This window comes from Garra rufa, chromosome 25 (assembly GCF_049309525.1).
Source record: "Garra rufa chromosome 25, GarRuf1.0, whole genome shotgun sequence".
NCBI lineage: Eukaryota > Metazoa > Chordata > Actinopteri > Cypriniformes > Cyprinidae > Garra > Garra rufa.
In genome coordinates this window covers 37,248,735-37,375,035 of record NC_133385.1, presented here as the reverse complement: position 1 = coordinate 37,375,035, position 126,301 = coordinate 37,248,735, and the positions used below count along the sequence as shown (strand labels likewise).

At 39.5% G+C, this 126,301-nt stretch overlaps 7 protein-coding genes across 10 annotated transcripts in view; 5 read left to right on the top strand and 2 right to left on the bottom strand.

Annotated features, from left to right (window-relative positions):
* Window positions 1–4,619: 4,619 nt before the first annotated feature.
* Window positions 4,620–28,155, top strand: LOC141301560 (receptor-type tyrosine-protein phosphatase beta-like). The gene is made up of 32 exons (XM_073831757.1): window positions 4,620–4,739; window positions 5,846–6,247; window positions 7,873–8,768; window positions 9,803–10,070; window positions 13,453–13,716; window positions 14,307–14,573; window positions 15,783–16,043; window positions 16,176–16,442; window positions 17,831–18,094; window positions 18,188–18,451; window positions 19,441–19,704; window positions 20,472–20,735; window positions 20,957–21,226; window positions 21,320–21,589; window positions 21,776–22,042; window positions 22,224–22,508; window positions 22,972–23,250; window positions 23,334–23,477; window positions 23,566–23,824; window positions 24,071–24,177; window positions 24,255–24,360; window positions 25,620–25,697; window positions 25,799–25,816; window positions 25,930–26,011; window positions 26,101–26,191; window positions 26,277–26,353; window positions 26,642–26,776; window positions 26,861–26,983; window positions 27,062–27,225; window positions 27,442–27,577; window positions 27,677–27,797; window positions 27,890–28,155. The coding sequence occupies exons 1-32, from the start codon at window positions 4,688–4,690 to the stop codon at window positions 27,910–27,912; spliced, it is 6,768 nt and encodes a 2,255-aa protein (XP_073687858.1). The 5' UTR covers window positions 4,620–4,687; the 3' UTR covers window positions 27,913–28,155.
* Window positions 28,156–35,560: 7,405 nt separating this feature from the next.
* On the top strand, window positions 35,561–70,317 carry ano1b (anoctamin 1, calcium activated chloride channel b). Of its 3 annotated transcripts, XM_073831437.1 has the most exons (25): window positions 35,561–35,685; window positions 38,659–38,810; window positions 47,132–47,461; window positions 52,154–52,252; window positions 52,339–52,490; window positions 52,983–53,037; window positions 53,130–53,181; window positions 53,350–53,405; window positions 53,605–53,646; window positions 54,269–54,333; window positions 54,406–54,540; window positions 56,470–56,630; window positions 60,192–60,274; window positions 60,615–60,686; window positions 60,935–61,009; window positions 62,659–62,860; window positions 62,965–63,076; window positions 63,237–63,294; window positions 63,371–63,471; window positions 63,580–63,722; window positions 64,312–64,464; window positions 64,748–64,800; window positions 67,578–67,762; window positions 67,847–67,952; window positions 68,148–70,317. In XM_073831437.1, exons 2-25 carry the CDS (start codon window positions 38,706–38,708, stop codon window positions 68,361–68,363), a joined length of 2,811 nt encoding a protein of 936 aa, XP_073687538.1. In that variant the 5' UTR covers window positions 35,561–35,685; window positions 38,659–38,705; the 3' UTR covers window positions 68,364–70,317. The 3 variants fall into 3 exon arrangements, with proteins under 3 accessions (XP_073687538.1, XP_073687540.1, XP_073687539.1); XM_073831438.1 differs by lacking the exons at window positions 35,561–35,685; window positions 38,659–38,810 and adding an exon at window positions 39,122–39,323; XM_073831439.1 differs by lacking the exons at window positions 67,578–67,762; window positions 67,847–67,952; window positions 68,148–70,317 and adding an exon at window positions 67,083–67,254.
* A 6,967-nt stretch (window positions 70,318–77,284) lies between these two features.
* On the bottom strand, window positions 77,285–82,653 carry rpl27a (ribosomal protein L27a). The gene is made up of 4 exons (XM_073831944.1): window positions 82,504–82,653; window positions 82,327–82,402; window positions 78,785–78,959; window positions 77,285–77,449 (listed from the first exon to the last, which is right to left on the bottom strand). Exons 2-4 carry the CDS (start codon window positions 82,356–82,358, stop codon window positions 77,321–77,323), a joined length of 336 nt encoding a protein of 111 aa, XP_073688045.1. The 5' UTR covers window positions 82,359–82,402; window positions 82,504–82,653; the 3' UTR covers window positions 77,285–77,320.
* Window positions 82,654–84,051: 1,398 nt separating this feature from the next.
* On the top strand, window positions 84,052–89,029 carry ric3b (RIC3 acetylcholine receptor chaperone b). The gene is made up of 6 exons (XM_073832199.1): window positions 84,052–84,572; window positions 85,333–85,556; window positions 87,275–87,356; window positions 87,482–87,575; window positions 87,644–87,765; window positions 87,845–89,029. The coding sequence occupies exons 1-6, from the start codon at window positions 84,455–84,457 to the stop codon at window positions 88,108–88,110; spliced, it is 906 nt and encodes a 301-aa protein (XP_073688300.1). The 5' UTR covers window positions 84,052–84,454; the 3' UTR covers window positions 88,111–89,029.
* A 3,065-nt stretch (window positions 89,030–92,094) lies between these two features.
* On the bottom strand, window positions 92,095–96,874 carry psma1 (proteasome 20S subunit alpha 1). Of its 2 annotated transcripts, XM_073831704.1 has the most exons (10): window positions 96,762–96,874; window positions 95,684–95,728; window positions 95,431–95,532; window positions 93,396–93,499; window positions 93,188–93,276; window positions 93,008–93,078; window positions 92,798–92,927; window positions 92,572–92,651; window positions 92,394–92,498; window positions 92,095–92,310 (listed from the first exon to the last, which is right to left on the bottom strand). In XM_073831704.1, the coding sequence occupies exons 1-10, from the start codon at window positions 96,762–96,764 to the stop codon at window positions 92,251–92,253; spliced, it is 789 nt and encodes a 262-aa protein (XP_073687805.1). In that variant the 5' UTR covers window positions 96,765–96,874; the 3' UTR covers window positions 92,095–92,250. The 2 variants fall into 2 exon arrangements, with proteins under 2 accessions (XP_073687805.1, XP_073687804.1); XM_073831703.1 differs by lacking the exon at window positions 96,762–96,874 and having other exon boundaries at window positions 95,684–95,749.
* A 2,901-nt stretch (window positions 96,875–99,775) lies between these two features.
* LOC141301511 (calcitonin-1-like) lies at window positions 99,776–101,627 on the top strand. The gene is made up of 4 exons (XM_073831705.1): window positions 99,776–99,841; window positions 99,966–100,057; window positions 100,148–100,279; window positions 100,625–101,627. The coding sequence occupies exons 2-4, from the start codon at window positions 99,972–99,974 to the stop codon at window positions 100,812–100,814; spliced, it is 408 nt and encodes a 135-aa protein (XP_073687806.1). The 5' UTR covers window positions 99,776–99,841; window positions 99,966–99,971; the 3' UTR covers window positions 100,815–101,627.
* A 3,391-nt stretch (window positions 101,628–105,018) lies between these two features.
* The window catches only part of LOC141301839 (protein inscuteable homolog), a 44,762-nt gene continuing 23,479 nt past the window's right edge, over window positions 105,019–126,301 (top strand). The window contains exons 1-2 of the mRNA XM_073832036.1: window positions 105,019–105,262; window positions 122,168–122,256. Coding sequence (XP_073688137.1) covers window positions 122,201–122,256 — 56 coding nt within the window. The 5' untranslated portion in view covers window positions 105,019–105,262; window positions 122,168–122,200. The remainder of the gene's footprint in view (window positions 105,263–122,167; window positions 122,257–126,301) is intronic.

Genomic DNA, 126,301 nt, shown 5'->3' with positions numbered 1-126,301 from the left:
CCCTAACCTTACCCATATCCCACCTTAATAGAAGCAAAAATGATTTGCAATGCAATATGGCCACATTAAGTACATTGTACTCATTTTTTGATGTAAGTACATAATGGTTAAGACCACCTAATATAAAGTGTAACCCATTTTTTTTTCCTTATCCTTATCTCTCCATGGTGCGTTTGCGTTCATCACTTAACAGTGGCGCATATGCAAAGCTGACGTCTTATGTCATCTGCCCACAACTGCTTCTGTGTACGACCAGTTGGCGCAAACTAGATTAAAGTGATTCTTACATTTTAATGTAATTCTAAAGCTTGGAAATGCCAGCATATGTTTTAATATAAACCCGATTGGATTTGTCTGAAGTCATATACATCTAGGTTGCCTGGAGGGTAAATGATGGGCTAATTTTCATTTTTGGAACAGTCCAAATCACAGACACAGGTGGGAGGGTTTAAAGAGTTCACTTTCAAGGGGTGGCCTTCAGGTTGCAAATCCGACTCTCTAACCATTAGGCCCAAGGGTTGCCAACACTACACCAGAGGCTAGAGCCCCATCTACAAGACACCTCTATTCCCTCAAGTAGTCTGTATTATTTGACTGGTGCATATTCCAGGATGAAGACCTGTCCTCTTGAGATGTCTTTTTCACAGGAGCTGCTGGATAAGCTTCCATGCTCAAAGTGAATGTGGTGGCCATTGTAGTGAATCACGCTCTCATGGCCAGCAAGTCTATAGTCAGAAGAGACTTAGTGGTTAAGTTCCTGAGGGGAGCCAGGAGACTGAACCCACCTCGCCCTCATGCCGTTCCAACCTGGGATCTGTCCACGGGTCTCAGGGTCCTCTGAAGCCCTCTGACATGCAGCCCCTGTCGGTTAGGTCTGCCCTGCTGCTAGTTTTAGTGTCGGTTAAGCGAGTGGGTGACCTTCAGGCACTATCAGTGAGCGCTTCCACTCTGGAATTTGGGCCCAACAACCACATAGTCATCCTCAATCCAAGGCATGTGTCTAAAGTGCTCTCTATTTCATTCAGACCACAGGTCATTACCCTTTTAGCTCTCCCTACCTCCGAGAATAAGCGGGGTGCTAACTTTCTTTGCCCAGTCCCTCAGGATATATATAGAGTGCTCCAGCCAGTCATCAGCAATCAGAGCAGCTCTTTGTGTGTTTTGGAGGCCTCTCAAAAGAGCTGCCAGTTACGAAGCAGAGATTCTTCCACTGGATAGTTGTTGCCATAGCCCTGGCTCCACTAGGTTATAGGGATGGCCTCCTCCTGGGCTTGATCCATCTCTGTCTCCATTGGAGATATTAATGCAGAAGGTCTTTGCCTTTACCTTTGCTAGGTTTAAACCTGGACGTTCCTGCCCTTCAGGCAAGGATTTTGTCCGCTTAGTTTTCCTGCACCCCTGAACTTTTTTATCTTATCTGAGGACTCTGTTCTCAAGAAATGAGCCTTGCATTTTTCTGATTTTGCATGCCTGGCCGTGCTCTACAAGCTGCATGAGAGTCGACGCGACTGCATATTATTCGAAAGATTCTGATAAAATGGCACTCAGCACCAACTTACATTGGCAGTCAGCCCCTCTATTTTATTTTTTGCAGCTGAACAAACATTAACAAATTAGGCTTCAGAACTCATAGAAACTAAGAGTTTCCCCCTCACACGCTTCTTGTTCCTGTTATCTCAGGAAACCAAGGTTTTGATTAGTAACCAGAGCACTTTTTATAATTAGTGGATATTTCCCTAACTGTATGCATTATTAGTTGGGTCTGGTGGATGTGGAGCATATTTGTTCAGAACTCTGAATGTAGGTTTTCAATTGGATTCAATTTCAGTGAAGCTCACGCCTCACTGCTATAGATGGCAATTGACTCGATGACAGATTCTAATATGTTCAGCCAAATTCTACTAGGAATCTTTATTGGGCATTGTTGTATTATGGCATGAAAGGCCCTGCATGCTTTATCTCTCTGTTTATTCGCTACAGGGTTAAAGTTTCATGCCGTAAAGGTGATATTTAGAACTGGATAGTTATACTGTGATGAGTGAGCTATGTGGTTAGTTCCTAATGTTCCTCTTCTTTTCTGGAAGGTCGTTATTTTACTTTTCTTGAGATTCTTTACACATAAACAGAATCAAACTCTGCACTTGGTATCGACTGAGATCAAGTGTGCAACAGCAGAATCAACACAAGGAAATAAGTGGGATCAGTGCATTCTTAAAAAAAAAACAACAATTAAAAAATTGTTAAAATGTATTTTTCTTAACCCTCTGGGGTTCTTCGTTTTCCAGTCACACTCAGGGTCCTCACGGTCAAAAGTGACCGGACCCCTGAAATCATATATATATTTTTTTTTTTCAGTAAAATCAATCAAATGTATTTTTGTTCAATAATATTTTGTCTTTCTTTCTGTGGTGTTTTGAGATAATTTTATGATAATAATTAATATTTATGCAAAAAAATATGATCTATTTTTTTCCACTGAATATAATAGAATTTTTATATATATATATAATTTGTATTATTTTTTAATTAATGCTGTATTTCAGTTTAAAGTAGAGACCTGGCCTATAAAAAACAATTTTTTGAAGTCAGATTGGTGCCATCTGGTGGTGTAGTGAGCATAATTATTAAGCAATATCATATTTTAACCACTAGATGGGTGTAATGCTCTCTATAGAAGGACTTGTAAATTCTAGTTGTTTTTGCACATATTTGCCTTTGCCTTTTTAGGTTGTGGATTTTAATATATAATATGAGATTATCAAAGACTATTTTTTTTATTATTTGCAAAGTTTTTTGTTTGTTTGATTGGTTTATAATAGAGTCAAACCTGAACATTGCATTAGAAAGAAAACTAATGGAAAGCATTTTGTTACCCATTGTTTTTATTCTAACTTAATAAAAATGCAATTCTTTCAGTCATAATTTTTTTAAACCTTTTTATAATGAACATTTTCATTAAAATTATTTTTTTGTAAAATTCAATGAACAATAACTCTTATTTAGCACAGCAATAGCATTGGCAACAAAATAACAGCAAAAGTATAATTATCAAACAGTAAATGGAAAATAGAGAAAAAAAAAGTATTTTAAATATCATCCTAACCCTATTTACATATTATGTGCATATTTTTTTACATATTCAATGAACAGTAACTCTTATTCAAAAGGCAACAGCAATTATGAACATAAAACTAAAATAACAGCAAAAGTATGACAATTATCAAACAGTAAATGGAAAATAAGAGTTCAAGAGAGAGACATGGTGTGTGACTTTTGCATTTTGGATCCAATGTCTCCCTTTTATTTGATTCATTGATTTTGTTTCACATATTCTCACATTTCTCTGTTACAGTCTCAACAGTCTCATATTTCCCTATGTGTGTGTGTGTGTGTGTGTGTGTGTGTGTGTGTGTGTGTGTGTGTGTGTATGTCTATTTTGCAACCTTGATGGCTTACAGTCTCATGCTTTCATTGCTGTGCGCTTTATTTCTTACATTGATTGCTTCTATTTCACACATTTCCCAAAATTAGCTATTGAAATGACACACGTTCATTTGTGTGTACGTGTGTTTTTGTGTGTATAAGTGTGTGTGTGTGTGTGTGTGTGTGTGTGTGTGTGTGTGTGTGTGTGTGTGTGCGAGTGTATTGTAGTGTTTTGCACTCTTGATGTTTTAGAGAGTCACCCCTTCACTGTTGTGTGCTTTTTTTCTGCATTGTGGCTGATTTGTAGATTGTATGCACAAAAAAACTCGGTATTTTCATATTTTTGCCAATTTCCCATTCATTTCCTATGGCCGGTCATTTTGACCCGAAGACCCTGAGTGTGACTATTTTTTTTACGACCACTTAGACTTTTCAAATCCTGTCCCCAATGTTTTTGTGTGTTCATATACCAAGTACCATAAAAGTCACTAAGTTTCGTACCATTCCGATGAAGCTACGATTTTATAAAAAATTTTATTTAAAAAATTCCGGTCAGAAATGACCGAAGAACCCCATGTCTTTTGTTGCCCAGATAAACCAGAAAGGCCCTGATGCTCACTCAAAAACAATACAACTTGTTTCTGGTTTCAAAACATTGTGCCCTTATAACCCCTGTCTGGCACATAGTTAAATATAGCATAATCTAGTTATTGCATGTAATGAATTAAATATATTGAATGCTGTTTGATGCATTTGGCCCTGACCTGACAACAAAGCGAAGCTGCAATGTGTGTTTTGAGGCACCGGTGAGGTGTGGACGGCTTCCTGCGGTGAGGGTGTGTTCGGTGATTGTACTTCCTGATGGACTCCTACTCACTAAAGGACTGGCATTCAGTAATAGATCTGAATAGATTCCAAATGATCTTAAGATCTTCTTATAGGCCTTCTAGAAATCTGGGCACTAGAACTTTCTTAATCTTGTAGAGTTTTTAATTCATAACTTCTATTCCAAATAGTTCCCAACACACAGACTCAACTACATAATGCCAAGTAATACCAATAATTAAAAAATACATTGTATAGGCCTGTGTGTAATGATTTAGCCGAGGCTAGCGTCTGAGGTGTTTGCGTGTAAGGATTGCTGTACTGTCACTATTGAATAGAAGGAAACGGCGGTCAGTGACTTTTCCTTCCCCTGAAAGAGAATTTCCTCCTGAGCTCCTAAACTCTCATTCGAGCTCACAGAATCTCACAAAGCAGCAACATGGAAACGCTGTTTCTCATCTTATTAACACTGGAGCGCTTTTCTGCATTAAGTGAGTATTAATATTAGCATTATTTACTGGCTTTTCTGTCTTTGTTGAATTGTTGGTTATGGACGATCCGAGCAAAAACCTGAGTTATATGAACCATTGTTTGAACTGTAGCAGGTTAGCTGGACGGATCAAATGTGTGTCATAACCATTTAGAATACCTTCTTTTAATATCTTTATCAGTATATACATACATTCATTGTTGTTATGTATATTACAAATGCTGGCAGTAGCATTCATTTGATTTATTTTGAATATTTTCGTGTTCATTATTGAATGTTCATTGTTGATCCTTTTAACATTTATTTAATGGTTGTTAATGATGGTGTATGTTATAAAGTATGATAAATGGTTCAAGTTTCAACACAAAGAAGCTTTATCTATCAGTCCTTTTAACAGTGATTTTAAAACAGGTTTCACTGATTAATACAAATAGCTAACATTAATCATAATTTGCAACAGAAACTTAAGTAGCACGGGTATATTTGTAGCAGTAGCTAAAACTACATTGTGTGGGTCAAAATTATAAATGTTTCTTTTATGCCAAAACTCATTAGGATATTAAGATCATGTTCCATGATTTTGTAAATTTCCTACCATAAATATATCAAAATTTAATTTTTGATTAGTAATATGCATTACTTAGAACTTCATTTGGACAACTTTAAAGGTGTTTTTTTTTTCAATATTTATATTTTTTTGTACTCTCAGATTTTCAAATAGTTGTACCTCAGTCAAATACTGTCCAAACTTATTTTAAATCAAGACGAGACCATGTGCCTAACTGAAGACTTTCTAACTTTTTTAAAGACTTTCTGAAGACTTTCTAACCTCCAACTTTAACTTCTAACGTGTAAATATGCTGTAAAATCCTGAAACCCCCTACATCAGGCCCTATATTAGCTGTTAAAATGAGTTGTGAAATTGACTTTCTTTACCAAAAAGTGGCCAAAAGTCAAGCTTTTAATGGAAGATCTGCACAAGTCTTAAAAAAAAAAAAAAAAACATGACAATCCTTACCAGTGATTGTAATCTCTGATCTGTATGTAATTATCAGATTACTCTGATGATCAAACTAACACGTGCAAACAACAATTTGTTTTCGCTAGGTGGTTTTCTGATCGCGCACACTAATAAAGGGTTATGTCTGAGCACCCGCAAGAGTGTGGTGGTCCTGAGGCAGTGTGATGAGACGAACCCGTCTCAGCAGTGGATGTGGACCAGCACCATGAGACTCAATCACACGCTCATGTCCAGGTGTCTGTGGGTGGACCAGAGCACCGCCGTCCCGCGCCACGCGCGCCTGGTCAAGTTTAGCGACTGCGATACTGCGCCGGCGTGGAAGTGCTACGACAACCGAGGGATCTTTGGACTGGCAGAGAGACCCATGTTTCTGAGAAAACAGGGCGAGCGAGTTGTTGTCCGCTCGGACCCGAGATACTCAAACTGGTCTATGATGACGCTGGACTCTGACGGGAGACGGGTGTTCATGTCCCTCTGCCCTGCCACAGGTCAGCCCACTGTCTCACCATCACATACGTGTTCACTTGTGTCTGCCTGACTGCTCTGCAGAACGTCCTAATACCAGCTGAACATCTCTGGAGTGACTTGAAATGCAGACCTTGAGCCAGAAACTCATCACCAAACACCAATGACTTGTACATACACTTCATGGGCAAAATTATTGTGACACCCCTTGTTTAGAACAGAAAAAGGAACTTCCAAAACTGTGGCAACAAAGATGGAAACAATTCATGTATTTCTAAATATATTTCCATCTCCGTTGCAATCTTTTCGGAAGTGTCTAAAATGACTGTATGACCCATAGTTAGTGTTTGGTGATGAGTTTTTAGCTCAAGGTCTGCATTTAAAGTCACTCAAGAGGAGTTCAGCTGAGATTAGGACTTTGCTTTCTCAAGTCAAGTTCTTCCACACTGAATCAATCATTTCTTTCTGAACCTTGCCTTACACAAAGAGGCATCATCATTGTCATGTCAAAGCTGTTGCAATCAAATTAGAAGAGCACAATCCCCTGGAATATCATTATATGCTTAAACATCAGGATTTGTACTACAGTAGTTCATTAGAACGGGGTGTCCCAATACTTTTGGCAATAGTGTATCATCAATAAGCGATCAAGCTGAACCGATTGAGCGAAGGGTCCATTATGGGCTTCAAAGAGTGATGTTTGATTGCATAATCGATGAGGTTCCCTTAAGAACGTACATACAAAAAGGCATATATATGAAGTACCTCTCCCATTCACTTTAACTTTTCAAAAACATTAGTTATTTGTTATTTATAGTGTCAAAATATTATGTGGTGCGACCGTCCAACCATGAATGTTTTGGAAACATCTTGGAAATTACCCTAAATATATTCAGATTCATTTTTGGCACGAAAGTGTTTTGTAATCCTGTATAAAATTTTTTTAAAGGATTTATATTTATATTTATATTTCCATCATAATATACAAACAAACTTTGATGTCCATTTTATGAAATACCATGTGGTGCGACCATCAAGAAACTACCATTTTGGGATTTTTAAGTCGAAATTTCAATGTACAAGTAACAAGTATATACAAGTATTTATTTTTATTATTAATTTCATAGTGAACTTTTGTGGGAAGCTAGCTTGATTTGTTCAGGAGGCCAATTCTGTGCTTGTAAATTTGGACTGAATTTTATCATGTGGTGCATGTGGCTCTTTAATGTGTCCTGACAGACGGCTGTAGCGCCTCAGTTCAAGCGGCACATAAACCGATCATCTCTTCATCTTTATTAGTTATGGCATGAAATAAAGATCAGTGAACATCAGAAGGTATCTTGTTTCAACTGTGAAAAGACATCAGCACACACCATTTTCAAGTTCAAGCCAACCGTTTTTAATCTACTCTCCTGTCTGTTAAGAAAATGAATTCATTTGAATATAAATCATGGTCGCACCGCATGACATTTTTTTGGTAATTTTTAAATTCATTTTTTATTTTTGAACAATTACAGTAGATATTATTATTTTTTGTATTTTAAAATCTATATACGTCAATGACCCACCTCTACTTACAAATCATGACAGTTTTCAGCTGAAATATACAGCAGCTGCAGAAAGCTAACACCAGCCTTTTCTTCAACAGGCTCATCCACAGTTTCATCAATGAAAACCACAGGAGAAATGACTACTCTGACCAGCCCTGTCATCACTCAAAGCAGAGCGGTGACCCACCACAGTAACATCGTCAGAAGCAGAACCAAACGAACTGCTACCACTGGTCAAGGAGATCTGATAACATTCACTGCCGAAACTGACTTTAAGGAGAACCACACTCAAACACTGGAGACAGAGTCACCCTACGAGACGAGCGACGTGACAGATCTGATGGTAACCAGAACTCCTCAAGTACCTCAGAACTTCACTCAGAATAGAGCTGATGTGACAGAGATGAGCTCAGATGTTACGGAGCAGACCCATAACCCTCTGACTCCTGAGACAGAGTTAACCATGTCCACCACAGATGCAGAGCTTTCAGTGTCGACCAGCGCAGGTACTGAAACTCAGACCGCTTTAGACTTTGGTACGGAGCCGTCTGAAGCTAACAGCACTGATGTAGATCCTACACTGACTGAGAGTTCAACCAGTAGTGTTCCAGTGTCAAACACGGATGGGGCATGGACAAACGCCACCAGCAAAAGCTCAGCCACGGTGAAAAGCGTCAGAGATGTTCAGACGACGTTGCCATTTAGAACAAGAACAAGCCGGGCAATCACTGAAGTTCTTCCTGATACAGATACTAGAGCTACTCCACACACAGCCACCGGTTCTGCTGCAACTACAGCGAGTGCAACGACTGCCCCTACAGCCCCGTACACATCTACAGCAGACGCGTTCACAACGGCTACTTACACCACTGCTGTGACTCCAGCCTCAACTCTAGAAACAACCTCAACCTCCATCAGCAGCACTGCAGCTCTGAGCACAGCAACCTCACCTCCTCCATCGACTGCCGCTCCGACTGTGGCCTCCACAACCAAGGTCAGTCAGCACGATATCCATACTCTCACTGAGAGATGCTAGTCTTGTTTAATGCTGTCAAGAACCCAGAACCTGACTTAGATTGCACATTTTTTTTACACTTTATCAGTTCATGCATTCCCTGGGAATCAAACCCATGACTTTGGCATTGCTATCTCAACTACACCAGTCTGAATTCAGAAACAGAAAGCCAACTTACTAAAATGCTATTTAAATATATAAGTTAACTTAAAAGTTATTCTTTTTCTGAGACTAACATTTCTGACTGCTGCTGCTCCTAGAGCTTTAACTCTACAAACTCCAAACTCAGGCCAGATCTTCAGACTGATCTGACTGCAGTTGCTGGATCTTTTCTAACTGATCGGACTTACGGTTTTCCTAAAAATGACGATTAAAACTGGGAAAAATCCCATAGACTTATATTGACGGAATGTTCAAATGAGCCAACACTATTCAAACTCCAACTGTCAAAACTCATCATGCTAAAAATATGCTAATCATGCTAGAATCATACTAGTAACTTGCTAGTCACACTAAAAACATGCTAACAACTTGGTAATCATGTTAAAATCATGCTAGCAACATGCTAATCATGTTAGACAGATGCTAGCACCTTGCTAATCATGTTAGAATCATACTAGTAACATGCTAGCAACATGCTAGAAACATGTTACCTATGCTAACATGCTAACCATGCTATCTATCTATCTATCTATCTATCTATCTATCTATCTATCTATCTATCTATCTATCTATCTATCTATCTATCTATCAACTTCAAGCTTTTAAAACTGCTCTAAACTTCAAACTATTTCTGACTGAAAACAGTCAAACTTAAAACTTTTGAACTTTTTAAACATATTAAACTTTTTAAATCTTTCAAACTTTCATAAACTTTGTGGTCTGGCTTTCTTAAGCCAACTTAAAGTTTGTCTTGACAAACGTTTTTATCTAGTTGCAAATACTGGTTGATAGTAGTGGTCAATATCAGCTCCTCTGTAACCTTGATTGTACTTGTCTTGTCTTGTTTGTAGATGGTAACGACGGAGGCTGTCAGGTGTCTGGTGAACATAACTGCAGCGAGTTCTCATATGGATTATTGTGTGTTCAATTTCACTACACCTGGAAAACCCTGCAGCTTCATCATGACCGATGCCTCTCACTTCTCAAGGTGTTCTGAAGACGTGACGCGTCCTGACCATTATTGGTGCCTGATGAAGGGTTTGACTCCCGGTGCTACCTATGTGTTTGGAATCATTTCTGAGATGGATGGCGCACACTTAAACGTTAGCGTTCAAACCGGTAAGTGCTCTTACGTTCCTTCATAGCTTTAGTTTCTGACTCTGAACCTGTGAACACGAGTGTCATGAACCAGAGGAAGGTCCTCTACTTACTTGATTTTCACAATAGCATGCCGTGATTAATGGTTGTTTTTTACTGTTCTTCTGATATGCTAGAACACATTGTTCTGACAGATTTGATAGAGCACCTGCATTCACACCGATTCCAGAGGATGTGTCTGTGAAGGGCTGTAGACATTCCATATAGAAGTGTTTTTCACTGAAGTCTTGGCTGCCGTGCTAAACAGTGTGTTCGTAAGATCCGTCGATGACCCTCTCTGACTCTCGCTTCCTCGCTCAAGGGCATCTTTGGGCCACAAATACAAAATAATATGAATTCACTTTTTCTCTCCAGTGAGACTTACAAAGACATTTAACAGATTTTATGATGCTTAAATTTGTGGGTAAGTCAGATGTTCTCAGATTGTGCATTTGCATGATACAACATTTAATATGACCATTTATTGTAAAAAAAAAAAAAAAAAAAACTAAACAAAAACAATATTAAGTTGTTAAAAGAAAATTCAGTTCATTAGACATGCTTTTAGATTGTTACATTTGAATTAAACTATTGAGATGAAATCCAGAAAAATCAAATTGGAAAACACTAAATTTGAGAACAATAATATATATATATATATATATATATATATATATATATATATATATATATATATTTGTTATAGATTTAATAAATAGTTGTGGATATGTTTTCAAATAATTAGACATTATTATGAAATTTAATTTATTAATTGAAACAGAGTCCAAAAAAATTCAAACAAACAAAAAAAAGTAATCCAGAAAAATAAATAAATTCAGGCAAATCTGAAATTCCAACGGCATCTAAGTGTAATAAGCCTAATCACTGTTAAAATTATAAGGTCCTTGGAAAATGTTGTCCTCTTTAAGAGTTAGCTGTGTTTCCATTACCCTTTAAACTGTGCGAATTGAAATTACGAATTGAAAATACGCCTAATGGAAACACGTAAATTGCGCAAAAACTCCCAGATAACGCAAAAAAGTTTTTACGCTCATATGAGCTGGTTTTTTTAGGCAATTCGAAAAAGGAATATTTTGCAAAACAGCAATGGAAACGGTTATTTTGTATTTACAGTAGAGATGCACCGATTGCAATTTTCTTGCCCGATTCCGATTTTTCAGTAAGTGTGACCTGCCGATTCCGATTTTATTTTTTTAAGAACTTTAATGAAAGCATAGGCCTATACAGAAATATTTTCTTTTATTTAATTTATTTTATAATAAAATAAATTTTTAATCATTACAGGATCTTCTTACAACAAAATAACTTTAACAACAAAATAAAGTGCTTTGTGCCTTCGAAAAAGGTATAAAATTAGTTCCTGTAACTAACATAGTATAGTTATACTAACAAAAATCTTGTCCTCAATGTATTTTTTTTTTTTTTATAATAAAAGAAATGTATAAACATTACAGCATCTTTTCATGTTAAAATAACTTTAACAAAATAAAGTGCTCTGAGCCTTGAAAACATTAGAAATAAAATATAAGTAACATTTATAAAATGTTACTTATCGACATTTATAAAATAGCAACAAATTTTTGGCAAATCTGTAATGGAAGCAGCTATTGTCTCAATTTCAATACATCTTACAATCAATATTTCAAAACATATAGAAACCAAAAGAATAGAAACCAAATTCCTCACAGTTCTTATTGAATAAATGGTGTAAGTGTAAGTAATGATGTATAGTGTAAGTAAATTCATAACAGGTCCATTCTCAACACTTGTGGGTTTTTCAATACAATTTCAGAATTGGTCATGTAGGCGTTGCTTAGTTGTTTGTGCCTTACATTGACAAGGATCATTTTCTGTCACTCCTCCAAGCAGAATTTTTTAACTGTGTTTATTAGAGGGGTTTTACTACAGTCCACTTTAACTTTCAACTGGACTTTGACTTGACCTTCAGTTCTTTCTTCTAAATCATTGCTCTATGGATCCGCTGGTTCATCTTTAACGTTGTTACAGATGCCTTCACTTTCTCCTCATGCTTCGTTTGTATGATAGGAATTCTTAGTTGACTTTAGTGTTTGGCTTTTGGAGCTGTGGCCAAACAACTCGACCTTTGACTCATTTGTCCAGGACACAATGTTCCAGAAGTCCTTTCCCACATGTAGACAAACTTCAGTTTTGTCTTGATGTTCTTTTTTTAAAACCAGAAGCTTCTTCCTTGCTGTTCTCCTGTGTAGAGTTTTAACAGTCGACTGTTGTCAAAGCTCCTTTCAAGTTACTCGATAACACCCCGAGGCTCTTGGAGTGAATTTGGTGGGACAAGCCCTATTATCAATCACCTGAAATCATGGCTTCCTTCTGAGACATTCTGGCAGATTTTTTGAGATCTTGGAAATCTTGGCATGATGGTACCATGGACTTCAATGCTTATGACAAAAACAAGACCACTTTATTGAGGTTTACATAATGTGTGTCCCTCCTCTTTATTAATGTTCTACTTATTGCACTTGTTGCATTTATTGCAAATCAGCACTATGAAGCATTTACTGTATGTTTTTCTAAATGTAAATGACACAGTCTCAGGCTACAGGCTCATATGAGGGGCAGGACCTTGGTGAACCAGGGTGGCACTGTGTTCTGAGCCTCCCTTTCCTGAATCCTTTTCCTTAGCCTTTTATTTGCTTATTTTACACACTATAACATATAGCTGGACCGTACAACAACTGCCGTTCCCAACACACACCTCAGCATGAAATAAAGATAATCGTTGCTTTATTGTTGTGTTGGTGAGCGGTTCAGGGTTATGTGCATTGTCATGTTAACAAGGAGTCTGGGTTAAACAATCAGATCAAAATCAGTATTGTGTGACAGAAAAATATGTCTGGGAATGGCGATCAGTCCCATTTTATAGAGTTTAATCATGTCTGAGTTCATGTTTTACGCTGGTAAAGTCATCATGTTCCACAGGACACAGAAACACCTCTAACCAACGGCAGGTTTTACTCCTAACCAAAGGCCAACAGCTTTTTTATCATTATTTCCAGGATATTTTCAGCTTGCCTCCTCCCTTCCTGCCTTACCAGACTCCCCGCCTACATATCCTGTCTTTAACTGCCTGTTAGCTATGATGCACATGTGCTTGTGTATTGTCACATACTCTTTCTTCAGCTGTGTGTCTTTAAGAAACACTAATGTTGAGATTATGATGGTGAATATATCACCAGTGGTATTGTCACCCACATGTCATTCCAAAGCTGTTTTTGTTTCTTTAAGTCACCAAATGTAATAAACATCTCAACACAAAATGAATCTGATGTAATGACTTCCAATGACATGAAGTGTATTCCTGCAGCTCCTGCTCCCGTCTCATCATTGACTCTCCAGAGCAACGGCAGTCAGCACTCTCTTAAAGCCGTCTGGATTCCTGCTGTTGGATACGTGGAGTCCTACCAGCTCTTTCTTTCACCCTCCATCTCTTCAGAACAGGACCTTACCCTTCCTCCAAACACAACTCAGTGGGTTTTTAGTGGCTTGATACCTGGAAAAGCTTATCAAGTGTTGGTCAAGACGAAGAGTGGAGAACTAACAGCTGAGACCATGATTACTGGAAGAACAGGCATGAATTGTCAAATCTTACATCTTTGTACCTTATTTACCCCAAAATGGTACATACTACCCAGATGTTAAAAGATAAAGATCTGTTAAAGATCTCTTGATCTGGAAAGCATCTGCTGGGTACAAACGTCTGGCAGACGTCTGTAAGATGTCAGCTTCACGTACATTCTAATTCATAAACATCTTAAAGACATCTAATAGACGTCTATTTGACATCTGATAGGAAACGTCCAATAGACGTATTGCAGATGAGCAAACTGCGTCTTGCAGATGTAAATGCAGACATCAAATAGATGTCTCCAAGATGTACGTGTGCTATCAGGGTAGTTCCTTAAAGATGGATATTAGTACTGTCAAAGTATATACAGTAGTCATCATTTGAAGTGGATCAAAACTTTTCATCAAAGTTGTCTTAAAACCAAATAATACCTGTTCTTGTCTTAGAACAAATTTGATTAACTTTTTTTGGATCCACTTCAAATGTTGACTACTATATTATTACCTGAAGTTGCCTTGTCAACTGATGGTTCATCAATATAAATAACCTGAGATGTGTCTTATTGAGTTGTTGTTGTGTCTGCTGCTCATCAGCTCCAGGATGGGCAGCTCATCTCAAGCTGGAGGCCCTTAATGAGAAGAGCCTGCGGCTGTCCTGGTCTCCTCCTGCTGGCGACTGGGATTTCTACCGCGTGCTGCTGTTCAATGGCTCGTCTGTGCTGATGAATCGAACGGTTGGCAGGAATCTCGTGGAGTTCAGCTTCACTAACTGGACTCTGATTCCAGGCCGTCTGTACAGAGCTGCTGTCAGCGTGGAGAGCGGATATCTGAGCTCCACCGCCGACTGCCACGGGAGACTAGGTGTGTTACTGTTCAGCTCAACTACTGCCGTTGAAATTTTAGAAACCACCACGGAATGGCCTTTATAAAACACAAAGCCCCTGCTCTTGTGAAAAATAACTGAGCTTAATTGTATTGTATGTGCACTGTTAAGGCCTTTCCACATTGAGCGCGATGCGAAAACGTGAGGCGAATCGCTGACGAATGGTGCTTTCACACCGAGCGCGAACCGAATGTTCGCCTTCTGGTAATGCCAAAAAAACAATCAGTGCTACCAACGATTCCACAGCAAAACAAACAGTGTTCCAACCAATCACCGTCAGGGGGTTGGTGTTGTGGACTTTCATACTGATGCAGGGATGTGAGGGAGGCAGAGCGAAAGTCCACAACACCAACCCCCTGAATTTATGGGGCAGGCAGCGAGCGGATCGTGAAGAAAGGTCAGCTGAATTTGACACTTTATGTTTCAGGCTTGAAATCGCTGATACAACCTTTAATAGAAATTATATTAAGAACATGTGAGAATAACCATCTGTTCTCAGATGTGATGATAACAAGAGCGCATCCTCTTCTCTTTTGTAATACTCTTCCTATGTGTTTGTTTACACTGGTTTTCGAAACAGCTCCACCACTCTTGTCCTTTTGTGCAACAGCAGCTGCTCTGGGCACAAGATGTAATGCTCAAATCTTATTGGACGGCCGTGTTTTCACTTTGCAAAACTGAAAAGATTCGTCGGACTAGTTGTTAAAAAAATATGCTTTTTTGGTGCGCGAATGTTCGCAGCCTATGTGGAAACATATATAGGAAATATGTGCGATATTCGTTTCGCTTTTTCGCACTCAGTGTGGAAAGGCCTTTAGTGTACCGCAAATCTTTCTAAAAAACTGTACTTGCAGATAATATAATACTAATAATGAAGGGTACTTTCTGTAAAGAGAATACACTTTCGTGACTATGATCCTTAACACACTTGAGCACATTTTTAAACAGTTCACTTTGTATTAATGTCAACTTAAAATGAGACTCACTGTCCTGCAAAGTTAAAGTCCAGCTGCTGGTGATTAAGTGATCCTAAAGAGCTGATTTAGCTGAGCTGGAGCTGAACTCTGCAGGACAGTAGCTCTTTTTGAGCAGAAGTCAAGTCCTCTGGATTAAACAGGGACAGAGAACATAAGAGGCAGAGTAAATTGATAGATACCATTGTCAGCTTTTCTGCACCTGTCCACCAGCTCCCCGGTCCGTTCAGAGGCTGAATGTCCGTCACAGTACCGAGACCTCGCTGAGCGCCGTGTGGAACCGTCCTGTCGGCGAGTGGGACAACTACACCGTCCTGCTGAAGGATGGAGACACGACTGTGGACACACGGATGTTAGCCCGTGATGTGCAGGAATGCAGTTTTACTAACCTGATGCCTGGACGCACCTATGCGATCACCGTGAGCACCAACAGTGGAGATCTGAGTAGTTCGGCCCACGTCACAGGAAGAACCAGTGAGTCCTTCAGATGTCCAGTGAAGTGCTGCTGTGATGGTGGAACTGCTGGAATGACTGGAGTGTTTTAATATTCATTTTAAAAAACAATGTCCTATAATGTGTGTTCATGTAGTTCCTGTGTGTGGTCAGTTCCCGCACAGGTCACACAGCTGTGGGTCAGCAATCAGGGCAGCACAGACGCTCTGCAGGTACGCTGGGACGGGGTGGCCGGCGAGGTGGATCTGTACCGCGTGCTCCTCATCCACGACAGCGTGGTCATGAAGAACGAAAGCGTGCCGCCCAACGTCACCTCCTACCACTTCCAGGGCCTGAGATCCGGCGCTCTGTACAGGACAGTGGTGACCACAGTGCACAGGGGCGATCTCTCACGCCAGATGGTGGCTGATGGACGCACAGGTAATATACACCAATAACAGAACATAAGGTGCATGTTATTTTAATACACACAGAAATGCAAGCATGTGTAACCCCTACACCCGGGTCCCACTCGCGCCCGCTCCGGCTATGCAGTGAAGCTGGCATGTATGCACACTGAAAGGAATAGTTCATCCAAAATGGCAATTAGCTAAACAGGTGTTTACCCTCAGGCCTTTCAAGATTAGGATGAGTTTGTTCCTTCATCAGATTTGTATAAATGTGTCATTCCGTCACTGTCTCATCAATGGATCCTCTGGAGTGAATGGGTGCCGTCAGAATAAGTCCAAACAGCTGAAAAAACATCACAATAATCCACAAGTAATCCACACCACTCCATTCCATCAGTTAACATCTTGAGAAGACAAAAGCTGAAACAAATCCATCAAGATGTCTTTAACAATAATCCATAATAGCGCTTCCTCCAGTGAAAAAGTCCATCTCCTATTGTCTCTCACATCAAGATCCAGCCACATATTTGTTTAGAGCTGTTTTGGCTTGTAAATGGTGCTTGATTTGTGCAGATTTCTCTCCTGATTCAGACCTGAACACTTTTTCACTAGTGGTGTTATTACGGATTATGGACTCGTATTTAAGCAACGGTTTGAAGTCAAATCATCTTAATGATGGTTTTTTTTCTTTCTTACATTAATTAATTGTCAATAACTTTTATCACCTGTTTGAACTTAAGTATTCTCAGAACTTTGTAGAGTATTTTTATTTTATTTTCCCATTAAAAAATGCTCAACGCTGTTGTTCTAAGATTAACATGCTGTTTAAAAACATGCAGTGGTTTGATCAGAATGGTTTCTTCATTTTGTTCTTGAAGTGTTCTTGAAGGATGACACAGGTACGCTGAACTTCACACACAGTCTTATCTGGAGTTGCAGGAATGCTCCTGGAATTTTCAGGAAGCCTTGAATATGTCAAGGTCATTTATGCGACTTCCTGCGGGGAATGTTGTTATGGAGGGAGGATGTTGTTCTTTTTTGAGCGAACAATCATGCTTTAACTCAACATTTTATTATTGTTAACATAGTAACAAGCAGCTTGTCCTCCGCGTCGCTCATCATAAATTTAAACGCTGATATCCTCAACATTATTGTAATATTGATAATGTTAAAAAATTTGAACATTTTCTGTAGCTGCTTAGAATACTTTTGACCAGTTTTGGGCCTCCTCTTCCCACAGATCTTTTTCAGTGTAGCAGTGTAGTTGTCTTGATAGAGTATCCGTCTTTAGGTTTTGCCACAGCATCTCAACAGGAATTGGGAAAATGTGGTGTGGTCCACACGTCTAGTCTCATCTACTTAATTTACTCCATGATTTGTTTGAGGTTTACAGAGGTGATGGTGTCTTGTGTTGATCAGTTCCAGCCGCGGTGAGAGACGTGACGGTGAGCAACAATGGGCGCATGGACTTCCTGAGCGTGTCCTGGAGAGCAGCTGAAGGAGACGTGGACAGTTACTCGGTCACTCTGAGAGACCAGGAGAGGACCGTTCATACCCTCACTGTGTCTAAGTTCAGTACAGAGTGTGTTTTTAAGTCTCTGGTGTCTGGACGTCTCTACAACATCTCCATCAGCACCCGCAGCGGAGAGTATGAAAACCACACCGTGGTTCAGGAGCGCACACGTAAGCACAGATTTGATAGCCTCTATCTGTTTCTGTGATGGAGATGTTTAGATTCAGCTGGTGTTCACATGGTCCTGTGATTCTCTGCTCTAGAACCTTCCACGGTGTTGAACCCTACAGCCACGCACATGGCTCGGGACAACCATCTGAAGGTGTACTGGAGGCACGCGGCTGGAGACTTCGACTACTATCATGTGTCCATCAAGCACAACAACATGTTCCACCAGAACAAGACGGTGCCCAAGACCCAGAATGAATGTGTGTTCAGTGGGCTGGTACCAGGCCGACTCTACACTGTCATTGTCAGTACATGGAGCGGGAAATATGAGTCTAGTGTCTCAACTCACGGAAGGACATGTGAGTGTGCTGCTTTACTTCGATAGCTCTGTTGTTCATTTTATTGTTCTGTGTAGCTACTATGATACTACTTTTATAGCTTGCTGATTTAGGTTGCTAAAATTTACAGATAATTTACTCACCCCGTTGTCATCCAAGATGTTTATGTCTTTATTTCTTCAGTCGTAAAGAAATAGCTTTTTAAGGAAAACATTTCAGGAATTTGAGTTTGAACTTCCAAAATGCAGTTTAAATGCAGCTTCAAAGGACTCTAAACAATCCCAGCCGAGGAAGAAGGGTCTCATCTAGCAAAACGATCAGTTATTTTCTAAAACAATGTACAATTTATACACTTTTTAACCACAAATGCTTGTCTTGTCTAGCTCTGCAATACGCATGTGTACTCTGTGCACTCCGGTTCATGACAGTTAGGGTATGTCGAAAAACTCTCATCTAATTTTCTCCTCCAACTTCAAAATCATCCTACATCGATGTTTTACCTTTTTTGTAAAGGGCGTTTGATCTTCTTTGGACGTTCACTTTGTAAACACTGGGTCGGTACTTCTGCAGCAATGTGGGACGATTTTGAAGTTGGAGGAGAAAATGAGATGGGAGTTTTTCGACATACCCTAACTGTTCTTGAACTGGAGTGCACAGAGTATGCATGCGTATTGCAGAGCTAGACAAGACCAGCATTTGAGGTTAAAAAGTATATTAATTGTAAATGTTTTTAAGAAATAATGATTGTTTCGCTAGATAAGACCCTTCTTCCTCGGCTGGGATCGTTTAGAGTCCTTTGAAGCTGCATTTAAACTGCAATTTGGAAGTTCAAACTCATGGACACCATAGAAGTACACTATATGGAGAGAAATCCTGAAATGTTTTTTTTTTATTTTTGTTCTGGAAGTGAACTAATCCTTTAACCTTAATAGTAGTTTACAGTATTAAATTTGATCTTGTGTGGCTTTTTCTCTGCTGTAGTTTACTATTATTATTATGTTCTTTCTTAGTGCCAGCAGGAGTGCGGAACCTGACGCTAACTGACAGCGGCACAGAGGACCTGCTGGTGACGTGGGTTTCTGCTCCTGGAGATGTGGATCATTATGAGGTTCAGCTGCTCTTTAATGACATGAAGGTGTTTCCACCTATCACTCTAACCAGCAGCACCAACAAATACCTGCTCTCTTCACTCACCCCTGGAAGACTCTACAAGATTGTGGTGTCCACCTATAGTGGACCAAACCTCAGTGTGCAGTTCATCAAAGGCAGAACAGGTACATTTCACTGTTGCATGTGGATATCTGAGAAATATAGGCCCAGTTTCACAGACAGGGCTTAGACCAAGGGTGCCCAACCCTGTTCCTGGAGATCTACCTTCCTGCAGAGTTCAGCTCCAACCCTGATCAAACACACCTAAACCAACTAATTAGGATCTGAAGGAGCACTTGATAATTACAGACAGGTGTGTTTGATCAGGGCTGGAACTAAACTCTGCAGGAAGGTAGATCTCAAGGAACAGGGTTGGCAGCCCTGGCTTAGACTAAACCAGGATTAGGCCATAGTTCAATTATGACATTTAAGTAGTTTTTTTTTAAACATGCCTTAGAAAAAAAACATTACTGTTGTGTATCTAAAGACAAAACAAAGGCACTGATATATTTTAAGATCTGTCAGTGCAGGTTTCTTTTAGTTGAAACAGCTCAGACTTACTTTAGTCTAGGACAGGGGCTCAACCCTGTTCCTGAAGATCTACCTTCTTGCAGAGTTCAGTTCCAACCCTGACCAAACACACCTGAACCAACTAATTAGGATCTGAAGGAGCACTTGATAATTACAGACAGGTGTGTTTGATCAGGGTTGGAACTAAACTCTGCAGGAAGGTAGATCTCCAGGAACAGGGTTGGGCACCCCTGGTCTAGGACTAGGCTTAAGCCTTGTTTGTGAAACTGGGGGATAGTGGTTTACCAGTTGAAAATTTAGATTTGTTAGTGTAGTTATCTCGCAATGTTTTGAAGGATCTGTTGTTTTCATTGTTTTTCAGTTCCCAGTAAAGTGAAGAACATTCATATCAGTAATGACGGTCAGAGCAGCAGTCTTAGAGTGAATTGGACACCTGGACAAGGCGACGTGGACCGCTACGCTGTGTCACTGTCCCAGATGGGCGGTCAGGCTGAGGAGAGATCAATCCCTAAACATGTGAATGAGATCAGTTTCCAGAATCTATTGCCAGGACAACAGTACATGATAACTGTCACATCAATCAGTGGATCTCTAATCAATAACAGCACAGCAACAGGACGAACAGGTAAAGTAACAAACTTTTTTAAAAAATCTATGTTTATAGAAGCACTAACATGGTCAAGATGGTGCATTACATGCCTGACAACATCATGGTAAAAGCAGTGTACTGCACAGCCTGGGGTGGCTTATTGCTTAAATGTAGCAGATTATTCTGTCAATAAACATGTTTGCTAAATTCAGACAGATCAACCTAAAGCAATCATCGGTTGCTCTATTACTTTGCAGTTCCCTCCTCCGTGACCTCTCTACAGGTGGAGAACCAGCGCAGCACGTCCAGTCTGCTGGTGTCATGGCAGGCGGGTCGAGGCGTGTATGACAACTATCGGCTGCAGTTGCTAGATGAGCGAGGATCTCTGGTGTCTAATAGCTCACAAACTGCAGAAGCCAGCCAGCATTACTTCAGTCAGCTCACTCCGGGAAAAAAATATAGCGTTGTGATGCAAACCATCAGCGGAGGCATCAGCAGCAAAGCTGTCATTACTGAGAGCAGAACCTGTGTGTAGATGATATCTTTTTCTCAGTTTTAACATGTGATAATACAGCAGATGAGCTGAACTGTTACAGTGACTGATAATGTGTTTGTTTTAGGTCCAGCGACTGTCAATAACCTGTCCGTCGTAAGCAACACAACCACAAGCCTGTCGTTCCACTGGGCTCTGCCAGACGGGGAGTTTGATGGATTTGATGTTTTCCTGTATACTGGAGATGAAAGCTTGCATATTGCGAATCAGAAAACAGGAATGGTGAACATGCAGGATTGTTCTTTCCAAAACCTTCGACCTGGGACGCTTTACAAGGTGGTTGTTCTGACCCACAGCGGAGATCAGACCAATGACACGTTCGTCTGGGCCCGGACAGGTGAACAACACACACCAGTTTGCCAGTAACCAAGATGTACTTTTTTGATTTTAGTTATGACACAGTTCAATGTCAGGCCCATTTACAGCAGTTTAACAGCAAACACAATCACATCACAGTTTTACTCATGAAGGTAAAGTCAATAAATGTAGTAAATATCAATCGATACCTCTGTGTTTTCCGTAGTTCCTGCAGCTGTGACGTTCTTGCGTGCTGACAGTAGAAGGAGCTCTGAGAGTCTGTGGTTGAGCTGGAAACAGGCTGGGGGTGAAGTAAGCAGCTACACCCTCCTGATCTACAACCCTGATGGGACTCAGCAAGCAGAGCAGAGTTTGGGCCCGGAGAGCAGAAGTCACATGTTTCAAAGTCTGGTGGCTGGACGGCTTTATCAGGCTGTCGTCCTTACACATAGTGGAGATCTCTCCAATATGGCCACTACTACCGGCAGGACAGGTAAGTTCATCCTGTAAATTGTGAGAACATTTATATGACAACATGAACTTGATGTGTTGAACAGATCTCAAAAGACCTTGGGTCACAGTTTTCCTTCATTTTAACTTTAGAATCAGGATTAAACTGCAGTACTGATTTTAATTGTTGGACTCTTTTATGCAATGTCTATGGTGTATTGTAGACCCTAGGCCACCGGTCTCATTCTCCTTTGGAGAGATCACTAACACATCACTGGAAATCACCTGGAGCTCTCCAGAAAACACTGATTATAATGACTTCGACCTTCAGTGGAACCCCAGGGACCATCTGTCCGTCTTCAACCCCTACCACAGCCCCACATCTGGAAACCGTATTCTTAAAGGCATGTACCCTGGCCGCCAGTACAACATCAGCCTTCGTACGGTCAGCGGTGCTGGAACCTACAACCCTACCTACAGCTTTCCAGTCTACAGGAGCATCAGGACAAGTCAGTGGAGCACCAAACACACTATAAGATTCAGTTTATCAGTCATCCTTACAGAAAACAGCTTTTCCAAACCAGGCTTTTTAATCATTTCACCAGTAAGGCCACACCAGAGAGACTACTGGTCACCAGAACCATCTCAGTTTGGACAAGATCAGCAGATATGTCTCTCCAGAGACTTGCATAAGGATGACAAGTATCTGTTGAAGGGGTTCTCAACTCTGGCCTCGAGAGCCACTTTTCTGCAGAGTTTAGTTCCAACCTTGACCAAACTCACCTGCTTGTAGCTTTCTAGTAAAGACCCTGAAAACCTAGATGAACTTGTTCAAGTGTGTTAGATTAGGGTTGGAGCTAAACTCTGCAGCAAAATGGATCCTGAGGGCCAGAGTTGAGAACCACACTAATAAACCGCTTAACTACAATCACATATGGCATTATCTGTGTTTGTGTTTTTTCCGGTCTTTAGAGCCTGAGCGTGTTCAGAGTCTGCACTGCCGTCCTCAGAACTCAACAGCCATTTCCTGTTCCTGGAGTCCTCCAGAAGCTGACTTTGACTCGTACACTATTGAGTGCTTGAGAAAGGACTCTAAGAAGATGGTGTACTCACAGCGCACAGTCAAAGAGAACACCGTCTATCTGATCAAAGAGCTGGAGCCTCATAAGCACTACATGGTCTCTGTCAAAGTCATCTCTGACAGCATGACCAGTGAGGCGGTCATGGAAAATGTGGTCACGATGATAGACCGTGAGTCAGGCCTTTTTGTTTGATCGAAATCATCGGATTACTTTCTGATGGTATCCTTTACTGAATAGTTCATGTCTTCTCAGGTCCACCCCTGCCCTCGACTCGCGTCGATGAGAATACAGTTCAGGTTACCAAGTCAACTATATTCTTCCAGTTCAACTGCAGCTGGTTCAGTGATATCAACGGTGCTGTGAAATTCTTCACCGTCGTCGTAACTGAATCCGATGGTGGGAAGATATTTTTTCCTGTTTTTTAATTGCTATGTTTGTGTTTATACAAAGTAATGCAATGATCGCTGTCTTTGGTTGGATTTAGACATTGAAAACCAGCAGCCTTACCAGCATCATCCTCTTCCCTCATACCTGGACTACAGATCCAACAGCTCTGTCAACGCTTATCAGACCAATTTCTTCCCAAGCCACTGTGACGAGAGCCAGAGCACAATACAGGAGTTTGAGATTCATCTGGGGTCAGGCATGGAGAGTCTGGGAGGACGATGTGATCAGAAACCATCAGCTGATGCATCTCAGGCGGTCTTCTGTGATGGGCCACTGAAACCCAAGACAGCATACAGGTGATGAATCTGACACTAGCTTCAGACAATAGCCTGTGCTGTTTGTTACTAACAGAGTGACTGATGTATCCAAAACTTAAGGGGACGTCCTTAATTTCACATTTAGCCCTTGAGCACATATGATTCTTGGATGCTCAAATCCGCACTCATGCCATTAATAACAATTATTAATGTTGTACTAATATTTGAGTCTGTGCTCAGGTGATTGTTGGTGATCTCTTCAAGTTTTTGTCTTGTGATTCTCAGACTCAGCATTCGTGCGTTTACAAAACTTTTTGATGAGGATCATGATGATTTTCTCTCTCCACTGTTTACTGATACATACCTGTCCAAGCCCTTCGTGACAGAAGCAGGTATTACACGTAGCTTGACCATATTGAAAGGTGATTGGTAAGATGCGCTTGTTAATGGTTCATATTTGTGTGTTCAGAGCCATTGAGTGGAGTCATCGAAGGGGTCAGTGCTGGACTCTTCCTCATCGCCACCATGGTGGGATTAATAGTACTGCTCATCTGCAGACAGAAAGTCCACAAAATGTGAGTCCTGCTTTACATTTTGCACTTTGCTAGTCCTCAAAAGTCATTATTTAGTACATGGGTTTGTGTTCAGATTTTTACTACACAATTATCTTGAACAAGATAATTTACAATACCATTGTTATCACAGTACCTATGTAAAAAAAAATAGTGCTATCAGTAAAATTCATCAACATTAACTGCCACCTACTTTGTTGGAGTGTCAACCAGTTATTGATGCTGGATTAATTACAATATTTTTGAACGCTTAGTATTAACCCTGCTAATAATACAGCTAAATCCTGGGTTGGCTGGTATTAGCTGGTTTAAGCTGGAAGTAGCTGGTTTTAGCTGGTCAAAGTGGCCAAAACCCCTCTAAAGCAGCCTAAAACCAGCCTGCTGGCCAGCTATGACCAGCTAAAACCAACCAACCAGCCTAGGCTGGGAATACAGTATCAATATTTTATTGTTTAAACATCATATTTATTTACATCAATATAGGCATATTTACACCCTGAGTTTGTGATGGTGACAGTCCATGATGATGGGTTAGTTAGTGACAGGTTAGCCAGGAAAAATTAATAGTGATTGATTAATGCTGACAGATATGTTGAGGTTTGTGGTGTTTTTGGCATGATGCATCAGTGATTATATGCTTGCAATGATGGGCTTATGATGATCAATTTGAGTTAAAGCAGATGGGTTTGTGATAATGGTTTAAAGCAGGGGTTCTCAACTCTGGTCCACCAGGTCCCCTTCCTAGTGTAGAAACTTTCTAGTAGAGTAACTTTCTTGTGATCCTGAAGATCTCGATTAGCTTGTTCAGGTGTTTTTGATTAGGGTTGGACCTAAACGTTCTATTCGGAAGGGCTCATCCCTATGCCCTTATCCCTTCAAAGGGTTGACCCTCTAGAGTAAGAGCTTCGAAGGGTTAAAAGGTGTAGGGGACCAAACAACTATCATCCAGTGACCACATGGAGGCGCTGTCATCATGCAAAGAATCTGCGCAAAGGATCATGGGGGCCCAAAGTGTCCATCAGTCGTACCCTTTTGAAATCCTTCATTCCAAAGGGCCCTTTGAAGTGACTAGTTTTGAGCACTTTGGTTTGGAAGGACAGTGCAATATGGCAGCCATGATTGTTTTTACTCCAAAGTGCCCTTTAGAGGGTGATATATCCCATTTGAAACGCACTGCAGAGCTGAGAAACCCTGGTTTAGATCAGATACTGTAGATGACAGGTATCAGGCAGCCATTAGTTAGTGGTTTTTGTCTTTTCCAGGAGTGCACAAGAGCCTGTGGTCAGAATGAGTTTGAGAAGAGAAAGACAACCCTCAGGAAGTCACGTCATTGTTAGAGGGTAAGAGTGACTGCATTTATATTATCATTATTACAGGTTATAAGGGCAGTTAAATAGCATCGTAAATTCTTATTACAATGTTATTTTCTCCTATGTTTCAGGAACCGTCGTGTCTCAAGGTACTGTACTATATCTCACAGAAAGATATTTTGTGATATTTTTAGTATACTGTATGTTCTTTGAATGAACTCCTTGATTTTGATTTTTCCCAATATGTCTTTTCTAAATACAGTCCCATCAGCATCACAAATTTTGAGTTACACTTAGCTAAACTTCGAGCAGACTCCAACTACCTCCTTTCTGAGGAATATGAGGTAAAATACATCCTCCATATTATATAATATGATATTTAGAAAAATTCATTTTTCAGAATGAATGCATTAATCCTTTGTTCTGCTTTCAGGACCTGAAGGATGTTGGTCGTAACCAACCTCAAGATGCAGCGTTACTGCCTGAAAACAGAGGCAAAAATCGCTACAACAATATACTGCCTTGTACGTCCATGCAAATCAAGAGTTTTTTGTTCAAATATCTAATGCTATTCTAATATAATTAAATTTTGATGTGTTCTTTGAACAGATGATTCTACACGGGTGAAGCTGTCCTACGTTGATGATGACTCCTGCTCGGATTATATTAATGCCAGCTATATTCCTGTAAGATTTTTAGCCATGGAAGTACACTAATGACAAGTCAAAAGTCAAAATTAATGTGCATGCATTTCATGAGACTATAGTTTAACATGTTGGGTATTTAAGTAATACATATTTCAATTAAAAGCATTTGACACATGATTTCATCAAAAATATGGTACATAGTGTTAGATAAAGTTCTTACAAGTAAAATGCTATTTGTATTAAATGTAAAATATCTGAGAAGTGGTGGGCAAAAATATACTGCAAGTGCAAGTTTCTGTCCTAAAGCTGTAATGGTTTCTTTTCAAGGGCAATAACTTCAGACGGGAGTATATAGCGACTCAGGGTCCTTTACCTGGCACTAAAGACGATTTCTGGAAGATGGTCTGGGAACAAAATGTGCACAACATAGTCATGGTGACACAATGTGTTGAGAAAGGAAGGGTATGTCCATAGGATCACACGTGACCTTTCTGCGCATGAGGTTCTTTTGGCATCAACGAATTTGTGTTTGACTCTCTTATTTAGGTGAAGTGTGACCATTACTGGCCATTTGATCAGGAGCCGCTGTACTATGGGGATCTGGTCGTCCAGATGCAGTCAGAGTCTGTGCTGCCCGAGTGGACCATCCGAGAGTTCAAGATCTGCAATGTGGGTATAATGTGTCTGTTCCTCGCAGATGAGTTCTAATAGGAATGCACTAATGAGTTGTGCTGGATGCCTGTACAGGAGGAGCAGCTGAGCTATTCCAGAGTCGTGCGTCAGTTTCACTACACCGTGTGGCCGGATCACGGCGTTCCAGAGATCACACAGTCGCTCATTCAGTTCGTGCGGACTGTGAGAGACTACATCAACCGGACGCCCTTCTCAGGAGCCACTGTAGTGCACTGCAGGTGGACAGTCCAGTCATTATTACAGCTTTGTGTTAGTTGTCCATCCCTGACTTAGGCACTGTCCCAAATGCTTGCAAATTTCTGTCTGTCTGAAAAGTAACTGACAAACTTAATTTATACTAAGCGAAGCCGTATATTCTGGCCGAGGAGATCTAGAGAACTTCAGCAAATCTAGTACGAGTATTAATCTCTGTGCACATTTCTGATGTCTGGCAGTGCTGGAGTGGGCCGCACCGGAACCTTTATCGCTTTAGACAGAGTCCTTCAGCAGCTGGACACTAGAGAGACGGTGGACATCTACAGTGTTGTGTTTGATCTGAGGCTTCATCGCACACACATGGTGCAGACAGAGGTAAGCACTCGTCTGTAAAACACACTACTGCTTTGAAAGAAACAAAGAGAATACACACGTATATGAAATGAAATATGTTTGTCATGTGTGTTGCATTAGTGCCAGTACTCGTACCTCTATCAGTGTGTGCGAGACGTGCTCCGTGCCAGAAAACTGCGCAGTGAACAGGAAAACCTCTTGTATCCCATCTATGAAAATGTGCACCCGGATTACCACAGAGGTGAGTGTGCTCCTCATGTCTGTCTGTTCAGTCTTGTCATGTATATCTTACATCTAATTTATTTTTTATTTTTTTTGTATTTCTACTTATAGATGTGGTCTACTCCAAACGCTGATGTGCAGGTGGATAAAAAAAAGAGGCTGAACACTTTAATGTCAAACACATATGTAAAAATTTATTTGAAAATGAATTTAAGGTAATATGCTATGTGTATGCCTAGATGTAACAGAATTATATCATGTACATATATTATTCAGTATTAATTCAGAGTTTATGTTAATTCTTGCATAATATAATGTGCATCACTAATTGAATGTTGTAGCTTATTTTATTATTTTTAATAAAAATATTACAAAATTAAAAATATTAGCTGTTTTTCCTGTAGGTGCAAGCGTTATACAGTCAAGTCAAACCAAGTCACCTTTATTTCTATAGAGCTTTATGCAAGATGCAAGCAAAAGCAGCTCTGCAGAAGATGATAGTGCCGTCGTCCATTCTAATTCAGTTCAGGTTTTGTCCTCATCCGATGGTGTCAGTAAAGTTCATGGAAAAATTACTGAAAGTTAAGCATCTTTCAGACGCCAATTAAGCAAGCCAGTGTTGAGTTCAGTGTTGGTTCAGTTCAGATCAATCTGAAAGGAGTTCAGTTCAGCTCATTTCTCCCTTCACTTGACGCATCAGAAAAAGTCAGAACAGATTCAAGAATTCTCTCAAGATTTTAACCTTTATCATCTGAATTGGGCACAAGGTCACAGGACCTTCAGTAATAAATGGTGCAAAGACTGTATTCTTGACTTTCAAAGAAGCACAACCTTTAACGTGATCAGACATTGCAGTCTCAGTCATTATTACATGACTAATAAGGTTATATAACTTTTTTGACTGAATTTCTATCTTGCAGCCAAAACAGGACGCTTATTTTCCAATGATGAAACAATAATTGCATATTAATTTTTTTTTTTTTTTTTTTTTACAATACCAGGTCTCTCTAATTTTGAAGAATGTTTGTTCAAATTTCTTTGAGGCAATCCTATTTTCACTCAAGTTACCATAATGACTACCTGACCTCTGCCTTCTCTGTGTATCTCTGTATGCCTTCATCCTTTGCAAAGGAACAGTTTTGATTGTCACAAAAATTTCTCAAAATGATGAACATCAGAAGTAATACACCAATGATCAAAATGCGAAACAAGTTCTCTTACCATATCAGAATGTGTTTGGCAGTCACCCTTTCTCCAGGTCCTAAAATGAGCTTTTTTCTTATGATAATTAATCTCTACTGTCCTTCATCATACATGCTGCATATGTCTCCTGTGCTTTACCTGTGATCACAGTTTGAAGCATAATAATTCAGACAGCATCTGGATAATTCTCTTCTTTAGCTATGTTCTCCAATAAAGAGAAAAATATTAGGGTCATGTTCATTTAATTTAGTGAGCAGTCTTAAATTACAGACAAACTTAAACCCTACTCACTAATCCCCGAGAACATTTGAATCTCCTTTACCAATTTCAAACCACACACATTGAGTGTTAAGTAGATATTGCAAACAATCCAATAAGGAGTTTGTAACATCAGATGGCAAAGGCTTTGTAGAAAGTACCAGTGTGGGAGTATTTTACTGAAGTCTTGCTGTACTATCTGTGAGAATGTAATCAAGGCTGGAGGGCCAGTATAGTCAGCAGGTGTTGAAATGCTTCATCTGGAAGAGTTAGAACTACCTTTTAGATTAGTACCCCTCATTGTTCCCTCAGAGACCTCGGTGGACCAACCTGGTAAAACATCAAATCCACCTTCTTGATCCGACAACACCTCACTCAGTTCATGGGAGGCTGGTGGCACCCCTGAGAGCAGCGATTGAGAGGATGCTGGAATTGGGTGTTATACCGTAGAACCCTCCGAGTAAATTGAGCAGCCCAATTGTGATTGTCTTTAAAAAAGATGACACCCTGCACATCTGCATTGACTTCAGGAAACTGAATGCCCAGTCAATGTTTGACACTTTGACAATCTTGTAGAGAGAATTGACCAAACCAAGTATATTATGACCTTAAATCTCTGCAAAGGATTAAAGGCAGGTACTCCTGGAGAAGGTGTCCTGACCATATAAAGGGTGCTGCCCCTGCTGGGGTTGTGTAAGTTCACAGTCCTACCTCCCTTCGGGCTGCATGGGGCACCTGCAGCTTTCCAACGAAGCGGTGACAGATGATTGGCAGTGTACCTGGGTGACATCATCACCCTCTGTGCAACCTGGGAGGACCATCTGCAACAACTGAGAGGCAGACCCTGCAAAAGATCCAAGAGAAAAGTGTGAGTGGGCCAAGTCTGAGACAAACTACCCTGGGAACCTCCTGGGAGACGGAGAGCCGGAACCTCAAGTGGACCAGGTAGAAGCTGTTCGATGCACCCCAAGACCAAAGAGAAACAAGGAGGTCTGATCCTTTTGTACCACTGGTGGGGTGGTACTGACGCTTTATTCCCAACTTCTCAATACTCTACAGTAGAGAAGGAATGCCTGGTGATCAAGAGTGCCTTAGAGAGCCTCAGATACTACCTGTGGAGTTTACTTCTAGAGACTGATCACAGAGCCCTGATGTAGATCCACACTATGAAAGAGCACAATTCTCGGGTGACCAGATGTTTCTCTCTGTGCAGCCTTACCAGTTCAAGGTCAGACAACAGCCTTGACCCCAGAATATAACAGTTGACTACCTTTCTCGGTACCTGGGAAGTTTGTGGCCTGTCCCAGTTGGTTAAGGCAGTGCTTACACACACACACACACACACACACACCACACCACACACCACTCTTTGTTGTTGTTTTTCTTTGTGCAAACTCAGTTCATGCACTTTATCAAATGTATATTTTAAAAATCCTCACTTGACAGCTGCTGTTAAATTGGGGATGACCAGGGTCCTCCTTTATAAAACGTGTGTACGCAGCGATTTTAAATTTGCATGTACATATGCTAAAATCAATGACAACATTCAGATTTATAAGAAAAAAAAAAACTGTGAAAAAAATGCTTAATGCCACGGTAGGTTCTAGTTTTGAAGATAGTACATAATCGTTAAAATTTGCCTGTAGGTACACAGAGTTTTGATAATATTTGTGTCATATGTGAGAAAAGAATTGATCTTTCTCCTCTCTGTAACATCCTCCTCTCTGTTCATCTCCTTCTACCTAGTCAGCTCTTCTTCTCTCTTATTGGACCCCTTTCTTGACCCACTCCACCACCTTTTAGACTTACACCCCCCCCCCCCCCCCCCACACACACACACACTTTTCATGTTCATTTTATTTAGTGGGCAGTCTTAAATTACAGACAAACTTAAACCCTGCTCACTATTTTTTTTTTTTTTTTTTTTTTTTGCATATTCTTTCTTCCTCTTTATATACTTTCCCTTTTATCATTAGGAAAACTGCATCTTGTGGTGTGTGTTTGTTGTGTTTGGACAAATTGTAAAGAAATGTTTGTGATTTGTATTATGAACACATTTGTAATGTGTATGAAATTAATAAAAACCTACAATTTGTTTAGGAAAGTTACAAAGTGTTCCATGTGTAAAAGGGGCACATGGAACAAGGCTTTAAATAGGGCTGTGCTCAAAATATCAATATAGCAATATATCATGACGCATTCCTTGCTGATACGCGTATCGATACTGTGCTTGCAGCAAATGCCGTGACCCAGTTTTGAAAAAGAAACAGAACAAAAAAAGACATTTTAAGTCTAAAAGTTATATTAATACTTTCTTTGCACCTATTTTTAAATGAATCATTCTGGGATCAGAAAAATTGTCCTAAGTTGCATTTTTTGAGTTCTTTAAAACATAATTCTATTCTAATATTGTTCTGAATTTATTAAAAGCCATTTTACCAGTGTTGGGATTATTTTTAAGGCACTCTACATTTTTAAAGTGAATACTGAGGATAATAGTTTAAAGTATAAATAGTTTTTAGTCAAATAACAAAAAAAAGACCAGACCCCTCGACACCTGTAAAATGTTTCTCTCTCACTCAGTAGTTTGTTTGGGCAGGCCTTCACAAAAGGGCCATTCATTACAAAATAAATAAATAAATCCTTGACAAAAGGGCACTTTGGCCATCAAAGGGCAAAGGGGCAGGTGCTCAAGTTGTTATGTGTGTAGTTTTTTTTTTTTTTTCTGTAATGATTTGTCTCCCTCCAGAGGTCGGAAGTGTTTTCTGCCTTTGTGTTGTTTTGTGGATTGTCCGAATGGGCCTATAAGTAGTCTCGTTGCCAGATTTAGGGATTTTCAGCAGCAGTCCAGTTGTGCTCCCGTTTGTTTTGATTTCTGTTTACCCAACTATTTAACTCCTCACCTTATGTTATGTTTTTGCTTTGAAATAAATTCCCCTATTGAACCGAGCCCTTTAATGTTAGCCCCCTTGTATGTTGTGGCTGTGACCATAACCAGAGGTGGGTAGAGTACCCAAAATCTGTACTCAAGTAAAAGTACAAGTACTTATGGAAATATTTACTCAAGTAAGAGTAAAAGTAACAATCTTAATAGTTACTTGAGTAAGAGTAAAAAAGTATCCGATGGAAAAAGTACTCAAGTAGCTAGTTACTAGTTACTTCTGATCTGATTGATGTGAAGCGAAGACCCTGAATTTCAAACTGTTTGGAAAGCTTCCGCACACCTCTCCTTGAAAACATAGGCTGAAGTAAGGGGTTTATATATAGGGCTCGCAAAATCTCTGGTAGCCCTTCGGGCAGGTACTCTTCAGATTTTGGTAGCCCGAAAATTAATTTAACTAGCCCAAATAAAAAAAAGACCTTTTTTAAAATATAGAACATCAGATAGGAGTCTAATCAAAAACATTTTTAATACACAAATATAAACAAATATCAAGGAAGTAATTTTATTCCATTATATTTATTTCATTTAGTGTATCTGCAGAATATTTTTTAATATTAATTTAAAGCAATTCACGACCCTTTTTAAGATCTGCAAAAGTAAAATTGGACTGGACAATGTAAAGTAGAATATTAAGCCATAAAATGGCATGATTTAAAATTCAGATGCAGTTTCACACAAAAACAAAATATGTTACACTATGGCATTTCATCCTTTATAACATTAAAAGGGATAAATTGAGTATATAATTTATTATATGTATTTAAATAATAAATATTACTGTGTTTGGATTTTTAGAAGGCACCTTAACTTTTTACATTTACAATTCCGTGTTTGCTGCATAAAAACATGGGTCGATAATTGCAATCATTTGACCATAAACAGCTGAAAAAAATGTATTGGAAATGAAAAATTAATTATCTGTCACGAGGGGGCGCTTTAGGAGCGCTGAAATATTACGGTTTCCATAGTAACAGCTGTACACACAGCAGTATTAACGCAGTTTTATCAGACATGAAATGAAATCTCAGTAACGGAGGAACGCCATCAAATGTAGCGAAGTAAAAGTAAATTTGTTTCACTATAAATGTATTTGAGTAAGAGTAAAAGTACCTATCTTTAAATATACTCTAAAAGTACTAGTTACCCCAAAAATTTACTCAAGTAAATGTAACGAAGTAAATGTAATTCGTTACTACCCACCATAACACTTGTGCTTAAAGTCGCTGGTAAGATAATGTTTCAACCTGCTGGATGGAAGACATCCCTTCCTTTCCACCTAATGGCAGTGTGATGTATCCTGATCAATATCACACCATGTTCATTGACATAGGCCAGAGGGCCAGATAGAACTGATCCCTCGACTGAGCCTGATTTCTCCCTTTTTTTAAAAAAAAAAACATCTTATTTCTGTCACTTGATGAAGTTTGGGTTCTTTGCCATTGTTGCTTTTGGCTTAGTTGGGGTCTGAAAGAGACTACTGGATGAGAGAAAAATGATGAAAGACTTTTGGTATAGATGAGAAACTGCTGGAAAGTCCTTAACTCTTTTCCCAGCAGTTTTGCCAACCACTGCCAGCGTTTTTGATTATGTCAAGGTCAGTTCAATTCAAGTTTCCAAGGCCCCCAGAAATCAGTTCTCCTTCAGAAGATGTGCAATAGCGCCCCCTACCTTCACAGTAAAAACACAAAAAGCCCGAAAATTCAGTCAACGGCATGGAAGCATTGTCTCATAAATGATAGAAAGTTCCCACAATGGTGGAGAAAGTGGATGGAGAGTATTTTGAAATAAAAATGCCATATCCAGATTACATGTACATTCAGTATTTAAAACCAAAACTTTTTTAAAGATAGTTATTCAACTGATAACATCATCATACAGACTTCTTGTTTACAAAATGAGGTCTTCTCAGTTTGTGACAAGATTTGGGGACTCACTGAAATCATGGTGGAGCCAAACTTGGGTGCATTTCCAAGACAACGACAAAAATCACTGATTAACCACCATAGTGCAAAAACGGTTGCATCTCAGTCATTTAAACCACACTGGTTCATCAATATAGGGCCACTGTTCATGATGTCACACGAATGTGGTGGAGTAATAACTCGAACTTGCTAACTGATTGATTCAAGATCTCAAAGATGCTGCTGTATTAAACATGGTACCTGATGGCTAATTTATGATGTGCGATGGCTTGAGATCTTAGTGGGCATGGGCTCCAAATCATTCTCCTCCAATCCGCAACTTCACTCAGTTGAAGTTCCAGTTCAACAAAGTCACAAAATGCCCAGCAAGGACCACCAATAGTGATTTAGAGAAGATTTAGTAGAGATTTTAGTGGTTCTTGATAAAAAAAAGAGAGATTGTTTCACATGCTGGACCCAAAAACTCATGGGTGTGGTCTTCAAGGGATGGATCCCCCTGGGTGAGGAGCGGGTGAGGATTCTCGATGGGCAGGGCCTTAATTTAGTTATTTGTTGTCTTTCTACTAAATGTTTAGGTTCGTACCATTCTCCTGTGGTTTTTAAGGACCAAATTGGCATATTAGAATGATTTGCCATCACAGGAATAAATAATATTTTAAAATATATTACAATAGACGAAAGAAAAGAAAGTGTTGAAATGATAATAGAGATCAGAATTAAGATGCAAATATGAGTGTTTTGAAGAGATCACACCAGAATTCTTCAACTGAGCAACTGTTAAATCAACCACAGAAGTAAATAAATAAATATATAAACAAACATTGGCATTACTTCCTAAATGTTGATCTGCGCTGCTAACTGGGGTCAACTCAAGTGCTCATACATATTTCTAGAAGATTGAAAGAAGATTCTTGGAGATTGAAAGACAAACAGATTGATTTAATCGCAGCTAAAACAAAGAAACATGAACTTGGTCTCACAGGTTCAGCTGAAATCCAGTATGATTTACAAATATAATCTGTAAACAAAAAAATAATGTTTTATAGCACTTGCAATGGAATAATGAGGGTATGCATTGAGGATATTTTGGGTAGATGTCCCTCCGCATGGACAGTAAATCATCATGACAGCTTTTTTATCTAAGAGTCTGTAAACAGGACTTGTTGAAATGTTTCAAACTCTAACATAGGATGTGATGTCCTTCCCACGGTCTGTTATATCCAGGTCAGATCTCTGAGGGGTTCAGCCACTCAAGAGAACAGCCATGATAATTACAGCATCCAAACATCACACAGTTCGAATTAATAACACTTTTCAATGTCAGATGTGTTTGGATAGACAGACAGACAGACAGATAGACAGATAGATAGATAGATAGATAGATAGATAGATAGATAGATAGATAGATAGATAGATAGATAGATAGATGCGCGCGCTCTCTGGAGGGAGGCTGTTACTCCGCGCGCTTTCTTAAGAATCGTGTGAAGAGCGCGCGCTCCAGTGATGTCTCCTCGCGCGGACCCGCTTCACCAGTAGACTGTTAACGGGAGTTCAGGACCGTTTTATTCTTCTTGTCTGAGGTACTGTTGTAAATCACATTTTATGCAAATACGCTTATCTTTATAAACTACAGATTCCATATAAACTTATGCACGTACAAAAAAATACGATATTGCAGTTCGGTTATAACAGGACTACTTTTACCTTACGAAATTTGCATCAGTTCGGCTTCTTTAAAGTTATTTTGTTTGATAATATAATGTCTGATAATATTTTTGTAATATGTTTTTGTGAATGAATGTGAAGGCATAACATTTGCGAACATATACAAAGTATTTTCTTAATCTTTGCTCGAAACTGAATATTTGTGTGTTACAGAGCTTTTAGACGGAATATATTATTCGCCGGTTTTGTGTCATTGTAAAGGATATAAATGAAAAGTGCTATTATTAAATTGTGATGTGACAGGAGAGAATGAAAGGACACTGCACTTTGAAAGATGGAAATGGAAAGGTGAAAAGCTTTCTACAAATACTAAGCCATTACTTATCCTTGTGAAAAAGAAGTGTGCATAATTGTATTAAATGTGCACTTGTTGTGTGCCTTAAAATTGTAAAGGGCTCTTTTAAAAATGTGGTGCTTGCAGATAATATAATATTAATGAAGTAGTCCTGCTTGACTGTTTCTTAACACACTTAGGTAGACTTCAAAAAAGTGTGCATTGTAACATTAAAGCATATTTTACATGCATCATTGATTCAAAAGCTTTTGTTGTTTTTTAAATAAGTATACATACATTGATGTATGACTAACATAATGAAGCACATCAAAAAAGTTCTTCATATCTGAAAACTATCATTTCAGTGGTAGTTTGTTTGATAATTACAGTATATTTTAGTTTACCATAAATGCTATGTACATTCTGCATTAATTTTATTGCAATTAACATCTAATTAAGTATGAAAATAGAAATACATTACATTTAGTTTGCAAATAGGTTTTCTATGCATGTATATTATTTTTGGAAGTACTCTTTTAAAAAGTAAACCAAAATGTACTCGTTTTTCACAGGGGCCATTTTTTCTTAATAGTTACAATTATAAAGCATCATGTTCTGTAACATATGTAAAAGCAAAATGTGAACATAAAAATGCATGACAGTGTGTAGTGTGAATGTTTTATAGATTGCAATCAGCTATTTAAACATAAATAAATAAAATAAAATAAATAAATAAAAAGTTATCGTAATGTATTTATATGGACTTATAGTATGTTAACTGATTCCACAAATTATTGCAAACTGTATGATTGCTGCTCTTTTAAATAAAATCATGCAAAACCATTCTAAAAATACATTTTCACTCAAGTTTGAACGTGATCTATGTGATTTAATTTGATCTCACTTTTCAATATAAAATCCCTGCCATCTCTTAAGCGTATTTCAGACAAAGTCAAAGCCATCTTGTTCCTGTGTATTGAAAGCTCAGACAATACATTCATTTAAGACAGAATGTTAACTATAAATACGTTTCTCAGATGGACTGAGATCTGAGGTTTGACTGATTCACTTAGGGATGTTTGTGGTCAGCGTCTCACTGGAAAATGATTAGCCTCAATGCTCTTGTGGATACTTTTCCTCTAGGATTTTTCTGTGCTTGGCTTGTTTTTTCTCCATCCTAAGTTTTCTAGTTCTTACTGCAGAAAATCATCCCCAAGCATGATGCAGCTGCTGGCACTATAGCCTCAGATGTGTCATTTTAAAGGTTATTAAATATATATACCAGAGGTGGGACCAAGTCATTGTTTTGCAAGTCACAAGTAAGTCTCAAGTCTTTGCATTCAAGTCCCGAGTCAAGACGGCCAAATTAGTGTCTCTGTATTAATTACTACAGTAAATTTAAAGTCAATACTAGTCTATAGCAGGTGTAATTATAAAATATGTAATATTTAGGGGTGTTTCATTGAGGAATTAATCATTGTTGGTGAACAAATATAGGCCTAATTGAATAAATAATTTATTTTAAGTCCACTGTTTCATTTGTTAACGATTCAAGGATTTTAATGGATCAATTGAGTCAAATTTGATGAATTTTAGTTTGTCCGTAAAATGGGCATCAGACTTGCCGAGTCACAGGGTTCAAGTCCAAGTCAAGTCTCGAGTCATTCCTGTCGAAGTAAGTAATCAAATTTGGGATTCGAGTCTGAGTAAAGTCTCAAATCATGTGACTCGAGTCCACAACTCTGATATATACAACTGGGTCCATATGTAGTCCATAGTTATAGTCTCATAGTTCTTGGGCACATAGAAACTAGAGAAAGGACCAAAAAAGGGGCTGTTACTAGGGTGGAAGGGTGCACATCTTAGAACACCCTTGTCAAAGGTGGGGTACTTTAGCACCCTCAAGTACTGTAGTCCGGTTGTTCGCGAGAAAAAAAACAGGGAATTTTCCTGATATTCTTGTTTTGTCTTGCATTGGTGATATCCTCATCACCAACCCACCAAAACCATTCGATATTTCAGATTATGATTTTATAGCATTGATATTTCCAGTATCAATGCTATAACAAGTAAGTGACCAAATCATTTGCTTGGTGAGCTCATCAACGATAATAACATACATTGAAATGCATGCATAAATACATATCAGTTACAACCCTGCTGAAAAAAAAAACAGCTAAAACCAGCCTAGGCTGGTTGGCTGGTTTTAGCTGGTCATAGCTGGTCAGCAGGCTGGTTTTAGAGGGGTTTTAACCACTTTCCCAGGCTGGTCTTAGCTTTTCAGGCTGGGAGACCAGCTAAAACCAGCTACTTCTAGCTTAAACCAGCTAAGACCTCCAAACCAGCTGAGGCTGGTTTTAGCTGTTTTTTTTTTCAGCAGGGAAGGAGTGAAATGCAGATGCATAGATACCAGAGGAATTAAGAGCATTAGCATTGACAATGAAGACAACTGGCAGTTCTGTTTCTTCAGAAGTTTCTCAGAATTGTTCTTTTTAATAGAGATTTTGTGAAGTTCACATGATGACCTGTATGTCATGTTGCTTTTCATCCACAGGTTAATTGCTACTGGAGACATTCACTGCTGGAACACAAACAGCCATAATGAACAATGAGCAGCATCCTTCTGTACCAATCAAAGAAAAGCACATGAACATCATCAGTATCAAAGCCATAGAAGACATTGGATATGATCTTCAAGATTCTATTGTAAGTTTCAAATTTTAAATTTGTTCTCTTCCTTAAATGTTCAAATCGATGGCAGTTATGCACTGTGGCACTGTGAGGACATCATATGAGGTAGAAACAACAGACCTGACGTGTAATGATCAGAAGTCCAATAGTAACCTGTACACAAACCAAGCTGACTTCTGAGCAGGAGTGATGCGTGAGTGAGGGGCTTGAGCGAGGGCATCTTGGAGGCTTTGATGTATGGCTTTATAGTTGAGTCTAATATTAGCTCCTGGCTCCTCTCACCCCTCTCAAGTAACAACAGAGTTCAGTTTGTGACTTCAGACTTGCTTCATTCTGAAAGACAGACAGAACAGACAGACAGAAAACAGACTTGAAGATTAAGAGAGAGTGAGAACAGGTTGGAGGCAGGTTTCTTGCTGAGACTGGGAGATGGATTTACCCGAGAACGAAGGCGCTGGCTCTCAGCCTCCGACTGCCTGCAAACAAGCACACTTCTTAAGAGATGTGGTCTTTCATGGAAAATTTCAGGTCAGTGAGGCATGTGTCAATGACTGTTTAAGAAGTTTGATCACTTTAATACTACATATTTAGTAATGTATGTGCGACATCTGCTATTAACTGTGACTTACGTATTGCTTCATTGACCGTTTGATAAACGCAGACGTATTACATATAGATCAGTAGGTGAAGTACACGAGCACATGCTCGATCTATATGCACTAAAGCTTTTTGCTCCTAAAATATGAGCACATAAGATGAAGGGAGATGCCAGAGGAAATGTTATACCCCATAACACAGTCAGCAGTTGCTGGATCAGTTGCAGTCGCTCTACAAAAACAGCTGACCTCATGAATAAGGGCTTCAAAAAAATATTTTCTATCTAAGATTACTGTCGCATAGTTTGTTAGTGAACATTAGGGAACACGTCGCATCTAGTTATCTCAACAGTGCATTACGTACACATATGTACGGCTCACAAATCTGCTTACTGTACTTACACTAGCATACTGTCCATAGCGTTACCAAAATTATATTTAACTGTCATATTATGCACAATTGTTTTGTTCTGATACTTATAAGACTTGGTTACATTGTGGTTCCCATAGATGTAACAAGAACCCATGGCTGTTCACACTCTCAAGTTCAAGGCTACTCATGTCAGACATTATTCAACAGCGCATTAGCACCTGTATGTCAAACATCTCACAGATCCGTCACCGGTACGACCGCGGCGTTATGGGAGATCTCAGGCCCAAAGGTGCTCAACTGAGGTCAAAACATTTAGTTAACATTTATCTCCAGCAGTTTATCTCTCCAAAATAAAACGAGTGTGGCAGTACACTGACAAATGTAGACATTTCATATCAGAAATATATAGGATCTGGGGAGTAGCATCTGGGTATGCAGGTGCATATGGGCCTGGGCCTTTTAATTGAAACGAGGGAACGAATAGGGTCCAGCCCTGGCCCGAGACGCTCAGACCCAAGCCCTGTCCTTGTCCAACAACTTATCAGAACAGAGTCCGTGTTGCAGTCATCAAAATAGTTCAGTTTTGGATTTTATGGGAAAGTGGCTAGATTTCATTTTGTTTCTTTATTAAGTTCATTTAGAAATATATTTGGAATATTTTATGTTTGTTAAATTCAAGATTTAGTTTTTTAAAGAAACAACCAAGCGGCTAGTGGCAATGAGTTGAGCATGTTTGATCAATTTAGCCTAGCCTAAAATAAAATCTACAGACATAAAACACTCTATGCATTTCCCAATATTAATTTGAACATTTAACCTAGATAAATGTGCGCTGTTAGACGCATATCCAGTCATTTGTGTGAAGAGTGGAAGCTAAAGCGCGCTTTGCAGGACATGGAAGCGCCAGTGCAAATACTTGCTTTTTTTCCCCTAATAACAGTGGAAACGTTGTGTGCACTCGCAATATTAACAAAACGTTGTGCTTTTGTAAAATAGCTAAAGAAACAAACATGCACTTTCTGCCGTCTCTGTCTTGAGGAGAAGTGCTTCACGAAAATGATCCAAAACTCAGTGAATATTTGCATCACAGACATGATAAATATATCCATAGAATGTTTTAAATTACTACTTTAAAATGAAAGAATTCATGTAAGAAAATCATTATATATTATATATAATGATTATATTATATATATATATATGTGACCCTGGACCACAAAACCAGTCTTAAGTCGCTGGGGTATGTTTGTTGCAATAGCCAAAAATACATTGCATGGGTCAAAATTATTGATTTTTCTTTTATGCCAAAAATCATTAGGAAATTAAGTAAAGATCATGTTCCATGAAGATTTTTTGTAAAATTCCTACTGTAAACCTATCAAAATGTAATTTTTGATTAGTAATATGCATTGCTAAGAACCTAATTTGGACAACTTTAAAGGTGATTTTCTCAGGATTTGGATTTTTTTGCACACTCAGATTCCAGATTTTCAAATAGATGTATCTTGGCCAAATATTGTCCTATCCTAACAAATCATACATCAATAGAAAGCTTATTTACTGAGCTTTCATATTCTATATACATCTCAGTTTTGTAAAATTTAACCTTATGACTGGTTTTGTGGTCCAGGGTCACACACACACACACACACACACACACACATATATATATATATATATATATATATATATATATATATATATTAGGGCTGTCCCCGACTATGAATTTTCATAGTCGAATCAGAATTTTCGAATCTTTCTATAGTCGACCGATAGTCGAATCATCTAGGCTTATGTGTGTGTGTGAATGGGTTGGGAGGGGCACGACACTATAGTCAGCAGGAGGGTAAAACAGTTTTTATTTTATTTTACACACTGCACACAGCAACAACTTTTAATAAAGCGACCAAAACTGCCTGCCAACTGACAGACGAACTTATTTAGGTTTAAATAAAAACACAGAACGCGTCTTTTAGTTCTAAAAACGCGAGGCGCACAGCACTGCCTTTTTTGCTAAGCAACGACCGAAACAGCTGTCCTGTCAGTCAAATCAAAGGATTATAGCGCGAACGCTCTAAAATCTTAGTTTTTTGCTGTTAAGTAAACTGTCATATTAGCAGAAACCCTAAATAATACAGCTCCTGGTTACCCACGATAGACACCAAAGGTTGCAAAAACGCGAGGCGCGGGGGGCGCATAAACAGAGCGCAGAACGCTCACTGCCAACAGAAAACCATTCAAAAGAGGCGCCTCCAATTGCAAAAACGCGTTCGGTGTGATCGCCGCCTAATCCCTGCCGTCAAGATGGTCCGCATCTCATCATGGATCAGGGCAAGTGAAAATTAAATCTGTCACAGGGGTGGTTAGATTTATTCACAAACACATTAAAAATATTTATTGAACGCTTCTTTCTTTTCACTTTTGTTTTTACTGCATTATCATAATCAAAGGCTGTATATAACGTAATATAACCGTACAAAACCAGTAGTTCTGTGTGCAATTAGACATTGAGCACCCCCATATTGCCAAAATGGTATGATGCTCGTTTCACCCGCGAAGATTCGACTGTGAGATCGGTGGTCGAATCAGGCTCCGCATATCGATGCATCGAATCTTCGACTATTCGGGGACAGCCCTAATATATATATATATATATATATATATATATATATTGTCATGTATCTGGTCTATCCTGTCTTCATGTACTCTTGCACCACACTTCATGGACTTCATTCCCCACAAGCCACTGCTCTAATCACTGCATTCACCTGCTCTCACTTTACTGATTACTGCTCACAGCTGCACCTCATCACACTGTCTGCATTTAAGCCACTCACACACACAGCCACCTTGCGAAGTCTTACCGTTCCCTATGGTCGTAATTCCGAGCGTTTTCCCTTGTGTTGGTTTCTCTGTGTATGACTCTGGACTGTGTACCCGGTTGACGATTCCTGCTACCTGCCATTGCGACCATTGCCTGTGTATCGAACTGTTTCCTGGATTTCCTACGTTGTTCCTGTTTTCCTGGTGATTATTCCTGCCTGTTGACTATTCTCAATAAATGCTGCAATTGGATCCGCACGTCTCTGACTCTCCTTGTGACAGAAGACTTCGCCACTACAAGGATCCAGCAGCGAGTATGGTGTCATCCGGTTCCAGCACGAACCCCACTGTACAGATCATGCATCTCAAGCAGGGTGAGCGGACTATTGAGGATTTTGTCATGGCTTTCATTGATTTGGCAAATCAGTCTACTATGAATGATGGATGCCTAATGATTTTTTTCCGTGGAGGACTCTTAGAGCCATTGGCTTCCCTCATGCCCATGATTGAACCTAACTGGACCTTGCAATATTATATGGATCTTGCTCTTTTGTTGTGTGGCTCTCCTTTTACTGTGGGAATTGTGGAGGAGGACCATCTTCCCACAGTAAGTTCCAGCTCAGAGCCACAGCATAAGATGTCTGCCAACCCAGAGCCTGTTCACAATATGGCCGCCCTTCCTGAGCCTGTTGCCAGGATGGCTTCTGTTCCTGAGTTCCCGGCCAAGATGGCTGCCTCGCATGAGTCTGTAAACAAGATGGCCTTCCTTCTAGAATCTTTTCACAAGATGACCTCCCTTCTAGAGTCTGTTCGCAAAATGGCTGCCCTTCCAGAGTCTGCTCTCAAGATGGTCACCCTTCCAGAGCCAGTGCACAAGATGGCTGCCCTCCCAGAGCCTCCGCTGGTTCCGCCCGGCCTTCCAGAGTCTCCGCTGGTTCCGCCCGGCCTCCCAGAGCCTCCGCTGGTTCAGCCCAGCCTTCCAGAGCCTCCGCTGGTTCAGCCCAGCCTTCCAGAGCCTCCGCTGGTTCCGCCCGGCCTTCCAGAGCCTCCGCTGGTCCCGCCCGGCCTTCCAGAGCCTCCGCTGGTCCCGCCCGGCCCTCCAGAGTCTCCGCTGGTCCCGCCCGGCCTTCCAGAGCCTCCGCTGGTCCCGCCCGGCCCTCCAGAGTCTCCGCTGGTCCCGCCCGACCTTCCAGAGCCTCTGCTGGTTCCGCCCAGCCTTCCAGAGCCTCCGCTGGTTCAATCCAGTCGTCCTGAGATTCCTGTCTGCCCGGTTCTGGTCACGGAGCTCATGCATGGACTGTTCCCACCCACCCTCCCTGCTGCTCCAGTCCCGCCACCTCTGTCTCCTGACAGTCCCTCTGCTCACCCACATCCCACCTTCGGTGCAGAGGACTTGCCGTGGGACTGCCAGTCTCCATCGGTGTCCAGACTGAAGGATCCCTCACCATCACCTCCAGTCTCAGAGTCCTGGACTCCACCTCGGCCCTCCGACCCTGCGGCTCGACCCCGGCTCTGTGCTCCCTCGTCTCCGTTGTCGGCCGTCGGCCCACCAGCTCCTCCGGGCTCCATCGTCTCTCCGGCTCCGCCCTGGTCAGTCGTCGCCCCACCTTCGCCTCTGGACTCTACTCCTCCGGCTGCGCCTCGTCACTCCGTCCTGCCGGCTCTGTGGACCTCCTCCCTCCCGTGGGCACAGCCTCGATCCTCTGTCACTCCGGCTCCGCTGCGTACCTCCGGACCTCCATCTCCGCCGGGGTCGCCAGAGCCTTGGGTTCCGCCTTGGTCCTCCGGATCCTCTGTGTCGCCCAGGACCATCGACTCTCCAGTTTCACCTCGGGCTCCACCGGCTCCACCTCCGTCGGTCGGCCCCAGGCAGGAGCCAACCCTTCCTCCATCATGGCTTCTCCCTCCGTCGGCTCCGCCTCAGTTCGTGGTTCCAGTACCCCTACATGGACCTGGCCCTCCATCCCTCCCCCTGTTCCGCCTCCGCTCCACCACCCTCCAGGTTGTATTATGTGGTTAGAGCGTCTGGAAGCCGCTCCTTGGGGAGGGGCTCTGTCATGTATCTGGTCTATCCTGTCTTCATGTACTCTTGCACCACACTTCATGGACTTCATTCCCCACAAGCCACTGCTCTAATCACTGCATTCACCTGCTCTCACTTTACTGATTACTGCTCACAGCTGCACCTCATCACACTGTCTGCATTTAAGCCACTCACACACACAGCCACCTTGCGAAGTCTTACCGTTCCCTATGGTCGTAATTCCGAGCGTTTTCCCTTGTGTTGGTTTCTCTGTGTATGACTCTGGACTGTGTACCCCGTTGACGATTCCTGCTACCTGCCATTGCGACCATTGCCTGTGTATCGAACTGTTTCCTGGATTTCCTACGTTGTTCCTGTTTTCCTGGTGATTATTCCTGCCTGTTGACTATTCTCAATAAATGCTGCAATTGGATCCGCACGTCTCTGACTCTCCTTGTGACATATATATATAATGGTTATATTGCGTAGTAAATGTCTTCACATTTAACATGAAAAACAGCAATAAAACCGTAGGCTTCAACTTAGTTAACTGGCTGATTTATGAGAAAAATAAAACAATGTTGGCAAAGTTATAGGCTTGTTGGCTTTTCTGAGGTAGGCTAAGTGTTATGTTACTACTATTATGACTTATTCACAAGATTTTATTGATGTTTTTTAATAAAACATATTGTTTATTTATTTTTTCCTGTTTATTTTGTGCTGCAAATATTAAAAAGGAAAAGATCATTGATTCACATGCCACTCGATCTGAGGCGAATATAGTCACTACTAACTAAAGAGCGTATAAACATTATTTACTGTTTGTATTTTATCATAAAACTGACAGAATAGGCTGAGACTTGCGTGCTACAAATAAAATGAACTTGAAAATGTTAAATATTATTTCCAAGCATTTATACCGTAAATAAACTCACGTAACGTAATGTACTTGAGAAAATCAACAAGTTAACCAAGTTGGAGCCCATAATGATTGGGGGGCCCCTACAAATGTTTTGCATATGGGCCTGAGGCTGACTTGCTACACCACACAGGAGAAATAATTCTGCCTTTGCTATGACAGGCTTTAACAAAAGTTATTATTAAACTACACAAAGATTAATAAATGTGCACCTACACTCTTAAAAATAAAGGTGCTTTAAAAGGTTCTTGACAGCGATGCCATAGAAGAACCATTTTTGGCCAGGCTGGTCATAGCTGGTCAGGCTGGGAGTCCATCAGCTAAAACCAGCTACTTCCAGCTTAAACCAGCTAAGACCAGCCAACTAGGCTGGTTTTAGCTGGCTTTTCAGCAGGGAACAAATCCATTTCTCATAAAGTGGTGGAACATAGTGCAGAACTATGGGCAGCCATGGCCTAATGGTTAGAGAGTCGGACTTGTAACCCAAAGGTTGCAGGTTCGAGTCTCAGGTCCGGCAGGGATTGTCGGTGGGGAAGGTGAATAACCAGCACTCTCTCTACCCTACCACGACTGAGGTGAGTTCCTTGAGCAAGGCACCGAACCCCCAACTGCTCCCCGGGCGCCGCAGCAATGGCTGCCCACTACTCCGGGTGTGTTCACTACTGTGTGTGTGTGCACTTGGATGGGTTAAATGCAGAGCACAAATTCCTAGTATGGGTTACCATACTTGGCCTCACTTCACCTCCTTTAAAGAACAAAGTGCAGCCATTAAGTTGCCCCAAAAGGGCATTTTGTATCAAAAAGTTAAATAAAAATAAATAAATATGTACATTTTCTGAAGAAAATGTGAGTGGTGCCTGACCTTGACAAAACTCGGCACTAGGCACTAATAGTAACCCTAATTATGTTAGCATCATGTTAACAACACGTTAATTGTGTAAGCATTATGTTTACAACATGCTAACACAAGTAAAATGTTAAAACAAAATTAGCATGTTGCTAGCATGATGTTAACATGTTATAAACAAGCTGCTGATGTGATTCATCAACTGTATACGCCATTTCCTCATGATATATGTTATCATTTGCCCACCGTCAACTATAGTTGCCGCTTGGACTTTTGACTAAGTATACAAAAAACTATAGATCTCTGTTTTGTTTGGATGATTCCAGAGACCTTCATGATTATGTAAACATATGTATCAACAAAAAATACTTGTTAGTGACATAAATATTTACTTTCTTTGGGAGGGTTTGCCCTCGCCATGCTTCCTGGAAGTAGGGGTAGGAAATTGACAGCCTCATGTGACAGGAAGGAAGTCAATGCCTTTTTTTTTGGTCTTGAAGTCCTTTATTTGGTTGTTTGCTTGCATTTCATTGAGATATAAAACATGTATAATATCTAGAAAAATACTTACAAAAGGAAAATGACAACTCTAAGCTGCGGCAGCTCTAGTTGTCCTCTGTTGAATTCAGATGCTGCCCCATCTTGACCTTTCACTGGACCCTGGCCCAGCAGTCACACACACACACACACACACACACACACAGAGAGAGAGAGAGAGAGCCTGGCTCATGTTTTGTCCTCCTCTCTCCCCTCAGCTCCTGAAGTCTCTCGCTCCCGAGGTGAACACACAATGTCGGCGGGGTCTGTATTTCCAGGACGGCAAGAGGCGGGTGGACTACATCCTCACTTACCCCATCAAGAAGACCAGCAGCTCCCGGCGCCACACGTCACGTCTCAGAGACAACGCCTTCACCCGCACCCTGCGGCGAGGTCGAGGGCCGCCTCCGCCCGCACCCAAAGATGACGCGGAAGTGGGCTCGCCCGACCACAGCTTGGACCACCACGATGACGACAAATGTTTACGGCGTGAGGAGTTCGAGAGTAACCTGATAGAGATGGGCCTGGAGCTGGAGAGAGACGAGGAGGTACGTGTGTTTTTCCTCATGATAACTGGATGGATGGAGCCTGCATTCCTGCTCCGCAAGGCTTTTGTTTGTTGGAGGTTTGTTTTGTCTTTTGGCTGAGCTCAGCTGTTTTACTTCAACACTCACCATGAAAAAGGGCCACAAAAGACACATTGTCGTACAGAACTCAAAACTCCTGTTTGGAAGAGACACATTGAGAGCCTTCACTTGTGGTTGCTCGTTCAATTAATGTTTTAAAATGGATAGGATCCTGAATAGTATTCCAGCCATGATAAAATATTGCTCAATAGAAACAAGCAAGTGTGCTGTTGTAATGCATATCATCATGGCTGTGACTGAGCCATAGACACAACAACATGATTGTGACAGATGTTTTGTTTCTGCAAACAAGTACCATTGTTATCAAGTGTCTTCAGACCAAATTTGGACTCTGCTAAATAATTTTGAATTATAAACTTAAGTAATTAAAGAAATGTTGCTCAAACTAGACAAATATGGATTACAGTTTTAGTATTTAAAGGAGTAGCTCACTTTCAGAACAAATATTTACAGATAATGTGCACACCCCCTTGTCCTTCTTTCTTCAGTCGTAAGGAAATTATGTTTTTTGAGGAAAACATTTCCGGATTTCTCTCCATATATTGGACTTCTACGGTGCCACCGAGTTTGAACCTCCAAAATGCAGCTTTAAAGGGCTCTAAAGAATCACAGCTGAGGAAAGAAGGGTCTTATCTAGCAAAACGATCGGTTATTTTCTAAAAACAATTACAGTTGTTTTCAAGTGCTCATCTTGTCTAGCTCGGTGTGTACTCTGTGTAGAGATTAAAAAGTATATAAATTGTAAATGTTTTTAGAAAATAACCGATGGTTTCGCTAGATAAGACCCTTCTTCCTCGGCTGGGATCGTTTAGAGTCCTTTGAAGCTGCATTTAAACTGCATTTCGGAAGTTCAAACTCGGGGGCACCATAGTCCATTATATGGAGAGAAATCCTGAAATAATTTCTTTACGACTGAAGAAAGACATGAACATCTTGGATGACAAGGGGGTGAGTACATTATCTGTAAATTTTTGTTCTGAAAGTGAACTACTCCTTTAACCTTTGTCAGGATCTGTTTTAAAAGATCAATGGCTCAGTGTGTCAACAGGGCAGTTCCTAATAAGCCTACAATGATGAAAAAAAATATTTCTGGAATATAATTACAGACAGAGCATTAATTGAGCATTAATAATTGATCAAAAAGACTATTGCTTTTGAAATAGGAAAAAAAATCATATGAGATTCAGTTTGATTTATTAATATCTTTCTAAATAAAGCAAACCCGTTTTGTCACCCGATACCAGGAAAACTGTTTTGGCACAGCTTCTATGGTGACTGTAAGACAGTAGCAACACATGATCCCAAATAACTGAAGAACTGAACATTCATTCGGCTCCAAATAGTAAAATGACAGAAACAAGTGTGCATCTGCTGTGAAATCATTTCTCTTTCATGTTTCTAAATAAAACAGCAGGTTAGGGTCTGTTTGGCTCTTATTTCAGCATTGAGGCACTGAGGCTGAGCTGTATTGTAAATCCAGTAACAACAGCCATTAGCTAAAGTCATCACCTACACAAAAATTGGCTTTCAGATTGTGATTAATGTGGTATATTTGCATGTATATGTGTTTAAAAAATGAGATTTACATGTCTGCACCTGTTTTTCTCTGAGAACAAGTTTATGAGCAAGTATGAATACATATAAAACCATGTATAGTCTTGGTCATGTGGTTATGTCATTAAATGCCTTGTAGAATTTCTTGAATTTCATAATTAGCAGAAGTAATGATGATCACAGCTGTTGAGCGGTTTGTTTTTGGCTGTGAAACTGTCCCTGACATGGGATCCCCTGTTCTGGAGTCTATGTAAGGCTTATGCATCAGGGCACACGTGGTCTGGTGCGTAGTGCACATGCTGTGAGGTGACGCTTGGTGTGTAGTCAACTCAGTCTGGCTCGGGTCATTTCCTGATTTCATTACTCTTGCTTCTTGTATTTAAAGTGACACTGCAATGGACAATGCAGTGAAGAAATTACATGTAAATGCTGGAAGCGTATATATTATGTTTGTACTGATTTTCTTTTTCATTAGTTATCTGCCATAAAAGTAGAGGCCCCAAACTTGGCAGGATGGTCCCAATCTCGCAGAGCTACTCAGGCACACAGACACACATACGTGCAACATCAGACCATTCCAAGCCATTTGTTTGATTTGCATAAAACTTAGCATGCTCAGTCAATCCCAGAATCCCAGAATTTTGATTCCTCAAGGCATTGCATTGCTCCCGCTGTTGCAGATCTCTACAGGTGGCACTAGGGAGAAGGGGAAAATAGGAGTTTTAATAATTACACAGTAGGGAGTTTGCAGGCTAGGAAACAAAATACATTAAGAAGTACATCTTATAAACCAGTTTGTGCTCTGTTATTTTTATGACTGAACTATGTATTGACTCATTAACTGTGTGTGATAGAACCATATTTCTGCTTTTCACTAAATTCTCTGAAACTGAACAAGAGTAAATCAAAAATGTTGATTATCTACTTCACCTGCCATTTTAATTTGTTTTTAAAAAAGCTAAAAAAAAACTCCTCCTAGGTTGTTTGTCCGAATTTCACCTATGTTTGTACATCAGGTCTAGACTAAAAGTCTTAATGTACATCGCCATCAAAAAAATTGTGCCCAAACCGGAAATGTGCTAATTACTATTAACAAGTTAATGTTAGTGCTGTCAATCGATAAAAAAACAAAAACTAATTAATCACACAATTTTTTCTGAAATTAATCGTGATTAATCCCAACTCAGATTAAAGTTTCTAAATACATTTATATTGCAATAATTTCACATTCAATTTTTAAATAAATGTAGAACAACATAAAGACAGCATATTTGTATTATTTGTTTAATATTTTTATGACTGAAGGTATCACTGATACCAATATTACTGATATCTCTATGAAATTATTTTTTCCTACTATTTAACCATTGACTATAGCTATTTAGCATTATAGTATAATTGAGCTATCAAACTGAACATTCATTAGACTTAGACTTATTCATTAGAAAATAATTAATTTCAGTGAACTTAAAACAATTTTGACATAAGCCCATTATTTACCTGTGCCTTTGAGTAAGTAGGAAATGTACAGAAATTGAATAAAGCTATCAAACACTGAATACTAAATTAAGTATAGATGAAAGTTATTGATTTCCTCTTTTTTCTTTTGTTCTTTGATTAACAGACATCACAGCAGCTGGGTTATTAGGTTATTTGACTGCCATTACTTTAAGAGCAGTTGCTGCTGAATGTGACACGCACCTGACACACATGCTCATAGTTTCACTCATGCTTGTATATAAAATCATAAAGCGTGCGTCACTGCATTTCTGCAATTGAAGAGCATGCGCTATCAGCACAGTATAGTGGCTAACAGGACAGGTAAATAGTTTTTTATTGACATATGGCCTGAAAACATCTAATCTAACTGCAGTTCACTGTTGTTCTTCTGAAGCTCTCTCGTAACCTGTTCCTTTTCCCGTGCTCGTTTAAACCAAGCTCGACTACTGCAGTGCCAACAACCTTATCTAGGTACATGATACATACATTTGGTCATGCCATATGGGCTTGTCAGTGCCCCCTCCGTATTCCAGGACTTCATGCATAAGGTTCTCTGGCATGTTGCGGAGGTCCTGAAATGCCTGAGAGAATTCCATGTGTTTTTTAAGCATCAGTCCTCAGTGCCATGCCTTGGATATAACATCAGCAAACACAACATCTAGATGGACAAGGGAAAGGTGGAAGCTGCTAAAAAATGGCCTACACCTACCAACATCAAGAAATGCGTTCTAAGGTTTGCAAACTTCTACCGGTGATTCATTCAACTACCAACTAACAGTCCCTTGCCAAATTCTCTGACCTGGATTCCATCTGACACAGAAGCCTTCAAGAAGCTCAAACCGCCTTCACTCCTAGTACATCCAGAACCAGAAAGTGGCATATCAACCACTGGGGTAGGAGCAGTGCTGGGAGCAGGGAATCCTTCCAGACTCCATCCATGTGTGTTCTTCTCCAAGAAGCTCACCCCGGTGGAGCAGAACTACAATATTGTCAACCGAGAACACCTGGCCACCAATCTCGCTCTTGAAGAATGGGGACATTGGTTAGCTCAACAACCATTCACTATGTTAAATGACCACAAGAGGCCACAAGTTCTTTTCACAATGACAATTTTTGACTGATTTCATACACTTCATTCAGTGGTTGCACGGCTACATTAGTGTTGTACGTTAACATTTAGGTATAACTGCAAGCTCATAAATCATTTATTTTGGTGTGGCACTGGAGATTCTCACTATTGCTGCAGACAATGCTCTTATATATAGTATACATGTACTGCATTCAAAAACTGCAAAATCAAGAGCTCCAGTCTGATTGGAATCAGTGTCATGTTTTCACATTTCAGAATCAATGTTCCGAAATTAGTTTGTGCTTTTGCAGGGGTGAGCATGGTGTTGCTTGTTCAGTGCTCTTACAGTCTTCTCAAAGAGGTGTGTGAACATTACGGAAACAAATTCCTCATAGAGATTCTACCAGCTTGACAACAGAATGAAATCCAGTCCATTGATGTGTTGCTTTAACATTTTTCTGTATTTTCAGGCCAAGACTCCAGGTGTGGGTTTTGTGAAGATTCATGCTCCGTGGAGCGTTCTCTGTCGAGAGGCTGAATTCATGAAACTGAAGATGCCTACCAAAAAAGTAATGTTCATCTAACAGTCCAGAGGAACATGCACAACTGACGTGTGTAAAGCAGATTCTGATGACTAAATGTGATCTTACTGTAGGTGTATGAAGTGAAGAACAGCAGTGGAGTGATGGAAAAGATCAACGCGTTCATCAGCAAACTAACAGATCCTCTTCATCCAAACTTAGAAGAGAACAGGATACAGAAAGTGAAGCACCTCTCATACCCATTCTCCAGGGAAAAGCAGCATCTGTTAGTGTCTGCTTCACAACAACATCCATTCTCAAGCATGAAACACATCTAAATGTCTGTTACATGTACTGTTAGGCTTTCAGGTGATTTGTGACCTTCGTACAGCTGAACCAATGTTACACTTTCATTATACTCAACTTTCAAAGACATAGAAGGCCTATTCACACTGAGAGCAATTTTTAAGACAAGATTTTAAAACTGAACAGTGCATCCTCTTGGACTCCTTCATGAAAATTAAGAAATTCTGTAGTTAGGCCCCGAGTATAGTTCAGCTTACAAAAAGGACGGTTTTGAAGTGACCGCTTGGTTGTTTTTGTTACAGATTTCAAGTAGTTACATTAGCAAGTTATCGGCCAGAGTGCATTTCACTTTTGTTCAAGGATTTACAATGGCATTTGCACATATGATTTGTGTGAATGGGCCTTAATACTAGGAATTGGACATATGCAAAAAGTATTAAAAAAATATACTTGTGACCTTTCGTTGTTACAGGTTTGATTTGTCTGACAAAGATTCCTTTTTTGACAGTAAAACAAGAGGTTCATTAGTAAGTATAAGGTATTTCTCCGATGTACAGTATTAATGCCATATTTTATCATTTTTCCCCATGAATTCAATGTTTTATGTGCATTATTCTAGGTATGTGAAGTTTTGAAGCGAACCAAGTGCACAAAAGCGAAGTTTAGCATGGGTAAGCTAAGCTAAGCAATTGAGAGAATTTTGAAACTTAATTTAGAACCACTTGAGTTTAAGTTACAGCCACCCTGTAGAACCCAATTGTATGCCAAAGTCATTTGAGTCATTGACTGCAAAACTGTAACTGAAGGAGTAATCTAGCATATGATTTTCACACGTTCAGGAATAACTAGTCTGCTTGGGAGTGGCGTTTATTTGGCAGCTTATCCATTACATGATGTAAGTATCCATCACTATAATTCTGTTGAAATGTTTCTAGGGATCTTAAGATATATGTCCAGAATGTCCAGAATTGACATAGACTAATCTGGGTCTAAGTACAGACCAGTTGTCCAACTTCTTGCTTGAATAGATGCAAATCTTTTATTAGCACTGGAATTTTCTACAGGATATGATGTGTTCTTTTCTCTCCTTACAGGGTGATGTTGGTGGGGAAAATGCTGAGCCAAATGACAGAAAGGTGAGTTATTTTTCTGTCTATACCTCCAGATCTGTGAAATGTGTTCTGTGTGAATGTGAATTTGCCAAAAAAAGTGACACTGACAGAATCAGATGGTTACTGCTATTAAGCAACCAGACAAGAACTGAGCAAAGATGACACCGCTGTCAGTTTCACAGCGAGAAACCCACAGCTACTAGCATGGTTTAATAAAGCTAGTTCTGAAAAAAGTCTGTGACAAAACCCCAAACCATTTGTGGTCTAGAATGAAAGCTGATCTCATTGGCCAAAATCAAATACAGCACAACACCCCGATTACAGCATAGTGCTGACTAAGTAGCAGGTCTCTGCCAAACACCAGACGACTCGGTTCAGTTCATGAAGCTTTTCCTAAGAAGACAAACAATATGTGCTGCTTCCCAGGATTGAAAACCACTGCATAGGCCAACTTTGACTTGCTGAGTGTGTCGTAGTCGTCACAGAGCTCAGGGAAAATTTAGTTTCCCAGCAGGCCGATGACCTGACGCACACATCAGAAACACATGCAGCTGAAAAGACAACAGTCTCACTTGAAAGTAGCACAGAAAATAGCATCATTCTGGAGGTAAAGAGGTGTTTCAACATGTTGTTACATTTATTTCAGCTGTTGTACGAAGAGTGGGCCAGCTACAGTGTCTTTTATAAGTATCAGCCCATTGGTTTAGTCAGGTAAATCTCCATCTCTCAATCTGATTATTCAGTGGTAAGTACTTCATAAGTAACATCTCAGTTATATTACAGGAAGTACTTTGGAGAGAAGATCGGTCTATACTTTGCTTGGCTTGGCATCTACACCCAGATGCTGATCCCTGCTTCCTTAGTAGGGGTCATTGTGTTCCTCTATGGATGTGTTACAGTTGATGACGACATTCCGAGGTCAGTGGACACGAAACAACACGTTTGGCTTTCTCAAGACAACTTACTGAAATGCTATTTAAACTTACAGTTATTATTATTCTTCTGAAACTAACATTTCTGACTGTTACTCCTCCTAAAAACTCCAAACTCAGTCCAGATCTTCAGACTGATATGACTCCAGTTGCTATATCTTTTCTAACTGATGGGACTTATGGTTTTCCTAAAAATAACGATTAAAACTGGGAAAAATCCCATAGACTTACAATCTAACAAATAGACTTATCTATCTAACCAAGCCTAGCAACTAGAATCATGTTAGTGACTTGCTAATCATGCTGGAATCATGCTAGTAACATGTTAAATAAGTTAGAAACATGGCATCTAATCTAATCTATCCATCCATCTGACAGACTGTATTGCCTTCAAAACATTCAAGCTTTAAGCTTTAAAACTATTTTAAGCTTCAGTCTTTTTCAGACTGAAAACTATACAACTTCTACAAACTTTTTAACTTTTTCACACTTTCTGATCAGGCTTTTTCAAGCCAACTTAAAGTTTGTCTTGACAAACTTTTTTTTATCTAGTTAACATTTAAAGTGCAAGACACAATCGCATATGTGTTTGTTTTTGTTAACGCTGAAAGAAAGTAGCATTATCATTGTGATCATTAAAAAGTGCAATTACTCCTAAACAAAAAAGTACAAATGTCAGATTTCAGAAGCAAAATGTTTACTTCATTTTGGTATGGACAAGCTCTAAAAAAATCACCCAGGAAGTTTTCTTTTGAACAGAAGACAAAATGACCATTGAAAAACTGATCCGGTTGTGTCTCATTGGCAAAACAGCAGTGACTATAATCCAGCAGGCTGGGTAGTTTGTGCAACGTTTCTACTGTCCAGCAGTGGTTTAAACAAAACTACTAATAAAATGACAATAAAAAGACAATTTTAGAATGTGCTTCCTCAAAACATCATGGACAAGGTCTATTTTAATAACTGGGTATACTATTAACTCATGTCTCACATCTACGGTTAAGTACGGTCGCATAACTTGCTTTGTGACAGGAAGAAAATACAGTTGGGTAATAAAGTACAAGCCCCCCATTCTCAACATAAACCCTCAAACTTTTAAAGAGGAAGTTCATACTTTGAGAAAGTGCATATAAAACCAAACATCTGTCTGAAAGTCCCTCTGGAGTTTGTCACTGTCAGGATATTATGACAGCCTGAAAAGAGCCTGTTGGAGCTGGTTCGGCAGTTTTTATATAGAAACTGCAACTCAGTTTTGCAGCTGAGGGAATAGAACTGATCAGAATATTGATCGTCTTCTCTAAAGAAAACTGTAATTGGAAAGGAAAAGGAAAAGGAAAAGGAAAGGAGGTGAAGTGAGGCCAAGTATGGTGACCCATACTAGGAATTTGTGCTCTGCATTTAACCCATCCAAGTGCACACACACAGTAGTGAACACACACACAGAGCAGTGGGCAGCCATTGCCGCGGCGCCCGGGGAGCAGTTGGGGGTACGGTGCCTTGCTCAAGGAACTCACCTTCAGTCGTGGTATTGAGGGTGGAGAGAGTGATGGTTATTCACCTTACCCACCGACAATCCCTGCCGGACCTGAGACTCGAACCCGCAACCTTTGAGTTACAAGTCCGACTCTCTAACCATTAGGCCACGGCTGCCCCCAAATTGTAGTTTCATCTAAAATTATTCTTTATAATATGAGTGAAGAAAGAATGGGAGTTGATGCTTTGGATGAAAGAACAAAATAACAAATAACAAAATAAGGCTCAAAACTGACTTTTTAAATAGTTGGTGAGAGGAGTTTCTTAACCTTTGGAAAATATAAGGGATTAAGCAAACAACAAAAAGTATGTTAAAACACCACCCATGTAACATGGTTGATAATTTACCAGAAGTTAATCTCTTAGTTCTTCTGTTTGGCAGTATGGAAATCTGTGACCAGCGGAAGAACATCACCATGTGTCCGCTGTGTGACCGCGTGTGCAGCTACTGGAACCTGAGCACAGCGTGTGGGACGGCCCGAGCCAGTCATCTCTTTGATAACCCCGCGACCGTCTTCTTCTCTATCTTCATGGCGCTGTGGGGTGAGCTCGTCCTTTCCAACATCACCAGGTCTCATTTCTGCTCCTCGATCATTCTCACTCTTAAAAATAAAGGTGCTTCACGATGCCATAGAAGAACATTTTTTGTTTAAATGCTTCCATAAAGAACCTTTAACATCTGAAGAACCTTTCTGTTTCACAAATGGCTCTTTGTGGCAAAAGAAGGTTCTTCAAATTATAAAAAGGTAAGAAAGAGCCTTCTTTTAAAGAGCCTTTGACTGAATGGTTCGTTGTGGAACAAAAAATAGTTCTATGGCATCGCTGTCAAGAACCTTTTAAAGCAACTTTATTTTTAAGAGTGTAGATTCCTCAAGGCAGTTGGCAAATTAGACAACAGCACACACACAATACTGAAAGTGGACTGTAGATCAGGCGTCCTTAACTATGTGTGCATGCATTGTGTTGTACTGCAAACCCTTGGCAGATTTGTGTTTGCAGCTGCTGATGTTGGGATATGAGTAGGGTAGGTTTAGGGTTGAGGTTTAGTCAGCACTGTAGTTATGTACCTGTTTGAGGTACTTGTAGCAACTAGGGCTGCACGATTAATCACACGATGTTGTGAGGCGCGTTTAGTCAATGAAGCCGGTACTTTGATTAGTAGTAAATCTCCATCACGTGCGTTCAGCTGGAGCGGCAATTAATACACAGAGACGTAAATCACTGACAAGCTACGCAAAATCGCATCAAAATCGCATTCGATTTTGAGCGCGATTTGGCGTAGCTTGTCAGTGATTTACGTCTCTGAACGCTCGAGCTGAACGCAGCCGAACGCACGTGATGGAGATTTACTACTAATCAAAGTACCGGCTTCATTGACTAAATGCGCCTCACAACATCTTGCGATTAATCGTGCAGCCCTAGTAGCAACTATGTATACTGCATGTATAAAAATGCTTGCAAGCACAAATATGTAAGGAGTAATATTAATTAACAACATGGACTTGTTTAGGGTTAGTTGCTTGTGATTATGTATAATTAGGGGCCAAGCCTGAAGGGCTGTAGCCCCTACTTCATCTGTATGTGTTCTTTATTCTACTTCTTCTTCCTCAATGGGGGTCTATGGCAGCCCTATGAACGGAACATTATGAAATTTGGCACACTTGTAGTGATGCCCATAAATAGTGATCTGACCAACTTTGGGGTCCCTAGGACCAACTCTATAGCATCACCACCAGTTCAGACATTAAACATTTAAGGGTGTACTCACACTAGGCAGTTTGAATCGTGCCCGAGTGCGTTTGACCACCAAAGCGCGGTTCGTTTGACTAGTGTGAGTGCTCCGAACCGTGCCCAAGCGTGGCTCGATTAGCTGTCCCTGGTCCGCTTGGAAGAGGTGTGCCAGAGCACGGTTCAGTTGGACTCGGGCGCGGTTCGCATGCAGTGTGAGCACTAACCGTGCTGGAGCACAGAACAGGACGTCACGCTTTTGCGAGGTAACCAACGTTTTTGTAGTCCGTAATCAAAGCTGCAAAGTCATTGCTGCACTTCAGCTGGTAATTGAAAACCTCCTCATACGAGCAGCACGACTGCGTGAAAATTTTCGTGCCACAAAGGCGATAGACCTGTTTAACAATAGGCGTTGAGAGGGCTGTGGACCACCGCGGACCAAACAATTTAAAATAATTATCCACAAAGTAAACTATTTCGCGTTCAGTGCGAGCGTTGCTCTTCCTGTTTATCCTGAAACCATCGCAACATAATGACGTAAGCGTGCTCCGGCACGAATGCTGAAACCCTATGTGAGTGCAGGCCAGAGGGGGAGTGGGGAGGGGGACAATCGTACTCGGGTCCGGTTCACAGCAACCGTGCCTAGTGTGAGTACACCCTAGAAAAATGAATCTTAGTACACCTGATTACTCTCTTCATGCTGATCATATGAACTAGCTTACATTAAGACTCCACCCTTTACAGTAGTGGCCATTTCCAAAAGTACAGTATTCAGTTTTTTTTTTTTTTTTTGCTATTCCTCCTTAGGAATTGATCCAATTCTTCCAAAAATTGGCTCAGATGATCTTTGGACCGAGACGCACAGAAATGACTGAACAGAAAAGTTATGACGCTTGTGAAGTTAACAAAGTCGACCCAAAATTATTTCTGAGGCTGTATCTCAGCCAAACTTTAATCAATCGACACGAAACTTGGTATACTTAATCAACACCATGTTCTGAAGGCCCATGATAAAGTTGGAAACAGCGCCACCTATAGGTCATGAGATACCAATAATAAAGATTTTGCTTAATATAATTTCATTCCCTGGTTTATGCCGATTCTGATGATTTTCCATGAATGTGCCTATTGATTTAAATGAAAAACAGTTTTTTTTGCCGTTCTTCCTACAAATTTTGTTACATTTTGTCCAATATCTGATCAGATGATCTTTGGACCGAGCCAAGTCCTCTCAAGTCTTTCACAGGAATTCTAGCATGCAAACACACTTCCACCTGAAGAAAACCCACCATCTTTTTCTCTTTCTTTCCTTCTTTCTTTCGCTCTCTTGTGGTGTCAGTTTTGTCATAAGTCTTGTCATTTGCTTTTGTCAGGATCACCCGCGAGCCGAGTACGAATTCAGAGTCATGCAGAAATCACTGAAGAAAGACCACAAATCACAGAAGGTGGAACTGAGAAATAACTGAGAAAATGTAAAAATTCACCACCGTTCCCCAGAAATACTTCTTCGAAGTAGACCATGCCTGTGGTTGTTGATTTATGCTAGTTAGCTTAGCATGCTAATTGGTTAGCAGGTTAACCGCTTGCAATTTGTTGTTTTCACAGAATACTGTGCAGCAGCTATTTAGAGAATGTGGCCCTTTGTGTTTGTTTGAGAATCAGCCGTCTTGCTCTCAGAGCATTGTTCTTCCAGTGAGCCGTCTCTATAGTTCATTCTTCTCTCTGTCTTAAACTAAACATCTCTCCATCTTGTCATTTTTATCATCTGTTTGGCTGTTTCCTGTGTGTCTGTGTGACCGCAGGCAGACCTGCTCAGTCCATTTCAACCCGTATCTGTAACGTTTCTCTGTTCTGTTCAGTGTCGTCTGCTGAGGGATTTGGACAGGAAGTCACTGACTTTAGCTCTGTTTGGGGGGCAGGAGTTCACACACAAGATTTACTGTGCTTCCATCTGCTTGGAAGAGAGATATGACAGCTGCAGCTCTTTTACAAGTATAAATACAAAGATATGGCTATCAGTAAAACACGGTGTTGTAGGTTTCTTAAACCTAGCTTTAAGAGTGGTGGGCCGATATCTTGTTTTTCTGCTTCTGGCCTTTTGTGTGGATGAAAATCATAGCACAAACCTCTTATTTCAATTCTCATCTATGCATTCAGCCAATATGTGAATGTCTGCTGCACACATTGGACTGATTTAGCTGCTCCCATCACTTGCACATGATTATTAATCAACTTTATAATTAGAATGTTAATATTTGATCAGATTCTGCCACATTTAGCACCTTTTCTCCTAATGGTTTCTCAGGTGCGGGTCAGAAGTGTAATGGAGTTCATTTCCTGATGTCAGTGTTATTAATGCGGTCTTGTGTGTTTCAGCGGCGTTCTTCATGGAGCACTGGAAGAGGCGGCAGATGCGGCTCAACTACGAGTGGGATCTCACGGGTTTTGAGGACGAGGAGGTCTGATCACATGACACTCTCACATTAACACACATCATATCATCATTGGAGGTCATTTCACTAGTCTGTTATTTAATGCTGTCATCCTCTTCTTCCCCTGGTGTGTGTAGGAAGCACTAAAGGTTTGCGCATATTCAAAACTCTTTTCATGAGCTCTGATTCCAGCTGTCTCTTCATGCACTCTTTCAAACTTTCCTCTCAAGTCTTTCACAGGAATTCTGGCATGCAAACACACTTTCACCTGAAGAAAACCCACCATCTTTTTCTCTTTCTTTCCTTCTTTCTTTCGCTCTCTTGTGGTGTCAGTTTTGTCATAAGTCTTGTCATTTGCTTTTGTCAGGATCACCCGCGAGCCGAGTACGAATTCAGAGTCATGCAGAAAACACTGAAGAAAGACCACAAATCACAGAAGGTGGAACTGCATGTGTTATTTTCACTATAAATATGAAAATGAACTCATTCTTTTTAAAGCTGTTTTGAAACAATATGTATTGCCAAAAGAAACTGCAATATTTTATAACACTTTGATATTCTAATTGTTAAAGATTGATGAAATATATTATACATAGAATTACTGGAATAAGTAAGTTACCTGACCATGCCAACATCCTGATTTGTAGCTCAATATGTTTTGCATTTGACTTTTATTTTCTTCTTTAGCCAGAGAAAGAAAAGCTGACATGTAAAGACAGATTTCCTGCCTATATGACAAACCTCATCATGATGCTTTTAATGGTAAGGCTGTCCTACACCAGCTCGTGTTTACCTTTGGGTTATACTTTACCATAAAGTCTTGTTTGTTAACTTTAGTTAATGCATTAGCTAACATAAACTAACAATGAGGAATTTATTTATTTAGTTTTATAGAGATATTTATGTTGCTCATGTTAGTTTACAGTGCATTAACTAATGTTAACAGATATAACATTTGATTTTTTTAAATGTTGAAATCAGCTTAGCTATGAATAAATGCTGTAAAAGCATAGCCAATGTTAACTAATGCAGTTAACTAATGCTAAGCGTAATGTAAAGTATCTCATATGCGTTCATATTCAACCCATATACGAGCATGTGAATATGAATATGTTGGCATAAAAGGCAGACATCGTGATTTCATGTAACCCTCTGATGCATGGTTTCAACTAGAGTGGACAGGTCTTTAAAATCCATTTTAACCATCCGAACCACTGTGGGTGATGACCTTTGACCCTTACCCATCATTTTATATGACCGTCCTCTGTATATGTCATTGTTTTCTTTATCTATGACAACATTAATTCAACATGGCTGAGGAAAGTGGTGAAGCATCAGCTACCTCTGGAATATCTACCTCTGTCTTTTATTCCAGGAGATCCAGACAGGTACTTTTCAAAAGAATAATATATACAAAACATCAGGTATTATTAATGTTGTTGCTGTTCACCAATAAATACATCTGTCTACTGTAGTGGGCACCATGCTTTAAAGGGCACATCTGTTCAATATATGTTACAGTTCAATTCAAGGATGCAATAATGATAAAAAGTGACAGTAAAGAGTCTGTTTACGCAAAAATGAATCTCTGATTTCAACTGCATTGGCCACTGGATGGTAAAGTAAGCAGATGCTGGTTTGATCCGTCAGAAAGGTCTTCAGCAGGATGTCCAAGCATCCGCTGTTCAAACACTGGCCCAGAATCATGACCTCATGGTCAAATACTGAAGCTTTTGGGACATCCTAAAAATACACATGAACAGAAATAGTTTAGTACTTGGAGAGGGCCAACACGCCTCCAGCTACTGAAAAACATAAACAATCTGAACAAATCGAAAGCTGCTCGTCCATGTGTTACTATATATTAAGGGTTTACATATCTTTTATCTACAATTAATCTTCCATTTAAATTAATAATTCATAAAGAAATATGTTGATAATGCACTGAATGATTCCTACCCAGATAGCACATGTACATCTGCAAGATGTCTGTTAAAGATCTCTTGGTCTGGCAGACGTCTGTAAGATGTCAGTTTCACGTACATTCTAATTCATAAACATAAAGACATCTAATAGATGTCTATTTGACATCTGATAGGAACGTCCAATAGACGTATTGCAGATGAGCAAACTACATCTCGCAGATGTAAATGCAGACGTAAAATAGACGTCTCCGAGTTGTACGTGTGCTATCAGGGAATATAATCTATTCAAAAAGAACAACGCACACAAAAATCAGTTCAGTCTGACTTAATTTTTCTTCAAACCAATGTGTTCTTTAGGTTTTTAAAAACTGAATAAAGTTTCTATACTTATATCTAACTATGACTTAATTTGAAGGGGCATCAATTTTACTATTTTATATTGTATTTTCCTGCCTGTTTTGAAATGCATCCCTTGCTGTTTTACAGATCGGTGTGACGTTTGCTATTGTATTTGGGGTGATTTTATACCGGATCTCAACCAAAGCGGCTCTGGCTATGAGCTCAAACCCCATGACCCGCTCCAACGTCAGACTGACGGTTAAAACCACGGCGGCCATCATAAACCTGGTGGTCATCCTCATTCTGGACGAAGTGTACGGCGCCGTCGCTCGTTGGCTCACCGTTCTCGGTCAGTCGTCATCGTTGATTTGATATTGATCATTGATGTATGATGACATTCAAACTGACCTAGTGCTTTTGATCCAATCATTTGGGTAATGCTTTTCTCCTCAGAGGTTCCTAAAACAGATAAGAGCTTTGAAGAAAGGCTGATCTTCAAAACATTCATCCTTAAATTCGTGAATGCGTTCACTCCCATCATTTACATTGCATTTTTCAGAGGAAGGTGGGTAATAATTATCCAAACCAGTTTTGTCTTATACAACTTTTAAAGGAAAGCTCCATGTGCTTCTGTTTGTTTATTTGCATTTAGTATTAATGGAAGTTCTTATCGAGTCCATACTAAATATGAACGAGTTTGTGGTGATAACTGTGTTCCCATACAGACTCGGTGGCCGTCCGGGGAGTTATCTCTATGTGTTTGAGTCCTATCGGATGGAGGAGGTATGAACACAGAAACACATAAGTTCTGAAGGGATTGCCTGCAGGGGTTGATGTGATGTTTTTGGTGTTTGCTCAGTGTGCTCAAGGCGGCTGTCTCATGGAGCTCTGCATTCAGCTCAGCATCACAATGCTCGGCAAACAGCTCATCCAGAACAACCTGTTCGAGATCGGCGTCCCGTGAGTGTCACGCTAACACACACACCACTGTATTACAAGAGGTTTTTATAGTCATGTTGAATGCGCTTTTTTGTTGCTGTGCTTTGGGTCTTGTTTGCTTTATTGCAGTAAACTGAAGAAGCTGATCAGATACATTAAATCCAAGAGAGGCTCGTTCCAGGAAGAGGAATATGAGAAGAAGTTACAGCGTTATGAGACGGATTATTTCCTGGAGCCCTTTGCTGGCCTCACGCCCGAGTACATGGAGATGAGTGAGTGTTTTTACACGCTCATAAACCAAACTAAATCTTCATACCGGATAAACGGCTAAATACTTTTCTTCATATATATATATTTCATTGATAGGCCTACAGTTTTATTCATTGAGTTATTTTTTATTTGTTTGGTTCAAAAGCCATTTTCTTACATGTCATCTGGGATTTGCTGTTTATTTTTATTGCAAAGTGGAGAACTGTCTGTATGTATATGTCATGGGATGACTCTTTGGTGCCCCTCAAAAAACATGGATGAATATTAATAAACTAACCCGCTGTTACAGTATTCATGTGATTAAAAAAAGCAGTGAAGTGGGGGGAAATTGTTAAGAATTCTTTGATTCTTTGAAGATTTATAACCTGCTAATCGGTTACAGCCATAATATAAGAAAAGATGGAAGATGTTTCAATTTGAACATACTGGACAATTGCAAATTGACTAAAAATAAAAATAAAAAGTCCAAACCAGTCACAACTAATGGCCAATGGTCTTTTTAATCAACAATTTTCAGAAGTTTAGACAAATATATCTTGTTTTGCCAAATTAATTATTTATTAATGAATTATTGTGCTTCCATTCCTGCAGTAATCCAGTTTGGCTTTGTGACTCTTTTTGTGGCATCTTTCCCATTGGCGCCTCTGTTTGCCCTCCTGAACAACATCATTGAAATCCGTCTTGATGCCAAGAAGTTTGTAGCGGAACTCAGAAGGCCAGATGCAGCCAGAGCTAAAGACATCGGTCTGTATTTTCACTGTCAGTTTTCATGTCTCACAGTTAGTACATCACATAATAAAACTCAAAGAAATATTCCTGCCCTAGTTTAAGCCCTGTGGCATCACTGTCCACTACCATTGGTAACCATTTTAACTTGTCCACCAGTTGAAGAATGGAATATATTGAGTTTGAAACATCTACAGTTGGAATATTCCTGCAAATCTTTCCATTAACTGTTAGCTGTATTTTAAGAATTTTACCTCCAATTCCTGATGAAGTAATTGTGTTCTTCATGATGTCTTCACAGGAATCTGGTATAATATTCTCAGAGGAGTCGCGAAAGTGGCAGTTATTGTCAATGTAAGTCTATTAATGCTGTCACATTTACATTTGAACTGTGAATTTCCACTTTTTTTAATTTGTTAACAGTGCCATTATAAATGTGTCTGAGCATTTGACATCTTATTGGTAAAAACTAGAAATCGTAGCATCCCTCGGCAAACAAAGCCACGTCACTAAAAAAAAAAGTGATTGTACTGTAACTGATGGTTGTGTGCTATTAAGATTTCATATCGTAAATCTTTAAAAGTAGAGGCAGCCTAAACCTAAACCTGGCAGTCACAAACATGCCCAAAAAAGACTACTGAGCAAGAATATCACCCATATTCTTTTTTAATCTTTATGCTTGTGGGGGAAACTCAGTTTGCGTGTTGTTGTTATCTCAGGGAATTAAAATTATGCTAGTAAATGGAGCGTTCCCTTTCCAGACAGTCTCTCATATTGAGCGATGACCTAACATGGAATTAGCAAGGGCCGGGCCACAAGGCCAGAGTCTTCAGACAATAGAAGTCCAGACTACTAGCAGGGGTGCAGGATGATTAAGAGGATAGGTCAAGGTTATAAAACCTATTGACCTGGTGAAGTAGGCCCTCACTCCAGTGGGGCACTGTGAGCCCACTGAAACAAAAAACAATGTTATGGCATGTACTATCCAACTGGATAATCTCTGTTTTATAACTGCCAGACTTTCAGAGCAGCTTCCGAAGCACACAAAATGCTGCTCTGATTGTTGATAATAGCTAAATCACTCTGTATATATCTTAAGGGCCCAGGCATCTAGAAAAGGCTTTGGCCTCTGAGATAGTATTGGTGCCCCTCACAGGGAGCTGCAAAGGCTCTTATTGAGGAGCCATAGATCTAGGCTCCACAACTCTGGTTTAAGGTGCCAAATTATTCCTCTCACCTGAAAGAGAAGGTCCTTCCTCAGCAGAATTGGCCGACAGCAGATGGCCCCATTTTGGTGGAACCACTGTTTTCCAGACTCTTCTGATGACCTGAGGGACCAGAGCAATCAGGGAAAAAAGAAATACAGGCACACACTGGGACATTCGTGGGCCAGTGCATCTCATTCCTTAATGAAAAATGTGAGGTGAAGAGGTTGACCTCATCAAAATCATCTAAACCATTTGAGTTCATTCCTTTGAAGACACACTGCCCTGGGAAAGCATGTCCACTCCCTGGTTCAATCTGCCCAGCACGGGCACTGCCTTAAAGGAGTGCAGGCTGCACTGTGCCTATAAGAGGAGATGCCATTTTGTATAGACTGCTCTGTGATGTCTGATCAGATGAGGACATGGTGCTCCCTTATGGCTGGTAAAAAAGTTTTGAAAAGCCACCATCATTACCAGGAAAATAACGTGAAGACACTACTCCAGACTAGACCAGGAGCCAAATGCCAGTGTGCCCTAGGCAACTTGAAGCAGCAGTCAAGCTAGACCATTTTGGCAGGAAGTGGCACACACTTACAATGACTTCTGGCCACGGCCAACCACAAGGCCATATAGGCCTGTTGAAAAGATGAGGAGTCAAGAAAGGTTGTCTTGTCCTTGATCTCCACTAAAGTTCTTGCCACTCAAGAACATTAGGTTGGCCATTGCTTGACTTAGTAGCGGACAGAGCGCTGTGCAGCTCCTTAAAAGCAATAGAGTTTGCACAATCCTTCACATTAGAAGCTGACAATAACACAGTCATTGGCAAAAAGGGACCAAACCACTTGTACCTGGTGAGGGTGCTGGTCCTCACAGGAAAAGAGCACCAGGGAAACCTTGTGGGGAATGTGTAACGCATGGGATCTGAGCCAGTGTGAGCTCACTCTGACCCATCAGTTTTGCCCCATAACTCATAGTTTTTCATAATGAAAACAGCATGTCTCAGTGAGCACAGCCTCTGTGTGGGCTTTCCCAAACAGGCGGCACGCTCAGAGTACTCCTCTGAGGAACATCCGTCTGCATGAGCCACATCCGTAGCAAGGCATTTTGCAGCAAACACTCTGAAAATATGCTCAGCACTGTATCAGCTGCTAGAGTTCCTCTATGGCGAGCAAGAAGTTCTTCTTGTTCTTCATTGGAGTGAGCAAGGAGATGATCTTTGCACTGAAGGAGAAGGTTCGAATGAAAGGGCAATCAGCAACCAATGCCATTTGTTTGTGCAGCTACATGCATGTTAACAAATCAGGCTTCAGCATTCGGAGAAAACAATGTTTTATGCAATCAGTTTTACCAGCTTAAAACTGCATCATCCACTGTTTACGTAACACTGAGCAAGGTTATCTTTGCCTTACAACTAAAACCACACTTCTTTAGAGACATTCTTCCCGACTGAGTCCCATGCAGCAGTGCAGCCGAATGAAGCACGTTGATGGGTGCACTCTTGCTCTCGCTCTGGTCGATGTGTGCGCGGATGCGCTCTTTCGGGAGAAATGCCCATACAAAGAGTTCCACCTTTCAGGACGTCATGAAGAGCCATGAACGAAAAAAAAATTCAGAAACTTGTAAGAAACCCAGAAGTGTGTATTCACCACAGAAATAATCTGTTATACGTCCAAATAGTTTTTTGAAACTTTGGCCATGTTTAGCATGAGAATCCAACTCTTCAACAGTGTAAATAACTTAACATGCATGAAACAGCGTCCCCCCCCCCCCCCCCCCCCCGCCCGTAATGTTAAAGTGTGAATTTTTCTACATAGCAATTATAATCCATCACCTCATATTTAAAACAATTCTAAATCTATGAATATGCAGTAAAATGTCAAAAAAAGGAAAAAGTGTTATTTTTAAATAGTGTCATTTTTCCTGTAGGCATTTGTGATCTCCTTCACATCAGACTTTATCCCACGGCTGGTCTATAAGTACATGTACAGTCCAGATGGGTCAATGCACGGCTTTGTCAACCACACGCTGTCTTACTTTAATGTCAGTCACTTCCAGAACGGTACCGCTCCATTGGAACCTTTCCATCTAGGCTTCTATGTGGACATCTGCAGGTACGGTGTACCTATAATAGCAGCTCTAAACTCAATTAGCACTCCACATAAATGTTTGATGACATATTTCTCCTTTTCCTCCAGGTATAAAGACTACAGAGAGCCTCCGTGGTCTCTGACACCATACGAGATCTCCAAAGAGTTCTGGGCTGTGTTGGCGGCCAGACTAGCATTTGTCATTGTCTTTCAGGTTAGTGTCTAATATCTAAAAACACATCTCTTAACTCATCTTTTAACTCATTTTTGTGGATGTTTTGTGCTGGTAAACACATTATTATGTTATCATAGATATTAAGTGAACTCGACAAACCATTTGAGAGTGAAGTTGTTTGTGATATATTGAGAAAAAGAAAGGCTGGTTAAATTGTCCTCTTGTCCTCTGCAGAATGTGGTGATGTTGATGAGTGATATTGTGGACTGGATCATCCCAGATATTCCCAAAGACATCAGTTTACAGATCCATAAAGAGAAGATCCTCATGATGGATCTGTTCATGAAAGAGGAACAGGGAAAGACACGGATAGAGGACAGCTGTAAAGAGACGAGTCACAGTTCTCTGACACGCTCACGGTCCGTGTCTACAACCTGCAAAAACTACTAACATCAGCAGCCTCAGAGTTTTTATCGTTACATTCCACTGACGAACCCCAGACGCGGTATTGGGTCTAAAATAAGGCTAAAATAAGGCCTGTCGCCAGTGCACACTGCCTGACTTCATATTATACAGTTCTTCATGCTTCTTAAATGTGATGTTCTTTGTGTGCTCTGTTTTTTTTTTTGGTCATATTCATTTCCCTCTATGTCATTGTTCTCTAGTCAATGCATTATTATAGACCAAAACATGCTCTAGAGAAGCATGTGAACGACAACACTTCTGGCTTTGTGAGCTCGATTTTGTACATCTTTGCAACAGTTTGGTAGCATTGCTGGACATTAGCATAAATCAGCATTCATGTCTTGTCCAGTAATCCTGATGAGGTGTGTTCGATGAAAGTCGTGGAGCTCGAGGGTCTCCTGTGTTGTCTTGCAGGTCAATTATTGTCATGGCAAAAGAGTTTAAAGAATCTTGTTGAGCAAGTTAGTTAAACTACCTGAAGTTCACATCCAGACGCATTTGAATGAGGGTGACTCTGCCGCCTCCTAGAGTACTACTGTGTGATATTACCACAGGAATACAAGATTAAATGTTACAGCATGAGACCACACACTTGCATTTAAGTTTTTATCTTACGAATCCTTCAGATTATTAATTGATTCTCTAAACAAATGGCATAAAAGTCTTAACCATCATGATACAACGAACTGAACTGTTTTTATACACTGATAAAATGCTCATATAAATCATACCAGTAAACATTACAGATCAAGGCAAAACTGAATCTACTAAACAATTTGCCAGTTTGACCAATACAAAAGGGCTGTTAGATGTTTTGATTGAAATGTTTGATTTTGATTTTCAATCCTGAAGGATTCGGTTGTTTTGTTTGCAGTTGTTTGTAATGGAAAATATCTACTATCCTCTATTTATATCTATTATAAAGCCTGAATAATAGGAGGAGTTTTTGACAAGGATTCATATAAACATTTTGATCATTCGAACAAATCGACATCAAAATGTAATTAGAGGTAATAAATTAGATCCTACTCTGATCCTGATAAATATTAATGACATGATATTTTTGGAATTTTGAAAAGCCCCAGCAGATTTGAAGTGGACGTCGTTCTTCTCTGCTTGAATTCTTCTAATCGGATGTCCCTCCATATTTAATGTTTTCACTTTTGTTGTATGATGACAATTTTTCTAATGCTTTTAATTATTTTGTACGGTGGATGCTTTTCATATTTAATGGTGCTTGATGAGATTCATAATCTGTACGTTGAGCAAGCACTATGGAACATATTATCATTGCATAAAACATTATACTTCTCATTCACATTGTGTTCAAAGAGTGTAACAGACTTGAAAACCATCATTTCCAAGTTAAATCCAATAATGTTTTAGATTTTTTACAGGATCATTAAGTCATTTAGACTCTTAGATTTCTAAGGTGTATGTATACTGTCCGGAGATGTATGGCTTTTTGATTGACATTTACAGTTTGCACCAAACGGGTTGTACAGTAAAAACAAACAAGACTCAAATGAACTGCAGGCGATTTAATGCTCCCAAGATAAACCATTTCTGTGCTGATATATTTTAAGGTCTTACATACCTTTTTTTTTTAAGTATGATGTTTATTCACTGCTTTACATGTCTACTAAAATGTTAATGCGCATACGCATCTTCTGTTTGCTTGCCTTAATTTAGGAACACAGTGTGCTTTAGTGAATGTCGCTGTGTATTGTAATGTAACACTAAAATGAAATAAAGTCTACTTCAGTTGTCAGTTTACTTTTGTGACATCTGTTCCATGGACTCTTATTTTTATATGTATTTCAGTTTCCTCTCTGTATATGAATTTAAATTTTAATGACATTTGTAAGCGTTTTAATTTGTTAACTAATTATCTGTTAATCATTATGTGTTGTTCAATAAACACAATTTCATATCTGTAGCTATTTTAATATATATATATATATATATATATATATATTATTCAATGATCTGTTAAGCATTTTATAATGTTTATGATTTATTGAAAATTTAATGAAAATTAATGCTGTTAAAATCACTTGTGGATTTTTAAAAAGTAAATGGTCATATGTGAATTGAATGAACTCTTGTTAATGATTTATTAATAAAAGTTATTATAATGTGTTATCATATAAAAAAAGATATTGTCTGTGTGTAAGGACCAAATGTGAAGGTGTGCTCAGATAAAGAAATTTCATTAATTAATATTATTTTTAATACGGACACAAAACCAAATCTCAAGTATGACTTTGATAAACTGACTGAAGTTAAAAGAGTCCATCTGCTCAATCCTCCAGATTCATTATATTCCTCATATATCTTGCCACGTTATCTTGTTGCGTCTTGTCTTGTTTATTTTGAGTCTTGTGTTAGTACCTGCCCTGCATCCTGAATTTTTCTGGCCACTGATGTCAAAAAACACCACTAATGCTCATACGGCATCTGGGTCCTTTCTTTTGCAGATCTGTAAAAGAATAACCAGGGCTCCTGCCTTGATCTCATAACAAGACTGAAGGAGAACATGAAGTGCAGACAAACATATGACAAGGTCTTCCAAAGCATATGGGGTGCATCCGGTAAGTTGCAGTGTCGCTTCGGAAACTGTTGTATTAGGTTGTTGCAAATTCTTTGTTGTAAGTCTTTTGAATCTTTAATCTTGTAATACATTGCAGACCTTCTACTCTCCTGGAAGCACTTCCCAAATGTCTGTGTTTATGATTCGCAAGAGGTTTGGCAGCTCACAGATAAGAATGTGAAGTCAGCCAGGGATTGAAATATTGCAGGTGTCACAGCAATGGCTACATGAAAGGGTGCATCGCGGGGAGGAAAATGCTCATCCGGTCACTTGATCTTCTGAGTACTAATTCTGAGAAGAATGCCACAGATCCAAAGGACATACTGTGCAGTATCCAACTTGTCCCTGAGCCGAAAGGGTGATTAAGTAACCAAGTTGCAGAGCAGTTCTTTGCCAAAATGCATAAAAGTAACTACTTCTTCAACAACATGGCTCCATCAACCCATGCATTTCTTATGAGAAGAGTTATCCATCATCATAACACCTCCACAAATAGAGCACTTCTGGAGAGGCCGTTAAACTCCGGACGCCAGCTGAAACTTCTGAGGCCCATCACCTTGTTTGCTTTAGGAAAAGCTGTTATAGGTGAATGAAGCAGTATTTTTGTTCCGGTTTTGCTGAGCTCTTGTCTTCTTGGTGTCCCCAGCCCAGCAATCAAGTGCATCAAAACGACAAAGCACAACTGTGGCAGCCCAGGCACCTTCCACAACAAGTACATTGCTTTAACATTAATGATAATACAAAGTCAGTCATGTAAAAGCTTGACCCATGTGACGTAATTGTTCATGCTTTGTCAAAACTTAGAAACGTAACTGCAATGCATATTCTTGTCATTGAATTGTTTCATAATTCATTAGTGCTTCATTTTTCTTGTAGATGTTGGCCCTTCACACCATTGTGGGCGGCATTGTGCATCAGGCCCTGCAGAACATATATAACATTTTAATATAAACCAATTTATTGAATACACTTTTCAACACAGTTGGATCATAACCAGGTTGTAAGTACTGCTTCAAAACCCCAAAAGAAAGGCATCTTCTATGGCTTCTGCTTCTTTGTTTTTTTTCTTTCGACTTATACTTCTTTGACAGCTTCTGCTTCTTCAACTTTTTCTTAGACTTGTGCTTATTTGACCTTTTCTTTGACTTTTACTTTTTCAACTTCTTCTATGGCTTCTGCTTAGATTTTTTTTTTTACTTCTACTTCTTCAACTTCGATGGCTTCTTCAAATTTTTTCCGACTTCTACTTCTTCGACAGCTTCTGCTTCTTTTTCTATTTATGGCTTCTGCTTCGACTTTTTTTCCCTTGACTTCTACTTTAACTTCTATGGCTTCTGCTTCTACCATTTTGTTTTTCTTCGACTTGAACTTCTATGGCTTCTGCTTCTTCAATTTTTTTTCTTTGACTTCTACTTTGACTTCTATGGCTTCTGCTTCTTCAATTTTTTTTCTTTGACTTCTACTTTGACTTCTATGGTTTCTGCTTCTTCCATTTTTTTTCTTCAACTTCAACTTCTATGGCTTCTGCTTCTTCAATTTTTTTTCTTTGACTTCTACTTTGACTTCTATGGCTTCTGCTTCTTCAATTTTTTTTCTTTGACTTCTACTTTGACTTCTATGGTTTCTGCTTCTTCCATTTTTTTTCTTCAACTTCAACTTCTATGGCTTCTGCTTCTTCAATTTTTTTTTCTTTGACTTCAACTTCTATGGCTTCTGCTTCTTCAACTTTTTCTTTGACTTCTACTTTGGCTTCTACTTCAATTTTCTTCCTTCGACTTCTATGGCTTCTACTTCAATTTTTTTTCTTCTACTCCAACTTCTATGGCTTCTACTTCAATTTTCTTCCTTCGACTTCTATGGCTTCTACTTCAATTTTTTTCTTCTACTCCAACTTCTATGGCTTCTACTTCAATTTTTTTCTTCTACTCCAACTTCTATGGCTTCTGCTTCTTCAATTTTTTTTTCTTTGACTTCAACTTCTATGGCTTCTACTTCTTCAATTTTTTCTTTGACTTCTACTTTGGCTTCTGCTTCTTCAATTTTTTCTTTGACTTCTACTTTGGCTTCTACTTCTTCAATTTTTTCTTTGACTTCTACTTTGGCTTCTACTTCAATTTTTTCTTTGACTTCTACTTCGGCTTCTGCTTCTTCATTTTGTTTTCCTTCGACTTCTATGGCTTCTACTTCTTCAATTTATTTCGACTTTACTTCTTCAACTTCTATGGCTTCTACTTTTTTTTTTCTTCTACTTCAACTTCCATGGCTTCTGCTTCAATTGACTTCTACTTTTTTTTTACATCTGTTTTTGTAAACTTTCCTTGCCATCCATCCCCAAACATTCTCAATGGGATTTAGATCAGGGGAACACGCAGGATGGTCCAAAAGAGTGACGGTATTCTCCTGGAAGAAGTCCTTTGTCAGGTGGGAAATGTGAACTGCAGCGTTGTCCTGTTGAAAGATCCAGTCATTAAGCTCCCAAAATCATGATGGAGCCTCCTCTACTGTGCCGCGTAGAAAACATCTCCAGTGGGATCTCCTTGTCATGCCAGTAACGTTGGAAGCCATCAGGACTGTCCAGGTTACAGCTTTTCTCATCAGAGAATAAAACTTTCTTCCACCTTTCAATGTCACATGTTTGGTGCACCTTTGCAAATTCCAAATGGGCAAATGGAAGGAGACGTGGTCTTTGAAGACATTTTCTTGCTCTTGAAGCCCTTCTCTCGCAGATGCCTTCTTACGGTTATTGAGCTGCAGTCAGCATCAGTAAGGGCTTTATTTGGGTTGAGGATCGGCCTGTCTCTTCACGGACAGGTCGTTGGATCCTTCAGTGCAGGGGAAATTTTTTTGGGTCTACCACTTGAGTTTTTTTGCCCCATAACTCTCAGGATCTTTTAAAAAATGTAAAATGACTCTTTACCGCATCCAAGCTCGGCAGCTATGGCACGTTGCGAGAGATCTTGAACAATCCTGCCATGCTCAAAGACAGAAAGCCTTTTTGCCATTGCCATTAGGATATGACAGTGTGACAAAAGGACAATAACATGAAAGCCATATTTTTGTGCAGATTTTAACTTTATAAGGCTATGGTCTTAAACTTTTGATCAGCTGATGAGCAGTCTGTTTGAGTTTAAATTTAGTTTAAAATAAATTGTCTACTCTCTATTTTTTGTCTCTTGCTCCTGTTTCTTCTTTTTGCATTTTGAAGCAGTACTTAAAACCTAATTATTACCCAACTGCGCAAAATATGAAAACTTGTAATGCTTCCCCTGGTCTTAAGATTTTGTTCAGGAGTGTATTTCATTTAATGTTTACTGTTAAATATCACATAACATGCTTGTGATATTTAGCAGTACATAAACAAAAGGCAGAGCCCCTCAAAATATGGATTTTAAACTTACTGCTATGTTTTAATGTCTGTAGTGGAAATTGCTGGAGAAAAAAAAGGCTGAAGCACCTTTGTGTAAGAAACTGTAAAAGCTTAGTATACCACTTCAGTATAATTACATTAATTTATTAAGGTGAGACACTGCAGGTGAATAATTTTGTATATGTTATTACATATTAATATTGTATAGTTTGAATAATTTTGTCAATTTGTTTTTTGTATTACGTATATAAGTGTTTTTAAATTATGTTTAAATATGCAACTGAGGCATTATGAAATATGCACTAATTTGCATACATTTCTAATACAAAAATCTAAACGCTGGCTGTTTCAAAATTCATGGGTAATTTTGACATAATAGTCAAATGTTTTTACAGAGGGGATATTGGGTATCTCATTTTGTCACTCCATAATTCAGACAGAAAACAATGTTGTTGTTTTTTTTTTTTTACCATTTTTGGGGGAATTTTTTTAGAATGTATAAACTCAAGCAAATTATATATGAATAAATCCCTCTGTAAAAACCTTCAGGATATGGACAAGAATAAAAATGTGACGTTTGGTGTAAGTGCTACTGAAGTGGAGATTTATGGCTCAGTGTAGGAGAAAATAGTCATTTTGAGAAAATGGCCTTCAAAAATATGTATTGTAATTGAAATCTGTTGACACAAATAGATAACGTGCTATAAAAGAAACACTTAAGTGTCTTTTTGGGTGTTTTCTTTCCACTAGTCTGAAAACACTAAGAAACGCCAAAAAGCCCAGAATCTCAAACTTGACATGTGCTTGAGAAATCAGTGTATTTGCCTGCAGCGTCTCCCCTTAATTAATTTAAACAATTACCAAATGACTATATACATTTGGTCAAATATAAAAAGCCAGTATCAGCGTTATTAATTCTGCATTTGTTGGATCTGTTTAAAATACACTGTAACAGTTCTATATATCGATAAATTGAAAGTTGAAGTGTTGGGCTACAGATCATGAAACATGGAAGCAAAACCAGCTGAAGACCACTGATAAAAATCAAGCCTCAAGAGACCTTCAGATGACCTCAAAGTCAAGTTTATAAGACACAGAATGCAGATAACAGGCCTGATAGTGGAAAAAATTCCTGAGCCTGAACTATTTTCCGTGCCCCCGAGGTGAGGGTACTATGTATGCGACGCACGTTTAACACATAACATGTTAGCCCCTGGGCCCAAATATATAAACAGCCTATGTATAACCCTGATCATCATTATTGTCAAGTGGCTCTTTTTAGATATTTTCATATTTGCATTATGCCCCCAGTATTATTCAAGAAAACACAGCATTTTCTTCTCAATATGTTCAGTGCCTAGATTGACATTATTAGCTCATCTTAGTACAATCACTGGAAGTAAATGCTACAGATGCTACAGCCATATCAAGACAGGTCAGTAAGTGGCAATAATAGTACTCCAAAGTACACAGGAATTGATTAACTAAAGAACATTAAAAGGACACACATTCATTTTTCTTTAACAAATTTAATCGCAAAATATGCACCATTCAACTGAAAAACCATAATAAATAAATGTACTGTAAAAGACAGTATGGGATTAACAAAAAACATTTCTCCTTCCCTGTATTTCTTCCTTTCTGAACGTAGTTTTTGGTCCAAAATATGCGAGATGCCGTGTGTAAGAAGATAGATTGCTGCTGCCTGGAGACAGACAGATGCGGCAGGACGGGTCTATCATCCGCTGTTTCTTACATAAAGTAACGAGTGGGTGGCCGATAGTAAATGATCGCAAAATTTCTAAATCTCATTTCAGATTTTGGTAGCCTGAAAATCATTTTAACTTTTAACTAAAATTAGATAGGAGTCTAAATGTCAATCAAAAATATTTTCAATACATAAATATTAACAAATATCAAGGAATGAATTTTATTTCACTATTTACAGTGTATCTGCAGAATTTTTAAATATCAATGTAAGGCAATTTATTAACCTTTTTAAGAGCTGCACAAGTAAAATGAACAGGATGAGTGGGGTTGGACGATATACGGTATTAAGCCATAGAATTAAATGATTTACAGTTCAGATACAGGTTTTTCACAAAAAAATCTTATACATTGGCATTTCAGCCTTTACCCCATTAAAATGAATAAATCAAGTATATAATGCATTACATTTATTTAAAACAAATGTCCTAATTGTTTAGATTTTTAGAAAGCACATTAACTTCTTTCCCATTTACAACACTGTGTTTGATGCATAAAAAACATTGGTCGAGATTTGCAATAATCTGACCAAAAACATCTGAAAATTTGGACGTGCAAGTTAATTGTCTGTCTGTTAATCCAGCTCTATCGCGATTCTCGTCTTTCTGTCCACAACTGTAAGACATCTTAAAATAATTAATCCTCTTCTTTCACTATTTAAAATATTTCCAACTTTTTAAGGCCTTAAATTTGATACAACTAAACTGAGTTGTTAAGGACCTGCAGGAGCCCTCTACTTCAGCTGGTAGCCCGACTGGAAAACACTACAGCTCCGGGACGTCGGGCTAGCGACTTTGCGAGCCCTGTATGTGCCTTTATCGATATCTTTAATGTCTTCCCCTGGCTTCATGAACATAGCCATGACTTACGGTTTGAGTTGCCAGTATGAGACAATTGTACGGGAGCTAAAAACACCGTCGCGCATGGAGCATTGCCTTAACCTGTATCAATCTATTTGACAAAGACACAAGGCCCGCCCTTTCCCTACTTCTGATTGGCTCATCAGCTAGTATGTATATTGTTTGAGTCGTTGAGCGTTAAAGCTGCTCTCTGATTCTCAGATTTTGAGAAATGACAGATCAATATCCGCGAACCTGAACGCCTATCACCCCTGAGATAATCACCTGCCAGTGTTTGATCAGGATAACCCCCCCCCCAAACAAACAGAAACCATGAAGATGAATTTTTCCAGATCTTTTATTTAGCAAAAGGAGCTTAAGCGGTCAGCACACACGCTCCTCCAACACTCTTGATCTTCTCCTCGGCCCGTCTGCTGAAGTACTTGGCCTTCACGATCACCGGCTGCTTGGGCAGTTTGCCTTTACCCAACACCTTGAAGTAGCCCTGAAACACAACACAACATCAGCACACTCCTCTGGAACCAGAGACTCAAGCAGCTGTGACAGTGAACACTAATTACTTAAACGCACAGCTTACGCTTAGAAAACTGTTAAAATAAATAAATAACCCCAAATACAAAATACATGCTTCTCCAGATATGAAACTGGGTATAAACCAAGTTCAAAGCATTAAACTGCAAGTCTCAAATAATAAGAAAACCAGGACTGGACTGAATGAAACGCACTTAAACGGTCCTCTCACTAATTCTACTAATTCTATCAGGACACATGTGACCCTGGAGCACAAAACCAGTCTGAAGAAGCACAGGTATATTAGTACGTTGTATGGATCAAAATTAGTGACTTTTTGTAAGTTTCCTACTGTAAATATCTCAAAACTTAATTTGATTAGTAATGTGCATTGCTAAGAACTTTATTTAGACTTTAAAAGACATTGTCAATATTTGGATTTTTTCCACCCTCCACCATGGCAGCATCTCGAAATATTGCCCTACCAAATCACACATCAATTCAACACTTATTCAGTTTTTGACGTTTAAACTAGATAAAAAGGTGTCAAGACAAACTTTAAGTTGGCATGAGAAAGCCTGATCAGAAAGTTTGAAAACGTATTTAAAAGTTTTAAGTTTTTCAGTCTAAAAAAGAGTGAAGTTTAAAGTAGTTTTAAAGCTTGAATGCTTTGAAGGCAACGGTCTGTCAGACAGACGAACATGATTAGCAAGTTACTAGCCAGTGTTAAGCATCATTAGCATTCTAGTTGCTAGGCGTAGACAGACAAGTTTAAATGGATTATAAATATAGCACATAGAAGGGAAGTTTGATTGAGTCTCAAGGGATTGTGGGAGTTTTGAACATTCCGTCAACTAAGTCTATGGGATTTGTCCCAGTTTGAATCATTTCTGGATATGATGATGAAAACTTTAGTCGGATCAGTTAGAAAAGATCCAGCAACTGGAGTCGGATCAGTTGAAGATCTGGCCTGAGTTTGGAGAGTTAAAGCTCGAGGAGGAGCAGCACTCAGAAATGTTAGTCTTAGAAGTAAGTTTAAACCGCTTTTGTGGTCCAGGGTCACAAATGAAACCTGCAAGACTAAACACATCCACACACACACAGTCCAGCTGGGGAAGACCAGAGAACACCAGTCAGAAAAGTGATGGAAAAACACAAGCTACAAATGAACAGTGCGTGCAGCAGTGGTTTCCAGCGCTGGTCTTGGTGACCCAAAGCACTGCATGTTTGTCCTTAATGATGAGCAGGAACGCCACATTTCTAAAGAGCAGAGTGGATGCGATGTAAAGCACAGAGTCGGGTCACTCACGGCGCGCACGACGTCGATGATGGGTGCCGGCCCGTCGGGGATCTTGCCGAAGTGAGCTCTGGTTTGCTCGCTGACCAGCGTCCACAGCTTGTCCAGGTTAATGGTGGGGCAGAACAGAGTGTTCCTCTTCAAGTGGTAATGTCTCATACCCACCTTACCAAAATATCCAGGATGACTGAAGGAAACAAACACCAATCAGCACTCAGCAACAACAAACATTAAAAATACAAATCACAACATTCACATTAAACATAACAGGGTTTCTGCTAACTTTCTTCAAAAACCAATGTAGTGTCAAATCAGTTGCATTAACATGTAGAAATACATCCTGAATTCTACAACAACAAACACCTCTAGTGCCATCGAGCAGCATATGGAAATAGCCATATCTTTGACTGTACATTGATCCACATGCAGAAAAACTGATGTTCCTGTTGTGATCTCGTCTTATTTTCCATTACAAGCATCTCAAGAGTTTTAAGGCGAGACACTGCAGGTGAATAGGGTAAAAAACAAAAACAAAAACTAATAGTCATCACTTTACTTACCCAGTTAGTTGATTACAGTGATAATTACAAGAATTTTTTGTATTACAAGTTTCCTAAAACGCTAGGTTTAAATATGCAAATGAGCCATTATTTCATGAGATATGCGGTAATTTGACTACATTTCTAGTACAAAAATAAACACTGGATGAAGTTAGTTTCAAAATACTTGTTTAATTTTGACTTAGAGTCATATGTTTTTACAGAGGGGACTTTGGGTCTCATTTCGTCAAACCATATACAAACAAATCCCTCTGTAAAAACCTTCAGGATATAGACAGGAATAAAAATGTAAAGTGTGGTGTGTTAGGGCTGCACGATCAACCGCACGATGTTGTGAGGCGCGTTTAGTCAATGAAGCTGGTACTTTGATTAGTAGTAAATCTCCATCACGTGCGTTCAGCTGGAGCAATTAATACACAGAGAAGTCACTGACAAGCTCGAATGCGATTTTGAGCGCGATTTGGCGTAGCTTGTCAGTGATTTACGCCTCAGTGTATTAATTGCCGCTCCAGCTGAACGCACGTGATGGAGATTTACTACTAATCAAAGTACCGTGTAAGTGCTACTGAAGTGGAGATTTATGGCTCAATGTAGGAGAAATGACTCACAGCCTTTAAAAAATATGTTTTGTAAGTGAAATCCATTGACAAAAATAGATAGTGCTATAAAAGAAACTGTCTTTTGGGTGTTTTCTGTCTACTAGTCTGAAAAAACACTATGAAAAACCAAAAAGCACAATGTCAAACTTGACAGATGCATGAAAGAAAAACAGCGTTTTTGCCTGCAATGTCTCGCCCTTAAATCAAGATACATTTACTTGAGAAGAAGTGAGATGACAAAATACATCTCATTTTCTGTGGAATTGTTTAAAATGACTTAAGTTTGATTGAAACATCACAAAATAATTGTTCTTGTTTTAAAGCATACCAACATGCTTAGTTTCTCAAAACAAGTCTTCATGTCTCGAGTTTGTATTCTAAGTAACATTTAAGGATGATATTAATATGAGAAAACCATTACATTACTCTTTTGCAGTGCATGCAATAGTGTTGTCAAAAGTCCCGGTACTTCGGTACCAAGTCGGTACTAAAAAAATTAAAACGTTACGGTACCAGGTTTTCTTAAGTACCGGTGGTACCGACTATCCGGTCAACCCGGTTCTTGATACGCTACACAAAAGGTGCGCACTGCGCGGTTGCGCTCTCTTCAACTGCCGCTGCTGATGCCGTGGCTCTGAATCCACTTGTTGACAAAGAAGAGCCATGCTTGCTCCAATTAGTTTGGATTTGCGGCTAAACATGGCGAACATCATAGATCATCAAAAAACTATTTGCAAAGGATGTCGTCTAGCTTCTCTCGAAAGGAGGAAACACATTAAACTTAAAACACCTCAAAGACCGACTCAGGGATCAAATGAAAGAGTTCAAGTAAGGTAAGTTTCATTTTAATTTCATATTTAGAGCATTATTGCATATTTTAATTTGAATGTAAGACTGAAATAAACATCACCGTTTGTGTAGTGAATCGTTAGCATAAGCGCGGCTAACGCTAATACGCTGAGCCTTAGAATGAATTTGAAACAACGCTCCTATAACTTTTGTTAGAGTAAAAAAAAAAAAAAGGACATTATGTATTTACTATTTTTACACACAAATGACCTGTGTATCCAAAATGTGTGTTAGAGATTGTACAAATGTGTTGTTAATGTTTATGTCCTTAATATTCGTCTGTCAGAAAACGTTCTAGACTTATTCTAGGCTGGATAACTAGCAGATTTAAAAAGCTTTTTGTTAATAAATATGAATGCAGTTTGGATTGAATAAAAGTACAATCAAATAAAACACGTTTTATTCCCTGTTTAGTTTGGTAATACTTTACAATAAGATCAAATTCATGCATCATCTAACATAAACTTAGAGTATTTTTACAACATTAATTCATGTTTGTGAAATGTTATTTAATACAAACACATGATCATTCATGTTTGTTCATGTTTAACAGATTAACATGATTTTATGCAGTAGTAAATGTTGAAATTAACCTAAACTTACGAAGAATAATTGCCATATAACTACTGTTTATTGTTAGGCAATGTGAAAATTGTACAAATTAAAATTGTACAGTGTTTTTAATACTGCAGTTTTCATCTGTGATAGACACTGGTCTTAATATATGTAATCTTATCTACATTTATTATAACAGCTGAGGTTTACTGAAAATTAATATTTTTGCTGGTGTCAATGATCTAATGTCACATCTGGTCAGACTTAGTCCACGGCTTTACTTAAGTATATTATATTTTCTTTTTACAGCTGCAGATTGAGGAAGATCATGAAAGACCCCAGCGAACTCTAAAACAGACAACGGTTACAGATGTTTTTCAGCAGCAGCAGAAATATGACAAAATGGTTGGGTGAAGCTTCTTTACATTTTTTATGCCTGTAATTTATTTAGATGTTATTTAATTACTAAAATGTTTTCAATCCTTGAAATACTTTTTTAACCTGTGGAAAAACTTTTAACATTTTATGTAAGTATAAAGAATGGCACTGTTTTTTTGTACATTTTATTTTTGTTCGTTTATTAATAAAAAATAGTGTTGCTCAATTAATATGTTATTGTGTTTTGCTTTGGTACCGAAATTGGTACCGAGAACCGTGAATTTTCAATGGTATTGGTACCGAATACTGAAATTTTGGTACCGTGACAACACTAGCATGCAAGTAAAACCACAACTTTGAATGAATGAATATTACTTTTTCTCCAAATTTAACCTTAAGGTTTTAATATGAGGATATCTGAATTTAGGATTAAGTACCCTAATAATTAGTAAAACTGTATTCAGAAGGCCTAGAAAGCACATTCTGAAGCTGAAGTGGGTTTTAGCAACATTTGAAGCTACAGTATAAACACACACAGCTCAATCGAAACTTATGTTTTGCTGATTGCTGTATTTACAGTGAATCGCATTTGAAGGGTCAGGTTTGTACTCACTATTTGTCGAAGTTGATTCTGTGATGATGCATGCCACCAGCATTACCGCGACCTCCAGGATGCTTCCTGTGCTTGCCTACAGAAACCATCAAACATTAATGTGACAAAGAGCTCCAAACACACAGCATTCTCAAGCCCCTGGTGTGTGTTAACATCAGCCACACGTGTATTACTGACCGATACGCCCGTGCCCGTGGCTGACGTGCCCGCGCAGCTTCCTAGTCTTGGACTTTTTGGTCGGCTGTGAAGAAAATACATTTATTTGAGTGTGATTTACACATTGCGGTATTTTACTTGATTACTGAGACACACTACAGCGCTGTCGGAAACTAGCAGCGAGATCGCCGCTACACGGCTATTATTCCGCTAAAATAGCTCTGCATCTCGGACAACATCTGCACAATACAGACTGCTAATCACACTTCAGCTTATAAGGAATCACATCAACAAATTACAACGCTGTTCTGACTCTATTTAATACAGGATTGAAAGGGATTGACGTTTTAATGACAGTCAGAGAGCGCTTCATGAGCACCTACCATGGCGGCAGAGAACGCAAAGAGGAAGTTGATCTGTGGTCTCGCGAGATTATGCGTGTCGGCCGCGTCCAGCGGGATTTCAACGAGAGAGCGCCGCCTGCAGACTGGAGTCAAAACTACTGCTATAACACTAATAAGTGTGCTTACCTGCAGAAAAAAAAATCATTTCATACACCTGTTAAAGAGTATATGATGGTAATTAATACCATTCCCTCAGAACTTAGTAGATAAATTCTCGGAAAGTAAATAGATGAAAAACCAAATTTAGATTTTAGTCTTAAATTGGAAGGTATAAATATAAAATGTAAAAAAATAAATAAATTAAAAAAGTAATTATATTTATCTTAAATTTCTGCTGTTCCTTTAGCCATTTGTTTTTGGAGATCACAATTCCAAGATGTCAGCTGTAACTGTATCACTATTAAAATTAGAGAGGTATCTTTCAAGATTGTTTATTGATCCATTGTATTTTATTTTTTAAGAGGAAAACAAGAGTATTGTCCATTTATTTCAAGATTGTATTATTTCGGTGTGATTTTTTTTTTCTTGTTAAACAAAGTTGAATTGCAACTCAAAGAAAAGGCTATTTTATTTTTTTTATGAGTATGCTGTTGACTTCAAAATTTGGTATATTGTGAATTTACTCATTTTATACAGAAAATTCATTATTCACAAATTGTCAGTGAAAAAAACTAATTTTGTAAATTTTACTAATTTTAAAATAGAAATAAGTCACTATCTGTATACGTTAAAAGAAACAAGAAATAACAAACAAAACAAAACTGTAAACTACTTTAAAGCCTTTTTGTTTATTGTTGTTAATTGTCTATTGTTTGTTGTTAATGTTTATTGCTTTCCTTATTTTATTTGTAATTTTTTAAAATGTTTTTTTGTTGTTTTGATGTAATTTATGTTATTGCCTTTGTATGTTCTTTGTTATATAAACTGCAATAATAAGAACCTTTAAAAACTATAACACTAATAAAAATAAACATTACATTCAAACATTACATCCAACATGTCTAATTACATACAAAAAAATAAAATAAAATAACATTTATTAATGTGAATCATAGTACAATATACCTTCGGCATTTCTTTTTTGCGTATGTGTCAGACATTTGTTGTCTAATGTTGCTGTTTTCCTGAGACGCTGAAATGTGGGGAAATTGTATATAAATATATAAACATTTAATAAAAATCAGCACCCAAATAATCAATCGTCTGTGATTGGTCTGTCTCGATCAGCGCTGAGAAAAGTCAAAAGTATCACGTGTCCGGCGCAGTTTCATCAGCAGAGCGGACAGTATTTACACATCAGTGATGACGCCGCCGACAGACTGTTTTCTGACTGAACTAAAACACTCTTTGAGATCCAGAATAAGAGCATTACAATGGAGTATTACCTCGTCGCACCTGTCCCGCTAAACCTCGCCCACTTCGTCATTCTGATTCCCTATATATCCCGTTTCTATGGCAGCACTCCGGAAATGAGGAGGCTGTTTTCCTGTAGATGCTGGAGGCAGGTGCGGGTCACAGATGCGGATACAGTTAGTCCAGAGTCACTCTGAGATAAGACAGCATCAAACATGACGGTTTCCACGTTTCAGAAGCTGACTATCGTGTCGTGTGTGCTGCTGTGCGTCGCGCTGCTGCTGCCGAAGATGCTCTTATCGCGAGGAAACAGAGACACGCCGCACACCGACGGTACTCCAGCATCTTCTGTTGCATGCATTATTCCTGTTATTTCTAGAGTACGCAAAGAAATACATGTTTTCTGTATTTGATTCTTCAAAGGCATTAAGTAATATAGTGATATAGCGAAATGTACCTACAGCCAAAACGAAAAATAATAACAGTAAATAAAAAGCCATTGGAACGTTGCATTAAAACACAGCTTCACATGAAATGTATTTGAAATGTTTTTTTTTTTTTTTAAATTATACGCAAACCTTAAATAAACCGTGCCGTGGTGATCTATATATGTATGGAAAAGTAGTAATAACTGCGTAAGTATTCATATGATGAGATGAAAGGAAGATCCCTTAAATGATTAGTTCACTTCCAGAACAAATCGGCTTGCCATCAAAGATGTTCATGACTGTCTTTCTTCAGTTGTAAAGAAATAGTTTTCTGAGAAAAACATTTCAGGATTTCTCTTTATATAATGGATATATATGGTGCATAGAGTTTGAGCTTCCAAAATGCAGTTTAAATGCAGACTCTTCTTCCTCGTCTGGGATCGTTAGAGTCATTTGAAGCTGCGTTTAAACTGCATTTTGGAAGCTCAAACTCAGGGCACCATAGAAGTCCACTATATGGAGAGAAATTCTGAAATGTTTTTCTCAAAAAAACATAAAGAAACAAGACATGAACATCTTGGATGACTCAGGGTGAGTGCATTATCTGTACATGTTTGTCCTGTAAATTGTAAACACTGATGTCAGTTTGTAAATGTCTGACGAAGGGCCCGCAGGTCATTTTCCTCCAATGCCACACAGAGCGTCTGTATCCGAGGAGCAGCGGCGCTCCGTCCGGCAGACCTCCAGAGCCCACAACCCCGAGGCCATCGCTCGAGCCAAAGGAGGCGGCACCGGCGCCAGCACCGGAGGAAAGTCCAACCTCGCCGGCCAGATCATTCCCATCTACGGCTTCGGGATCTTACTCTACATCCTTTACATTCTGTTTAAGGTGAGGAGGCACTCCTGGATTAGGCTCAGTTTAGAGCTGTGCAATTAATCCAAATTCGGTTTCGATTTTGGTTTCTGCTTCAAATGATCATGAAAATGCAGTAATGGAGATGAAACGATTATTGCGCCCCATTCCGCCGTCTTTCCAGTGGTGTGCTTTTTCTCCTCCATAAAAGCCTAATTTCACATGCAAATCAGCAAAATCACGTTACGGGACTTTCATAAAACGGGACGTGCTTGATTTATTAATGTTTCTTTGATGTTGTGTTTTTAATCGCGCGTAAGAAAGCAGATCACCCACATGTAAAGTTATCTTTTAGCTCAAGGTGCGCCTAAACACTCAAATACACAAAAATATTTCCAAATGAGGCGTTTGGTGATTATTGATGTAAACCCTTGTCAGTTCTGTCTTACAGTTTTTTACAGACGCTAGGACACATTTCTCAATACTTAGGTCACTTTTGCAAAACTCTTCACACAGTGAACACAACAGAAGTCTATGTGGGCTAAACTGAGGATCAATTATCATTGTTTTGGCACAAAATGCATTCAATGACTACATCTCTCAAATTTCATGAATTCTTTTCTCACTCAGACACAACAACTGACAAAAATCTTTGTACGTACAGCACATTTTGCACCTGCTTACATACTATGTTCAAAACAATGACATAATGCAAAACTGAATAAGACAGCAAAATTCAACAGCAATATTTTATTGAAACATATTTCAAATCTAAAAATGCAGTAGATTAGCATTACTATTGTATCTGTATCAGTGGATGGTGTGTATACAAATTCTTGTATTTTGGAATTACTTAGTGCAAAAAAATAAAAATTAATAAACAACATAAAATATAGACGAATTCTGCATCATGTCTGATTCATTCCAGTAACATATATTGCAGTTATAAACAATATATATTGCAATTATAAACAGAGATGTGTCCTTGTTTTACACAAGAAAACACTGTGTAATGCTACATGTTGTTAGTGTTTTTTAGGTCGTTGTTTTGTGGGTGACAAAGTGTGTTTGTCGGCTGTCAACCTAGTGTTCTGGAAGAATGAGTTTATTTGAGACCTGAATAAAGTGTTTTGGTAGTTGTGGTGCATTTTGAATGTGAAATGAACTGCTTTGCCAAGCTGAAAGTCGGTTAGGAGAATTGAGTGAAGAGTTTTGCAAAAGTGACCTAAGAATTGAGAAATGTGTCCTAGCGTCTGTAAAAAACTGTAAATGATCATAAACAGTTGAGAATGTAAATCTGTGTGTAAATTATATATTGGATAGTATAAATAGTATATTGGATCCGTGCGGCTCTTAAAGCGCCAACAAATAATATTCCTTCTGCCGTCTCTGTGCTTAATATTAATAAAACGTAAAAATATAAATATAAAGAGAAAAATCACTCACTGCTCTTGAATGAAGGACTTTTGTAGTTTCAATAAGAAACAAAGCACGTTTAACTATTACAGTGAAGACGCCGTTTTATTTTACATTCAGTTTCTGTAGTATTGTTACTTTAGATTTGCATAAAAGTATTCAGTATTTTTTTATTTTCCAAAAAAATGCCCTTTTTTTAAATTTGTATCTTCTTTCTGCTGTATTGCTATCTTTAAATGAATCAGTAATATAAAGTTTGGGAAAATTGTGTTCAATAATGGTGATTATGAGCAGCTATAGCTCGGATGACGTGAGGTTTTTATTTGTGTCTGTTGAAGATCACGTCCAAAGGCAACACAACGAAACCTCCAGAGGGCCGATTCACTGCGGTCAGATCAGAAAACATGAAGAGGAAAATAAGTATGATCACATTTAAACAGCTTTACATGTGTGTGTCAGTGTGTGTGTGTGTGTGTATATATGTGTGTGTCAGTGTGTGTGTGTGTGTGTGTGTGTGTTGAGTAACGCATCTCTCTCTCTCTCAGCTGATTTTGAGCTGGCTCAGCTGCAGGACAGACTGAATGAGACGAAGGACGTGATCGAGAGGATCATTTCTGCGGCCAGCGCTGGCTCAGACAGGTGTGGATATCTGTGTGTCTGTGTGTTTCTCTGTGAGGTCGGCGTGTGACGTGTGTTTGTGTGCTCAGTGAGGGAGCAGCGGTGGCGCTGGATGAGGAGCAGAAGCTGCTGTTCCAGCTGCAGGAGATCACTCGCGTCATGCAGGACGGACGATTCGTGGACACGCTCCCAGCAAAGACGGAGTGGGACGGTGAGACGCGCAGATCACGTTACGCTCGCAGATCTTTCACACATCATCGCAGTCTTTAATCACGGTTTTATTTTCGCAGATCTTCCTGAGGACGACGGGAAAGAGCTGAAGGAGCATTTCTGTTGTGTTCATTCATCTCACTCCAGCTCAGACGATCAGGAGACGACTGCAGACACCAACCCTCCTGAGGAAGAGTCCGTCAGCGACCGCGACGAGGAGACGGACGCCAACAGAAACACAAAGATAGAGGACATTTCTTTGTGTGAATCACAGCCAGAGACTGAAGCTCAATCAGGAAGTGACATCACGGAACACGGCGTCGTCAGGCGGAGAAACAAACAATAAAACATCTGAGTAATGACAATTGCTGCATGGACGTCTTTCACCTTATATTGAGCACAGCGTGTTTGCCAGACACACAGGACAGAGCAGCTGTGTCAACATATCACACGATTGCTTCCAAACCAACGGATGAGTATTAATGATCAATATCCTCTCTATTGTGCAGGAACCTCGGCCTATGTTCATAATGTAAACAATATGCAAACAGGTCTTGTGTTCAGAGAAACATGAGCCATTTTAGCTGTGTTCAAATTTCTTGGATCTCAAATGTTATTGCATGCTGTATTTACATCTAATGCATCACTTAAAGAAAGCAACCCTTCATGTACAACAGTCTGATTTAACAGAAGTGCAATAAAAGCCCCCCACCTCAGTTTTTTTGCTTTATACATTTTACAGAAAGCTCTGACTGTAATTCCGTTTAGTTTTGTTTGTGTGCTTCTAATTTCATCACTTGTGTAGTAAACATTGATGCTTTTATTGTTTATCATTTATTCATGTTCTCTTTTCATACTTGCATGAATGTTTATCATTTATTGTTGCATACTGTGTTAATAAAACACACAGCTGATGATTATTTCTTTGGTTCTCCATCCAGTGAATGGCACCTTCATTAGTTAATGAGATGATGAGTTTATCAGTGCTGATGATGATCAGAGTCATACCGAACTCTAAGATGTGACAGAGTCCCAGAGCTGATGATCACTGTCTGGTCTGAACTACTATGGAAAACTTACTTTAAGTGACTTTTTAAAATAAGTTACACCAGTTACTTTGTTTTCCCATGTATCAGCTCCTCTCTCCTGTCCCTATGTTGAGATAATTCCTGGTGTTGTGTCATTTGTGTAAACATACGTTACTGTAGTTTAAGACTAAAAGTCAATATGCATTTACTCATCTCACTTGCACAAAAACAGATTCAGTACCTGTAATAATTAAACATCCTTTGTGTATTCTATGTGAATTTCCTTCAGCCTGAGGCTCATTAATTTCACTGTTGGTGTGAAAGGGCTTTTACATTTACCAAAAAAAAAAAAAAAAAAAATTTTAAATTAAAAACAAGCATGTAAGCCCAGATGAGAAAGAATGGAGAATACACTCACAAACAGAAGCATACACAGAAATGAAATGGTTAAACTATTGTTTATTAAGCATGATTATGCACACACATTTTATGTGCATAAATTATGCCTAATCTTCCACAGTTTTAAAAAGTGGTGGTTTTTTTAGGCTTTTTGGTAGACTATGTAAAGAACCTATTATTAAATGTCCCTGTTATAGCTGTCCAAATGCAAAGGGTTATTTTTTTTCCCTGTTCCTGGAGATCTACTATCTTGCGAAGTTCAGCTCCATCCCTGATCAAACACACCTGGACCAGCTAATTAACCTCTTAGTTAGCACTTGATAATTACAGACAGCTGCGTTGGAGCAGGACTGGAACTAAAGTCTGCAGGCAGGTAGATCTCCAGGGGTCCGTTCTTCGTACCTCGCTTACTACATCCAAGATCAAATGACACATCCAAGATCAAATCATCGCGCTAACTATGAGCTCGCTATTCCGGTTCTCCGAACGCACCTGTTGTTGATGATTAGTATAGCTGGATGAAGTTATTTGAGATCACTGGGTGGCTTAAAAGGGGCTACGTATCGATAGTAGAAACATTGATCGGCAACTCTTTGATTGGTCGGCGAACATGACGAAGGAGCGTGCTCAGTATTTTTCTGCAGCAGAGCAAGAACTCTTGATTGAGGGATTTCAGGAGTTTCAGAGTTAAAACGCAAGGGAACACTGCAAAGGCTGGAAAAGCAAGGAGAGAGGGCTGGCAAAAAGTTGTGAACACATTAAATGCGTTAATGCTGCCCATGTTACATGTTTTTTCCTTGATATGTTATTTTATTTATATTTTTATTTTTTTTTATACACTACTGTTTAAAAGTTTGGGGTCAGTAAGACTTGTAATCGTCTTTAAAGAAGTCTCTTATACTCATCAAGGCTGTATTTATTTGATTAAAAATACAGAAAAAACAGTAATAGTGCAAAATGTTTTTACAATATAAAATAATGTTTTTTATTTTAACATACTTTAAAATAGAATTTATTCCTGTGATGAAAAGCTGAATTTTTATCAGCTGTTACTCCAGTCTTAAGTGTCACATGATCCTTCAGAAATCATTCTAATATGCTGATTTATCATTAGAATGATCAATGTTGGATAATGTCAACAGTTGTGCTGCCAAATATTTTTTGGAACCTCTGATATATATATATACCAAAGACTGTAAAAAAAGATATATACTTTCTTGCAAGATACTTTTTTTTCCCCACGTGAGTCAGTCCGCGTCAGTCGTGCTCTTTAACCAATCAGATGTGACCTCGCCATTTCAACCAATCATAACCGGCCAGGAGCGCAGCCTAAATCCTGTTTACATTTAAGCTTGCGCACCTGTTGCTATGACAGCAAGTTCCGGATGAGCTTCGAAGAACCGAGCGATCCAAGATCACGCAAAATCGTCAACAATCAAATCCAGCTAACTTAGTTAGCGAGGTACGAAGAACGGACCCCAGGAACAGGTTTGAGCAGCCCTGCTCTGTCTAGAGAATAATCTCACGTATTAAAAGAACAGTTTGATTGACAACAGTGGTCCTAGAGGCAAAGTTGTTCAGAATGAGGAGATGTATCATATGATATAAATAATATATGTGAATATATGGATGTTTTATTGCGACGTTAGTGCTTTTACTATAGAAATATCATGTTTTTGACATCTTTTTAACTGTTATAGTGCCACCTATGGTTCGATTTTCATGAAACTAGTTAAAGAGTTTTCATGCATGCTCTGGAACACGTTTTCACCGATTTTCATAAAGCTTTGAGTTTTTGTTCAGGTTTTATAGGCTTTTGGCTATATGTGGCCACACCCCTTTTTAAAATGACCCCGTTATGGCCAACCAAAGGACAAAATACAACATTTCTTTGATATTTATTGATCTAGAGAGTCTAGAGAACTGCACTGCAGTGGTTTGATCGAGATTGGGTGAAAAGCACAGGGATAATTAGCAAAAGTAGGTTTTTAACATAATTGACAATAATTAATGAATGATTTGACAGCAATGGTTCTTGAGGCAAAGTTTCCCAGCATGAGGAGATCTATCAAATGATATGCATATTGTGTGGATGTGTGAAACGCCACGTGATTACAGAGCCATAAAACTCGTGGCCGATTTCTTCCAAAATTCTTACAGACCTTTAGGGCCATGAGTCGAACATGCCCACACAATTTCATTCCAATCGGCCTCCGTTAACCTTGTCAAATAAGTGTTTAAACTTCATTGGCTGACGGCGGCCATGCTTTTTTGAGATACTTGTGCCACTTTAGACTAAGAAACTGCATACCAATTTTCAAGTCGATCGGACCAACGGTTGCATATTTATAACGTTGGCAGAGCTGCACAATTTTTTTATTTTGAACAAAGATTGAGTTTATACACGTGTCCTGAGTTTGGTGAAGATATCACATTCTGTTCAAGAGTTACAGCTAAATATAGCAATTGGCTAACATTAGCATAGAACTTTTTGACGTTCCCATCTGACTGAGAGTCGAAATTTCAACTTTTTTTGATAATTATTGACATTCAGTGTCCAGAGAATGTGTCTTTGGTTTGGTTTTTGTTCGTGCTGACCCAAGGAATCCAATGATGTTTTTGAGTCTACAACAAACTGTGTACGAGCTACTGCCAAAAATGCCTGCAATTTTAGTTTTTTTGCGTTGTAGCACCCCGTTAGGCCGATTGGGGTGAGTTTTTGTTAGGATGTGCTCTCAGGGAGCTCTACCTTAGGACCAATGTTCAGCTCTCTAGGCCTTATGGTTTGGTCAGCACAATCAGTTTTAGTGGAGAAAAATAATCCCAATAGGGTTTGAGCACTGCATTCTTGAACCCCTAATGAAGCATTTTCTGGCAAAAGAAGGTGGCACAAAAACACTGAGAAAGAAACAAAAACAGTTTTATTACTCTTAAACTCACAGATAGAAAATGAAGGTTTCATTGTGTACTGTATAACGTGTGAGGAGTTTAAATGTTACACGTTTTGTTTTATTTCAGCAAACCAGAGGAGCTCTACGGCAGAACTAGAGAAGTAGGTGTTAGTGCTCCATGGGTTCATCAGGTACAGCTGGAGCCGCTTCATCTGCTGGCTGGGCCACCTGCGGTCCACAAACACCATCAGTACATCACACACTTCCTCAAACACCTGCAGAAACCTGCAAACACCTCCAACAATCCTCACCCGTCTTTGGGGTCTCTCCTCCAGACCCTCCAGGAACTTGGCCACATCTTCGTCGTCATAGATGGTGAACTCCATCTCCTTTCCCAAAATCCCGACGGACACGTTCTAGAGAAAACAGGCAGATGGTCACATGACGTCACAGTGGTAACGAGTACGGCGACGGGATGAAATATCAAACCTTTGTGGTCAGATCCTGTTCGGCAGGAAGAGTCTCCCGCAGCGCACGCAGACCATGCTGCACCAGATCATTCAGCTCACCTGGAAACAAAACCACATTCATCTGCATCATCATCTCTACTCAGAGCATCTTTATGGAGACATTATAGCCCATAGAAGATCATCTACGCAAAAGTCCAGAAACAGAAAGTGTGCTGAACATCTATTTGTGTTTCTAGATGACATACAGTCCAGGAAGGCCTCCATGTGTCTCTCCAGGTAGGTGCGGGCCGACTGCGAGCGAGCGCCGATGGACATGGCCTTACAGTCGAAGTAATTGGCCGAGGGGCACGTCTGGAAGATGTGTGGCCCCATGTCCTGAAGTTCACAAACACAGCGAGAATTTACCATTGAACACATCGCCGCTTACATTCGACGAGCAACACGCATGTACTCACGTCATATCCTGCGATCAGCAGCCCCACTCCATACGGCCGTCTGCCGTAGCGCTGCGTGGGAATCTGAGTTTCTGTGGGATTTCACGCTCAAGAAATATAGCAGCTAGTCTTTAGACACTTCTACTGAACAGTACGAGATACAACAAGTGAGCTCTTCAGAGCGACAAGCTCAAAGGATACTGCTTCCAATGAGCGAGACCAGTCTAGACACAGGAAGAGGTCTATCGAAGACAAACCTGGAGTCCAGACACTCCTGCCGCATGAAGTTGCTTTTCAGAAAGAGAGACGAGACACATTTATGATCTGAATTCAACACTGATGAGAACGAGACAGAGAGATGTACAGCGCCTGACCGTTACAGATCTCCAAACGCTGGTTTGTGATTTACCAGAGGAGTCGGGCGTCCGCCGTCAGTCCTGCGATGGAGATGCCCACGTGGTTGTCAACGTGAAGGATCTTCTTCTGATGGGCGGCCAGTTCAGACTGAGCTCTCTATGAACACACACATTCAACAGGGTTATTGGAGTGGCTTGAGAAGGCCAAGCTTTTTATTCTTCGACTAAATTTCTGTACGCTACTCCTCCTAGAGCAGTGGTCTCAAACTCTACTCCTGGAGGGCCACAGCTCTGACCAGTTCAGCTCCAACCCTAATCAAACACACCTGATGCAGATAATCAAGGGTCACCAGAACCTTCCAAGCAGGTGTGAGTTGGAGCTGGTTGGATCTAAAATCTGCAGAGCTACGGCCCTCCAGGAACTGAGTTTGAGACCACTGTCCTAGAGCTTTCAAGCTAGAAGCACCAAACTCAGCCCAGCTCTTCAGACTGATCTCACTTGGTGTAATCCATCTTTTCAGACTGATCTGACTTGTAGTTTATAAAATTGAAGATTAAAAATGATAGAAATCCCATTAACGGAATGTTCAAATGAGACAACACTATTCAAACTCCAACTGTCAAAATTTAAATTTAAACTCCCAGAATCCCTTGAGACTCAATCAAGCTTCCCTTCTATCAGCTGTCCATTCAAGCTTACATTCTATCTAATATTTCTAATCTATTTAACTATTTAGCCTAGCCTAGCAACTACAATCATGCTAGTAACAGGTTAATCATGTGAGCAACATGCCAGTAACATGCTTATTATGCTAGAAACATGCTAACAACTTGCTAATAATGCATGTTAATTTCATGCTAGCAACTTGCTAATCATACGAGAAACATGTTAACAACTTGCTAATCATGCTAGAAACATGCTAACAACTTGCTAATAATGCTAGAAACATGCTAGCAACTTGGTAATTAGGCTAGAAACATGTTAGAAATGTGCTAGCAACTTGCTAATCATGCTTAAAACTTGCTAATGACATGCTAGTAACATGCTAATGACATGTTAATCATGTTAAAAACATATTAACAACTTGCTAATGACATGCTAATAATGCGAGTAACATGTTATGTTAGAAACATGCTAAAACTTGCTAATGACATACTTTTACTTTTAGGGCATAGTATAAGTAGGTGAATTGGGACGCAGCAATACTAAACATGTTAGAAAAATGTTATAATCATGCTGACTACATTCTAATCATGCTAGCATGCTAATCATCTAATCTATTTATAGACCTTTTTCCTGAGTAAACGATGAGCGCCGCCATTACGAATTCTAACGTCAGATTGAATGCTTTTCTGTTCCGGTTTCCATAGGAACCCATTCAAATAGCGTCCATCTGTTTTTAATGTGGCTAACGTCCGCTGCTTCGTGTCATCTACACCAGTGGTTCTCAACTCCAGTCCTCAGGGCCTGATGCTCTCCACATTTTGTGTGTCTCCCTCATTTAACACACCTGATTCAGATTATCAGCTCATTAGGAGAAAGATCCATGAACTGAACTGAGTGTCAGATTCAGGAACATACAAAATGTGCAGAGCAGTGGGCCCCGAGGACTGGAGTTGAGAACCATTGATCTACACACTCATTAAAGTGAGGCACTGACAAATGACGGTCATTGCGACATTGCCGAGTGATGGCGCTATGGAGCCATGTGCTATTAAAAAAACATTTTAATAGGTTTAACATTAGTTTATTAGCTCGGAATATACCCTTATTTGACTAGAAACAATGCAGACCGGAAATGCAAAGCATTCGTTCAGTTAAGAGTCAGACTTACTTCCGTGTTCAAGAAAAACGTCTATATAAAATTCAAAACATTAAGCTTTTACAGCTGCTTTAAACTTTCAAGCTAGGCTTTCTCAAGCTAACCTAAAGTTGGTCTTGATAAACTTTTTATCTAGTTGTTTTTTGCTCTGGGTGTCGGGGCCATGTGATTGCTAAGCTGTCAGGTTGTTGGTTTATTGCTAAAGCGTTCCTCCGGCACACACATGATCAGGGGTACGGCTGATGTGGTGCACTAGTGCGAGTACCTTGAGGGCCACCAGAACGGCGTGAGTGCGGGATTTGAGTCCCACGGTGGCTGAACCCTGCTTCACCGCCTCCATGGCATACTCGATCTGATGAATGCGGCCCTGAACACAAACACACACATCAACACACACCGACTACACAAACACACACACACACACACACACACACACACACACACACACACACACACACACACACACACACACACAAACATCTGCTGCACGTTTAAAGAGCCAACCATGCCTTCATTACCTGAGGACTCCATACGGTCACATCATTGTCATACTGGTTACGAAACTGCAAAAAACAAACAAACATCATCATTGAAATCTGAACGATCTACACTCAAAATAACGCTTATAATAATTCATTCATTCAGACGAGTTCATTCTTGAGAAAATGGAGTGTGCTGAATATGCATTTGTAAATATTTAAATATTTATTAAAAAACAAACAAACAAACTGTACTTAGAGATCATTTGTTAGGTGTTCACTGTCATGGCTACAACTAAGTGATTACATTTGAGAACTACATTTGTGAAAAGTGCACTTTCTGTCAGATAATGTCAAAATAAAAGTTTACTGTAAAGTACATTTTAAATGGTTATTTAATCATCGTCTGCAATGCTTTAAAAAAAGTTACAAATTATTTTGATGCGTTGATTTGAAGCATAATGTTATATTAAAAATGACATTTTTTGTACTAAATTGCAAATTCTTTATTAAAACATGTAATTACAAATGTGTTAGATATATGATTAGAAAGTTACATTAAAGTATATTTTAGTTTACCATAAATGTATATCAGTAGATCAGCAACAACTTTTCAAGAATGCTAAGGTGCAATTATTTACATTTATATTTTTAATGTATATTTATTACTATTACTGCAATGCACAAACTCTCATAAAATAATTATACAGTCAATTATTACAACAAATATATGTGTAATTGTTAGAGTTAATGGTGTTTCCTCAGTGTTAGCTCAGGGGCGGCATCAACGAAATCGAAAGCTGCGGCCTCATTCAACAGCCACACATAGAATAGATTTAATCGTTGAACATAAAAAACACCAATATTTCTAGTCAAATACAAGTCAATTTACAAGCACCAGTGTTTAAAAGCCGAAGACTGAAGTTTATAGTTTATTGTGTGAGTTTGTGTATGACCCCGCGAGTATTCCGCTTACTCACGCTCATCATTCACTCTCACTATACCACACTAATCACCACACTAACACTTCACTAACTCTAATACTAGAAAATGATCAAATATACTATTGACCGACGACTATGTGTAAGTTAGAGCGTAATATATGATCATTTCTCACCATGTTTGCTATAAACCGGGAGTCTATCCACTGAGCGCGCGATGATTCAGCTCGATTTGTTGTCCTCAGTTCCTCAGTTCAGAAGACCGAACTAATCGAGCACAGACTGCGTGTTCTGGGTGTTCTTTATTATATCTGCAGCGCCATCCACTGTTCAAAAAATAAATAAATAAAATAAAAACAATAACACATAAATAAAACTTACACCATGTTGGAAAAATAAGCTTCCCAACCACAAAAACATGATTTCATTTGACCAAGCCCAGATTCTTTTCAGTCAGTACACAAAGATGTAACATCCATAAGCCTGGTATTTTCACTGTAAAAATGATCAAAAAAGATACATATGAATATAATATTGTTGTTGTTTAAATTGCAGTAAATGGATAAACATTTCTTTGTGCTATATGGACCAAATCTTAAAACTGACCATAGCATGGCTAAATAAATTACACCTTTTATAAATTAAAAAATAAAAGCATAAAAATGTTAATAAATAAAAATGAAAGTATTTTATGATTATCTTCACTGTTAGATGCTTATTTTCATATAGTGTTATTTATTAAATATGAAATTATAATTAGCATAATTCTTTCCCCATGACTTGTTGGGCAATTTCCAGACAAACTTTGCTGTCATCTGTTCGAAACTTTTACAAATGATACCATTTTAAGATGAGTGATATTGCAATACTTAACTGTTTTTAAAGATATTTTGAGACAAAAACAAATCGGTGGTTCTTATATGTGTGTCACACCACAGGACATAACCTCACACTGAAGGACAGAAATGGCTAATAAAGTATTTCTATTTAATTTTGAACATGTCAAAGGAGAAAAAGTTCAATTTTGACACAAACAACGTATATCACCGTTTTTATACAAAACACATTTTAGACTTCTCTTTATGACACTTAACAGTACAAGTTTTCTGTAATTATTGCATTCAAGAACACAGAAAATGATCAACAAAACAATAAAAAGGAGTTAAACAAATCTTATTTTAATTATTTAAAATGCTTCTTACACAGACCTTGTCCTCTGGTGTGACATCTTCGTCCAGTGGTGTGACCGTACAGAAGTCACACCGGTGGACATTTTCTATCACACCATTGGACGTCTTTTGTGTCGATTAATGACCTCGCTATTCTGAGCTAACCTGTCATGAGCAGTAAGCGAGACACATTTGCATAATTTTTCATGATTATTTAGTTTAACATACAGTTTTCAGCACTAGAGGGCGCATATTCAAAACAAACAAGAAACAAAGGCGTAGTTTGATGAGGCCGTGATTGAGTGTGGAATCATGGGAGTTGTAGTCATTCCTTCAGTCGAAGCAATCTGTCGGGGGCAGAAATCATGTCCATGGATGAGCTAATGCATTAAAGTCTTGTTAAGGTCACTGTAGTATGAAGCAGGGTGGGGCTGGAAGTCGTGGAAGCGATACATGGCTCGAAAGGAGCAGAGCTGTTATTATGCCACAGTTGCCCACTTCCGCTTCTTTCGGTCATACGTATGTAGGAAACAACAGCGCTGTTTTATCATACTAGATACATTTGAGTGCAAATGAGTGTATATTTCTGTTATAATGCTACTCTGTGTGTTCGTCATATTAAAGCATCTTTGGGGTTCAATGTTTTCTAAAAAATCGGAAAATCGAGGGTGTATGACGTCATATGTAGGCGATGCAATAACAGTGCTTGTCTCTCTGGATTTAAACGTTCTTTTAAACATTTGAAATAATGTAAGCACTCAAGTCAGCGAAATATAGAACACTCTTCTAGTGGTTTTTGCAAATTTTAATTAAAAAACATCATACATATTGTAGCTTTAACCTTGCACTCTTATCAATCCTGATTGAACATATTTGCCAGGTGTTTTGGTTCATGTCAACAACATGTTATCAAATGAGACCTTATTATTGTAATGCATTACCTTTCAGTTTTTACAACATTAAATATTTGCAAATATATGCTTTTTCCAGTTGTCCACAGAAGTTGTGCATAAAAACTGATGCACAGGTTCACATTATTGGATATCTTTAAGATGTGAGAATAAACAGGTAATACTTTACAATAAATTAAAGTCATTACAGTTCTTTTTATCAATCTCTAGGACACATTTCTCAATACTTGGGTCACGTTTTCAAAACTCTTTACACAGCGAGCACAACATCAGTCTAACTGTGGATCATTGCTTTGGCACAAAATGTATTCAGCGATATGAACATAAAGCTGATTTGAGGCATTAATGAAGTGTTTTGGTAGTTTTAATGCATTTTGAATGTGAAACTTCTGTGTCAACTTGAAAGATGGTTAGGAAAACTGTGCAGAGTTTTGAAAAAGTGACTGTAATAACTAAAATTATAAATCCTTTATTAATAGCTAAAATAAATAAACACTTCAGTGTTTTAAGTATTTTTCATTGTGAGTTCATGTTACTGTTAACCGAAGGAACCTTATTGTAAAGTGTAACTTTAAATGTATGTTACATGTTATGTTTTATGGCCCAAACAAAACGATGACAGATCGAGTGAACAATCCTAGTTTAGGCTCCTGTCAGATTCACATAAAACTCTGCAGTAAAATCTAGAAAACATTGTCATAATAACTCATGATTGAACTAGCAGTTCTCCTGTCTGACCAGCAGATGGCTGCATGAGCAAGTCCTTCATGAGTGTCCACTGGATGCAACAGATTTGGATGCCAGTATAAGAATATTGATCTCATAGTGTGTTTATTCAGAGCATTTATTTAATTTAACCTAAATGAGCCGAATGTAGATGCAAGTGCAGATATGGAAGGCTTCATGAGCGTGACTTTACTGAATGGAGCACTTAGTGACTCAAGAATGACGTCAAGGTAGATCTTTAGACATTATCAGCGCCAGAGCCACGATTGGCTGACTGCTGCCAGTCTGTGTGACGATTGGCCGACGGGAGATAATTAAACACCTACACAGATACTACACAACTCCTCATAGTCAATATATAGGGGCTGGACCATTCAAGCCGCACACAGTAGTATCAAGCTGGTCGTTGAGATCAGAGAATCAACTTTTTTTATCAAACAGCAGGACAAGGTGAGTTGTCTAAAATGTTACTTTTGTGAGACTGAAATCTTTGAAGCTTTCATTTAACTAATTGGTTTGAAGAGAGGACCCTCTTGGAAGGTGAGTCACAAGGCATGCTTTTTTTTTGGCTCAGGGTACCATGTTTACGTCAAAGATCTCTGCCTTCCTTGTGGCTTACGCCGCGGTCGTCTGCCAGATGTACAGCTCCAGCGCCGCCCCAGCCAGGTAAAACATCTTGCCGTTTGACTGTGAAAAGAGCCGATGGATCTCTCAGTTGCAAACTGTTGCTCTTCTCCGTTTGATGCTTGTCTGCAGACCTGGTTCAGAATCTCTGACAGACAGATTTGCGTTGATGGACTACGAAGCACGAAGACTACTGAGCGCTATAGTCAAAAACGTAGCGCAGATGACAGCAGAAGACCTGGAGCCGACGAACGACGACAGCAGGTACGACCTCAGCAGCTTCTTAATGCAAAGAGTTTCAGCAAGAGGCAATCAGAGTAGATTCAAATCCTAGTGAGGAATCCACTACCTTCCTTTACTTCAGTGTAAGGCAGTAAAACCCGGTTTGCTTGCTGAGGGAATGTCCTAACAGCAGTAGAAGTAGAAGCAGCAGCATGTTGACTGGAATGGTTGCATGTTAACCCCAAGAGTTTGTTTGTTAGTTCTCCTGTCTGAGGACGCACAGCATGTTCTCTCTCTTAACCTGATGCATGCAGTGAAGGGCTCTATGGGTGGGAGCCTGCATGTCTGTGATGATCCGCCTGTCTGCATGTGTGTTTCTCCCGACAGCCAGGGCAGATTCCTGTCCAAGCGCTGCTCCAATCTCAGCACCTGCGTGCTGGGAAAACTCTCCCAGGAGCTGCACAAATTACAAACGTTCCCGCAGACGGACGTGGGCGCCGGTACGCCCGGCAAGAAACGCAGCCTGCTCGAGGGCAATCAGTTTACGAGCTACGAAGAAACGTTTAACGCCATCTAACCCTAACCCTGTGTCCTACGGTCCCGTTGCATGTGGATTCTGCCTGCTTGACTGAGCGCACACTAACGGCTGGATGCATTGGTCTTTTTCTTTCTTACTTTGGGCATGTTAAAAATCTAGATTAAATTTCTTCCCTACATAAATTCAGGAATAGGTTTTTTACACTGAAAAAATGATTCATTGGTAAGTGGTTGCAATCAATTTATTTTAGCTACATTTAAATTAACACATTTTGTTGACTAACTTTCAACATGATTTTTTACTTAAATGCAACTAAAATAAATTGATTGCAACCACTTACCTTAAAAAATTTAGTAAATTCAATCAATCTTTTTTTTTTCAGTTGCAATTAATTTTTTAGCTACATTAAATAAAAACACACATTTTGTTGACTAACTTTCAGCATTATTTTTTTTTACTTAAATACAGCTAAAATTAATTGATTGCAACCACTTACCTTTAAAAAATGGAGTAAATTCAATCAATCAGTTTTTTGGTGTTGGTAAGTAGTTACAATCAATTTATTTTAACTGCATTTAAATAAACAAAAGTAGTTGACTAACTTTCAACAATTTTTTACTTAAATGCAGCTAAAATTAATTGATTGCAAACACTTACCTTTAAAACACTGAGTAAATTCAATTCATAATATTTTTGGTGTTGGTAAGTCGTTGAAATTAATTTATTTTAGCTACGTTTATGTAAAAACATTTTGTTGACTAACTTTCAACATTATTTTTTACTTAAATGCAGCTAAAATAAATTGATTGCAACCACTTACCTTTAAAAAATTGAGTAAATTCAATCGATCATTCTTTTCAGTTGCAATTAATTTTTTAGCTACATTTAAATTAACATATTTTGTTGACTAATTTTCAACATTATGTTTACTTAAATGCAGCTAAAATTAATTGATTGCAAACACTCACCTTAAAAAAAGTGAGTAAATTCAATCAATAATTTCTTTTGGTGTTGGTAAGTGTTCGCAATCAATTTATTTTAGCTACATTTATATAAAAACATTTTGTTGACTAACTTTCAACATTATTTTTTACTTAAATGCAGCTAAAATTAATTGATTGCAACCACTTACCTTTAAAAAATTGAGTAAATTCAATCGATCATTTGTTTCATTATTGGTAAGTGGTTACAATCAATTTATTTTAGCTGCATTTAAATAAACAAAAGTAGTAGGATAACTTTCAACATTTGTTTTACTTAAATGCAGCTAAAATTAATTGATTGCAAACACTTACCTTTAAAAGATTGAGTAAATTCAATGAATCATTTTTTCAGTGTATTCACACATGCCTCTTGAATAACCGAATACATGTATTATAAAGCTAAAGATAAGAATCAAATGAAAAAAAAGTATGATTTCTTTCAAGTGTTTAAGTTCAATAAAGTTATTTTTATATCAGGAACTCTTCCTTTGTCAAATGATTAGTTGCATTGGTTTTGCATGCATGTTATCTCTGGGTGCCTCTACAAAATAAACATCAGATACACCACGATTTCGAGGTAAGACGTCTGAGATGACCAATAATAAGAGTGATAATGCCACAAACATCACAGTTAATGCATGCCAGTAAAACCGACTGCTGTAAATGTATATCTGAAGTGTGGTCTCGCTCTGTATTGAAGCAGAGTTACGGCACAGAAGCGCGCGTGCAACACAGCCACGTGTGTCACTCACCGTCTGGCGGACTTCCTGAGCCGTTCCGGTGGGATGGGCAACAGCAACTTCGTCCCGACTAACGTGGGCTCTCAGGCGTTCGGCCGTCGGAGGAGAAACTCTCGGATGTGAGCGGCTCCAGTCATGCGGGGTATGAAGACGCTTCTGAGAGTCTCTGGTGAATGTCTTGTGGGCATGCCTTCCTGATGGTTTTGTTTTTTCTGTTTCAGCTGTGAACTCGGAGCCGATTCGTTTTCAGTCGGAGAGAACAGAACAGAACAACAGCTTTCCCAGCGGTATTCTCGGCAGTGATCTCTCTCAACAAGGCAGAATTTGAAAACATGCACTTAAGCACTTGTGATAGCATTCCTTATGTATTGACAGAGCGTCTAAAATACAGAGAAGTCTATAGATTTTTATACGAAATAAATCAGATTCATAAAGACACTGAGTGTTTATTCTCCATCTCTGTGAGGACAGAATAAATCCAGACTGTTCCAGACTTTTGAGGACGGCTGTGTACATGAGCCTTCCTGTTTGTGCAGGTCGTGGTAACGAATGGAAAATACTGTGTTGTTAACTTCTTCTGAGAAGATTAAATGTATTGTGTTTACAATTGGTAATCTGTAGACAAACCTGCTTTGAGAGAGCGAGCATCTGTTCTGTTCTCATTCAGGTTTCTGAACAAACAGGTGAGACCTGCTCAGATATAAAGGAGACGAAAGGCCAGAATCCCACAGGATTCACAAACATGACTTCATTCATCATCATCTCTCTAACTGAATCTCGGTATCGTTTCACATCTGCAGGGTTTGTTGTAAACCTGTAGCAGGTGAAGATAAGGGCCATTGACATTGGGAAATCGATATAAAACTATTCAATGAACTCCAAAATAGCTTGGACGTGATATAACCCTGTTATAACACAGCTTGTTATAGCTGTGCTGAGATTGTGGTTTTAAAATGCATTAGCCAATCATTTCAGTTTAGACCTTTCCTGATCTGTCCAGTTCTTTCGTTCATCCTCGAGAAAGAGTTGTACCATCATCGTCCAAGAGGTGGCAGAATGAGTCTCAATTTAAAGCCTAATTTTAAAAGGAAATCTTACATTAAAATGAATGCTTTTGATGGTTATTTTTAAATAGATTGCCAATTGAAACCCTAAGAAACTCTTAGCGATAGAAGGTGTTCTTAACTTCAGGGTTTGTTGCAGTGAGTTTCTATAGTACAGTTCCAGGATTTGAGGAATCATTTACTTCTGCAGCACAAATGCTGGAGGATGATGCACAAGTTTAGTTTTTCAAAAGCATAAATAAATACTTTTGTCCATGTTTCCAGTTTCCAATGTCTCTTCACTTCTCTGATGACATTCGTTTGAGATAAACAGCAACACATTTAAGAGTAAGAGAGTAATGTATAATTCTATAAACCACTGAACAGACAGCATCTGTAATTATGCATTAAGGAACACTAAGGAACTCGAAATGTAAAAAAAAGAAAAAGGAATAGTTTTCTGCACAGAAGAAAAACAAAGAGCAAAGACATGCACTTCTGGTCTAACTTTTGTTCTTGTGGTTAATGGCAATTTACTGGAAGCTGGTGTACTTTGAGCACATTATATAAGCCGAAATTATAGCCATTATTTCAAAGAAATTCATTTCTCACTAGCTGTTTTTACGGTCTTTCCACGGTCTCCGTGCAATCCATTTGGATGAACTCAGCTGTGGAGGCTCTTGCGGTATCCACATGGAAAGATTGTGGCAGGCTTGAAATCAGGGATTGCTTTTTTTCTTTCTCGCTGGGTTTTGTAACATTCCCAGTGATGTTCTTGAGCCATTGAAGAGAGCGCTCTTAATAGCGAACAGCTGTTTGTCATTTACTCATTGCAGTTGAAAATAAATCGTAACAGCGTGAGCAGGGATCTCCTTCTTTATAAACACCCAGTCACTTTTTCAGCAAGTCATTAAAGTGCAAAAGGTCATGTTCTGATTCTGAATGAAGGTCTGAATGAACATCTAAATGTGTTTTGAACTGATGTGTTGCAGTGAAAGGGACTATGCGTTCCTCTTTTGTTTTCATAAGCTTTTTTTTCCCCTCCGTGGCTGATTTTTCCACAGGGTAGCTGAGGCGAAATCAGATACCCTGAAAGTTTTATATGGTCAAAGTCTAGGAATAACTGAACCCAGACAGCTCCTCCCAAAATCTCCCCTCTTCTGAGATTAAAAAAAAAAAACAGTCGTCTTGTCACATAAAAAAATGGTTTTCTTTCCCATCGCAGCGGCAGCTCTGCCTCCTGGCTCTCCTAACTGTTTTCCCCGGCGTCTGTTACCTCTCGCGTTCCTCCCCTATTCCACATCTGGATTCCAGGCCCACATTTATTTATGTGACTTGAGTTGTTTTTAAGGGAGTTTAAAGTTCTTAACCATGCACCGTTGGCAGCTGGGCTGGATCCGATGAAGTCTACAATTACACTTTACCATAGCCGGTCACTCTGCAATTACATGTTTGACCACAGAATGTCTTGAAAAGCACAACCCTGCCGCTCATATGGCAGACAGAAATAGACTGGTTTCGTGTCTGGTTGGACTTTTGCCCGGCAGAAACTATGCTGCTTGACTGACGAAGAGATGTGGGCTCGGCTCATTTCAGGCTGGAGCCGCGTCTAGCGAGTTCCAGATCCACAGTGAACATCGCACAGTGGAGACTCTCTAGAGCGAGCGTGCGACCTTACCAGATGGAACAGACAAACTTTGAGAAACTGACAAAGTGCCCTGGTAAGTGTTGCTTTTTTACATGCACTTGCTTTTCTTCTCAAGTGTTTAAGGGATGCAGTGACCCTCTGAACGCAGTGTTCAGTTTATTGGCCAGCATCATCAGCGCGTGGCCAGCTGAGTAAATCATTCATTTTGATATCTGTTTTTCTGTGCATTATTTAAAATGTCTCATGTCTGGTGATAGGAGCCTCAATCCTAGATTCATTAACACTTGTCTCGAATGAATTAGTCACACTCTACAGATGCATTTAAAAACATTGACCTCTCAAATTCTGACTGCTGCTGTTGGGAGGCATCACACATGCGGAGATTCTACCAGTAATAACAGAGCTGGACGAGCAGAAGCGTTTAATGCGCATCTCGAGATGAGCGAAGGAGACTCGAACAAATGCATCCCTGGATTTAAATGGCTCAGGGATACTGTTACTCCCCTCGATCCGCACAGAAAGCCTCTTTGTTTCGTGAGAGTCAGGCCTCAAGACAAACCCACCCATGCAGGCTCGTAGTCAGCACTTTTCTCCAAACCCAAAGTGGAGGGTTGCACTGAATTCTTCTCTTGCAGCTTGCAAAACGTCTTCATAAGCAGTTTTAAAGCAACCGGTACTTCATTGTGGGAGGCGGAAGAGAGCCAAGAGCTCACCATCAGTGTTATGGAGGACAGCTTAGTCTACATTTATATCTACAAATGCTGTTTGAGCTTCTGTTTCGTGCTGTACCAGAAATTGAGTCTGAAAAAGAGAATTACTAAATCAAAGGCAATAAACTAAACATCTGTGCTGAGAAAGTAGGTACTGCGTGGTTTATCCAGAAAGAAGGTTTATCAGCTAAATTAGGTTAAGTCAACTCTGAGCAAGCCAAATAACTTAAGTGTTGTTTCAGAGGCTACAGCTTAAGAGGTATTAAATGCATGATGAGGCTTCAGTAGACATGATATTTTAATGATAAAACATTATGCAATTCAAAAGCTTGAGTTTTTCTCAGATTTCTCTGAGGGTTGGCCATGCATTTTTACAAATCAGCAGTCTATAGGTTAGGTAAATGCTAGCATCAAAGCTGTAGGCTATTGCTAGCATGAATGTCAAGTCATGTCACCAGCTAGAAAGTCCACATCGAACATAAAAATGTTCTAATATAACAAAACAAATACAACATTGCATTCATTTATATTACCTACATTGCTGATGATGTGTCTTTCCTCTGATCAGCTTGTGTGGTTTGACATCAGTCCTTCTCATATTTACTTGTGTGGCCAGACAGTCTAGTCATTACAGCAGCTGCTGAATTAACCACAGAGTAAAGCTGAAGAGTTGAGTCTAGGTGTGTCCAACTCCATAGCTTAACCTTCTTTACAGTCGCAGATAAAATTGATGTATTTATATTGCACAGTACAAATGGTCCGAATGGTCCCTCGTAAAAAATAAGCACACTTTTAAAAAGAGCTTATTATGCAAACTTTAAAGCGACTTTTTACATACAAACATATATATATATATATATATATATATATATATATATATATATATATATATATATATATATATATAGAATCAGCAAATAACAATTAGTTAATTAGTCAACACCTCAAAATGAGTCTATTTCTTTAAAAGCATTACAGAAGTTAAAAGAACAGTTCAGCCAAAAATGAAAATCTCCTGAAGAGGTACTGCTAGAGCTAACACTGACATTTTCTATGGATTAAGTGGAAAACCCAAATCAACACTCAATATTGTGTTTAAAACAGGAAAGTACAGCTGTTGGGCCTATTTCTGCTTCATACTTCGTGCGTTGCTTGTTTGCTATTCCCTTTGTCAAAGGGAGCTTGTGACAACACAAGAAAGGCAGCTGTTTTTATCACAGGTCGCTTGCGTGTGTTTGCCTTCATCCTCTTCGCAGGACTGTCAAGTGACTGACAGAATGTTTCAGTTTCTTTCCCTGTTTCCTCCTACTTTTCATCAGTTCTTACATTCATAACTGAAGCCTATGAATGCGCTGTATTTTGTTTGCATTGCCTTGTGAGTCATTTAAATTATGTTTTCATACTATCATATTTTCATACTTTCCTATGTCATAAAATAAAATCTGGAAAAAAAATGTGTAGTCAAATCTCTTAGAATTAAGTAATCCTCCACACTATATCACAATGTGTTGTAGTAAAATGATTATTAAGTAAATTTCTTAGCAATAAAGCAGTAGAGGACATGCTGCTGATGTTTGTGGCCTGTGAGAATGGAGCGTTGCAGTTCTGTTTGGATATTACACAGTTATTGACTGGTTGGTTAATATATAATTAGAAATGAACAGTGAATGTTGAATTGAATTGAACTATATGTGATGCATCTGTGTGATTTTGCCATGGAAGATTGAACTTTTTCTGTCCCAGACTGACATATCAATAGTGCTAGCCGTGATGACTAGAGAGCACATGGACAGCATGTGCATTTGAGAGTCTAGTTGCATTTCATTCATTATTAAGAGGCTCAAGGTGTTTAGCCGCGTGCATCCCATCTGTTAGATACCTCACCGTTTCAGAAGACGGTGAATGTCTCTGTACCTCTGCAGAGATGTTCCCTGAGTTTGTGAAGACATTAGCATTGACCCTCTATTCAGCTCTTCACACAAATCATCTGCCATCATCTGTGCCTTTGGATGATAGCTGCTTTTGAATTGCTTCATAAAATGGTAAGGCACACTTTTATTCCGTCTATGTGTGTTCTTTTAATGCGTCCCTCTGTCCATCTATGAAGCGAGAAGGAAACACACTTGACACTTTCTATTTCAAATAGCAAAGGATTCTTGTACAGAAAATTGTGTGGTTTATGTGTTGTCATGTAGATGTCAAGTAAAGTGTATCGATGGCTAGTATTATTTCACCTTTTGTGCTCTACTTCTAGACTAGAGGGAGGGTCTCTTTAAATGGTAACCTGACCTCAGTGAGTAATATAACCCGTCTCAGATCTCTCAGGCACTTTATGATGACGGTCTTCAGTGTAAACGGACATTAAGGAAGCAGTTGTTCTTAAATACTTTCATGGAAGCTGCACATATTGTGTGTCTATCCATATGTTTTTGTACCTGTAAATGTTGAATGTATGAATGCCTACATATAAACAATGAGAGCAGGCTGGTCCAGTCAGATGAATATGTGACATCAGTGATGTCCTCTCACTAAGAGCTGATTAACCATCCTGCCCTCCACACGACTCACAGCCTCTCAGCTGAATGACAGCCGCTGATCCACAGCTTCTTCATTTCTTCTGCTTCAACTTCCGTCCGTTTGACAGCCATCTTTGTTGAGTTTTTTCTTATTTGCTTTTTTGTCCTCTTGTTGACAATTGAGGACATGCACTCATGAGCAAATAATACCCGAGGAAGTGTTGAGCTGATGGGCTGCTGCCGGTGATTACGTAACAGAGTGAGCCGTCACCTGCCTGGAAATATATTATTGTGACTTCCAGTCAGTTATTCATTTAGCATACAAAAGTCCTGGGTAATTTGTTATACCAGTTGACACCCACACACACACTACTGTTTAATTCAATAACATCTGCCAGCCTAAGAATATTTGATTGTTTAAAAAAAAAAAAACTCATCTCAGTTACTCATCTCGATACTCCTCCTTTAGTTGTGTGGAGATCACCAGTCAATCACTCAATAAGACCATATGTGTCTATGTGTGATGTTCAGAATCCACAGGCTTTTGATGTAATGATAGCAGAGATGGTATTGAGGTTAATTATCAGAGTGCAGATGATAACTGATCAAACAGTTTGTATTTTATCTTGAATCATGAAGGTTTGTTGCTAACAGAGAAGGTCATTCAGTCACAACATGGTCAGATATCTCAGGAATGAGCTCCATTTAGCCCACTCAGCCATTAGGCTGAAAGATCATGTTAAGATCTTTTTGCTCTCACGGAAGAGCAAGAGAAAAAAGGATGATTACATCCATACGAGCTCCTCATTCTTACTCTTACATATAGTACTTGTGCTGTGTTTTCCGCTAATGCCTGATGTTGTTTTTTTGTGCTAATATATCTGGGACTTGAGTGCTACTGTGGACTTTCAGTCAACCCACTTACTAGTGCTGGAATGCAAGAGCAATGACAATGAACAATGAAGAATGACTCCATAGCTGGAAAAGCATGCATTCAAGTAGTCCCCTGAAATAGATCACGAACACTCGGCCTGCTCCTTAATCTGGTTCTTCTTTCTGGGTTCACATCTGCATGTAGCAGTATCAGATTTCATTTTAGAATAGACTGAATAGACCATAGACTGTGCTCAGGGGATCACTTTTAGACAGGTGAGTGAGATTTAAAGCACACCAAGTATCATATTGTCCAATGCTGTAAGATCAGACAGGTTTATTTGTAATGCACATCTTTACAATGGTTTACAAGAAACATGTCAAAATGCAGATAAGACAATTGAAAATTGCATTTAACCCTAATAGGCTTTTCAGTCATATACTATGTTCTTGGTAGCACTTTAGAATAATGTTTCTGACTTGCTGCATAACTATTAACGCTGGGATGAAGCTGATGGGTCTTTTGTGTGTGTGTTGGGTAGTTTTTTTTGATGTATTGTGTTAACTCTTCCCCTCCCCTTTTATTTGCATCCTCTTCAGGAGAGAATAGCTGTAGCGCCACCGAATTGATGCATTTCGTCTGCAAAATACAGGGTTTTTTATTTAGTCTTAAAAAATGACTGTACTGTAAATCAATTAATTTTATGCAAAGCAAAATACATGGTATGCAATGTCAGTCACCAAGACTAACAAGTGTCACATCAAATTATACATGCCAATTGTGTGTGATGGAAATGCAGATCCTTTGCATAAAATTATTAGATGTCCGATTTGAGTCAAAATCCTGTGGTAGTTATTAATTGCTAATAGGTTCTTTAAACGTTCACTCCACACTGTAAATAATTTTAAGCCAGTTCAACAACAAACAAAAAAAACTTAGTACTAATTTCCTTTTGTTTTTTCTTATTTACTCAACTTTTGAAAACATCAGCTACACTGACTGAAAATAATTTGTCAGTGAAACAAAAAATGTCTAGTTGAATCAACTTAACATTACTAGTTTTCTGGAGACCTGCACCTGCAGGACAACACATCTTTTTAAGTTGTGCCAACTGAACATTTCTTGTCTGCAGGACTGAAATGACAGAAGTTGAGTGAACAAGAAAATACTAAAGGAAATTAGTACTAAGAAATAATATGTTAATGTTGACTTAACACAAAAAAAAATAGTTGGCAGAGGCTTTTTGGATGAACTAGCAAAGCGTTGCTCACAAAACTCATCTTTTTAACTTTATGAATAAAATCTTTGTTTAAGTTGATTGAATGTGTTAAATGTAGTTGCACAGATTATTATTATTTTTTTTTTTTTTACAGATTTTTGCTGAACCAAAAAAAATAAAAATAAAGCAATTTCAACATTTGTCAAGTTGGATTTTTTACAGTGATAGTGTTTCAGTTCAGGTTGTAAGTAATTCCTGCAGAATTTCTTGATAATTCTTTATTAATTACTACACTGTAAAATAAAACTATTTAAGTCAAAATAAATAATTTACCTGGCTGCCTTAAAATTTTAAGTTCTGTCAACTGAAAAAAGTTTAATCAACTTTAAATGTTAATGTAAGTGACAACTTAGATATTTAAGTTGATTCAACTCAAATTTTAAGGCAGCTGGGTAACTTACCTTTTAAGTTTTACAGACCAAATATTTGTGAAGTCAGCTCAAATATCTAAGTTGCCACCTAGTACTTAGCATTTAAAGTCGACTAAATTGATTTGAGTTGACTGAACTTAAAATGTTAAGGCAGCAGGGTAACAAATTTTAAGTTGACTCAAGTTTTTTTTTTTTTTTTTTTTTACAGCGTTCCCTGTATTTTTACCTTCCCTCAGTCTTTGTCTTACATACATGAATTTACCTAATGGTAATGTGCAACATGCTGAGGAGGCACACATACTGTACTGTATTTTGTATTTCTTCTATAAAAAAGTCTAAAATGATTCTGGATTCTGCTTAAACAGTCTGCTGTAGTATTCATAGAAATGCATAGCATTCATCACAAATATCCAGTTGTCCAGAGTACAGATTGTCTTTGAGACTCAAGAATGAAAAATCAGCTTCTGCGACACACAAACATCTAAAACCAAGTCACGTGCTTTCTCTGTTTTTTTCCGTACCATGTACAGCTACCGCTACAATCAAAATAATGCCTAAATCCCACTGTTAGTCATTAAAATATCAAATCACTTGATTTCCAGTGAAATTGGCTCTTATAGTGAAATAATAAGATAATTTTTCATGGCACTTGACATGTCTCTTAAGTGAATGGTAATGGTCATTGACATGCTTGACTTGTGTATCTCAATTTGTATGTTAATGTAGGTGGTTTCAATGACAGCTCTTGAGAAAAAAAAATAGAGAGAGAGCTTTTTAATGGAGACTTGAAAACTGACAACAGTTTTGAAAATGGCTATGGATAACACACAGTGACAGAAACATGTTTTTGTACTGATTTGTCCTGAGACAGCATTAGTCATACTCCAAAGTCATAAATACCAGCTTCCAGCATAGATGAGTAAACTTCAAAGAGTCTTGCTGCAGGATGTCATTTAATGAATCAGAAGGGAGTGCAGGCTTCCACGGTTAGCAGGTTGTGTAAATTGAATAATGTAAATGGGAAACATCAATAAATAGCATGGAATGAGCGCTACTAAAGCCTACTGAGTCACTGATGGCATTCAGCCAGTAAATCAGAAGATAAGACATATTCTTTTGGCATTGTAATAAAATTACAAAGGAGAAAAGGGACAAGACAAGAATAGAACCTCTTCAGTTTAGATCAATAGTGGGAGATGATCCTGGACAGAGTCTTTCAACCACACAGGGACACTGGGAAATATATATGAAACAGTCACACTGTACAGCTGGATATGCAACAGTGTTAATAACACAACATTAACCAGACTTGGAGTGATGCAAGACCAGAACTTCTGTGTCTGACAATACCCTATAGACTCTCATAGTCATAGTCCTGCTGCATGGACTGATGGCTACTCCTCCGCTGATGAGAACAGATGCTCTGCTGCCTCTCAGGAGCCACCTGGCTGCCATCAGTCCCCTACAGAAGAGCCTCAAGTGTCCTGGCCTCCGTCATTATCTGTGGGGGTTCGACTGATTGGGGAAACGGGGGTTGCAGGGCTTGTATGAGGTTGGAATTGGTTCATATTCACATGATGCACAAATATATGCAGAGTTTTGCAAAAAATACATGAATTTACAGACAGAACCCAAAAACAAATATATGTTAGGACTTTCACAAAAAAAAGTCACAAATAAATAAAATGAGAATTACAAGTAAAACAAAAATATGTTTTTGCAAATTCCTGTGCATTTATGGATAACAGCACATATTTTCTGACATTTCTAACTAAATTTCAACCTAAAGGTTGTCTTGACAAACTTTTTTTTATCTAGTTACAAATTGTATTTAGAGTGACCATCTGGTTATTGCTCCGTTGCAGGACAGTGGATGTGATTTTGCAGGACACACGTGAGAGATAAAATCGCTACCATTATCTTCAATTCAATTCAATTCAATTCAGTTCAATTCAAGTTTATTTGTTTAGCGCTTTTCACAATACAAATCGTTGCAAAGCAGCTGTACAAAAAAAAAGTAGGCTACTACAATATATTTAGTAGCTTATTAGTGGTGACTACTGTATGTTAAGTCGATGTACATATGGTATAAATATTAAAAACAGTAATGGTGTAATCAAAAACAGATGATGAACACTAATAGTAATGATTATGTGTTGCAATCAAACTTGGAGAAAAATTGTGTAGTGCTGTATGATGTTTCAAGGCTGGCATCATCGGCGGTCCTCTTAGTCAAGTTTATTTATACAGCGCTTTTTACAATACAAGTTGTGTCAAAGCAACCTTACAGTATTAAAATAATAAGATAAAATGTCAATAAAAGTGCAAAAGTTCCATATTGCAGCAAAGTCAAATTGGAGAGGACTCATCTGGTTCCCGTGGCCTTGTGCCGGTGGCCGTTTAGGGTAGGAGTTCTTTCTGATGATCTGTCCCTGGGGCTCATCTAGTTGACACGGTATCCGCTGACATTCGGCTGTAGGTGTTTATCCACCTCTTGGTATGGACTGGATCCGGGGGACTGCAGTGACCATCTGATCTGGGTACGGACTGGATCTGGTGGCTATGGTGACCTGGGAATAAGAAACAAACAGACTAATATTAATGTAGATGCAAGAGTTCCAAGTTGCCACAAAATCAGATTGGAGAGGACTCATCTGGTTTTCGCAGTCTTGCGTCGGTGGCCGTCTAGGTGATGGGGTCTTCACTGATGATCTGTCTCTGGGGCTCATCTAGTTGATGTGGTCTCTGCTGACATTCAGGGCTGTAAAGGATATCTCTGGGTGCTGATGGGTACAGACTGGATCCGGGGGACTGCAGTGAACGTCTGATCTGGATACATGATCGGTGGCTACGGTGACCTCGGAATAAGAAGGAAAGATACTAGTATTAGCGTAGATGGCATTCTTCTTCTGATGCAACGAGTACATCAGGTGTTTTGGGAAGTGTCCCTGGTTCCGGTTGACCTAAATAATGCAGCCTAACAATCCTTTAACGGATTTGGATTGGGAAATGTATTAAGTGTAGGCCAGGTTAAAGAGATGGGTCTTTAATCTAGATTTAAACTGACAGATTGTGTCTGCCTCCCGAACAGTGTTAGGTAAATTGTTCCAGAGTTTGGGCGCTAAATGTGAAAAGGACCTGCCGCCCGCAGTTGATTTTGATATTCTAGGTACTATCAAATTGCCGGAGTTTTGAGAACGCAGCGGACGTGAAGGACTATAATATGATAAGAGCTCGCTCAAGTACTTAGGAGCTAAACCATTCAGGGCTTTATAAGTAATTAGCAAGATTTTAAAGTCTATACGATGTTTAATAGGGAGCCAGTGCAGTGTTGACAGAACCGGGCTAATATGGTCATACTTTCTGGTTCTAGTAAGAACTCTAGCTGCTGCATTTTGGACCAGCTGGAGTTTGTTTATTACGCGTGCAGAACAGCCACCCAATAAAGCATTACAATAATCTATCCTTGAGGTCATGAACGCATGGATTAACGTTTCTGCATTTGACATCGAGAGCATAGGTCGTAATTTAGATATATTTTTTAGATGAAAAAATGCAGTTTTGCAAATGCTAGAAATGTGGCTTTCGAAGGAGAGATTGCTATCGAATAGGACGCCTAGGTTCCTAACTGATGATGACGAATTTACAGAGCAGCCATCTAGTATTAGACTGTGTTTTAGGTTATTACTTGTAGAGGTTTTAGGTCCAATAATTAACACCTCTGTTTTTTCAGAATTTAGCAGTAAGAAATTTCTCGCCATCCAATTTTTTATTTCAACTATGCATTCTGTTAGTTTTCCAAATTGGTATGTTTCACCGGGCCGCGAAGAAATATAGAGCTGCGTATCATCAGCGTAACAATGAAAGCTAACACCATGTTTCCTGATGATATCTCCCAAGGGTAACATATAAAGTGTAAAAAGTAATGGCCCTAATACTGAGCCTTGAGGTACTCCATACTGCACTTGTGACTGATATGATACCTCGTCATTTACTGCTACGAATTGATGCCGGCCAGATAAGTACGATTTGAACCAAGCCAGTGCACTACCACTAACGCCAACATAATTTTCAAGTCTATTTAAAAGAATATTGTGGTCAATAGTATCAAATGCAGCACTTAGATCTAGTAGCACTAATAGAGAGATCCACAATCAGAAGACAGGAGAAGGTCATTAGTAACTCTAATAAGAGCAGTCTCAGTGCTATGATACGGTCTAAAACCTGACTGGAAATCCTCACAGATACCATTTTTCTCTAAGAAAGAACACAATTGTGAGGACACTACCTTTTCTAGTATCTTTGACAGAAAAGGGAGATTGGAAATTGGTCTGTAATTGTTTAATTCATTTGGATCAAGTTGAGGTTTTTTAATTAAAGGCTTAACAGCCAGTTTGAAGGTTTTGGGGACATATCCTAATGATAATGACGAATTAATAATATTCAGAAGAGGATCCATGACTTCTGGAAGCACCTCTTTTAGTAACTTAGATGGAATAGGGTCTAACATACATGTTGTCGGTTTAGATGATTTAATAAGTTTACACAGCTCTTCCTCTCCTATAGTTGAAAATGCATGGAATTTTTCCTCAGGAGATCTATAGCATATCTGATTTGATACTGTAGCGGATGGCTGCATAGTTACAATTTTATCTCTAATACTATCTATCTTGGTAGTAAAGTAGTTCATAAAGTCGTTACTGCTGTGCTGTTGGGAAAACTCAACGTCTGTTTGTGCTTTATTCTTCGTTAATTTAGCCACTGTATTGAATAAATACCTAGGGTTATGTTTGTTTTCTTCTAAGAAAGATGAAAAATAGTCTGATCTAGCAGATTTTAGTGCTTTTCTATAGGATATGTTACATTCACGCCAGGCTGTACGGAAAACCTCTAGTTTTGTTTTCTTCCAGCTGCGTTCCATTTTTCGTCGTGCTCTCTTCAGTGCGCGAGTGTGTTCAGTATACCACGGCGTCGGACTGTTTTCCTTAATCTTTCTTAAACGCAGAGGAGCAACTATATCTAAAGTGCTAGAAAAAAGAGAGTCAATAGTTTCTGTTGCATCATCAAGTTTTTCTGAGCTATTGGATATGCTGAGGAATTCAGATAAATCAGGAAGATTACTTACAAAGCAGTCTCTTGTGGTAGAAGTAATGGTTCTACCGTATTTATACCGAGGAGTTAATTTTACAGATTTAGTTATCTGGAGTATACATGAGACTAGATAATGATCTGAGATATCATCACTTTGATGCAGAATTTCAACGCCATTTACATCAATTCCGTGTGACAATATTAAATCTAAAGTATGATTTCGGCAATGAGTAGGTCCTGACACGTGTTGTCTAACCCCAATTGAGTTCAGAATGTCTATAAATGCTGATCCCAATGCATCTTTTTCATTATCAACATGGATGTTAAAATCACCCACTATTAAGACTTTATCTGCGGCCAACACTAATTCGGATAGAAAATCAACAAATTCTTTAATAAAGTCTGTATGGTGCCCTGGTGGCCTATATACAGTAGCTAGTACAAGCTTCACAGGAGATTTAGCATTAATACTTGTTTCTTTGGATAATGTTATATGGAGCACCATTACTTCAAACGAGTTATACTTAAAGCCCGTTCTCTGGGAAACACTGAACATATTGTTATAAATTGTGCAGACACCTCCCCCCTTACCTTTTACACGTGGCACATGTTTATAACAGTAATTTTGGGGGGTAGACTCATTTAAAATAATGTAATCATCTGGTTTTAGCCAGGTTTCTGTCAAACAGAGCACATCTAGCTTATGATCAGTGATCATATCATTTACAAAAAGTGCTTTCGTAGAAAGTGACCTGATGTTTAATAAGCCAAGCTTTATCATTTGTTTCTCAGTATTATGTACATTTTTTATTTGTTGAACATCAATTAAATTGCGACTCTTAAATTGCTTTGGAAGTTTATTGTATTTTCGAGCTCGGGGAACAGACACAGTCTCTATAGTGTGATATCTAGGTGAAAGGGTCTCTATGTGCTGAGAATTAACTGATTTCTGTGACGTGAGGCGGCTAGCAGACGGTCGGTTTAGCCAGTCTGTCTGCTTCCTGACCTGGGCCCCAGTGAGTCAAGTGCAAACACTAAGACTATGTGCCATATTTCTAGACAGAAGAGATGCTCCACATCCGGAGGGATGAAGACCATCTCTTTTAAACAGGTCAGGTCTGCCCCAAAAGCTTGTCCAATTGTCTATGAAACCTATGTTATTTCGCGGGCACCACTTTGACATCCAGCCATGGAGTGACCACAGTCTACTGTGAATCTCGTCACCACGGTAAGCCGGGAGGGGACCAGAGCATATTACAGTGTCTGACATCGTACTTGCAAGTTCACACACCTCTTTAACATTATTTTTAGTGATCTCCGACTGGCGAAGTCGAACATCATTAGCGCCGACGTGAATAACAATCTTACTGAATTTACGTTTAGCATTAGCCAGCACTTTTAAATTTGCCAAGATGTCAGGCGCTCTGGCTCCCGGTAAACATTGGACTATGTTGGCTGGTGTCTCTATTTTCACGTTCCGTACAATAGAATCGCCAATTACTAGAGCACTTTCATCAGGTTTCTCAGTGGGTGCTTCACTGAGTGGGGAGAACCTGTTTGATGTTCTGATCGGAACGGAAGAGCGGTGTTTTGACCCGCGACTATGCCGTCTCACAGTCACCCAGTTGCCCTGCTGCACGGGCGTTGTTACCGGAACCGAACAATTTGCATGACTCCCTGAGCTAGTCACATCCAAAGCCGTATCTAAGTCCCTCACATTCTTACTATCCTCCATTAAAGTTTGGATGTGTGTCTCTAGTTCTGTGATCTTCTCTGTCAGCCTAGCTATTTCCTTGCATTTATCACATGTATAAGACTCACTGCCGACAGAGATAGATAAACTATACATGTGGCATGTGGTGCACACAACAACAGCAAGAGAAGAAGCCATTACTCACCGTTTATGTAGAAAGGACCCAACTTACCACTATTACTTGATGAGCACTTGAAGAGCGGGATGGGAGGAGGAACAACGGAGTAAATAGGATGTAAAAGGAATCGCGATTTGCAAGCTAATCGATTAGCGGAATGCTAACGCGTTTCAGATCGTGGTTTTGAAATAAAAGCGAACAATCAGCGAGAGAGAAAGGAGAGCGGTAGCATGCGCGAATGGAGTAACGTTACGTGTATAAAATGTAAGCCGCAAGTGGCAAGCTAGCTAGCTCACTGCACTCACGTTTAACGGGTAAAGTAAGCGGTCAGATTAGTGTGACGGATAATTTCACAAGTCTGTTGAGAGTAAAACTGTTTTTAAATACTTTAAACAGCAGAGAGTAATAATTAGATAGAGATTTCTAAAGAAAAACAAGCTCCTGAAAGCTACAAATTGTCACAAGGAGGAGTCAGAGACGTGCGGATCCATTTGCAAGGCTTTATTAGAATAGTCAACAAGCAGGAGTAAACGCCAGGAAACAGGAACAACGTAGGTAATCCGGGAAACAGTTCAATAATCAAGCAGTGGTCGCAAATGGCAGGCAGCAGGAATCAATAACGGGGTACACAGTCCAGAGTCATACACAGGCAATCCAATCCAGAGAAACACGCTTAGAATAATGACCATGGGAACAATTAGACTTCGCAAGGTGGCTGTGTGTGAGAGTGGCTTAAATGCAGTCAGTAAATGTGAAACAGGTGTTTGCAGCAATCAGATCAGTGGGAAATGAGGAACAGATGTGTGCAGTGATTGGTGCAGTGGCTTATGGGGATTGTAGTCCATGAAGTGTGGTGCAAGAGTTCATGAAGACAGGGAAGACCAGATACGTTACATAGCCCCTCCGCAAGGAGCGGCTTCCAGACGCTCTAACCACCTTAACAATCTTGAGGGTGGTGGAGCGGAGGCGGAACAGGGGGAGGGATGGAGGGCCAGGTCCATGTAGTGGTACTGGAACCACGAAATGAGGCGGAGCCGACGGAGGGAGAAGCCATGGAGGAGGAAGGGTTGGCTCCTGCATGGGGCCGACCGACGGAGGTAGAGCCGGTGGAGCCCGAGGCGGAACCGGAGAGTCGATGGTCCTGGGCGACACAGAGGATCCGGAGGGCCAAGGCGGAACCCAAGGCTCTGGCGACCCCGGCGGAGATGGAGGTCCGGAGGTACGCAGCGGAGCCGGAGTGACAGAGGATCGAGGCTGTGCCCACGGGAGGGAGGAGGTCCACAGAGCCGGCAGGACAGAGTGACGAGGCGCAGCCGGAGGAGTAGAGTCCAGAGGCGAAGGTGGGGTGACGACTGACCGGGGCGGAGCCGGAGAGACGATGGAGCCCGGAGAAGCTGTTGGGCCGACGGCCGACAACGGAGACGAGGGAGCACAGAGCCGGGGTGGAGCCGCAGGGTCGGAGGACCGAGGTGGAGTCCAGGACTCTGAGACTGGAGGTGATGGTGAGGGGTCCTTCAGTCTGGACACCGATGGCGACTGGCAGTCCCACGGCAAGTCCTCTGCCACGAAGGTGGGATGGGGGTGAGTAGAGGGACTGTCAGGAGACAGAGGTGGCAGGACTGGAGCAGCAGGGAGGGTGGGTGGGAACAGTCCATGCTTGAGCTCCGTGACCAGAACCGGGCAGACAGGAATCTCAGGACGACTGGATGTAACCAGCGGAGTCTCTGGAAGGCTGGGCGGAACCAGCGGAGGCTCTGGAAGGCAGGGCTGAACCAGCGGATTGTCTGGAAGGCTGGGCGGAACCAGCGGAGGCTCTGGAAGGCAGGGCTGAACCAGCGGATTGTCTGTAAGGCTGGGCGGAACCAGCGGAGTCTCTGGAAGGCTGGGCGGAACCAGCGGAGTCTCTGGAAGGCTTGGCGGAACCAGCGGAGTCTCTGGAAGACTGGGCGGAACCAGCGGAGTCTCTGGAAGGCAGGGCTGAACCAGCGGAGTGTCTGGAAGGCTGGGCGGAACCAGCGGAGTCTCTGGAAGGCTGGGCGGAACCAGCGGAGTTTCTGGAAGGCAGGGCTGAACCAGCGGAGTGTCTGGAAGGCAGGGCTGAACCAGCGGAGTGTCTGGAAGGCAGGGCTGAACCAGCGGAGTGGAGCGGAGCTCTTGTGAAGCGGGCTCTGGACGACGCTCTTGTGAAGCGGGCTCTGGACGACGCTCTTGAGGAGCGGGCTCTGGAGAACTGGACGACCCCAGCGGAGATTCAGGAGGGCTGGGCGTCTCCAGCGGAGACTCTGGAAGAGCAGGCTCTGAGCGAGCGGTCACTGGAGGGCGCTCTGGCGGCGCAGTCACTGGAGGGCGCTCTGGCGGCGCAGTCACTGGAGGGCGCTCTGGCGGCGCAGTCACTGGAGGGCGCTCTGGCGGCGCAGTCACTGGAGGGCGCTCTGGCGGCGCAGTCACTGGAGGGCGCTCTGGCGGCGCAGTCACTGGAGGGCTGGTTGGGAGACCAGCTGCTCGAGCCGACAGCAGCGGTGGGTCCTCCACGCTAGAAATTAGCCTTTGCCACCCCGTGGTAAAGTGTGGCTGCTGTGGTTCTGGGCTAGCAGACCTCTTGTGCTGTGGCTCTTCTAGAACTCTCACAGTAAGCGGAGAGCCGCATAACACCAACGCATAATTCATAAAGTCCTCCACCGAACACTTAAATTCCCCTCCAGGCAACAGCGATTTAATGGGTTCATTGAGTCCAAAGCGGAATAAGTCCCTCAGCCATACTTCATCATAAAAAGGTACTTGAAGTGATAACCTACGAAACTGTAGTACATAATCCTCAATGGGAAGATCTTCCTGTCGGAGGAGCAGAAGTTGGTCGACTGGGTCCATGTTGTGATGCTGGTGGTTGAATAAAGCCGCTGGATCCGGGTGTGGCGAAGTCTTCTGTCACAAGGAGGAGTCAGAGACGTGCGGATCCATTTGCAAGGCTTTATTAGAATAGTCAACAAGCAGGAGTAAACGCCAGGAAACAGGAACAACGTAGGTAATCCGGGAAACAGTTCAATAATCAAGCAGTGGTCGCAAATGGCAGGCAGCAGGAATCAATAACGGGGTACACAGTCCAGAGTCATACACAGGCAATCCAATCCAGAGAAACACGCTTAGAATAATGACCATGGGAACAATTAGACTTCGCAAGGTGGCTGTGTGTGAGAGTGGCTTAAATGCAGTCAGTAAATGTGAAACAGGTGTTTGCAGCAATCAGATCAGTGGGAAATGAGGAACAGATGTGTGCAGTGATTGGTGCAGTGGCTTATGGGGATTGTAGTCCATGAAGTGTGGTGCAAGAGTTCATGAAGACAGGGAAGACCAGATACGTTACACAAATACAGAGAGCTAAAAACACAAACCAGACCGCAACGCAGCAAAACGCAGCAAAAACTTAGGGGTTGGCATCATCTCTTCTTCTGAATCCAGGCTGAATCTTGTGTAATTCCTGAATCTTGTGTAATTCCTAGTTACCACGGGATGGAAATCCTGTGGCAGAAACAGAGAAACAAATAGAGAAATAATTAGCGTAGCTGCTGTTCCAACCAAGCAAAAATGATGTGTTTAGCCCAAGCTGAAGAAAATTAATGTGCATTTGATCAGATGTAACTGAAGTACAACGTTATGAGATACATTATGTGAATGCTTGGCTAAAGAGATGAGTCTTTAATCTAGATTTAGACATAGAGAGTGTGTCTGAACCCCGAACATTATCAGGAAGGCTATTCCAGAGTTTGGGAGCCAAATGTGAAAAGGCTCTCCCTCCTTTAGTGGACTTTGCTATCCTAGGTACTACTAAAAGTCCAGAGTGTTGCAAAAACTCTTTATCTGAAATCTAATTTTTTTTTAATACTATTTACATTGGTTGGAAAGCCAATTGGCGATCATGCTGGACAATAACGTTTTAAATTGCTAATAAGCTTTAGTAATTGTCTCTCTGAATGACACTTCAAGTGATACAATGTAATTTACTCTATGGGACCTATTCAGTCTGCTAAATGTAATGCAATTTATTTATTTATTTATTTTTTGAGGAGTTTATTGAGGGAAAACTCTTTAATAATGTTGAAGGTGTCTGAGTAAATTTTGGTTTGACTGTAAATACTCTATAATACTATAATCGGAACAAAGTGCTGGTTTGGTCTGGCCAGAGGAGAACTGGTGAGACTTTTTGTTTTAAGTGTTTTGTGAGCTCTTCATGATGGCCTGCATTCAATCTGTGAATACTGTGTTTGGTAGGTGCTATGCTGAAGTGAGGAGGACGCCGTCAGAATGGCCACGCCGCAGAGTTCCAGACAGAGCAGCTATTCCTCAATCTCTGGAAAGATGTAAGTGGACTTTCATGCCTCATTATCTCTTTGAAATTAAGTCATTAAAAAATAAGCAAAAGAAGTATATCACTAAACAGTCCTTGGTGGCTGCTACTTGGTCCACCTTTATAACCATAAATGCAGGTGCCGCTGTTTGTAACTGGACTGTGTTTGTTTGTTTACGGCACTTATTTACCTGTAGCGGTTAATGAATCAGATGTCCTGTGCATTGACAGAAAATGGCTTTCTTACAAAAAAAAGTGTATATAAAGAGGAAGTAGAAACAGAAGCAAACAGTGCAGTAATAGGTGTTGTTGAGAGAGAGACGGGCTCAGATTGCAGGTCAGAGTCAGTCATTACCTGTGTGTGTTTGTCTCTGACAGTAATCACAACAAAGTTTCTCATAACCACATGCCCACAACATCATTTGTTGTTGTTTGTTTTGTTTTGTTTTAATGTGGTCTGCCTCACACATTCAAACACGCATTTCAATACCATAGCACTGTAAAAAAATGAAAAAGAGTATTATTTTACAATAAATTACTGTAGTCCGAAATTGATAAACTAGAATATGAAATAAGCAAGTTGCCAGATTTTGATTCTTAGCATCTGAATATGAAGGTTTTATTTTAACATTATTTAAGTATGAAGATAACTTATTTCATAATCAGATGTTTGTGGATGGATCTTTCACAATAGTGAAGCAACTGCTGAGATACAAACAAAACAAAATACATACAAAACACAATAAAGGTAACACTCAAAACACACAACACAAACAAAAAATTTACCCAAATATATATTTTTTTTCACGAAAATACTAGTTAACTTTATTGCATTGGACTCAAACTTCCTGGCTTTGTTTACACAGGGTATAAGTACTTCTCATACATTTTTGTGGGTTTTATTTCACCTAGTCACACTTGTGATGTTCCCAGTCAAAAATGACCAGATTCCAAACAATTGCTTGTAAATCTCTCATTATGCTATATTACTGATAAATGGCTGGCCATTTTTGACAAGTGTGACTTTTTGCAATTTTGTACAAAATAAAAGCATTTAAAAGCAAACTTCCCTATTAAACATTAAAGCACACTTAGTGTGATAAACAGTGAACATTTTTGTCATTTTTTATCTCATATTATGAAAATTATTCATAAAAAAAAAAAAATTCATTCAAAAAACAAGGTGCCTACTTTCTGATGAATGAGGCCTACGATTAATCAGATGCAAATAGAAACACAAAACCAGTCCTAAATACAAGAAAGAAAGTTGACAAAAAGATTGAATCCAATAGTTGGTGATAACATGGCATGATGAGAGATTTATAAGCAATTGTTTGGAGTCCGGTCATTTTTTACCCAGGAAAACAACAAGTGTGACTTTTTGCAATTTTGTACAAAATAAAAGCATTTAAAAGCAAACTTCCCTATTAAACATTAAAGCACACTAGTGTGACAAACAGTGCCAATTTTTGCAATTTTTTATGTCATATTGTGAAAATTAGTCATTAAAAAAATGTTTTCACTGAAAAAATGAGGTACCTACTCTCTGAGGCCTATGATTAATCAGATGCAAATAGAAACACAAAACGAGTCCTAAACGAAAGAAAACAAGTTGACAAAAAGATTGAATCCAATATTTGGTGATAATATGGCATAATGAGAGATTTATTGTTTGGAGTCGGGTCATTTTTGACCGGGAACATCAAAGGAGTGACAGGAATCCGAACACAACCAGAGGGTTAATAATAAATCTACAGAGAATAAACACAAGGAATCCAGGAGCAGGGGGTGTTTGTTAAAATTCTGAGAATGCAGTTAGATTTCACACTACTTTTTTACACTGATATATTAAGCAGGGTTAATGTGTCGATAATGGACGAAGCATATGTGTTGGTTGGAGATGGTGGGATATAAGCCAAGCAAAAACATTGCATTTATTCAGAATGCATATTCAAGCATGCAAATATAAATCTATATTGATGTGCTCATGTGAATGAAGACAATAGCCTGAACTGAAGCCCGTGTGATTTACGGCTGGTCGCTCCATCAGACAGCAGGTGGAGGTTTAGCAGGAAGTGAGCGTGATGTGTTCAGCAGCTCATTCATGTTCACGGTGAGGCTGAATCATTGTTGAGTTGAGTTTGCCTTCCACCCCTGATGAACAATTAGCATTGCACACGCCAGCAGTTTGGACAGGTGCTTTACTGTGCTCCACTGGTCTTTCCATCTGTTTACACGCACACAAGATCTAGCTGTGATATAACAGGACACGCCTGCACGGATATGACGTCATCTCACTTGTTTCATCTGTGATGTCACTCAAAAACAGGCCGAAAAACTCAGAATATGATTGTTTCAATATGTTAATGACAAACAGGAAACGCTGTGAGTCAGAACTTCAGGATGCGCATGAATAATACAGGAGCTTCTGCTGACAGCGATCCAGAAGCATCTTCCGTTTGACCAACAAGTGAAGAAATTGACATGAAGATTCAGACTTTTTCTCCATATTCATCATCACTGAGAAGAAAATTCCATTTTATTCTGAAAGATGGAACATTTCAAATGGTAAACATAGACACAATGTCTGACAACAGCGGATGAATTATTGATGTCTGTTGGGAAGAAACACATGCTTTAATCGGCCAGGATGTGGAGGTTGTAGGTGGATTGTGATACAATGCTCTTTTTATTTTAAAATCCAAGCGTAAGACAGGAAATAGAGGGAAATATTCAATTCTATGTATGTGTAGTGTGCTTTCTCCTTCATAGAGAGTATAGACTCTTACACCTGAGGGAGAACACTAAAGGTAAGGGTGGCATATGAAGATGCTTTAAACTAATGTATAAAATATTGAAGCCGGCTTCCAGATTCACAATCATCCTCCATTTCTTCTTGGGCAATTATAAAAGGTTTTTGATAAAATGTGTGACGTATCCTCTGAACTTCAACAGATAATCATACACTGCCGCTCAAACGTTTGGATTAAAAAAAAAAAAAAAAGACACTTGTGCTCATCAAAGTTCCATTTATTTTATTAAAAATACAGAAAAAAGTAATATTACGAAATATTATTGCAATTCAAAGTTTTTTTTATTTTATTTTAATATACTTTAAAATAGACTTTCTTTCTGTGGTGCAAAGCTGAATTTTCAGCATCATTACTCCAGTCTTCAGTGTCACATGATCCTTCAGAAATCTTTCTAATATACTGATTGTCACGTATCTGGTCTATCTCATCATGAACTCTTGCACACACATTCTGGACTTCAATCCCCATAAGCCACTGCACCAATCACAGCACACAGCTGCTCCTCGTTTCCCACTGAACTGATTGCTGCATACACCTGTTTATCATTTACCCACATGCATTTAAGCCACTCACCCACACAGCCACCTTGCGAAGTCTTATTGTTCCTATGGTCGTAATTCTAAGCGTTTATCTCTGTGTTGGATTCTCTGTGTATGACTCTGGACTGTGTACCCCGTTATTGATTCCTGCTGCCTGCCATTGCGACCATTGCCTGTCTATTGAACTGTTTCCTGGATTACCTACGTTGTTCCTGTTTTCCTGGTGATTACTCCTGCCTGTCGACATTTCTCAATAAATGCTGCAATTGGATCCGCACGTCTCTGACCCTCTCTGTGACAGAAGACTTCGCCGATACAAGGATCCAGCGGCTTTATTCGTCAGCAGAACGACCACCCAAGAATGGATCTATCAGGAGGACTGTCCAATCCAGTAAGTTTGCTCTGCTCCATTTTTCAAGATGGCCGCCCCATCGAGGATTATGTGGAGAAATTCATTGCTTACCTGGCACCTTGCGATGAAACTATGCTCAAGGAATGTTTTTGGAGCGGATTGGACACTGAGATCAGTTTGAGCTTACCTGAGGAAGACCCCAGTTGGACCCTCACACAGTATATAGACTTTGTTTTGCTGTTTTGTGATTCTCCATTTACTGTGGGTGAGGTTGAGCCACAGCACAAGATGGCTACCGTCAAACCAGAGTCTCCGCCGCCGGAGCGCCCTCCAGTGACGGCGCCGCCAGAGCGC

Excerpts from the sequence above, each read along its gene's own strand:
- ric3b (XM_073832199.1), top strand. The coding sequence starts at position 84,455 with ATGACGGTTTCCACGTTTCAGAAGCTGACTATCGTGTCGTGTGTGCTG. Across the intron at positions 87,357-87,481 it reads AAACATGAAGAGGAAAATAA|CTGATTTTGAGCTGGCTCAG; the intron begins GTATGATCACAT and ends TCTCTCTCTCAG. Across the intron at positions 87,576-87,643 it reads GCCAGCGCTGGCTCAGACAG|TGAGGGAGCAGCGGTGGCGC; the intron begins GTGTGGATATCT and ends TTGTGTGCTCAG.
- LOC141301511 (XM_073831705.1), top strand. The coding sequence starts at position 99,972 with ATGTTTACGTCAAAGATCTCTGCCTTCCTTGTGGCTTACGCCGCGGTC. Across the intron at positions 100,058-100,147 it reads TCCAGCGCCGCCCCAGCCAG|ACCTGGTTCAGAATCTCTGA; the intron begins GTAAAACATCTT and ends GCTTGTCTGCAG. Across the intron at positions 100,280-100,624 it reads CCGACGAACGACGACAGCAG|CCAGGGCAGATTCCTGTCCA; the intron begins GTACGACCTCAG and ends TTCTCCCGACAG.
- ano1b (XM_073831437.1), top strand. The coding sequence starts at position 38,706 with ATGAACAATGAGCAGCATCCTTCTGTACCAATCAAAGAAAAGCACATG. Across the intron at positions 56,631-60,191 it reads TATCTTCATGGCGCTGTGGG|CGGCGTTCTTCATGGAGCAC; the intron begins GTGAGCTCGTCC and ends TGTGTGTTTCAG. Across the intron at positions 67,763-67,846 it reads TTCTATGTGGACATCTGCAG|GTATAAAGACTACAGAGAGC; the intron begins GTACGGTGTACC and ends CTTTTCCTCCAG.
- LOC141301560 (XM_073831757.1), top strand. The coding sequence starts at position 4,688 with ATGGAAACGCTGTTTCTCATCTTATTAACACTGGAGCGCTTTTCTGCA. Across the intron at positions 23,478-23,565 it reads CGTCGTAACTGAATCCGATG|ACATTGAAAACCAGCAGCCT; the intron begins GTGGGAAGATAT and ends GGTTGGATTTAG. Across the intron at positions 26,354-26,641 it reads TTAATGCCAGCTATATTCCT|GGCAATAACTTCAGACGGGA; the intron begins GTAAGATTTTTA and ends TTTCTTTTCAAG.
- psma1 (XM_073831703.1), bottom strand. The coding sequence starts at position 95,749 with ATGTTTGTTTGTTTTTTGCAGTTTCGTAACCAGTATGACAATGATGTG. Across the intron at positions 93,277-93,395 it reads GCGGACGCCCGACTCCTCTG|CAACTTCATGCGGCAGGAGT; the intron begins GTAAATCACAAA and ends CTTTCTGAAAAG. Across the intron at positions 93,079-93,187 it reads GGTCTCGCTCATTGGAAGCA|AAACTCAGATTCCCACGCAG; the intron begins GTATCCTTTGAG and ends GAAATCCCACAG.
- rpl27a (XM_073831944.1), bottom strand. The coding sequence starts at position 82,358 with ATGCATCATCACAGAATCAACTTCGACAAATA. Across the intron at positions 78,960-82,326 it reads AGAATCAACTTCGACAAATA|TCATCCTGGATATTTTGGTA; the intron begins GTGAGTACAAAC and ends TGTTTCCTTCAG. Across the intron at positions 77,450-78,784 it reads TCATCGACGTCGTGCGCGCC|GGCTACTTCAAGGTGTTGGG; the intron begins GTGAGTGACCCG and ends GTTGTGTTTCAG.